The sequence below is a fragment of the Mytilus trossulus genome, chromosome 6 (assembly GCF_036588685.1).
Source record: "Mytilus trossulus isolate FHL-02 chromosome 6, PNRI_Mtr1.1.1.hap1, whole genome shotgun sequence".
Classification (NCBI taxonomy): domain Eukaryota; kingdom Metazoa; phylum Mollusca; class Bivalvia; order Mytilida; family Mytilidae; genus Mytilus; species Mytilus trossulus.
The window spans coordinates 60,474,008-60,576,498 of NC_086378.1; the positions used below are offsets into that span (position 1 = coordinate 60,474,008).

Consider the following 102,491-nt stretch of genomic DNA (forward strand, 5'->3'; position numbering starts at 1 on the left):
TAATTGTAAGCAGCAAGAATGTTTAGTTAAGTAAAATGTAAAAAATCGGTATGTTCAATAACCACTGGTAAGTCAAATTTTGATTTTTTTGCAAAGAGAAAGAAGTATGATAGGCATGAAAAGTAGTTGTAAGAGAATCAAACACATTTGGTAAACAAAAATCAAGAAAATGAGTGTTGCGTTTTTAAAGTCGTTCAGTATATTTTCAATCATCATACAAACAAAGGGTGTGTTCCCATTTCGCCTTAGTTGTGAATTCCAGGTAAAAAAGGTAAACAAAAATACTAAGGCGAGGTGGGAATTGTACTAAGGCGAAATGTGAATTTAGATGAAAAAATTAAATAAACAAATTAAAGCTCTGTGTTTTTATAACAATATAAACATTAAGTAATTAGAGATTTGTGTCTCTTGGATTATTATTTTAACATTTATTTATAAAAAGACACTTTATGATTTGAAAAATTGTGATTTTAGAAGAAAAAAATCTATAATTAACATTATTCAGTATCAATTGTATGAATTTCCCACTGTCTTATTTAAATATATTACAGAAATTTTAAATAAAATAAATAAAATAATAAATATTGTTTTTAAAATTGTTTTAATTATATATAATAAAGATAATGCATGGTACTCTTTGACTTCTTAAAGCTTGGTCCAAATATTAATTTACCAATGATCAGGTCATTAGTTAGCTTTGTCTACATAATTACTGAATTTCAATGTGCATCAAGAAATGCAGTATCTCATGTCTTTCCAAACGCAGAACTCAAAGGTTGTTTGTTCCACTACGCAAAAGCAATATGGAAAAAGACACAGGAATAAGGGCTTCAAACTCAGTATAAAGATGTCCCAGATGTCAACAAACTCGTCCGTCGTACAGCAGCTTTACCATTACTGCCCTTAGATCGTGTGGAAGACTACTGGTTACATGCCTTGGAAAATGCACCACAGTCAGATGCTTGGACCAAATTAACAGACTATATATTTCTTACATGGCTAGAAGGTAGATACCAACAACCAACCTGGAACCACCACCAAACAGAAGGACCCAGAACAAATAACCATTTAGAGGGCTGGCATAACAAGTTAAAAAAGAGAGTAAAAACTGCACATCCAAATATATTCGAAATCATCAATGTGTTAAAGAAAGAGCAAGCAGCTAACGAGGTAAGGAAGGAAAGCAAAGAAGTACAGGGAACTAGAAGAAAGATTCGCAACTTTGAAGGAATCACTACACAATGGTACGAAAGACTATATTCAGTATGGTGATGCAGCATCATTCATCCTCAAACTTGGAAATTAGACGAACTTTGAACATTCAAATGTGTAAATTAGTGTCTTGTATTTCACAATATGAACTTTATGGAAATACTCATGTTTTATGTATTAGTGCTATTTCTTATGCTATTGTAATAACATTGTGCTTTGAATTCAGTGCTGATTGAAATAAAATATTTTTTATGATAGTTTGATATTTGTCTTTATTTTTTCATTAAAATATGAAATATCCTTATCCAATTTGTCATCTCTACTAAGACTTTGTTTAAAAATATTATACATGAGTAAACAAAAATACAATTTCAGAAAAAGAAGAACTAAAAATAACACATTTTTAAAAAGTGGGACACAAAATAGTAAACAAAAAACAAAAAAAATATATCTTCTTTTAAATAGTATTTCATGGTAATATTTGACATCAAAATAACAAATATCAACTAATTGCAATACAAACAAAACATAACTTAATTACAATGTTTACAGAAGCTCCCATTTCGCCTTAGTTAATTCTTGTTTACCTGAAAATTTGTACTAAGGCAAACTGGGATTAATTTTATATGTAAATTTTGACAGCTAAGGCGAAATGAGAATAAGCCAAACAAAGTGCCTACAAACTACAAAACATGAAATAAAAATATGCATATTATAATTATACAACTAAATCATATTTAGCATAATGAAAAGAACACAACAGAAATACAGAAGAATAATGTTCTCTTGTTTTCTTCCCCACAAAAATAACATCCTCTAAACTGCACATCAAGGAATAGATCAATAAAAAGTTAAAATAGTCGACATATCTTGTTCTACATAAAGAGACTATTGTTATTTAGTTACTGGTCATTGTGTACCGGTCATTGAACGCAAAGTATAAATTGAAACTTTCAAATGATACAACATGTGCAATTAAATACAATTTGTTTTTATAATAATTATTGTATATAAAGCACTTTTTTTTGGTTCAACAACAACTAGTACATTTCGAAATCGTATTGTGTCAGGACCAATACAAGTATTCAGAGTTATTTATATTAAATGTACTATGTTTATTAAGTATATGTTATATTTAATTTTAATATTGTCAATTTTATAAGAGAAATATCGGTATTATCATAATTGTACTGAGAAAATACGCTATTAACTGGCCGGCTTGATAAAACTCTACATTCATTGTAGGTCTATTAGTACTGGAACAGAAACAGTTGTTCTGTTTTCGTAATTGCATTTCACAGTATCAATTATACTGCAGCAGATGAAAGCAATTAAGTACACGTAATTAAGGTTAAAACAAACTATTTGTTTGTTTTTTTTAATTTGTTAACATTTATTTTTGAAAGATTCTTTTTTAGGTTGTTGTTACTACAAACACGGGAAGTGTTATTACAGTGTCTTCCATCCTAGCTGTTTTGTCTTTTATCGAATTCATCATGATATCAATAGACCACTTTCGAGTTTATCCGTCAACGGCAAAAACTCGTGAATTATGCACGCCTTTATGACGTCATTTACCAGATAGAGGGGCTCGCCTGTATCCCTGCACTATTTACGTTCATCAAGCGTCTTAGTGATCGTTTTTGTGCAGGTAAAAATAGAAATAATGGTTGCTCTGTAGGTACTTACTGACAATTCCCTAATGACAGCATTGTTGATTGTCTATTTTCAGAATTCAATTTGCCGAATAATTCGTACAATATATAATTATAATTTTCCAACCACTCGCTCAACATTGTAAGGAAGTGACGACGCCCCTAAACGCACAGATGACGGTGATAATGGCGCGTATGATTGACGAGTTTTTTTCCGGTGACGGATGAACTCGAAAGTGGTCTATTGTTTCTGCAGCACACTGCTGCTGTTGCTCACAGCTGAATGCGGGAAATGTCAGCATATTTATTTTCATAAATGTTTATATTACTAAAACAACGAAGAATTATATACAATAACTTTTATAATTACTAATTGATGACAATGGTTTTGATTAAAAGTTACACCATTCCAAGCACTTTTGGTTTTTGAATTCATAAAATCAAGTTTCACCAAGAATCAACAAGTGCCGGGTAAAATTCAATACCGATACCAATGGTACAATGTATATGTCACATGTCGTTTATGCTACTATACCAATGGTACAATGTACAGTGTATATGTCACATGTCGTTTCTCTTACTATACCAATGGTACCATGTATATGTCACATGTTGTTTCTGCTACTATACCAACAACTGTCGTTTCTGCTACTATACTGTAGTGAGGAAACCAGGACATGTTTAATAAAAAAAAATTGAAAACAGAGAAAGCTGTCTAACTTATATTAACATGACTCAATCAAATGACATTACGAATACTAACAATCCAGGCTAATAACAAGTGAAAGTCCTATATTTCAGTCACGGACCCGCGATATCGTTGTGTTCTAGTAACCTTTAAGTTGACAGTTAAATTATGCATTGATATATCAAAACACAATATAAGAAACAATACCACGTTAATGTTTACTCATGAAATGTAAACATAGCATATCATTTAATAACAATTGAAAATCATCATGCTACTCAATGTTAAATCCTGTTGAATAATATTCGAAGACAGACATGTATCGAACACTCAACAGTTTTTACCAGTGGCTAAACATGCATATTACAAACGCACATACAATGCAATAGTTAAACTTTTTTCGGGACTAATGTGAATTTGCATTAGTTATGTAGTTATTCTATTTTTTCAGCAACAAGAAGTCATATTTATGAACATAGCACATTCTGGAATGATACATAACATGCGAAACACTCAAATACATACAGGGAACCAGCAAGCATACCATCAAATGTGGATGCCCCAAATGCAAGGATATCATGGTCAACAACCGGGAAATATGACAAATAACCAACGAGAACGAGGTCATTCACAAGGAAATCAGATGCCAATACAAGGATACTATGATCAACAACCGGGAAATATGACAAATAACCAACAAAACCCAGGTCATTCACAAGGAAATCAGATGCCAATACAAGGATACTATGGACAGGAACCACAATCATTTGAGATGGCCAACCAGGAACAGAACATAAATGCACAGCAGATTGGACATTAAACTGCATATGCTGTAAATAAAGATCAACAATTTCTTATTACCGACAATTCCACAAGAAGTGAAATGTAATGTTTCGTCTTATTTAAAGAAACTCATTCATATCAACCGTCCAGCCTGAAGAAATGAAAATGTATGACAGTTAGATGTAAAAATGGCGAAACAGTGAGAAAATAATTTCGTTTTTAAATGTCTCATTACTTTTTTTTTCCTTCACGTAAAATTGAAATTAAATTGTACCTATATTCAATTCAGATATAAAAGTTGTCTAGTTAACGATTTATCTTCTTGATTATATTAAGTGATATTTGTAAACTATTGGACTATTGATTACTGAGTTAAACTCTGCCACTTCTGTAATCAACTGGCTCTTTTGTTTTGTCTATTATACAATGTTATTTTCTATACTTCTTTATGTTTCGATTATTTGTGAAGTCCTTTTTCAGAAAACAAAACAATATTTGGAGAACATGTTTTACAATTACAACAAATACATTAATGCGGTACAGATATTTCCTCATGTTGAAATCTCGTAAAAAAACGCTGTCAAAGGGAACATGCATAGTAGGAGAGAGAAAACTAACGGCATACAATATGTATGTACAAAAAAATGAAAAAAAAACAAATATGCAACACAGCAACAAACGACAACTAATGAATTACAGGCTCCTGACTTGGGACTGCTACAAACATATAGATTGTTGCGGGTTTAAACATGTTAGCACCATTCCAAACCTCCCCTAGCTTAGGATAATGGTGTAACAGTTCATCATAAGAATAGTTGAAAAAGGCTTAACTAATCAGATGAATACAAATAGAAATATATCCAGCAAAAACACAGAGGATACTTGTACATCCCTAGAACAAAAAGACATTAAGTACAGACTTGAAAGTACTCGCAGTTAATGACAGCTGATTTAAAGTCACTAACAACTAATAAAAAATATCATGCATCTAAGACTAATTTATCAATCAGTACACATCCAATATCCAATGGATTTAGTGTAAAGACGTTATTGAAATCTGTATAAGGGTATCAAATTTAAAAACAGATCCTGATAAACTAAATTGTTTAATTTGTCTTAATGAAACAAATATTATTAAACGGAAGAGATAAATCACAAAAACCCATTTTTGGTTTGCGTAGTTTTATCAGAAGTGGATTAATGACTTTTTAAAAGGGGTGGTTTCTTGTTAATAAGGAGAGGGGAAAGGAGCCGAACCTTATATAATACTATTGTTTTAAGAATAAGGAACTAAGAAGCATTGAAAAATCATTGGCGGGTTCAACCAGTCATAAAATCGGAGGAAATACAGTCCCAAAAGGCAGCCATTCTTGACCTGCAGTACAGGTCAATGAAAAACAATCTTATCTTTAAGGGCTTACATAGAGTATCGGGGGAAGATAATGAAGAGCTATTGCTTTGGGTTTTTTGTGCAATGAGTTGGAGATCGACTACAGGATCGAATTCGGCAATGTCCATCTGTTAAGAACACAAGGAGACAACAGAAGAGCACCAATCGTTGCAATATTCCTATATCATCTAGATATGAATATGTATAAGAAAATGCAACAAAACTTAAAGGTAAACCTTATGGAATACTGGAACAATTTCCTCATGAAATTGAAGAAAAGCAAAAGAACCTCAATCCTATATTTAAACACGCTAAACAACAAAATAGACAAGTCTCTCTAGTGCGTGATAAGCTATGTATAGACAATAAGCTCCATATTCCTGAAACTGAGTTAGACTAATCTAGAACTGAACTTACCAGTTCATCTTCAATCATCACACGACCCCAAAAGGGTCTTAATCTAGTGATATCACACCTAGCAAAAGACAATGACAGTAGCATTACCCTAAGCAAACGGACGCAAATGCTCCAGCAACATTTGCCACATATAAAAATAAATCGACCAAATATTTCATGCGTGGATTAGTGGTTGAGGTCCAGTGGTGGGATCCTCCCTTTTCGGCAATCAATGATTTTGAAAGGGAATAAACGGTTAAAACACATTTATCTTGGGTTGGGAACCCTTTTTAAAAATGACATGACGCGCCTTTTATGACAATGTAACAATTAATACATAAATTGTTTATCTTATTTAATAATAGATTGAATAATAAAATCGATGAGTTTTATAATTCGACGACACTCATTGATATTGGAAATACACTTAAAAAAATTACTACAATTAATCTAATCGTAAGTGCGGCATTGAATGTTTTGTAAAATTGCCGACTTATCAACACTGAAAGCGAGATATCTAAAATGTGTATACATTGTACATGCACATGTACCCTTATACATTTTAATTACTATTAACAAATGTCAATTTTAAATGCCATTCTTAATAATATGTCTTTTCGAATCGTGTTTTAAGTGCTTATCATTCATTCCTCAATATTTAAGGGCATACGATACAGTTACAGGGAAGGTAATGACGTTGCTAACGTAATTTGTTATTTTCGCGACGTCAAAGTGTGACATATGGGGCAAAGATGCATTTTTCGACTGATTTTCATCATTCAAACTGATTTAATTTGAAAACGAGTTCATGGACCCCTATTTTTCAAAACGGCATTTTGTTTCATTTTGCAGGGAAATTATGTGACCCAAATTTTATAAAACTGTAAATAGAGGATTTTTTTTAATTTTGATAAACATGCAGTAAAAAATGACATGTTTTCCTCAATTCATGAACATTTGATAAATATGAGTTATTTCTGAATATAAAAATGCATATTTTTTATAAAATACAGAAATTACCGATTATTTAACAAAAAACAATTTGTATTTATCTTTTATAACAAAAAAGTTATGTCTTTCTTTTGAAAAAGAAATTACGGCCACAAATCTGAATTTTGAGCAAATATACAAAATTTCATATTTGATTTAATCAGGTAAAAACTAGCCTTTATGCAAATTTTCATGAACTTGTAAATACAGGATCAAAACTGTATCGTATGCCCTTAATTAGACGTTACGCGCGATGTTCGTACATACAAGTGTAACACGACGTCACGACTTTTTCAGTAAACAAGCTTATCTTTTAAAAAAGTTAAACTTTCTAACGTTTATGTTATTGACAAATGATTAATGCGTGTTTGTTTATTTGTTTGTGATCAATACATTCAATTGTATTGCTGTGTACATGGAACAATAACTAAATAATTATTTTAATTCCTTCACTGTTTATTTGCGTTACAGTATAACAAAAACGATATGAAGAATCTGGAGCTTGGTTGATAAATGTATCTTAAATTGTTGGAGCGTATTGCTTTATATTGCATATATATTTTCAATCTCTATTTCATCTTTGAGACAATGACATTCCTAAGGATATGTACTAGAAACTATAAGTTTTTGTTAATTTTGAATTTTTTTTAATGTCTGTATTGATCATAAATCATATTTTGTCATAGCAACATTTTTTGCATAATCTACCTTGAAGTTCCATTTTGTCTAGTATGAGAGTCCAAACGGACGGCTTCGGGACGAGTAGGTTAAAATCGGGAATTAACTCTTAACTGGACTAACTGCTGTGAAAGCATGACAACGACTATTTCTTGGAGTATCGTGCTGTTAGGTTTTTGTCTAATCAATTAAAACGACAATTTTATTTGGATCTATTCAAATATGCTTCGAAGTACGGTCGATGAAAGATTTTTTTTTCTGTAAAAGAAACGCCCCGCAAAATCGTCATTTTCCATATTTCTTAAAGTTCAGGGCAAGTAAATGCGCATATTAAATAGTACTTTGTATTTTCTTCATCTGTTTATAGGGACAGTAGAGTTCTCTCTGCAATTAAGTCAGTGATTGCATATTCAGTGTCTTCTTCATTAGTATGTTTTCCATCAGGTCAAATATCAATATATAAAGGCACGACCTCATTGCTACCATGCAATTGTGTTTTTAGGTTAACCAGTAAAACTGTACACATTTCATAATGCTTAATTATACATTTGTCGCATAAATAACATAAAATATATATTAGCTTGTCCGGTTGTGAGTAAAAACTTAATGTGAAGTTTGTATCCACGAGTAGGTTTAAAATTTTGAACCGAATCAAGATTTGTTGTGTCTACAAACCTGAATATTAGCTTTCTTCAATAATGAGACTTCGTATCGGTTTAGGTTTAAATATCGCAGGGTTTCGGTCAAAACTATTTATTTTAATACAAAATTCAACGGCATGTGGTAGAATATGAAAAAGTTATAAATTTTAACCGTTTTCAAAATCTTTTGAATAATCAGAAAAATGGTTTGTAACGTTCTCGTCAAAATTGAGTCTGAAACGTCGTTTTTACACAAGTGCGACATTCTAGTAAGACTCCGAAAAATTGACAGTGATTTTAAATTATTTATAGGTGATTGATGTATTTTAGATTTTTGGAAAATTGAGAAAAATAACATTTCGAAAAATCATGAAAATCGATTTTGTCAGAGCACAGATAAGCAAAAAAATGCCGGAAATTTGAGTTAAGTTCGTTTTTATGCCAAAAAATGGAAGTGCGACAACATTGTAAGCCTTTGAAAAATCGCCACTAAATCATTATTTTATATTTTACAGGATATTTGTCTAGAAATTTAGAAAATTAAGCAAAATAATATTGACGTAGAAATAAAAATTCTAACTTTTTTCAATTCTAGATTATTTTTTGGGAACTCTCAAAACTGTAAACCCCCTAAAAATTCCCAGTAGGACAGAAATTCCTTAGTTGTATGGAACGCATTTTTTCTATGGAATTATAATAACATCATAAAATATTGGGTAAATGACTGAAGAAACATTTCTGTAAGACAATGGAAAAATCCGTTTTTTTTTAAATATTTAATGGTTAAGATAAAATCATGGTTCAGTTGTTACAATAAACGAAACAAGTTACGCGGGACACCCTCAAAAATCCCGGTTTTTTTTTTAAATTGAAGCTTGTCGTATAGTATAACATAAAACATAGTTTGTACAATTATTTTCTTCGTTTTTCTTTTGAAAAACCTTATATTTTAAAATGCGTACAACAGAAATTTATTTCAAATAACAAAATTGCAATTTTGAGACCCGTATCTTGCCGAACACGTCAATTTTTGCAATGTGGTACGAACATCGCGCGTAACGTCACAATGAATCATTCACCGTGCGTTCATCATTCACCATGCATGTATCGTGCGTTCATCATTCACCATGCATGTATCGTGCGTTCATCATTCACCATGCATGTATCGTGCGTTCATCATTCATCATGCACCGTGCGTGTATAGTGGGTTCATCATTCACCATGCATGTATCGTGCGTTCATCATTCACAATGCATGTATCGTGCGTTCATCATTCACCATGCATGTATCGTGCGTTCATCATTCACCATGCATGTATCGTGCGTTCATCATTCAACATGCATGTATCGTGCGTTCATCATTCATCATGCACCGTGCGTGTATAGTGGGTTCATCATTCACCATGCATGTATCGTGCGTTCATCATTCATCATGCACCGTGCGTGTATAGTGGGTTCATCATTCACCATGCATGTATCGTGCGTTCATCATTCATCATGCACCATGAATGTATTGTGCGTTCATCATTCACTATGTATGTATCGTGCGTTCATCATTCATCATGCACCGTGCGTGTATCGTGGGTTCATCAGTCTTCATCATCCATTTTATGTTTATCTTCCATGAATTTTTGGATCGTTCATTCACCGTGCATTCATTGTATATGTAAATATAAAGTACGTGTGGTCAGTTTGTGTTTAAGAAGGTCTGTATGAATGTCCAAATGTTTAGAGTGCATTTCTTTTTAACACCCATACAAACAGTTCAGCGAGCAAACTTTTATATCATTTGTTTCTTACATGGGTTTAATGTTTTCGTTCGTCGCTTATTAGTAAAAACGTGGCATTTTTTCTTACTTTAACATTTAATTAAATATCCATTCATATTTTACCCACATAAAAAGATGGATTCTGACGAAAGAAAAACAGGTATAATCCTGATCATCATAACTAAAAATAATATTAACAATTAGTCAAATTTAAGTATATTAGATTTATGAGTTTGGCTGTCCCTTTGGTATCTTTCGTCCCTCTGTTATGTGTATTCTTTGCTTTAGTTCAGTGCTGCTATTTAAAATTAATCTAATGAAGACAAAGAAATGACAATAAACTTTATTTCTACTGTTGTAACGTTTAACAAACTATAGCAAACGGCAAACAACGTTTAAAAAATTTTCGCTAGAAAAAATGCACTTTTAGTTAGTGCCTTTGAATGTACTTTGAATGTACTTTGATCATTGAAATCGGATACCTATCAAACATAAAAAAAAATGGAAGATAAGATTGATGCAGAAATTTTATGTATATCGGATTTCATTATTTATATCATCAATGTTAAAAGATACAAATATATTAGTTTCCCAATTCCGGAAGATGCCTTATCAGTGTAGTACTCATATTTTCTCTCATTCATTATATAAATGGTATCATATTTTAATTCATTTACTAATTATGACATGAATATTGTCAGAACGGAGTATCGATATATATTTTCCTTAAATACATGTCTGTATTCCGTCTCGCTAGTTGTTGGGGAAAACATTTATCATATTTCATTACTTATATTGGATACCATGAACCATCAGAAAAACAAGGAGGTTTACTTAAAATAAGAATGGAAATTACTGGTATTATTGTCCATATCAAAGTTTTTGTTGTTAGAATTGATTTTAATTTATAATTCAGCCATTGCATATCAGATAACGAATTAATTATTTGCTTTTGGCAGTTGAAATTGGATACCATTATGCCACCACGATTTCCGTGGGCTATGGCACTATATATATTAAATGTGTTCCCCTTCGAATAAAATCACAGATCGATGACCAGCAAACAGAATACGGAAGGTAAAGTAAAAACTTATACTTATAAATAAAATTCTCATTTTCTATTGCAAAGAATCTGTTTATAATTGTTCATGTCTGAAAAGTGCTAGATAATGATCCCTTTGTTATCTGTTGCATTTGTATTGAAAACGTTTAAAGAATGTACATCGTGCATAAATTAATAGAACACATTAGCAAGCGTAAATACAAGTGTCTTTTCTTAGGGTTGAATAAATCGTTCTTTCAAAACATCCCTCTGATTGAAACAGAATATTCGCTGAAAGTAACATTTTCAAGTTGCTTGATTTCTTGATTGACAACATATGTGCCACATTTGGAGGGTATGTTTTTCAACAAAACAATCGTCATTCCCTTGGGAACCAACTGGGCTCCATTCCTTGTCGACTTTGGGATATTTTTCAAATGAAACTGACTACATACAGAAACTCCATAGGAAGACAGAAGAGAAGTAAGTATTACATTTTTACTTCACTTTTCACTATACAGATGCTTTTCTCTCACTACATAATTTAAAATGTGGTTGGTATGGTGACCAAAAAACGGATACAACAGATACAGTTGGTTCTGCCTCTTATCTTGACCTACATCTAGAAATTGACATTGAATGTCAATTGAATGTCAGTTGAAAACGAAACTTTACACAAAGAGGTGAGTTCAGGTTTCTCAATGTGAACTTTCCATTTCTATGTAGCAACATTCCTCCCAACCTGGGGTTTAGGGATGTTAAATAAGGTGTGTAGCTTTCTCATAAATATAAGTGTAGAAATTTGTAGCTCCAATACAAACATCATTGTAAATTTAATGTCAGAAAACTGTCACTTATTATGTATTCAACACCGAAACTATTAAACGTCTCGGTTAACCTAAACCTTCTTAGTTTCGACTGAAAAGTTGATATTTGTTTGAAATTGACCTAATATTGCATATTCAGTTAGCGATTTACCTTTGGTGAATTAACGTATATTTTTTTATAATTCTAAGGTAGCAGAAAAAAGTTGTTTTACAATAAAGCATTTGAATTTCATTGACTTACGTTTTAGTTTCCCGAAAAATCAGTCGAACAAATATACAAAGCAAATTTACCATTTTTGCCTGCTTATGTGAATATATAGAAAACCTGTTTATTTTGGTGTCTGTCCAGCATGAAATTTTTCTAAAATATATAAACGCATTGCAAATAAGGCAAAAAAGTGATGCTCTGGTACAAATCAGATTCTCACCTGCAGAATCCTTCTAATATCGGGAAGAATTTAATGAAATTTCACGTGATGAAAGACAGGCTAAAGATACCAAAGGGACATTCAAACTCGTGTGTATTATATATCAAAAGTCAAACAAATGCAAAGAAAACTAAGGACTGAGCGGAATGATAACTAAATGATAGCTAAATGATAACTTAATGATATCCTTTTTGGCACATATCCTTTCCATTAAAATCTCAATTTTGTTTTATTATGCCCCTTCATATACACAGAATTTCTTACAAGTCATTAGGGATCTCCAACTCGTAGTCAATCGCATGCATCCGTAAATAACTCACTGGCATACGTAAATACATGTAACTAGTCACAACTCGCAACAATTCGCAGACACCCTTAAGAACGTGTACTAATCAATCTACTTACTAATGTCCACGGATTGATTTTTCCATAAATATCTCGTATCAATCCGTTAGTATCGTAAATCGTTCGCATGCAATTATAATTAGTAAATTGCTCGAAAAAAACTAATATGTTAAGGTTTTCGTTTAATAAGGATTATTGCAAGTGATTACTTGTTGTTAATAAATTCATTTGGATCGTGTTACTATGGCTTCACGGGATATTATGAAGATTACAACAACTTTACGTGTAGTTTCGACTACTTTACGAATATATACATATTTGTTACGTATTCTTAATGTATTGCTTTATATTTTGAGAAAGGACTCGTAAATATACTCCTAACTAACTCGTACCTATAACAACACGTAAAAGCTTTCGTGAATAGACACATTCTATAACAAACTCGTAACAATCCGATAAAAGCTTGTTCAATGCACGTTTTAAGATCGTTCAATACTCTAAAGTTGATCGTAGTTATCTGTTACATAGTCTTAGATAGCCTTTAACTGAGCGCAGGATCACTCCATTATGCTCAGATCATCAATTATTTGCTGACTTGTTTCGGTCCCGGCTCCTGTGTTAGCTTTTGCTCAATCGTTATTTTTCATTTATTATTTATAAAACTCTATGAAACTTGTAACAAATCGTATATTTTGCCGTAATTACGTCGTTATTATTCGTAAAAATTAATAATCAAGCGTCAACTGCTTTTGGTAACTCGTAACAACTCTTGGATCGTTCGTAAATGATCTTTGCTCCTCTTGTTTTTGAATTCCTACCATAATCCTCTGGTTTTATCATTTAAAGAAAATGCCCACTTACCTCTACTTTTTTTTAAATAGTTTGATAACATATAATTAAGATGTCATTTTTGAAAATCTTTAAAATCATTTTTATTTTGTCATGGTTTTTGAAAGAAAAAAGGTGGCAATATTAAAGGTATGAAAAATTTTGAGAGAATTATTTCCCGCTAAATGTGCAATTGTTATATCTCGAAAACAAGCACACGGACCTATTGTGGCTTTTTTTTTTGGCTTTTCCAGTTTCTATATTTATATTCAACCAATTCGTAACAGTCTTTTAGGTTGCATTTCTGTAAATATTGACAATGCAATTTCCATAGGAACTCCTTTTACGGCTGAAACTGTACCACTTTTACTATGACGTTTTGAAAAAAATCTTATCTTAGAATTGAAAATTCATATGCACCACAATTTTTTTCAAAGGTCAAAATATAGGGCTGTGCGACATATTTTTAACGTTTATATGCCCTGAACGTCTCAGAGTTTAAACCTACACTAATTTTCTAAACTACCCCTACCTGGAATGAAAGGTTACCACAAATTTCAATGTAAACACTATACACGTGTTTATTTACAAGTAACATTCCCAAGTTCCTTCTCTGCGATATAGACCACAGAGAGCATAACTGGGAACCAGTATGTAAACAAAATTAATTTTCTATGAATATTCAATTACTCCCCAAAAGAGGCGTGTTTTGAGCAACAGCTGTATTTACAAAGTGCAACCTATACAGACATTTAATCAAATAGAAAACTCTCTAAAATCAGTTTTTCTCACATTAATGCTCATTTATCAGAATTATAGTCTTAAAAAATTCACTGTGTATACTCTAAGTTTTTCTTTACTATACATTGTATACCCCCTCCCCTGTTTCAATTTTTTTTAAAGAATTTGAAAACAAGACTTTAATTATTTCCAGCTTACCCTATTTGCAAATTTTCTGATAAAAAATGCCTAGAACCTGATAAAAACTGTTTTCGATAACATATTGAAAGCATATCAGAATATTATAAATGTAATGTTTAGCAGTTAATCATTACAACATTCAAGATTATATAAAGTATCCAATCCAGCCTCTGTCTCCAGTCCACATCTTACTGTATGCCTATTTGTCAATTTTAAAGTGTCAGTCTTTGTAAGAATGAGGCAATTAAGGTAAAAATAAAAACATGATTAGAAAAAAAACACCTAATCATTCTATTTAATACTAACCATCATCCTGAGTTAAAAATTATTAGTCTTTCGTTTGTGTGTGTCTGGTAATATCAAATAACTCGGTTAGAATATTGGTTAGAATGATAGCAAAACACAGAGTTATCTCCCCTTATTTGTTAATTTGTAGTGCATTTCAACCAAATTGTATCTTCTATTACCAGAACAGAAAACAGAAATGAATGTTATGTTTGTGCATAACTACATATTATGAACTGAAATCAATGTCAAATTGTGTGGGGGTTTTTGGTCATGTTTTCATCACTGCCTGATTCTTAGGCAGACTGGCACTTAAAGAACACATTTTCTGCCTCAAATGGTTAATTTAGAATTCTTGTCACAACAGTATCATATGTAACCATATATCTGACACAATTTAGCTACTATATATACTAGAAGTGTTCAAACAAAACCATATTTGCAAGTTGTCTGTATGCAGATACCAGTCTGAGAAATAAATTCTCTTAAAATGTTGTAGAGATGACTGCTAACATCTGATTTTTGCATAACTTCCAAGCATAGTTATTGTTTTCTATATCAAGAACTTTAAAATCATAAAATCATAGCATTTACATGCTATATTATTTGTTTTAAGACCCAGGGAGTAGGCAATTTTCTATGTTTTTTGCCCCTGGGACCTCAAATTTCCTAAATCACTCTGCTGTTTCTAGCAATTTGGAATATTTAGTACATATTCAGTATAGAACACACTCTTGTAAGTTTTCTTGAGATATTTTTGTTTTTCTAGCTTGTATTTATTATAACGTGGTGACAAAAAAACAGATTTAGGTGTTGCGGCTTACTTTTGGGTTATCGAAAGGACAAAAATACCCCATAAATAATATTCAGGAAGGATCTATGAGTGTCAATGACTGTGAAGAGTAAATATAAGCACTTCTTAACAATTTAACTTACAAATATGCAAATATCATGAATTAATTTTGTATCAAGGACTTTAAGTAAACTATGCATACTGTAAACTGTTAATTTATGCTGAGTTATCATATGTAAGGCCCAGGATTCTATCAATCTTCATTTAATATTTATTAAACTTCATATTTGAGTTAATTTCTTTACAATCTATGAAATAAAGCACATTTGGTTAAATTCGGAAGAATCCCCTTTTTCACCCTATATAATATTGTTTTTTTGTTGCCAAACTGTAAGGATCCATGTGAACACGTAAGAAAAAGACAGTTTTTTCTAACTTTGCCTGGACGAAATCGAAAGTGGAAACACAACTTCTAATGGGTCCAATATGTGAAGAATATCCCCACACCTGTATATGCAACTACTTACTAATATAGAACAATAACCAAAAATGTATGTTCATTTTTTTTACAGTCCACATAAAGCAATTATATGTTTCCTTACTGAACTATTGATTTTTTCTACGTTGGACACATAGTCTGGTACACCAAAGCTAAAGGCTGTCACCTTTACCGATTTTTAGAGAGAAAAAAACATGGTTTTATAGCGGACCCCAAAATTATCTGCAACGATAAGAGTAATTCTTACATAAGCTTTCGTTCAATACATGTCACAGATTGTTACCATTGTCGCATACAACTTTGGTTCCTTAAACTAAAATGATTACTGATTTTTTTTGTATTTTGTATACTAGTCAACAAAAGAAACGATACACGACTTTGAAATAAAATTTATCAAAAAGTATTAAATATAAAATAAAATGAGATACACTAATTTAATAAACTTTCATTTGCAATGTATGCACATGTGATAATGAAAATCATATGTTGCAAATTAGTTTTGCGGAAAGTAGAATAAAAAATCAACACATATTATTCTAAGTACAAAATAAAATTTCAAATTTGTTTAAAAATATTCAATATGCTAATCAAGTTCTGTGTATGTTGTACATAATTGGTTGAAATATTGTTTTTTCAATTTTTTGGGAAAAAAAGTGTTTTTGAAATCTCAAAAAATGCACAAAAAAAATTATTTTTTTTCGTCTCAAATCGATGCTTTTTTAATGAAAACAACACACAGTAAATTTGGAACCTTTTGGATTAGTTTTAAGATTGTTACCGCTTTTTAAATATCACTTTACACATACTGTCTATGGTAAGTCAGTTAATAATGTATACATTTTAACGATTTCTCGTGGGGCTAAAAAAATAAACGAAGAAACTGTATGATTTTTAAAAAACAACTTGATGGCAAACACTGTCTGTACCTTTAAATGAGAGGTTGGCATCATTAGTTGGAACTTCAGTTTTCAAAATTGTCGTTTTATGTAAATTTTGTAAAAACAAAATCGCAAAAAAACGTAACGAAAGCAAAAAAAAAAGTTTTTTTTAAGCGGATTTATATTTCCATAATGATTAAGTATTACTACCTTCAATATTGGTCCAATGAATGAAAACTTTATTTTTAATTTGAAAAAAAAGTCTTGTATCGTTTCTTTTGTTGACCAGTATATATCGCCTTAAAAATACTAGTATATAATTGAATTCTTTAAGAATAGGGGGACCTTTGTGAGTAATACACATAAAATTGTTGGAAAACGTTCTAAAATTTGTTTTCAAGTCATCAAGTTCAATCATAATTATTATTATTATGCCCCACCTACGACAATAGAGGGGCACTATGTTTTCGGTTCTGTGCGTCGGTTCGTTCGTTCGTTCGTACGTTCGTCTGTCCCGCTTCAGGTTAAAGTTTTTGGTCGAGGTAGTTTCGAATTCAGTCCAATCAACTTGAAACTTAGTATACATGTTCCCTATGATATGATCCTTCTAATTGAAGTGCCAAATTAAGAGTTTTGACCCCAATTGCATGGTCCACTAAACATAGAAAATGTAAGTGCAAGTTTCAGGTTAAAGTTTTTGGTTGAGGTAGTTTTTGATGAAATTGAAGTCCAATCATCTTTAAAACTTAGTATACATGTTCCCTATGATATGGTCTTTCATATATTTCAATGCCAAATTAGGGTTTTGACTCCCCCATTTCACTTTTCACTAAGCACAGAAAATGATAATGTGAGTTGGGCATCGGTGTAGTATCATGTTAAAATTCTTGTTTAATTATTATATGTTGTTAATTATTTTTCCGATTTCTTGTAACTATAGTTCAACAAACCAACGTTATATGCAAAATTATACCAAAATCTGTGTGATAGCCTATTTTATTGTATTTACTGTTCGTTGACCTTAATTTAAAGGGTCGGTACGATTGAGTGAAAAGAAGTCATAAACAGCCTAACAAACGAATGATATTGTTCAATGCTAAAATATAAGTAAACAAAAACTGTATACAGCAATATTTATATTTAGTTATCTTTTAATTTTCAGAACAAAATCATGTTATTACCGATACTAACAATAGTTAGAATTTTGCTACTGTGTTAAATTGATAACTTTTAAGAACAAGTTTATTCAACAAGGATTAGTTGGTTTACTTGGATATTGTCTTTATTTACGGGCTTTATAAATAACAAAACCGTAGAATTAGGATGAGGTATCCTATGTTTAACAAGCGTATTATTCCACTCATATTTTTTTTTTAAATTAAACAATTATACATATAAAATGAAGATGTGTTATGATTGCCAATGAGCAAACTCTCCACAAAGGACCAAATGACACAGAAAGTAACAAGTAAACATGTAGTTCACAGTACAGCCCATACGGCATATTAAGCTCTAAAAGGCCCCCAAATGACAAATGTAAAACAATTCAAACTAGAGAGTATATTTCGTATTACTTAAAATACACACTATGTAACTAATTTATCCTACCGACTATCTTTATTTGTTGCACTTAGACTACCGTTGTCTTTATTTGCAATCATACTACATCTTCTTATATTTATATTAAAGTGTTCTAGTCTTCAATTTTAAGAACCTAATTTCGATGGTTTGCACACAAAAAATCATGTCAACAATAACAATTTAATATCAACAACATTGATACAATAATATTAAACAGAACTTTCAATACATTTAAACAATCAAAAAGTGCAAAAGTCGTAACTCTACAACCATGTCATCTCCCTACTAACCTAAAATTGAATATAAACGGTCTCCACGCGGACGCCTCGAACCAATCATATTCTTAAAAATGTATAGGAGGTAAGATAAAAAAAAAAAAAAGCTTATGCATAGTCAATATTAAAACGTATTAGTTACAGTGTTTCATTTATTCTCAAAAGGTTATTAGTAAGTAATTCAGTAGTTTTTGTTTGTTTATGTGTTAAATGTTTGTTTTTTGTTCATTTTTTATATAAATAAGACCGTGAGTTTTCTCGTTCGAACTGTTTTACATTGTCATTTCGGGGCCTATCATGGTGAAATATGCAGTATGGACTTTGCTCATTATTTTAGGCCGTACGGTGACGTACAGTTGTTAATTTCTGTGTCATTTTAGTCTCTTGTACAGAGTTGTCGCATTGGCTATCGTACCACATCTTTTATTTTATTTTAAGAGTAAACGTTGTTTAAATTAGAAAGAGACTGGTACACTTACTATACTTTTTAACATTTTATTTTTGTAGAATGAATCTTCTATGTGTTCTGTTGGTACTTGGTTCAGCCGCAACAGTATCAGCAGTACGTAGTTCTATAAATATCTCCACGCTTTTAGATGTATATACACTTACATGTGGACAACAGTTTTGTAATCATCATGATCACAGTCTACCTGATACGTCACACCATCAACATATTTGCCCATCTTGTGTCTGCGAACCGTATTGTATTCTTTTTGGACTTTGTTGTCTGGATGTTTACCTTTCTCTTAACTTCGAAAGTATAAATACAACGTTCGTTTCATCATTTGACAAAGACTTCGATGCAAAGGAGGAAGATTCTTTTGTTATGAGAGCCGTTTGTCCAGAAAGTGCCGATGCTTTTGTTAAACAAAAATGCGAGGGATCTCACACATTCTCGGAGCAAACGCAACTCTTACCAGTCACTTCAAAAGATACACTATACACATATAAAAATAAGTATTGTGCTGATTGTTATAATGATTCTAAAGTAGAAAATTGGGTATTCTCTACGTCCTGTCCATCATTTTTCGATTTTAATTTCATATCGTCTTACGATGAAGTATTACAAGCAGCACGTGAAAAGAGATGCAAGGCTGGTAGTTCACCAAATGGAATGTATGTCAGAGGATTCCATACTAATCTTTATAAATACGGAATTATATCCTCCTGCAATGTCAGTGGAACATGGAAGACATATGACCCGAGTATTGATTGGGCATGTAAAAACTACGATCGCCTTTATAGAATATTTCGGAATGTATTTTGCTATATCTGCAACCCTCCAGTCATTCTTGGTCCTGTCATTTCACACTGCAACATCACAGGTCTTTGGGACAAATTTGATGATAGATTTATACATGCTTGTGCAAATTTGGATTATACACCTACGACTTATCCATTTAAAAATACGTACTGCTATTCCTGCAACGTTGCATTTAATACGAACGCTGAAACAAAATTTAAAGATAATGTATTAATGGGTCAAATAACAGAAGCATTTATAAATATGACACATTTTATGTATAAATTCAAATATCGTTTCCTAGCAGACGATTTCAATCAAATGGAACTGTATAACATTTCCACAACTCAAAGTTATATCCAAGGAGAACATAATGACATGGGAGACATTTATAAACAGTTCTTTTCAACCACAGGTAATAGCGACTTTTGTACCAACATATCTGACCTTATAAAACCAGATGGCAGATGTTCGTGTGGTGAATATTGTCATTTTAACATTACACACCCTTGCTGTATCGACAGAGTATTTCGACACTCCACAACATGCATAAGCACGGACAGTGGAAATTTTGTAGCATACGACGGTTGTGAAAATGTAGCAAATGGCTATGGCCCTTTGGCAGACAAATGTTTATCAGACGACTCTAATGGAAAGGTTTGGTATTCTACTCCAGTTAGAAGTGAACATCCACCTCATCCTAAGTTTAAGAACATATTTTGTGGACTTTGCCGGCATTTCACAGATAATTCAAAGTCAATGAATAAGTTCACTATCTCTGAATTTGAACCTTTGGATTGGAAGTTAGTGTGTAAGGCCAGCCTACCTATTCCATATCAAAGTTCCTTGTCAGAATTATTAGAGCTCCTACTTTACTCCAACTGTAATTTGTCATATGAAAATACTGACTGTCAGAAAAGCTGTACAAACAATGTAGTTCTGGAAAAACGTGTTAGCAATATTATTAAAAATCATGAAATTGGATGGGCATGTGAAAATTATAATACACCCCCGTATGACATAGATTACTATCATAAGATGAACAATTCCGCTTTGCAGAACTTCTCGAATATTTTCTGTGCTATTTATCAAACTAACACAAATGTATCGTTAACTTTAATAGACAGTTGCAATGTAACGGGTGGTTGGGACAAACATGAAGAACAAATCAAACAAAACTGTTTGCGCTTACCAACTGTTGCCTACCATATGCCTTACAAAAATATATTCTGTAAAATGTGCAACGAAAATTCTAAAGTTTACAATACTAGTTATACGATTGATCCATTATGTGATGTTATCGCTAGCGTTTCACCAATCCCGATCTTTCGAAATTTGTTTTCATTGTCTGCTGTTACTACTGGTAACGATGTACCGTCTTCAACTCAGAAATGCAGAACAGATCAGATGTTTGATAGCCAGCTAGTAAGTACTATTTAGAAGGATCTAGACGAGTTTTACAGAACAATGGTCATAAACTGCAAAAATAAAGGGCAATAAGTAAAGAATTGGGATAATAGGCTAAAAAAAGAAAAAGAATAAAGGGCAATAAGTTAAGAATGGGGAAAATAGGCACACAAAAAAGAAGAATAAAGCATAATGGGGTACTGAAATATAAACAATACCGAAAAATGGACAAACAAATGAAGAATTTAAAAAAATGTAAATAATATAATAATATAAAAACGATGTGTCCCATCTAGACCCTCTATACGGTGGTTTTATTTACTAACTTCTTTCCATTTAGAAAAGTCAATTAACATATTTGAAGTCAGCAAGTATAATTTATTACCAAATAAAAATACTAGGCTAATAGATTGTTACACCGGAAGTTATATTTTGATTACACGAGACAAGCGACTGTCAGTTGGAAGGGTAAAGCAAATACAAAATGGATGAAAATTAAAAATCGACAAGCTGTGACAAATACGGCTAAAGCAATATTACATGTACCTATGGTAGAAACATTTGATCATCGACACGGTGGTTGGGAAACACCGCAATTATTAAACGTGTGATGAAAAACAAATATCTTTTTAGAGGAGTCTAAATACAGCACAATAACATGTTACAAAAAAAAAACTAAAAAGAATATTTTAGCAAAACGCATTTGACTAGCAGATTGAACAACTGGCGTTCTTGAACCCATGTTCTTTAACCCTGCTGACTGCCATCGGCGACCGTCAAATTAAAGAATCATATAAAACGTTCGTGTTTGATATAATATGTTATGTATTGCAAATATAAACAAAATATATTTATTGGCATATTATATATATTTAGTAAGGCCACAAAATGCTGCAATACCTTAGAGTATGATGGACGGAATAATACATTATTTAGCTACCTGTTTCAAATAAATTGTATGTATAGATTATGCAAAGCCCTTTTCCATATTGGCCCTTGTATCATCCCGCGACTCTCATATCGGTCTCCATGCTTTAGCCGAGGGCCGATATGGGTCGAGGGTTGATACAAGGGCCAATATGGAAAAGACATGTTATAATCTATTCATCACATATTTAAGTTTTGCAGAGAGGAGAAAAAGTTCAATTACAACACAATGACGTCACGTCATTTGGAATCAGGACACAATATCAAAATACTCTTTTTCCCCGGGCAATTTCGAGGTTATTGCATATGCAAAACCTAAGGTATTCAAAGCAAATATGTGATAAAAAAAATATTCAGGACGGAAACATATTGAAATGAAAATGAACCCAGCCTTTTACAAGGTTGACACGTCAAAATACGTTTGATTCTTAACGTACTGGTTCACAAATACCACCCAATCTAGACAATTTTCGGACGTAGGGGTCAACCAGTGTATATGTCATTGTTTGTACGTTGTCTTGTTTGTTTGACTGCAATAATATATAATTCCTATAGATAATCCTGATTTTAAAGAACTGGTTGGTAAAACAAGATTTTATGACTAAAATCAATTTCTACTGAAAGTAATCATCAATGTATGCATTTATTAATTCATTCATAATTGATAAAACTGATTTTGTTTTACCTGTCTGATTTTTTATTAGACATTATCTTCATGTTATTTCTTTATTTTCAGGATATGTGTCGAAATATTCTCTGCTTTCCAGGAAGATTACTGGTAAACGAAACATGTATTCCGTTAATTCCCTTTACAACCAATTTGGGTTATAACATTTCCGTAGGATTAGACATGTCCTTATCGGCGAACGTTGACTCACCTTTAGAATTAATGCAAATTTTGCAGCGTAAGATTGTAAACCATCTTAATGATTTGCTGGACTTCTCCTTTAGCATTGAAACGACTGTGTTGTCAGCAAATAGGCCATGCAATGGTAAGGATGTATGGACTAGCGGGAACCTCCACGTGTCAATCTTTATGAAGATATTTAGTCTGTTTCGCGTCAACAGAGCAGCAATGGAAGAACGGTTAATTAGATTTATGAAGTTAAAACTATTTTTGAACTTTCGATGTTTAAACGATCAGTATTGTTCATCAGAATGTGTCTTTAATTTTGACGAGAAGGCTTTGAATCTTCAAACACTTCAGCCGAATTCAAAAACTGATGACAATAACTGTACTTTGTATGAGGTAAATCAAGTTAAAGAGACAGAAAAACACATTCACCAACAAGTCTCCAACCTACTAGAGTGTCCACAAATCCAGTTAAAAGACAATGAATTTAAATCTTATCATGATGGACATCAAATTAAGCTTACTCGTCATAATATCTATTTGAAATATTATGACTTCTTTCAGAGTAGTTCAAACAATACTAGAATCTGTCTTAGTAGGTTTCAGGCACTACTCGAAAGAATCAATAGACAAACAAAGTCCTCTAGATCTGTAATACAACAAATCATGTTATACTGTACTGTTTTATCCCTTGTGGCTTTGACCTTTACATTTACGACTTACTGTTTGTTTCCGAAATTAAGAACACTGCCAGGTAAAAACAAAATGAATCTTACTTTTGTTCTGTTCTTTTCGTTCGGGTTTCTACAATTTGGTATAGATGAAACCAATGACAAAGCTCAATGTGAAGTTCTTGGTGCGTGCATCCATTTTTTCTGGTTGTCTAGCTTCTGTTGTTTGAATGTCTGTTCATTTCACATGTATCGTACATTTAGAAAAACCTCCTCAATCCGAATTGCCGATCAGAATAGGGAGATCAAAGTTTTAATTTGCAATCTAATATACTCATACGGTGTTCCACTGTTTATTGTTGGAATTAATGTCCTTTTGTCCAATACCCTTTGGGACAATGACACATATGGTTATGGCGGGAAAATATGTTTCATTTCGAACAGGATGGGTGTCATTTGCACATTTATTGCTCCTATAACTCTGATTTGTTTTGTCAACGTGGTCTTTTTTATTTTAGCGTCATATGGTATATATACCGCAACCCATGTGTTATCCTCTAAAACCTTCAAACAAAATAGAATAGATTTTACTGTGTATCTAAGAATTTTCATATTGACTGGAGGCTCGTGGATTTTTCAAATTGCAGATTCGTTCTTTACCTTATCTTACTTTTCAGTGGCAGTTTCGTTTCTGAATTCATTCCAAGGTCTTTATTTATTTTTGGCATATATGTGTAACAAACAAGTATTTAACATGTATAGGAACCTGTTTATTTCCTCCAAGAGTAAACAGAAAGCATTTCAGAGGTCAAGAAACACTTTTGAATCATCTCTACGGAGTGAAATACATACCGAAAATAAGAAAACGTAAGTTCATGGGTTTCTGTTACTAATCTACACATCTGACAAACAATTTTAATAAACAATATCGGATAATTGGATAGTTAAGAAATTTAAAATCAAAATTAAAAAAAAAAAAAGAATAAAATTAAAATCTTTAAAGTGTCACAAGGCAAAAAACATATTGCCAAACCCAGAAAGGAAAAAAGCTCTGGAAGAGGTTTGGTGATATACACCCTCAATTGAGTAATTGATTACTTTGTTTGATGTATTAATCTTCCGTTGAGTATTTGATTACTTGGTTAGTGATATTAACTTTCATTTGAGTAATATATTACATGGTTAGTGTTATTAAACTTCCTCTGAGTAAGTGATTATTTGGTTTGTGATATACATTTTCCTTTCAGAAAGTGATTACTAATTAGTAATAGTAATGTTACTTTGATTAAGTGATTATTCATTGTTATTTGGTTAGTGATATTCATTATCTTTTTTAAGTAAGTGATTACTTGGTTAGTGGTATTAACATGTTTTTGAGTAAGTGATTACGTCTTACAGTGATACTGACCTTCCTTTGAAAACATGAGTACTTGGTCTGTGATGTTATTCTTCCTTTGAGTTAGTGGTCACTTTGACAGTTATTTTGATCTTCTTTTCAGTAAGTGATAACTTGGTTGGTGATTCATACCTTCTTTTGAGTAAGTTATTACTTTGATAATGATATTAACTTTTCTTTGAGTAAGTAATCACTTGGATAGTCATTTTAATCTTGTTTTCAGTAAGTGATAACTTAGTAAGAGATACTTATGTTTTATTTAATAATTATTTAACAAAAAAATTGTCACAGAGTAATGGTAACAAGCGTCGTACTTATCAGCTATATAAATCTCAGTATTGTCCTGAGTATATTTAAAACAAAATATGTCTTATATTTTTATTCAGTAATGAAGAACTATGTCAGGTAGTTGCTAAAACCTGCTTTAATACTTTATGTAGAAGAACATTTTTTGAATTTTTATATAGCTGATGTTGATTTTCATACACATAATTATGTAGTTTTATAATTATGTAAAGCATTGTATATAATGAATCCTTTATTATTAGTCTCTCATAATTCTTAATAGAATGGCACTTGTATATGTTTAAGTATTTTTAAGCTAATGGTATTTTACTTTTAGTTTTAATATACCATATGTTTTATATATGTTATCCAATATTTTATGTTATACGCAATGTTGTATATGTTTATTGGAATGTATTACTTTGATAAATATTGAATCTGAATCTGAATCTACTTACCTTCTTTCGACTAAGTGATTAACTGACTAATTTGATAATCATATTAACCTTTCTTTGAGTAAGTAATTAATTGAATGAGCTTTGCTTTCATTTTGTTGAAAATACACTTGAAGCTTTTTATTCTCAGATGTGCACTGTCAATATAAAAACAGAAAGGTAGGTTCTTTACAGCAAGCTTTAAAGATGTTCACTTGTCATGTTTTGGAATTTGTGTTAGATTTTTCGTAAGTCTCTGGTTTATCAATTAGAATGCATTAAACAATGCCCATTGGCCCCTATTTCTCATTTATATATCTTTTACATGTATAATTATAAGCCATGATCTTTAAAATTCTATTTGATTATTTTTATATATTTTTAGAACTTTAACTTGTCAATGATAAAGACAGACAGACAGACAGACAGAATAATTTATTATAGTGTCACATACCAATACAGAACAATATCATACATCATAATATAAGTATGAAAATACAAATAAAATGTTTAATCAAAGTTAAAATATCGGTATCTAGCCATGACTGACTTATGAGACACTTTTGCTTTAAAACTTATTCTAACATGCATTACAAATAAATAAATAAAACTTTTAAATTACATTAAAAAAACAAAATACATACTGTTATACACAATATTTTCTGCGATTAAACATAAAATATAAAGATTTTGCTAAAAAGGGTTGTATACAATCATTTGACATCAGAAAAATAAATTTGTCGTCATGATTAAAATCGTAAAAATTGGGTTAATTGCACTTGCTTTCAAAAAAAAAATCATATCGCAGATCTGCATAAAATTCACAATGCATTAAAAAATATTTTTCGTCTTCTACACAAGCAACTGTACAATATTTACATTTTCTGTCATTAAGAAGAGTTTGTGGCTTGGTGTAACGACCTGTCTCTATATATAGCTAAAGGTAGAGACCCACTTCTGAAATTAGATAAAATACGTCTATGTTGTCTATCATTTACATTTTTGAGATATGAACTTGTTTCTAATACATGTTTATTATAAGTCTATAAGTACGTAACTTGTTACCATTTGGTTCATTTCAATCTTGATACAATTTTTCAACCCACTCTTGTTTTTCGATTTCATACAATTTTGTTTTAATATTGTACATTTTATGTCTGTTGGAATATTGGCTTTCAATGATACCATTTAAACCAAGTTTATGAGCTATGGCAAAACATTTCTTGTCCCACGATCGAGAAATATTCATACCCCACATATGGACCTTGTGTGTAATTCTATAGTCATAAGTATATCGCACTCTTTAAAAAACGGTATGTTTCTAACAGTTCAGCTGATTTTGTTGTTTAAAAACCCATATCACCTAAAACCGCTATATTCGAAGCATTTAATGAGCTCCCCGTAAAAAGTCTACATGCCTTGTTCTGAATTGTTTGAACTTCTCTCCAGTTGTTGTGTCCCCATAAGCCGGCTCCATGTCATAGCACGGGTTCAATAAGAGTTTTATAAAGTTTTGTATAAACATCAAAGGATAAAGCTATGATAACTGTTTAGAGAGAACATGTTTCCGCCAACATTTCAATGGCTAATATCTCGAAAACAAGCTCATTGACCTATAAGATTTGTTTTGCTCTTTTGATTCCTTTATTAATCCCCTATCAATATAAACTAGTGTTTTGAAAAGCTAATTATTTTGTAACAGAGAAGCGAACTCCCTTCAATAATATTTGTTTTCTTCAAATTGCGAATAATGGCAATAAAGAACTGCAGGATACATCAACATATAGTAACATGATCGTATATTGTAAATGTACATAATGTAGCTTATCGTTGTGTTTTATTGATTATACATTTATGCATATTTTGGAATGACGATTTTTACTGTAAAATAATAACATACAAAAAATGTATTTGAGTGTTTTGTTATATTACATGACTTTTTTTTGTATATAATTACATTAGATGTAAGTTTCATTATAATACGTTTATTCTGATTGGCTAACATGTTATTCCGTAAACAATTGCATCAGACAATAACATTTATCATGCATGATGACACGAGGTCCCACAAAAAAGTGCACAGGTGAATTAAATAAAACTGGATAAAAATCGTGTTTTCATGATTTTAGCTAAAAAAAAAATGTAATTATAAGTATTGAATACTTCTTTTTGAAACTTTATAGGGTTGTAAAAGCGTTGACCGTGCGTACATTTTTAGAATGAAGCGCTTCCGCGCTTCATACAAAATGTACTTCGGTCAACGTTTTTACCACCCAATAAATTTACAAAAAGAAGCATTCAATTCTTAAATATAATGTAGTGATTACAATTGTATATTTTTTTTTTTGTTGTTGTTCAAAATGTCGAATTCAAAAAATTAAATTTATGTATTTTGGAATGACGAGTTTTACTGTAAAATAATAACATATTTGAGTGTTGTGTTATATTACATGTATATATGATGTAGTGATTACAATGTATATATTTTTTTTTGTTGTTGTTCAAAATGTCGAATTCAAAAAAATAAAAAGTTTGTCAAAACAATCACTGTTGTTATCCTTTTTTATATATACTAGTACCATTGTTTTATGTTATGAATAACTAATTCAATGTTATATATTTGACATGTTTCGTTACAAATAATGTAAAGCGATATGAGTATGTAAGGACTATTTGCCACTGGACGTCGAGCAGACAACCTACAAAACAATCAGAAAGAAATGTATGGGTAAAGAAAAAATACGAATACATTTGTATTCAATCAAAAGTAAGAGAAAGACTAATTTGATAACTTAATTATATTCTTTTCAATTATCAAATATACATGGTATATACAGAACAGTATTTTTAACGGGCTTTTCGGTAAACAATGATAAAATCTCCAACTTTACGACACTTCGCAGGATTCGTGGATTTTGTAAGCGTCTGTTTGAAAAACTATTGGAACTGCTCATATCATTTCAATTAATTAACTACATAATTCTAAAACGTTCAACAAATACAAGTTTTATATAAGTGTGATTTTATTTTAGAGGGCCGTAATTCATTGTAATTAGCCTGTTTTAAAAGTGAATCAAAATCTATTCGCCGAGCGTATTGAGGCGAATTTTTTTTGGCGAGGGAGCCGCTCAAGGCCCCCAGAAGCTCCGAGAAAAATAACTCAAAACCATGCATTGTGAGCGTTTCCCGGACTCTTTTTTACATTGATACGTAATTTTTAGTGGTTTTTTTTACAATATTCTGGTCTCAAAGCAAATATATAGATTTATTGTAATTTATTATAGACTTTAAGGTTTTAGAGACAACATTAAAAGGCCGATATGTAGGCTAAGGCAAATATATAGATTCATTGTAATTTATTATACACTTTTAGGTTTTAGGGACAACATTAAAAGACCAATAGGTAGGATAAAGCAAAAATCGTAATTCTCATAATCATTAATTCCGTATCTGTCTGTATTGTCTTAAGACATTGGTGATTTTTTTTTTATGACTGGATTAAAATATAGTGACAGTGCAGTATTATACTTTTCGTACTAGTAATGCTTGAGTCGACACTAGGGACCATCTTGACCTTGTTTCATAGTATTATTGATTCTTTCATTGTTCAAGACCCTTCAGCGACTATCAAAATGAAGAACAGAAATAACAACCCTGACCAATTTATGTATTTTTTCTATGCATTGACTTTGTGTGCGATTAAGTCCCGTGCACGTTTACTCCATTTTCCTGTATTTTCTCTTAAAGGATCCGAACACGACTTAAAGAAGGTTTTCAATGTTAAAACATGTCAGCTGTCAAGTTTGGACATGCTTTGATACTATATATGCCCTTTCATTGTAATTTATTATAGACTTTTAGGCTTTAGGGACAACATTAAAAGACCAATAGGTAGGATAAAGCAAAAATCGTAATTCTCATAATCATTAATTCCGTATCTGTATGTATTGTCTTAAGACATTGGTGATTTTTTTTTATGACTGGATTAAAATATAGTGACAGTGCAGTATTATACTTTACGTACTAGTAATGCTTGAGTCGACACTAGGGACCATTCTGACCTTGTTTCATGGTATTATTGATTCTTTCATTGTTCAAGACCCTTCGCTGACTATCAAGATGAAGAACAGTAATAAAAACCCTGACCAATTTATGTATTTTTTTCTCTGCATTGACTTTGTGTGCGATTAAGTACCGTGCACGTTTACTCCATTTTCCTGTATTTTCTCTTAAAGGATCCGAACACGACTTAAAGAAGGTTTTCAATGTAAAAACATGTCAGCTATCAAGTTTGGACATGCTTTGATACTATATATGCCCTTAAATTTTTACTAGAGAACATTTTTGTTCGCTTTGGAGATTCCGTATATCGTCAAGTTATTGGAATTACAAAGGGGACTAACTGTGCACCACTTATTGCGGACCTGTTTTTGTATTGCTATGAGTTACAATTTATGACAAAAATCAGCAAAGACCAATCGAAACAACATCTGATAAACAAATTTAATAATACTTTTAGTTATTTGGATGACATTTTGACTCTCAATAATGACGACTTCAGTATGTATACTAAAGAAATTTATCCTGTTGAAATTACTTTAAATAAAGCTAATACGAACAATGACCACTGCCCTTTCCTCGATCTTGATATCTATATCACTAACGGAAAGTTTAATACTAAAATTTATGATAAAAGAGATGATTTTTCATTTCCTATCGTTAATTATCCATTTTTAGATAATGACGTTCCCTTGTCACCATCTTACGGTGTTTATATATCTCACCTTGTACGATTCGCCCGTGTATATAACAATGTTTTAGATTTTAACGAGAGAAATTTATGTATTACTGAAAAATTATTACACCAGGGTTTTCGATATCACAAACTAGTCAAAACATTTACTAAATTTTATCATCGGTATATATAAGGACATCATTCGTAAATATAGCTCAACATGCAGACTTCTTATACGTTTAGGTATTTCACATCCAATTTTTTATGGAAATATTCTTTATAAAGCACAAAAATGTCAGTATTCACAGCAGAAATTAAAGCAACCTGTAAATAGACTTATTAAGAAGGGATATAGTTACGATACTGTTGTCAAGTCATTAAAGATTGCATATTTTGGCGTTAATATTGATTCACTTATAGGGTCTTTGCATCGGAACTAAACACATTTATTCAAAAACCAGTTGTTGGCATGACACGGGTTATGTTCTTCTCATATATGTTATGATGGTATGATACTAAACCCCTAACGGGAAGGATTGTGCCTGATATTAAAATGATGAAATCATAATCTTTCAATCAGTTTAATTGAAGTCTGGAGCTGCCATGTCAGGTAACTGCTAGTAGTCTGTTGTTATTTATGTATATTTTTCGTTTTGTTTCTTTTCTTTGATTACATCTTGTGACATCAGACTCGGACTTCTCTTGAATTGAATTTTAAATGTACGTATTGTTATGCGTTTACTTGTCTACATTGGCTAGTCAGTAGAGGTGTAGGGGAGGGTTGAGATCTCATAAACATGTTTAACCAGCCGCATTTTTGCGCCTGTCCCAAGTCAGAAGCCTCTGGTCTTTTTTAGTCTTGTATTATTTTATTTTATTTTCTTGTGTACAATTTGGAAATTTGTATGGCGTTCATTATCACTGAACTAGTATATATTTGTTTAGGGGCCACCTGAAGGACGCCTCCGGGTACGAGAATTTCTCGTTACATTGAATACCTTTTGGTGACCTTCTGCTGTTGTTTTTTTTTCTATGGTCGGGTTGTTGTGACTTTGATACATTCCCCATTTCCATTCTCAATTTTATAATCTACAAAAAAGAGCCTGTTTGTATTCTTTGATATTAAGTTCAATTCTCCATGAAGAAACAACATTTTTATATTGTTCAGTTGCATCGTATCTGCTGAAAATATTTTCTCGCACAATGTCTGGACATCTGTGAACATGCAACACTGCCAAACCAAACATTTACAAATGAAAATCAACACTTAGACTATTGTCACAAAGTAGGACAATAAATGAACAAAAGGCAAACTCGGGTACAGATAAGACACAAATAATAGACCATCAACACTGAAAACTAAAAGTAAAATAGAAACATGGATCACGAATTACATGCAGGGGCGAGGTCAGAGAGTGAAGATAACTTGCTTCTTGCAAGAAACTTGTCGTAAAAACAATCTGATATGAAGACAAGTTTTTGTTTCAACTTTTTTCAATTTTGAAAATTTTAACCTGAGTTATTTGCCTCATTTGCCTCCATGTAGTAACGGGGATAGTTAATTTGAAAAATGATAGCAGAAAGCCAATTGTACACTTGAGGTGTTTAAAGTATATTTTATTAGTTGAAAAACGCAAACCGGAAGTCTAGTCTGACTTAAAATTTCGTTCAATGACGAAAGCAATATCCGGAAGCGAGGATAACAAATGCGGCTATGCATGGTACATATAGGACACAAACGCATGATGATTAATTTATCGTTGAAGGAAGAGAAACGATACACACAATGAGGCCTTTTCGTTTAATAGTATAGTCAGATGCGTAAATTTGTTTAGCCACTGAGCTTATTCAAATGCATTGTTTTCCTACTTCTTGAGTTTGCTTTCTTCCATTATATGAACAACTTAGACCATTCAAAGGCCCGGCCCCATATTAACCAAAAGGCCCAGCCCCATATATTAACACAAATTTAATCTTGGTTAATATGGGGCCGGGCCTTTGAATGATCTAAGTTGTTCATTTAATGGAAGAAAGCAAACTCTGAAAATAGAACAAAAATGCAAATAATGGATTAATGACTTTCAATCATTAATTTTAAACAATCATTATGGAGCGATGCCAAGGATACATGACTCGTGCCAAATAAAACTATTTTAACACAAATCATTGGCCAGATGGAGACATCAGACAGTGTTGGAAATCATTAGACAATTTATTAATAATTGAAAATGCCATACGATACTATCTATTTATTTAATAATAAGTGTGGACACAGATCAGTGTGGATAGTTTATTTTAATGTTTGACAATGTTTTTTGACATAGAGAGTTCTCGGACTAGTGAAAATATAAAGGATGTATACAACATGTAACAAGACTGGTGAACATATAGACGGACTTGTGTACACAGATAAACTGTTCATGCAATAGCATGGATTAGTAGTGATTTTGATCAGTTGAAAAGGGTAAAAAAAATTGTTGGTTTAAAGCGATTAATCGGAATTATAGTCACCTTAAAACCTTGTTCCAATAAAAGTAAACTATTCTGTAAAAAAAATTTTGGTGGCGGATACTTCCAATATACAATTATACGATATAACGTGCCGCTGAAAAAGTTACATTTTCCAACTTGAAAATATAGGAAGAATTGGACATACGATAAAAAAAATGTACGATAAAGTCAATAAAATTCCAATCACTTATTAAATAAGAAGTGTTTTTTATGTATATTTTTACACCTAGTGACTCGCCGTAAGTAAACATAATTATGTATTAATTAACCTGAGCCTCAGATCTAAGCTCCGATCAAAGGTTATATTTTCGCGATTTTTATCGTCTCCTCGGAGACGATTTTAAGAATTGAACGATGGACAGTCAGTGCGTGAATGCTTCTTACTACCTGATTGGAAGATATTACGAGACGTTAATAATCAAAGTTTATTGATTGGTTAGGACAATTCAAACCTAGTAAATACCCTTCAAACCCGTAGAGTATCGGATGTGTCCCCTCAATTTTTGCAATTAGATTTTGTCTGGTCATTAATCATGCATATTCAACTTTTTTCTATAAAAAGCCGAATCTTATGGTAACAACAGTGTTAAACGATAAATACTAGTTCATAACGTGTGACATCGGGTGTGTGGTAAAATTAGTTGATTGATATTCTAAATGAATCAACCTACAAAGCGAGAACACTTTACATTTTCATCAGCTAAGAGACAGCTAGCCCTTTTTGAAAGACTAATACTTGTGTCTAGTATATATATATATTGATTCTCGTCCGCTACTGTGAAAAGGTTACATTTTTATCTACGCAATACATGAAAAGGTAAACATTTATTAAAGTCAAGATTATATGAAGAATATGGTTAGGTATCGGACCACAGCTCCACCCCAATCATTTAAACAATGTAGTGGTCCCCGGAAATAGCTTGACAATTAGGGAAATATGTTTTACAAACCGTGATGATTAAAATCAGTTGATATTATTAAGGTAAATGCTTATTGAAATTTTTTATACATATTAAGTTATATTTTTCGAATGATGAGCAGACCAATTAAAGGTGTGGTTGACCGATATGTAACGTTTTTGCAACAAATGAACACTGTCTATAATAGTTCTAATCGTCAACACAATCCCAGCTTCTTTTTCGGTTCGGTTTAAAATTGATAATGGAAATGGGGAATGTGTCAAAGAGACAACAACCAAACCAAAGTTCAGAAAACAGCCCAAAGCCACCTATTGGTCTTTAACACAGCAAGAAAATCTCGCAACAGGAGGCAGGCATCAGCTGAACCCTGAACAGAAATATGCACTTATTCAGTGGCCATGGACGCATATACATAACTATGCACATTCATTGTTCTAAACTCATGTTTTTCTCTGACTGTTAACGACGTCTAACACTAAAACAATTTGATGTTGGATGTGTACTGATTGATAATTTTGTATTTAATTTAGATTTATTCATGATTTTTTTTTAAATTAAATTAGCTATAAACCAGCTGCCATTACTTGCGATTACTCTCAGATTTGTACTTAGTGCCTTTTGTTGCAGGGATGTACAAGTACCCGGCAACGTGCACTCAGTGTTTTTGTTAGATATAATACTTTCTATATGTTTCCATGAGTTAAGCCTTTTTCAATTGATTTTTGAGTTCGATCTGATGTTGTGTTGTTACACCAATGTCCCAGGTTATGGGTGGGTTTGGATCTCGCCAACATGTTAAACCGTGCCACATTATATGTGTATATGTCCGTCCCAAGTCAGGAGCCTGTTATTCAGTGGTTGTTGGTTGTTGTAGTGTTACAGTTACTTTTTGTTCATTTTTTGAACATAACTTAGGCCGTGAGCTTTCTAGTTTGAACTATTCTAAATTAATAATTTCGGAGCCTCTTATAGCTGACTAACATTCGCGTAGCTACGTTTTACAGTACATCAACTTTCTAAGTCTTTCTTCAACTGCTTGTAATTTCGTATAAAAATGACAAAGTTGGTGTCATGTTTATATATTTGTTCATTTTCATTCAAAGTCTAAATCTATCGTGATTTCTATACTCGCTTTCCTTTCTTAAGGCAATTTTTTATGTACTTAGATTTGAAATGTGGTTTGCATTTTAAAACAAAATTATAACTGTTTAAGTTAAAGTTTTAATATATCTCAATAACTTTGTCAAGCAATCGTATACTTTTACGATAGCTGGACAAAAACTGTTTATGGTCTAAAGAGTATCCAGCGCATCACGACGAAATTATAAATGATGAATTTCCCCGTAATTTATGGATTTTTAAAAGGAATTTCTTGAAGTATTTACATTCTGAGGTTAAAATTTGGTACATATACATTTTTTGTAAAACCGTGGTCAAAGTTAATGAAACTTTCTTGGAGGAAAACCCGTATTCTAAAAAAACAATTATAAATAGATTAAACAAAAAAATAACCATTGTGAATCTAAGGAATGTTGTTATATATGAGTTTTCAATGACAGGAATGGTATGTCATTCTCGATAACTTTAAAACTTCCGGAGGCTCATCACCCGCTCATCTACTAACAGCTGGTTCATTGGCCTGGATCCAATAGGGTCTTTAGGCCCCGACCGAGGTTCGGGCGTACACTTGAAAATGACCTAGATATTACACTGACTAAGCATGCTGTGTGTGCTTTGCTCATTGTTGAAGGCCGTATGGTGACTTTTGGGTCATTTGGTCTCTTGTAAAGAGTTGTCTTACTGGCGATCACACCACGTCATTAGTCACACAAATCTCCGAAACATATCAATGAACTAAAAGAGTAACACAGGCCAGAGGCTCCTGACCTGCGACAGACTAAAGAATGCGGCGAGGCAAAATTTGTTTTGTGACATCTCAACCCTCTCCTATACATATTGCCCAATGCATTTAAAAATTTAAAAATAAAGAAACACACTGCAAAACTGCATGCTTCTAGTATTCTTTTTCAATAAATATTCTTTCAATTAATACCGGTACTTATCGACTTAAATATAAGCCGACGCATTAGATGAAATGAAAGATGACCGCGAAATCGCAGTACAATTGATTTGTGTAAAAACAGGGGGTTTAAATTTCGCGGGCAAACGAAGACTGAGCATGCGCAAAAAGATAAAATTTGAGAAGTACAAAACACTACATTCTCAATGAAATCGGTATCTTTCTATATTAGTATAGATAATGTAATTAATTAAATGAGAAAAGAACAATACTTATTAGTGTTTTATAGTAAAACTATAGTTATCGTCAATCTATTACATTAAACTCAAATTGTAAGAGGATTGAAAGAAAAAAAAACGCAGCATTTTTTATGTGTTTAAACTAAGATTATTAGGACTACATTTTGTTTATGCCAGACGCGCGTTTCGTCTACAAAAGAATCATCAGTGACGCTCGAATCTAAAAAGTTAAAAAGGCCAAATAAAGTACGAAGTTGAAGAGCAACATTCTCGTGTTTAGTTTTCTGTTTTTTTATATTATGACTATCATATTACGGTAGTACTGTATAGATATATATTTACAACAATATCGACAGAATTGTTTTAGAAGAATAACCGATATTTATCTATAATAGGTTGAATTAGATTTGTGTAAATGATCTAGTAAAAATACTCGCATTTCAATTTGATTAATAATTGACATTATAATTATCTAATTAATGTTGTTTTATTTTGGCAGTTTTATATATAGGAAGATGTGGTATGAGTGCCAATGTGACAACTCTCCATCTAAGTCACAATGTATAGAAGTATACCGTTATAGGTTAAGGAACGGTCTTTAAATCGAAGCCTAATCTCACACCGAACAGCAAGCTATAACGGGACCCAAAAAACACTAGTGTCAAACACTTCAAACGGGGAAACCAACGGTCTAATCTATATAAAAAAACGAGAAATTTAGTTCATTATTTCTGCAGTCTATCTCGGTCGCTTAAGAAATAAAGAACTAAATTAAATTCTACACTAATGATTTTTTTAATAGTCAAACTATCAACAATACATCAATCAATCATTGTAACAGTTTTAGTTTTCCTAACGTCCAGTTGCAAATATTTCATTAATTTTCTTGACACTTTAGAAAACAATTCTGGATTTAATTCTTTAAAAAAAAGTAAAAGGTAACAGGAAAAAATTAAAAATTCTGAGCCGAATGTAGAAATAAATTGAAAGAAAAATCTTGTCAATGTTATCTTTCAATCTGTTTAGAATTACTCTACAGTAACTATCGACTAAATAACGAATAAAAATGATCACATACAATGATAAAATATAATATAATTTAATGGTACATTTTATATACAATTAGTACAAATAAATACAGGTTTAGCACTTTGAATTTTATATCAATAAAACAGACGACCGAATGATGATCTCACTCGTTTTTGGCCAGCATACCATGATTTTGATTTGGACCGGAAATGACGTAAATCGTCTTTATGATCTTTGCTTAGCATTGGAACGTAATCCATTGGAGTACATAATGTCTTATAACTTTCATAAAACTCTTTGTATCCTCCCTTTAGAATATAAAGTTCAGGAAAATAGAGGGAAGGATAATTTTCAGCGTTAAATTCTCTGTCATTATTACGGAGAAACCGGCACATTTTTGGTCCTCTCTCGGAAGAAAACTCACAATGGAAAATAATTATATCACGCTTTCCATCTGAACGGGAAGTATTAGGATGTTTCAACAGTTCTAAGATATCATCTTTATTATGTATATTTTCAGCGCCTGGTATGTGACCACCTTCAAACTCATAGGAATATCTACTGTCAATTATACGAACACTTCCAATTGTATCGTTGTATTTCCCGTTTAAAACATCATGCATGGTGGCTGGAGATATATATCTTAGGTCATGACATTGTCCCTGAACGGTTTGTAAACAACATTCTTTCTTTCCATCTCCAGTGAGTACGGCAGATTGAACTAAGACGTCTTCTGTTTTGATGGCGTGGCGCTTGATTTCGTCAGCAGACAAGTCTTTACTTGTACTGAGAACTTGTGCATCAAACGACAAAGATTTTTTCAATAAAAGTTTTTGTGATCTGATAACCCTTCTCTTACTGTAAGATACAGGGGTGTTACAGTCGATATAAGTGTCTAATTTATCCACTCTCTTTCTCTTTGAGCACAAATCTGGTTTGAGAAAACTAAGTGTTGGTGAATCGTCAAAGTCAGCAAAGTCCATACCAAGTCCTGAATCTTCGTCGAACAAACTTTTTATAAAGTCTGGAGTTTTGAGAACTTTATGACAATTATTTCCGGTTGAACAATCCATCTTGGTTACTGAAAAAAAGAAAAAGCAATGAAATAAGTTTTGTTATATTTACGGATGCTTGTCCATTTGTAGATTTCCTTGAAATCATTCTTTGACAAATAATCGCATGAAGATAACAAAAAATACTATGTGAACCATATTAGCACGAGATGCAAGTAGAATTTCTATACATGCCGAGCTTTTCCCTCTTGTTTTAGCCCCAGACACAAATAAGGATTTTGTTTTTTTCGCTCTTAAACCTTTTGAAATATCTTTGGCTTTCTATACCGAGTAAGTTACGAGCGTTCATGATGAATGTTTGTCCAGATAATGCAGAAATGTGCACACAAAATTTAAATTTAAGAAACACTGCAGGTGAACAAATTCACAAAATGTACATGTATAATAATTAAACTTGTTTAACCAAATAAGATTGCTTCAAAGCAGTTAAAAAAAGGTGATGTGGTATGATTGCAAACGAGACAACTATCCACCAGAGTGCATATTATGGTCCTGGTACTTTTGATAACTATTTTATTTAGGTTACGAAAAACTTCCAAAAATGAACGACAACCATGCTGTATTGGTCTGTTCATGCTAAGGTGTATGAATGATACAGAACAAACCACTATGCAGTCCGAAAATTAATAATTTTGCAAGGCTTATCCATTTTTTTTAAACAAAATAAACTTACTTTTTTCGAACATTTTGATTGTGACCAGACAGTATTAGTACATGTAGTATTGGCAGATGTCAGACAGAAAATAACTAAGGTTGTAATTGCCAACTATTTATATTCTCAGCTGAAAACAAATCCCAATTACATCTTCACATTTGTAATACCTTTATTAGATGTAATTATGACTAATTATATTGTATAGTCCATTGTCATACATGCAGATTGTGTTGTAAATATTGTAAACGAACGGTAAATCGCATAATTGACGTCTGCAGGGTGTACATTCAAAGATGTTTCACTCTAAGATGGCTGTAAAGTTAATCTTTTAAATATTTTAACCATAGGGATAGGAAATTTGAATATACATGATATATCATAAAAGACAGTTATCTGCAATAATCTGTTTCGATTATGATAAATTAAAAAATAAATTCAGTGATTGGATCTCCGAAATCTACAGACGCTATCATTCAGGGGAATTTTTTTATGGGGAAAGAGGGATATCAGAATTTGAATATTGAACTGCTAATAAAAAAAATCATCCCCAGAAAATGATCAAGATACATGTAGTAACTATTTTATTTTAAACGAACTTTGATGCATATTAATGATCCAGACGTAATGTCTATTTTACACGTAATCAGCAAAGCTAATTGTTTTACTTTATAATATTTATAATAATCACACCAAAAAAAATCTTTACTGCGCGTTACCATTTTAACTGTCTAACAGAAAGTGACCGTTGTAAAACTAACCCTTTTTTGGTGAACAAATGTGCCCGATTTGAATAAACGGCAATGTGCAGTAACTTTGAACTAACACTTTGGAATTTGGCAACTGAAGGTCCAGCACGTCGAAGAAATAACTAGTGTTTGTTGAAAATGTATGGGGTTGCAGTTCTGATTACGTCTTTTAAAATATTCAACCAAGTCTTAAGACTCTATAATGTATTCAATTTGAAATATTCATGTGAAATAATTATTTGTCATAAAATAAATTAAACTTAGTCTAGTACTTACATGGTAAAAGAATTAAAACTCTTTTTTCGAAATTTCTTTTTTTTAAACTAACTTTAGCGTATATCCTTATTTTTTTCTATTTCAATTCAATAAGAACGTAACTATGATAAAATATTAGAAAATTCTGCTGTATTTATAATATTTTAAATGTCAAGTTATAAAAGGTGAGAAAATAAAAGACAAGTACTTAACGAGTTTTTAAGCATTTTACTTAGCAAGTAATTGGTATTGTTTAGAGCAGACATATGCAATTTGAATGTTGTTTTAGACTTGTTAATTGATCTAACAGGTGTGTTAATTACAATTATGGAGAAGGTCCTTCTATGTTCAATTTTACAAATTTCATTTATTCTCAGAGGCTCTTTACACTTTTGAATGAAAATTGACATAAACATAAGGAGTGTGTATTGGTGAGATGCAGAAACAAATGTGCAAGTCTTGTTCAGAGTCAGTCTTGACAATATTATACAGGGATTTTTTTTCTGAAAAAGGGGGAGAGGTATCATCATTGTGTAAATGTTAAACCCTATCCAACAATGGTTGTGCTTTAGAGTGGAATTTCCAAAATTTCTAAAATATTTGCTAAAGAAAAAATATAACGGCTTTTAAAAGTCTAGAACAAACTGTTCAAAAGAAAAAGGTAGCATTTAATTAAACTAATCAATTTCAACTTTAGCTTCAAAGATTTAATTGATTTCATTATTTGAATACACAATGTTTTTAAACAACAACAGAAGGTCCACACCAAAGTATTTAGAATGTTGGCATTGTAAACTAAAACAGTTAGCCAATGCACCACACCCAAACATCTTCAGCATGATCAAGTTGTTGAGGCAAGAAGAAGCCTTCCGTACTCTCGTGTTAGAGGGGGAATTGGCGCCTTCAAACTAGTTTAATTCCACCACATCCTGAATTTGCTTGTCTCAATTCAGTGGTTGCTGTTTGTTGCTGCGTACCGTTTTGTGTTTTGTTTTATTATTTTGTACATAAACTAGGTGATAAGTTTTCTCGTTTGATTTTTTTTTCATTTGTCCTTCGTGGATCTTTTAAGATGACTATATGGTTTCGGTTTTGCTCATTGTTGAAGGTCATCTAGTGACCTATTGTTGTTATTTTCTGTTTCATTTTGGTCTCTTGTGGAGAGCAGTAGCATATGGAATCAAGCCACATTTTCTTATTTTTTGTATTTAAACACTGAAAACAGGTTTACAGAATGACATACTTACACCAATCTAATATGTAAATGCTGCTTCTCATCTGCTTGACATTGATTCAGGCTTTGTATTCTCTTTTGTGTTTAATTAAGAGAAATTTATTAATGAAAAAGGGCTCTGCTTTAATGTCAAACTAATGTACATAGTATACATGTAGTATGTGGACACCTGTATTTTGACCTTTTGGGCGATATCTTTTTGCGCAAAAAATGAACTCATTTGCGCCACAACTTATTTGCGCAAATATTACTTCTGCGCAACTTCATTTTAAAAACTATAGATATAATTTACGCAAATTCAAAAATCATCTTATTGCGCCAATTTTATCAACTTGACTTCCACTTCCTTTTTCCAGGCTTAATTCTGGCATTTTGATGTCTTTGTTTTGTTTTTGGGTTTGGTTTTTTTTTGGGGGGGGGGGGGGGGAGTGTTGTTACCTCAATGATGTATACAAGTACTTTTACAAGCAGAACCAAATACAATGAAAGTCCCAACTATACATTTATAAGCAAAACCAAATAAAATAAAAGTCCCAACTATGCATTGGCTTCCGAAGCTACACAAAACACCTTACAAATATCAGTGAATATAGATTTATTTCGTCTTCAAGCCATTGTTCCACTACTAAATTGTCTATTCTTCTTACCAGCACACTTGGTACAATCAAAAACCTGATAATAAATTGTTCAAATAAGGTCTTCGAAAATAGTGGAATAATGATTGCAATAAGGACGAACTTAGCGAATTTCTGTCTCATTTATCTCTCTGTGCTAGCTAGTGGTTTTTTTTTTATAATCAGAAATGGTTTGTATTTGTATGTATAAATAGCACGGGATATTTCAAGCGCGAATAGTATTCTTGTTAAATTGAGTTAAGGAATGTTGTCATTCATGTTGCTCGTATACAGTACAGTGCGGTTAAAGTTAGATGAAAACATGACTGAGACAGTCCCACTAGATTTGAATGAAGACGAATTGTTACGGGACCCTTTTAAGGTGGTATGGGTGTCTAAAATAAAAATGATAGAATTTGTTCATACTTTCCCAAAATGTAGTATCTATTGATATATGTTGAAAAATATAATAAAAATGATAGGTCACCGTGTATTTTTTCGAGCTACAGGACGTCACAAAATGACAAATTTTGAATGGATTATACAGGAAAAAACACCATTTTGTGATTAGAAACTAAACAAAATGATAGAATTGTTACAAGTACTTGAGGGAAAGATAGCTTTCAGACAATGCTTTGAGAATATCAAAAGAAAAGAAAGGGTCACCGTACGTTTTTTCTGGCTAAAATACAAAATAGGAAAATTCCATGTATAATCCTTCAGAAAATGTACTGTTTTAGAGTTACCTCCCTTTAAAATGCAAATTTGAAAAAAAAAATAAAAAACCAAAAATAATCATCATTTGCAAAAATATTAATATTTATAAGTTACATTCTTATAAATTGGTTCTTTTAAATGAAAATTTATATTAAATAATTGCTGTTCTGCATCAAATTTTGCTAACTTGATAGAAAATCTGGACCTTTGGTTCTCTGTTTTTTATAATCCAAGATGGAGGAAGACCCCATACCACCTTAAAATGTCACTTAGTAGACACTTTTGACCTTCTCAAAAATTACTTAGACAAGAAACTCTTTGATTTATTATAATAGTCCGACATTCTTTCAGATCAAGACAATTTAGTTCAGTAATGTTCGTGTCTGCCCTTCAATTGTGTGTCTCAAGAAAAATTCTAAACAATGGGTATCAGTTGTATCGAAAAAAAAAACCGAATATTTGATACATCATCTCGCTTCAGATTCTATCAATTTTATATAACAAACCTACAGGTTGACTTTATAACATAACACAATACTAAAAGATGAAATATATGGATCAAGTGAAATACCTATCTAATGAATCATTAAAACAGAGTAGGTTTGTTCGAATAGCTATTTATTTTTACTAAAAGAACTTGACGACAGTCTTTCATGTTGGATGATAAAAATTATGGGCGTCCAGTTGGTTACCTATTCCCTATTCCCTATTCGTTACCTTTTCCCTATTCCCTATTCGTTACCTATTCGTTACCTATTCCCTATTCCCTATTCGTTTCCTATTCGTTACCTACTCCCTATTCCCTATTCGTTGCCTATTCGTTACCTATTCCCTATTCCCTATTCGTTACCTATTCGTTACCTATTCCATATTCGTTGCCTATTCGTTGCCTATTCCCTATTCCCTATTCGTTGCCTATTCGTTACCTATTCCCTATTCCCTATTTGTTACCTATTCGTTGCCTATTCCCTATTCCCTATTCGTTACCTATTCGTTACTTATTTGATTTTTAATATCCTTCCCCCTTTTTAATTATGGCAATCAGTTTTTGGTTTTTGGTGAACTGTTTGGATATGCTTCAACTAAGAATCATCATATTTTAAAACAATGTAGGTGCCCACTATATACATGTGTTGGATGATTTTGGCGATCATTGGAACTACTATGTTGCCATGGTAACTACACCAAATTTTTCAAAATTCTCAAAATGCTCAAAACTTCATGAAACTTCACAGTAATGATGAGCAACATTGGAGTTGGAATTTCCAAAATAGGTCTTGTTACCATGGAAACAATGCAAACAGGTCAAAAATTTCAAAAATAAGAATTTTCAGCAAACTGGATGAAAATTTACAGGAATGGTAACTGGCATAGGCAGAGTTGGATTTTGAAGTTGGAATTTTCAAAATGGCCGCCGTAACCATGGAAACAGGAAAAATATCAAAAACTTTAAAAAAAATAATTGTGTACATGTCTCTGGTAGTAAAAATGTGTTCTTAGAGATAAAAATACCCTATGAGCGCGCATGTACCCGTTCCAGGGCTCGGTTAATACCCTGTTACCTATTCGTTACCTATTCGTTACCTATTCACTTATGATACGTTTGTTGTACGTTGCACCTTTTAGAAAAGGATTTTCAATAAAATTCATATCTCTGGTGGTAAAAATGTGTTCTTATAGATGAAATACCCCTATTACCGCGTATATACCCGTTCCAGCGCTCAGTAAATACCCTGTTACCTATTCGTTACCTTTTCGTTACCTATTCACTTATAATACGTTTGTTGTACGTTGCACCTTTTAGAAAAAGATTTTCAATTGTGTCTGTGTCTCTGGTGGTAAAAATGTGTTCTTAGAGATGAAAATACCCTATTGGCGCGCACGTACACGTCCCAGCGGTCGGTTAATACCCTGTTACCTTTTCGTTACCTATTCGTTACTTATTCACTTACGTTTGTTTTACGTTGCACCTTTTAGAAAAGGATTTTTAATTGTGTCCGTGTCTCTTGAGGTAACAATGTGTACTTAGAGATGAAATTACCATATAAGCGCGCATGTACCCGTTCCAGCGCTCTGTAAATAACCTGTTACCTATTCGTTACCTATTCACTTATAATACGTTTGTTGTACGTTGCACCTTTTAGAAAGGAATTTTCAATTGTGTCCGTGTCTCTGGTGGTAAAAATGTGTTCTTAGAGATGAAAATACCCTATAAGCGCGCATGTACCCGTTCCAGCGCTCGGTTAATACCCTGTTACCTTTTCGTTACCTATTCGTTACATATTCGTTACTTATTCACTTATAATACGTTTGTTGTACGTTGCACCTTTTAGAAAAGGATTTTTAATTGTGTCCGTGTCTCTTGTGGTAACAATGTGTTCTTAGAGATGAAATGACCATATAAGCGCGCATTTACCCGTTCCAGCGCTCGATAAATGACTTGTTACCTATTCGTTACCTATTCACTTTTAATATGTTTGTTGTACGTTGCACCTTTTAGAAAAGGATTTTTAATTGTGTCCGTGTCTCTTGAGGTAACAATGTGTTCTTAGAGTTGAAATGACCCTATTAGCGCGCATGTACCCGTTCCAGCGCACGGTAAATAACCTGTTACCTATTCGTTACCTATTCACTTATAATACGTGTGTTGTACGTTGCACCTTTAAGAAAAGGATTTTCAATTAAATTCATATCTCTGGTGGTAATAATGTGTTCTTATAGATGAAATACCCCTATTAGCGCGTATGTACTCGTTCAAGCGTTCTGACGATACCCTGTTACTTATTCGTTCCTTATTCGCTTTTAATGCGCGGGGTAAACATTGCACCTTCATATAAATCGTTTTTATTTGTGTTCATGTCTCTGGTGGTAACAATGTGTTCTTTTAGATGAAATACCCCTATTAGCGCGTGTGTACTCGTTCCAGCGCTCGGATAATACCCTGTTACTTATTCGTTCCCTATTCGCTTTTAATGCGCGGGTTACAAGCTGCACTTGAAATAAATCGTTTTAAAGCGAATAAGTAACGAATAGGTAACGAATAGGTAACAGGGTATTAACCGAGCGCTGGAACGGGTACATGCGCTCTAATAGGTTCATTTCATCTCTAAGAACACATTGTACCACCAGATACATGAACACAATGTAAAAACGATTTATTTCAAGGTGCAACGTATACCTCGTGCATTAAAAGCAAATAAGGAACGAATAAGTAACAGGGTATTATCCGAGCGCTGGAACGAGTACATATGCGCTAATAGGGGTATTTCATCTATAAGAACACATTATTACCACCAGAGATATGAACTTAATTGAAAATTCTTTTCTAAAAGGTGCAACGTACAACAAAACTTTTTAAAAGCGAATAAGTAACGAATATTTAACAGGGTATTATGCGAGCGCTGGAACGGATACAAATGCACTTATAGAGTTATATCACCTCTAAGAGCCCAGATCGTCCACCAGAGACAACAAAACAATTGAAAATGATGTTTTAAAAGGTGCAACGTAAGATACTCGTATTATAAGCGAATTATAAGCGAGTGATGAAACGAATTAAACAAGGTAATAGCATGCTCCGAAACGATGTACACCCTGCTTACATGTTTAACTCCACCACATTATGTTAGTATGTGCCTGTCCCTAGACAAGAGCCTGAAATTAAGTAGTTATCGTTTGTTTTTGTGTTACATATTTCCGTTTATTTTTTTGTATATGAAATACGGCCGTCAGTTTTGTTGTTTGAATTGTATGAGGTTGTCATGTCTTGGCCTTTCATAGGTGACTACACGGTTTCGGCTATGCTGATTGTTGAAGGCCGAACAGTGAACTATAGTTGATAATTTCTGTGTCATTTTGGTCTAATGTGGAGTGTTGTCTCATTGGCAATCATACCACATCTTCTTTTTTATGCAAGCGCTAACACGGTGATTTCATCCCGTCGAACCAAGATCCATCTTTAAACATACGGACATAAAGCAGTTAAAAGGTACAACGTATAAAAAAAAAAAGTAAGGAACAAATGCGTATCGAACATGAAGTAACAGGATCGGTTGAGCACAAACACATATAAATAGGTCATAAAAAGATAATTTTACCTCAACAAATTTAGAACTATTACCATATGTAAGAGTATTGACAACTAGATTTGTAATCGCTAGCAATAACGGATGGCACCCTTCCCCCTATTACCAGGTGAGCGGCAGCCATTTTGACAATTCCAAAGTCAAAGAGAGCATCTACAGATGTCTAGTAACATTTTTGCAAAGTTTCATCAAGTTTGAACATTTTGAAGTTTTTGATATTTTTGCTGTTTCCATGGTTACGGCGGCCATTTTGAAAATTCTAACTTCAAAATCCAACTCTGCCTAAGCCAGTTACCATTCCTGTAAAGTTTCATCCAGTTTACTAAAAATTCTTATTTTTGAAATATGATCTTTTTGCATTGTTTCCATGGTAACAAGACCTATTTTGGAAATTCCAACTCCAAATGCCACATTTACCAATGTTGCTTATCATAATGTGAAGTTTCATGAAGTTTTGAGCATTTTGAGAATTTTGAAAATTTTGGTGTAGTTTCCATGGCAACATAGTAGTTCCAATGATCGCCAAAATCATCCAACACCTATATATAGTGGGCACCTACAATGTTTTAAACTATGATGATTCTGAGTTGAAGCATATCCAAACAGTTCACCAAAAACCAAAAACTGATTTTTTTCACAATTGTGCCGTTTCCATGGTAACGGCAGCCATATTAAACTATTACATGCCATAATTAAAAAGGGGGAAAGATATTAAAAATCAAATAAGTAACGAATAGGTAACGAATAGGGAATAGGGAATAGGTAACGAATAGGTAACGAATAGGGAATAGGGAATAGGTAACGAATAGGTAACGAATAGGTAACGAATAGGGAATAGGGAATAGGTAACGAATAGGCAACGAATAGGGAATAGGGAATAGGTAACGAATAGGCAACGAATAGGGAATAGGGAATAGGTAACGAATAGGTAACGAATAGGGAATAGGGAATAGGTAGCGAATAGGTAACGAATAGGGAATAGGGAATAGGGAATAGGTAACGAATAGGCAACGAATTGGGAATAGAGAATAGGTAACGAATAGGTAACGAATCGGGAATAGGGAATAGGTAACGAATAGGGAATAGGGAATAGGTAACCAACTTGACGCCCATATAAAAATGCATATCTTCGAGAAAAAAAAATTGTGTGTGATATATTTAATCAGATTTTTTTAAATGTTTATGAATTTCCAAAAAAATCCACCTGACAACCGATTATACAATTGTGTTTTTAAATTTGAATCAATGCAGAAAAATTCATTTACTGATGCGCATTAGCTAGTAGATACATTTGTCTTTTAAAATACATCTGACATATAACGATCATAATAATGCTATGCGGATACATTTATCGGTTTTTAGGAGCAATATTGGCAGCGCGTCATCCCTACAATGGCTTTGATTTTTACGATTGTGAAAATTGACTGGCGTAATGGGGAGATAATTTTAACAAAGTAGAATCCTGGCTGTACTTTTCCCATGTATATTTGACGATTGAAAAAAATAAGATTAACTTATCAAATTATTCTTTCTCTTACTTTTAATGGATAGTCGTAACTTTTAATACACATATATTTCTTTTTGATTGTTCAGTAGGTTATCTGCTCAACGTCCAGTGGTAAATATTCCTTACGTACTCGTGACGGATTTTATATGCCTCCTATACATTTCTAGAAATGTGATTGGTTAAAATTTCAGTAATATTATATTGCCTCCTATACATTTCTAGACATGTGATTGGTTAAAAGCTCCTCGTGGAGACCGTGTATATTTGATATTAGGTTAGTAGGGAAGCGGGGCTTATCTCAAACACGGTTAGTAGTGGAGTAACATCCCTTTATATTCCAAATAAGGTAGTAGGCAGGCGGGATTGAAATAAATAAATAAAACAAATGTTGGCATTTGTTGTCTGTATAGACAAATGGATCGACTAAGTATTGAAGACTGCTAGTAAAAATAAAACATGTGAAGATAGTCGGTGATTTAAATAAGCCCCGCCTCCCTACTACCTTATTTGGAATATAAAGGGACGTTACTCCACTTCTAACCGTGCATGAGATAAGCCCCACCTCACTACGAACCTAATATCAAATATATACGGTCTCCACGAGGAGCTTTTAACCAATCACATGTCTAGAAATGTATAGGAGGCAATATAATATTAGTTACATGGTGCGTAAGTGACCTAATCCGATATATATGGGATCAGTAAAATTCCATATGGGGTGAGAGCGAATTTGCCTTGTGGACTATCTTCTGTAATCACATGTTTTATTTTGACTAGCAGCCTATCAAAGTGATCAAGTCTTCATAGAAAATCCACAGCCCTTATCCTTGTACTCTCATATTTGATATATATAGGATTATTACATGCAGTGCTAGCATTGATTTTCTTAAAACAAGTTTATAAATGTAGTTATTGGTTAAAAGAAATATAAATATGGCCAAAAATCAGTTACACCTTTTAGGGTGCGCTCGACTTTAGTGACTCAGCACGAGCTGATTTGGAGTTTACAGGTTGCTTAGAACTTTTTGTAAAAAATAAACACAAGCACATCATAGAAACTCAAGTGACTAATTTATGTTTTAAATTTTATAACAAAAATCTCTGTATTAAAGGGTGTTGATTTTCTATAAAAATCTTGATTTACATGTATTTGCCACAAAGTCCACTTTTTCTATCAAATGCAATGAAACAGTAAAAAATAATGCTTTGCATCAAGTTTCCCCTAGGAATATGTACTAAATGGCTTATCTCTATTATTCATTATATCTGTAGTTTTGATACAATTAAGGTTTGAAAAGTTCGTACAAAAATGGCTACAGAAGGGTACATAAACCTTAAATCAATTTCTGTTCAAATTTCAACAAAATTTGTCAAAAATGCTATAATCTAACTTTAATGAAACTTTCCGTGGTGGATCCAGAAATTGTCATAAACGGGGTCCCACTGACTGCCTAAGAAGGGACCCGCTCAAGTCATGCTTCAGTGATTTCCTATATAAACAACCAAATATTTCTCGACAAAAGGGGGTCCAGGACCTCCTGAAAACCCCTCTAACTCTACCTCTGACTTTAAAACAATATGACAAGTGTTCCATATACCAAAATATTGGTGCGTTTTTGTTGAGCCTTCGACTTAAGTCAAAAAAGCGAGACAAAGCGATCCTACATTTTGTACATTCCGTTGGCATCAGTGTCGTCGGCGGCGTCCACAAATATTCACTCTGTGGTTAAAGTTTTTAAAATTTTAAGAACTTTTTTAAACTATACTGGATTTCTTCCAAACTTGGACAGACGCTTGTTTGTGTCATAAGATAGCATCCAGAAGTAAATTTTGTAAAAATTAAATTCCATTTTTTTCTGTATTTTAATTATAAATGGACTTAGTTTTCTGCCGGGAAACATTACATTCACTCTGTGGTTAAAGTTTTTGAAATTTTAATAACTTTCTTAAACTATACTTGATTTGTACCAAACTTGGACAGAAGCTACATTGTAGTTTATGATCAAAAGATAGTATCCAGAAGTAAATTTTGTAAAAATAAATTTCCATTTTTTCTGTATTTTACTTATAAATGGACTTAATTTTTCTGCCGGGTAACATTACATTCCCTCTGTGGTTAAAGTTTTTGAAATTTTAATAACTTTCTTAAACTATACTTGATTTGTACTAAACTTGGACAGAAGCTTGTTTATGATCATAAGATAGTATCCAGAAGCAATTTTTGTAAAAATAAATTTCTATTTTTTCAGTATTTTACTTTTAAATGGACTTAGATTTTTTGCCAGGAAACAACACATTCACTCTGTGGTTAAAGTTTTAAATTTTCTTCTTTCCGATACCTTTTTGGATTTGTACCAAACTTATATATATATTTTCTTCTAATTTGTGATTTTAGTTATATTATTGGTGGACCAGGGTTATAATGGAAGGAGATTTAATAAAATTGAGAATGGAAATGGGGAATGATATTATGATAAAATGCATACTGTGTCTATAATCAACTTGTTAAAAAAAATGTATAACCTACATGTACTTTTGAAGATTTCTACTTGACAAAATGGACTACTACAGAAGGCCTTTCACATTTCAGAATGTAACATCAAAGTTTTGTAAACAGGAAATTTATAAAAATGACCACATTATTGATATTCATGTCATGATACGTGTGTCAATCAAACCTTATATTCCTCCTTGTAGGTTTACATTCACTTCCTTTCCCTGTAACTGCTTATCCGTAAACTCGTAGACTGATACCTTTTTTGATTGTTATGGTCATTAAAATAAGGTGTGAAATCTACTTTTTTGTCACGCTCAAATTAAAAGGCAAATCTATATATAATCAAAAGTGATAAATGTGAAAGTAGGAAGTTCTAGAATGGCGAAATTAATTTGAAAAAAAATGGAGAATTTTGTCATCCCTTTTTGACAACGTTAACAATAACGTAAAGGATACACATGTTTACATCATTAAAACCATATACGGAGAATATTTTATAAAACAAACAGTTTCGTATTTCTTATTTGTTTATCTGCATGATTGTATTTTCGACAACGCCTTCCGTAATTCTATACTGTAACAAATGTACAGTTTACAGAGTATCAAGTTCTATTTACGTGACTGTGTGTTTAAATAATATTGTTTGCTTTCTTCCTAGTACCTTTTCAACCAGACATAAACGAAAAAGGTTTGTTTTGTTTGTTATTATTTTCTATATTATGTGGGGGGATTGTTTCATATACATTTAGAAACAAATACATAAGATATAATAGTAGGCCCTGCACCATGGATTAGCTTGGTATAAATGCAGGACACTGCAGTCACTTGGAAGGCACATTAAGGCATCAGTGTTTGGTGCCTAACTATAGCCTGGCAGCAAACCAACCTTAGCACTATTAAAAATTGATTTAGGGTTCTTTGACGTACAGAGAGAGTGAGAGATAGCATGCAATTTTAGTTTAATGACCAATTGGTTTTAATTTGTGCCGTCCCATTCTTATCGAACGGGGAGAGGGGATATAATATGGTCGACAAGTGTCATCTCAATTTCTATGTACATGTACAGTACATGTATGTGTTACAATTTGAGAATCATAATTAGGTTAGTCGACACTTGCTTGGATATAGCTTCTTTTTTTTTTAAATCGTTCAATAAAGTAATATATTTGCCACCGAACTCTAGCTTGTTGTTTGATAAATGAATGAAGAATAGTATTGATTATATGACTGTAATCAGATACATTTTAGGATAGCACAAGTTACAAATTATGCCTTCATTATGTGTCTGCTAAATTGATATCCGTATTTTTTTATAATGTACTTTATTTTATCTCTTATATTAGATGTACAATTTTAATTTTAGAATATTAGAACTACAATATTTTTTATGAAGAAGTACAATGATATTTCTATCATTAGAACCCTATAGTCATTATATTTTTTTCTAAAGAGATGTATTTGATTGCAGGATGTGAGGCAATTGATGGGTGGGCTGTTTATTTTCTTTTTTCTAACGATTTTTTTCACAATTTGTTGGCCCATGGTTTTGCATGCTTTATTTTGAAAAACCCTCCAGACATTATACTTTTACCCAACTCAGTCCCTGATTAGTTTTTCGTGGAATGACTATACAGTTAATATGGTTATTTTTCATTTATTTATTTTTAGAATTGTACAAACAAACTTTTAGCTTGCAATTTCGAACAATAAAGATGACTTGGTTGTTTTCATGTTTTGTACTTAGTCATGTTATACAGTTTCACGTACATAATCTCTATTTAATCTTCACATCACAATGAGAAGCTAATAGTTGCTGGCAATACACACGCCATTTTAAAATCATAAGTCAACAAACGTTAAAATTGTGATGTCTTAGTTTGAGCTATATGTGTTTGAAGACGTTTGAATAAGAAATGGGCACTAAACAAATTTTAAAAACCTATATAACAATTGCTTTTTGATCGATTTAACAGGATGATGTTGTCTATATTGTTTGTGGTTCTTGGTTTAATTTCTGTGATCAAACCCGACAGTTGTCTTCAACAGAAGGAAAAATCGCTAATATCAAATATACGGTCAACTTTAAATACTTTGGAAGAAGATTTGGCAAGTAAGATATTTCCCAAAGTTTCAATTTAATATAGTGACAGATAAAACAAAACCCATAGCGTATTTATTCCTGGTAAAATAAAGTATTTTACTACTCAAACAAAACAACAACTAAAAAACCCTTAAGATCAGCACTTTTTTTGCTCTTTTTTGTATCAAAACCAATATTTGTAATGACATTCTAAAAACCAAAGTTTATAGATGAAGCTGTTTTACTGTTTCACTTCGTCCGGACCATCTATTTAATCTATTAAAAGTCAAACATCAAAATTGTAATCATAATGTGTGATTGTATTTCTAAACAAAACAGAGCATCCTGACATTGTATTTCAAGCTTTATGTGAGCATACTCTACTTGTCTGCATGGTATGTATTGGTTTCCAATGCTCATCAATTGTCTTTTGGTCAGAAATAATGTATATTTAAGTATAAAGTTATATCCTGACATAAATCTTCCTCAATATTTTATATCTGAAAACAGATAAATATGCGGGTTGCCAAGTAGGATGGAAGGAATACCAGAATCATTGTTATTATTTTTCAAGTGATACGGAAACTTGGAATGAAGCTGAGGTATGTGTTAATTTTGCTTACATTATTTCTATTTCTATACGTAGAATATAATAAAACTATCCAGCGAAAAACCTTTGAATATGATAGATAAGGTTCTCGTTACCTGGATACATCCCCTAGTATGTTAAACATATTGGAAATACATAAGCTAGTTTTCCCGTAACCAGCCAGGATTTAGACAAGAATCTATCATGCATATGGATGCAAGATGTAGTCAAGTGTACACATTCATATTTATCATAAAAGTTATGGGAATATTACCATTTTTCTCAATCGGTATTTCATCAACCTTTTTAGTTGCCGACGAATGGTTATTTATCATCAGTCTATTTAGAGTTTGTGGACATTATATTCATATTGTCTCAAGCAAAAATAATAACGATGAATTGTTATTTGTAATCAAAGGAGGACGTTTAATACGAGCCAGCATACAACCCCTGAAATTGAAAAAAAAAGTAGTCATGATTGTCAAAACATGTTAATCTTATTGATGAATAAACCAATAAATATAACCTCGACACTTTAGTGATGAAAAGCCACTTACGATGTCTTAAACATATTTGAGCTCAAACGACCCTTATACATCACAGGGATGAACGTGGCTCTGCGTACAATGTTTTATGAGGAAAAATCTCGTTTTACCCCAAACAAAAGTTAGGATACTATCACCACGTTTGCATCTTACAATATGAGAAATTCAATAATTATTCTTGTAAAACTCAAAGTCATCCGACATAAAAGGCAACAAAAGAACTTTTTGGGATTCGAGCGTAACTGATGAGTCTTTTGTAGACGAAACGCGCGTCTGGCGTATATACTAGATTTGGTCCTGGTATCTATGATGAGTTTATATACCGCTGTTCAATGTCATAAATCGATTGAGAAAAAAATCTGGCCATAAATTTAAACCGAGGGAAACTAAACTACAAGAGGAAAACAACTGAATAATAGAACACAGAAGTGCACCAAAACAAGCTGCAATGCAACATTCATAGAAACAAACTATTAGATAACAACTGTCACATTCCTGACTTGGCACATGAAATTTAAAGAAGAAATGGTGGGTTGGACTTGGTATTGTGGCTAGCCAAACCTCCACGCTTTATGGCAATATTAGATATACTTCTAAATTGACATCATTTCATGACGGGAACAGAGTACAAATAAATGAAATGCAAAAACACCAAAAGACAGAGAAATACATAAATGAATAATATAATAGTACATTTCGACATGTTACAACGAATGACTAAAATAATTTAGTACAGTACACTAAAACAGCTTAATACAATTACGAATTGTGTGTCCGTAACACGAATGGATAAACCCCACAAAAAGTAAAGTTAGAGGCAAATTAAAAAAAAATCGATATAACTCAAGAAAAGGTTTTTAATTGTGTTTCTTGTATTAGTTCAAAACAATTTCTAGAATATCGATATACAATTGTGTTAGAAATAGAACTAAAACTCACAAAGATTCCAATTTGATTTGACATTGTAATTTTCCTTATTCGTGAAAACTATACAATCATACACCATACGTTTAAATTTAGTTGACTGTGCCATTTTAAACAGTAAGATTAAGACCGTTTTATAAAAATGTCAACCAGGTGTTACTCAGTTAACATTTTGAAAATTGCACATCTGTCAGGATATGTATCTGAATTGGTTCATTTATGGGTTTTTTTTAAAGAAAATATGCAGAACTAAACCAAGGGCGGGTATCTTGTACATATTACATACGCCCATGTATCTGCCATGTGTACATGTTTCTGATTTGGTTCTTTTTTTTTAAAGAAAATATGCCGGAATAAGGGTGGGTATCTTGTACAGATTACAGACTCAGCTGAAAATGCATGGGTTGTGAATATTTTGAGAAGTAAGTTATGTTAACAAATTATGATTACTAGTATATTTTTTAAATGCATTTGATGTTTGACTTTTTTGTTAAACGTCTACATTGATTGTATCTAATTCGGTATACAAGCATGATGTTACATTTGTAGTTAACTCTTTTTAATTGATATTAAGCTATCAAAAAACTTGATAACAAAGACTAAATAACTAGACTATATATATCTAATAGAATTATCCCATAAATTTCAGGAAGATATTATGTAGTATGAAGACAAACCTTGCTTTATACTTGACCGTCACACGGAGTTGATGTTTTTTTCATGCAAGTTCATAACACATTGTATAGTCATCAAGAAGAAAATGCCGGTCTACTAAGACACAACGATCTAATGTTTTCGATATATTGTTGATAACGCATACTTAGCGGAGAAGCAGCAACTAATGACTAACTTCCAAGTTGTTAGCGGTCTTGATGCTACTAGCATTCTACTACTTAACCAACAATGTGGTCAATAACTTCAATATCTGATATTTTAATAATTAAAAATTACAAAGTTAACTTATTGTAAACGGTGCGTTAATTTTGAAAATCGCTGTTAAGGTGGTACTAACACTACAGAGAGATAAATCTGTAAAGTCAGCTAAACGTTTTAATTTTTGTGTTTGTGTTTTCTCTTATTTTTGAGATATTGAGATAAGACGTGGCACGGTACTTGTCTATCCCAAATTCATGTATTTGGTTTTCATTTTATATTTGTTATTCTCGTGGTGTTTTGTCTGATGCTTGGTCCGTTTCTGTGTGTATTGCGTTTCGGTGTTGTTTCGTTGTTCTCCTCTTATATTTAATGAGTTTCCCTCGCTTTTAGTTTGTTACCCCGATTTTGTTTTTTGTCCATGGATTTATGAGTTTTGAACATTGGTATACTACTATTGCCTTTATTTAATTACGTTGTGTTGTATAAGGAATATTAAGCTTCTTAATGATCAAAAATGGTGTTTGTCAAACTGCTATATTACCAGTGTAATTTTTTCTGACAAAATGGTTGGTTCAAAAGTTTTGAAATTTTTATATTTTTCTTAAAAGGTCAAAGTGAATACTTTGACAAAATTTTATTAAAATTGCACGAGCCAAATTAATTTTGGTGAAAGTGTTGGGTAAAAAGTAAAATCACAAAAATACTGAACTTAGAGGAAAATTAATTCGGAAAGTCCATAATCACATGCCAAAATCAAAAAACAAGACGCATCAAAAACAAATGGACAAGAACTGTCATATTCCTGACTTGGTACAGGCATTTTCAAATGTAGAAAATTGTGGATTAAATCTGGTTCTATAGCGCTAACCCTCTCACTTTAATGACAAACTTATCATGTTCGTACCGCATTAAGTTGTTTATCAAACTTTATAAAAACATATTTGAAATCAAATGTATTAAGTGATTTGATTCCCTCTATGTTATTAACGTTATGAAATATTGATACAGTAAGCTTTAAAAGGCCAAACATATAGGAATAGATTTTTTTTTCCTTTCAATATATACGCATTATTTATTTTGTCAAACAGAAGCAGTTCAACAGCGAATGATGGGCTATTGGATGGGAGCAAAAAAAGCAAAGGACGGACAATGGAAATGGATCAACGACTTGTCTAAAGTTAAATATTTCAACTGGAATCCTGGCCAGCCTGATAATTACGGTGGCATAGAAGATTGTGTCAGCTTTTGGAGAGATCATAATTATAATTGGAATGACGCACCTTCCAATATCACTTTTCATAAGTATGGTGGTGTAGGGTACATATGTGAGAAAACACGTGTAAGTAAATAATTCAATCTACTAATTTTGTTTTGTGTAACTTTTATTTAATAACACGAATAATATGAAGTATGTAAACCATTATGTTAAGATAAGAATATATTAAATATTTTTTATTCTTCCTATTCTATAATACAGATACATGCATATTATATTGAAATACAATGTACTGTGAATCCACATAGAATAAAATTTATCATTTAGTTCCTAAAAATGAATGCGAACTACGGACAGGAGCGATCATAACCTCAACAGGTTATCGTGAGGATAAGCCATTATACTGACCAAAATTAGCTTAAATTGATTGTCAAAAAGGTTCATCTTTAAATGGGTTTGCAATCAAATGATCTCTGGACGAGGACACACATTGTAAACATCAAATCCAGTCCTACACTCATAACCTACTGATATACTAGTATATGACTAAACATATCTTTTCAGAGCTAACAGTGGTCTGGTTTTGTCCTTGATTAAGATTAATTTTGTGTGAGTCTGCTTCGTATTTATTGATGCAAGTTATAAATGCAAATATAAATGCGAAAGCGGGTCATAAAAGGCTGGTGTTCGTGAAGCTGGGAACATTATATGATACAAAAATGAAAGATAACTAGATTTAACAGAAGTTTACCGATGGTGTCGAAAAGACATTTTTCTAATGTTTGTGTTATTTTCACATTTCCTGACAGGTGTAAGAAAAACATTTCTCCTCACTAGTGAAATATCTGTTCTCGGAAAATGATTGGTTAAAATTTAATCGTGACGTTAAATTTTATTGTCTCTGAATTTTCTTATACTGACGTCATGAAAAAGGCGACCATTCCTCATGACGCCACATCAAAAGTACACAATTTTCCTCAAATCTTTGAATATTTTTCAGACAATAAGTCAATATTTGTGTAGATAATCCGACTGGTTGCCATCAGTAACTGATTCATTTTCATGACCTACAATTCTTTCTTCCGAGTTGGAAAGCAGGTCACGGTTTGACCCCAAGTTCATCAGCAACAATAGAGTCAGGTGACCGTGAAAGTTCAATAAAACTACGGATGAGACAAACTTCATTGTAACTCACTAAATACCACTGTCGTAATAAAAACTTATTGATCCAAATAATCTTAAATAATCTTAAATATTCATAAATTCAAAACTTACACATCAAATCAAAGTCCTTTATTCTTTATTTTATCTTCAAACTTGAAGTTTGTTTGAAAATTGTCAAGTCTCCTGATCGAAAAAACTAAATATTTTCTAGGAAACTAAAAATAATGGGCTGAATTTAAATTCAATAAAGCATCTCATTAAGACAAACATTTCAGTATGAATATCTAGCCAATTGAATTTTGGATACGCAAACGTCAAGTTATGTTCGACACGAAGCGATGGTTTTCTGCCGATTTGTGCAAGAAGTTACCTCCCCTTTATAGTACATGTCAAAAATAAAAACCAATCCAAACGAAAAAAAAGGAGTTACCAAAAAAACGTGGGAACATAAATGAAATTCGGTTTACAACATTGTTATTATAATATTAGACGAGGCGCGTTTTTGGCGTATTGAATTTTAAACCTGATAATTTTTGTTATCTATTAATCATGTGTTTCTTTGTCTAATATGTTCTCCTATTTATTTTTATTGTAGTCCTGTAATATTATGTTGTCGTTTCAATGTTATATTTAACATTGCCATTAAATTACGAGGTTTGGCATGCCACAAAACCAGGTTCAACCCACCATTTATTCCCTTTAAAAATGTCCTGCACCAAGTCAGGAATATGGCCATTGTTAAATTATTGTTCCTTTCTGTGTGTGTTACATTTTAACGTTCCGTCGTTTGTTTTCTCTTATTTTTAGTGTAAATTCACATTGCGATAAGACGTGTCACGATACTAGTCTATCCCAAATTCATGTATTTGGTTTTGATGTTATATTTGTTATTCTCGTGGGATTTTGTGTGATGCTTGGTCTGTTTCTGTGTGTGTTACATTTCAGTATTGTGTCGTTGTTCTCCTCTTATATTTAATGCGTTTCCCTCGGTTTTAGTTTGTTACCCCGATTTTGTTTTTTGCGCATGGATTTATGAGTTTTGAACAGCGGTAAACTACTATTGCCTTTATTTAAGAAGAAGTATACTTTCCTGCTTTTCAGAGAAGAATTAAATGTAAAAATTAAAAGACAAAATATGAGTAAAAATTTAAAAAAAATTAAACATAAAAAAAAATGTATTCATAGTTTGTTTAAAGCTTTTTTGCCATAAGCTTTGGCTGATAAAATTTACTTTGCAATTTTTATGAAGGCTTATATATAGGATCACTTCTAATAATGTTTAGTGCAATAAAACATCTTTTATACAATTTGGATACTCTTTCTGAAAATAATAAATAATACTGATCATTAATATTTTAAATTCTAAAGTGGGACCAAGAGTCAGACAATAAGTTTCTTCGAAATAAAAAAGCATTTAACTGAATCTTTTGTTTCTTAGTTTCAGTACTGCCTAGAAAATATCCTAATATTACTGAAAAAAGATAAGTTTACTAAAGATGTAGACAGAAACTTCTATCAGAAATAATACTTTAATTGAAAGAGACATCATTTTGAATTTTAAAATCATAATTATAATAATAAAATTCAATTATTAGGGAAACTAACACAGCTGTTAGTCCAGCGGATATCAGAATAATTGATCACTTTATGGTAAAAGCATGAAACTTGGCATAGTGAAAGATTAAGGGGTTTAGAAAAAATTCAGATATGGAGCCACGAAAAAAAAATCCAATATGACCGCCAAATTCAAGATGGCCGACATAGGTATAACATAACTCACTTGATGAAGTATTTCATTTTTAATGAGTTCAGAAGATGTCACAAACTTAAGGAAATACACTTAAGATATGTCAATTATTATTTTTTTAAACCTTATAATACAGAAATCATCAAAATGGCGTCCAAATTTAAAATGGCGGGTCAAAATATCTAAGTTTGACAGTATTCGTATGTATACACCATCATTGTGTGATAGAAAGTTACCAAATCCGTGAAACTGATCAAATTGATATCGACAAAGGCCTACAATGTATCATTAATACCTGGGTGCATATATAATATTTTCAAAATGGCGGCAATATTCAAAATGGCGCTGTTTAATATGTCAAAATTTGACGTTTGTTTTAAATATGGTATAAACATAATAAAAAAATAATGGATCAATTATTTCAATACAAGCACGTATAAACAAACATATTATTATTTACTGTAACAGGTGACATTAACTATGACATAAAAATGGCTGATACAACTCAAAATGGCGTCTTTGGCGAGTTCTAATTTTTCACAGTTACAGGTAATGAATGACCTTAGAAAATTTCACAATTTTCCTGAAATGAAAACAAAATTCAACATATGCAGTATTGAATCTGTGCAAAGAGTATTTCTTTTTTAGAAATGAGATAAGAAATAAAGAAAAACTCACAAGTAACTATTTAACATAACAACAGATTAAAATTATAATTAAAATATGATACAAATGCAGGAAAATCAAAAGAAAGCATAGTCTCAATCAGTTTCTCTTTCACAGTCCGGTAAGAAGTTGCATAATGCTGTGCATTTAAATGCTGCTTTCAAGAGTTTACATGCATGACATTGAAGCTTAAGCAAGCACAGACCAGAATGGTACCATCAAGTTTTGCCAACCAAATAAATCTGGTGATGACACACTTGGATTTGCAACTAAACAATTGCCCCAAATAACACTACCTTGGTAAGCTGCACGTTTCGTATGTTCAATGAAGAAGTGCATCTCGTGTTAGAGGAATATTGTCAATTGTTCTTGTCTTCTGCGTGAATAATATAATTTAGTACGCTACTCATTCACCATATTAGCTGTACTAGATCATACAAAAGCACAACATATCGTTCTATTACTTTTAAACACTTTTAAAATTTCCACTTCATTTGAATTCTCAATAACCTGCAGAAATACTTCTGACTTGTAAGTCCTCATATACGAACCATGTTTCCCAAGCTGATTTCTAACCTTTCCCAGAAAAAGCTGAGACTGTGTCACAACCGGTAAATGAATGGAACAGTGGAAAGAATCTCGATATCAATGGTCCTATAGAGCAAGGCACAATCCATTAATTGAAATATATCGAAAGTTCTTTCCAGTGCCAAATCATATCCACAGCTGTTCAGCCATTTGAATTCCCCTTTTAATTCAGCTGGGAATAAGGACATATCAATGGAAAGTTCTCCTTCAACTAATGGGATATCTGGTTCACTAATCTTAGTACAGCTGGTGGAAGATTTGAATAACTCTCTGGTAAAAGAGACACTCTCTTTGACTGGCATTTCAACATAGGTTCAGATTGGTCAAATGTTTGAACAACGCCTTGAGCACCCTCTGAAATATGTTGGAATAAAGATATACCTGTACCATGGTATGAATCTTTTAACAAGATACTGCTTGGATTGTGATAAATGTTGTCTACAGCATATGAAGTAAATACATTTTGTAGTAGATTGGTAGGGCAAACAAAACCTTCTTGGACACAACGACGACAAGCATCATTGGCCATGAAAGTTAAAATTTCTAACACTCGGTCGTAGTAGATAGACAGTACAAGTTTAAAGAAACTTTAAGTATCTACTAGATCATGTTTTCTTGTCTTACAGTGGATCATGATTCCCAAATAAGCACAAATTGGAGGTTCATGATCTTTCATGTGACGGTTGGATAGGTTCTCTGTACAACTATAAATCAAAAGTTGTACTATTGTTAATGTCGACTGAGAATATGGACGATCCTGAATGTTAGGTCCAGACTGAATCATACTGACCAAAGAAAGCAATGACTGGGGTACAGAAGCTTCCTGAAAATCCTTTGGGAAGGTTCCTTTAAATTCTGAATTTGATGCAAAAATATCTTTACGAACAAACCTAGCTGCTTTTGATATGTTTACAAACTCGTTATCAAAGTCTTCTAAGCAGACTCTCTTCAATGCAGGACCAATGTCATCTTTGAAAGCAAGAATGTTTTCAAGGCCTTGTTTGTAAGCATCTAAGTAAGGGAAATTAGATACAATTCTGTGTTCAGTCGTGTACTATTAAATCGAGATGAAACATCTGCACATAGACATGTTATTCTTTCCGTATAAAGTTTACATAGATCTGACAACTTGTAAACACTTATGGTCTCATTGCATGACCTTGTTTCATTTATATAAGAGACTAGTTCTAAAAATGCAATACCATGGATTTGACTTTGATCCTTCTTAGATTCGACATTATCATTTTTCATTTCAATTCGAGAGGCACGATTATATAAGGAAACTAAACATTTAAAGTGGTACTTTGCTTCCTGTGGAATTAGATCACCACCACTTAACTTTGCAAATAACAATGTGTCATTTAATTTTACTGCACATTATATCACAGGTGTATCTTGTTCAAACGTTGAGGACTCATGAAGAGCTTCTTGACCATTTTCATTACAGAAAAAGCACGCAGACGGGTTACTGGTGGACTAAACTGAAAGGCTTTGTCTAGTTTTCTTTTAGATGTGGTTGCTTTATTATCTATTCTCTCATGTGAGGTTCGTTTCTCTGCTCTATTCAACTTTGTCATGTACAGTTTTAAGTTGCAAGATTTGCGCCAACATGTCTTTTGGTCAATGAAAGACTGTGCTATTCCAGATTCCTCATCTATGTTTTCAATGCACACATTAATGCCTTCAGGCATCAATCGTAATTCATGAAACTTCTTAATATTGTCAGCTAAAGATTGATAACCAGCACCAACATTGAGACATTTAGAATCAAATAGGCATATAAAAGAGGGACGAAAGATACCAAAGGGACAGTCAAACTCATAAATCTAAAACAAACTGACAACGCCAAGGCTAAAAATGAAAAAGACAAACAGAAAAACAATAGTTTTATAAGTTTTTCATCTATAATTTTTTGACATAGGATGCAATTTGCCCAATCAATATTATTTGATTTAGTCGGTTTGTCATATTTTACACTTGATACCCTGTATATCTTTTCAGTAGCCATGTTGTAAGAACTATGACCGTAATTCAAGATTTGATGACCTGAAATCCTGAAAGTTTTGCAAAGCACAAATATTTGTTGATTGTTAATAGCTTTCTAGATATACACGATACAGTTTCTGATAATAATACTTTTGGCGGCCATTTTGAAATTGTCGGCCATTAAGGAATTATTTTTGATTGTTCAATATTCAGAAAAGATTAATTAGCAATATGCAAAGTTTTTTTGCTTTTATTTTCAAATGATCAATTATACCATTTTTTTGGGAACTCTGCCTCATGACTGTTGGCAGCCATTTTGAATTTGTCGGCCATTACGGAATTATTTATAATTGTTCCATATACATGAAAGATTAATAAGCACCATTACTAACAATATGCAAAGTGTTGTGCTTTATTTTCAAATGATAAATTATACCATATTTTTGGACTCTGCCTCATGACTGTTGGCGGCCATTTTTAAAATTGGCGGCCATTATGGATTTTTTTTTTTATTGTTCCACATTCAGAAAAGATAAATAATCATCATGACAAGCAATATGCAAAGTTTTATGCTTTAATTTTCAAATGATAAATTATACTATAGTTTTGGACTCTGCTTCATGACTGTTGGCGGCCATTTTGAAATTGGCGGCCATTGAGGAATTTTTTTTGATGGCTCCATATCCAAAAATGTTTATAAGCATCATAACTAACACTGTGCAAAGTTTCATGCTTTTACCATAAAGTGATCAATTGTCCCAAAATATTGGACTTAGCTGCTGGACTATGTAGCACTTGCCTAATTTCTAAGTGTATTTTATTTATGTTGAAAGTAAACTTTTGGAGAGAAAAATGGGGCTTTGAGCAGCTGCTTTACATATTTATAAACAAATCATTGTATATTTTACCTGAATAAATGGATATTAATCTCAGAAATGAACTGAAATTGGTGGGACAAATCTTGTGCATTTTACTTTAATAATGATCAATGATGATTGAATTTGAGAAAAAATTGCCATTATAATAAATTCAATTTTGTAAAGACACATCTCTATGAATTAACTTTTTGTTTGGCTTGATAGCTAGTTTTTGCTCTTATTACTGTAGCTTACTTAGTAAAGATAAAATACTATAAGCAAGATTTTATTTTATAAAAGATAAATATAATTAACTGACCTTTATTTCCTTTTTTCATATGTTTTTTCCAACATAATTTTCTTTGCAATGTATTTTCTATTGCTATTTTTTGTGCTTTTAATTTCCATCCATACAGTTGGCTATCAATAATTTGTCAGATCTGTCAGAATTTTCCAAGACGTTTAGTTTCAAACGTAATAAAGAAGATCTTTTTTTGTTGTTTCACTTTTCCAATGTGTAATTTTTTACTATGTACATGACCCTGACACATATGTTGTTATAAACGTTACATGACGTATTTTGAAAAAAGAAAACAATGTCACCTTCAATTTGTGTAGGGGATCAAAAGGGGTTTTAGATACTTTAAAATACAGGTATCGCATTGAATTGTGAAAATCAACAACAGTTTTAATCAAAATTGTATTCATGTCTTTCAAAAAATCAGTATTTTAGAGCACTTTGAAACAGACACAATGAAAATAAGCTACATTTCACTGTTTTGAAGTAGAAATGCAGCTTAAACCAGATACAAATTGACATGACTGGTGGTAACTAAAATTGATGTAACAAAGTAAAAAACTGATGGCTTCAAAAAAGTGTAGAAATTTGAAATAGGTTTCCCGGTTTTATTTAAGATTATAACTGTTCTTTTCTGTACTTGGATACGCAAACGTCAAATTAGGAAAAATCGATTTTTTTTGGAGAACAAAAAAGATGGCTAATTTTTCTAGAACGGACAGGATAAAGGAATAAAAATAAGAAGCTATTTTTTTGTAATGTATGTATGTCGTAAAGAAATTGTATTGGTCACAAAACCTACAAATTTTAAAATTTAATTATAATAATACTGTGTATTCATTAATATTCGTTGGATACCAATTTTCGTGGATTTCGTGGGTACAGGAGAAGCACGAATTCAAATGTACAACAAATTTCAAATTTTCTAAAGGAATAAGTGTAGACTTTGTCAAAACCACGAAATTAAAAATCAACGAATATGTCAGTTTTCCTCGAACCACGAAAATTGTTACCCACGAAAATAAATGAATCCACAGTAGCATGACAAGTTACAATATTTTAAACGTCAATCTTTTAGCCGATTAATTTGGCGGACTTTTTTACGCTACGGACGACTGTAGTGCCACCTTATTAATTCCCCCTGCTATTGTTGCTGATAAAGCTTGACGACAACGGACGTTTCCAGGGATTTGCTTTCCAACTGTCCGACATCATACAGAAGTTGTAACAAAAGTCTTACAGAAATACTTTATCATATTAAACACATTTTGAAATGTATTCGTTTTTCTACCTTTTTCTCTGTGATAGCAAAGAGATCGAGAAATATATTGTCAATGGACGTTAAGAATTGATTAGTTAATCGATTTTTCAATTTGAAATACTCGTCATTTTACGTTTAGCAACGAGCCAGCCAGTCAAAATATTTGTTAAACTTGACACTGTTCAACATGTTTATCAATCAATCTAATAATAAACGTTAAATTTCGACCAAAATGTGCACGTGTCAACACACCAACCAACTAACTAATCCATCAATCTATCATATAAGGTAAGATAGAAATACCTATGCTTGTGTAGTAAAGCAATTGTTTTCTCTTATTAATATATACAAGTAATGATACAATGAGATCTGAGATATTCATTTTGTAAAGTATACAAATGTAACAAGAGTAAACACCATCAAATCTGATTAATTGACTGTTTTGAAGGTATAAAAAATGTCATATTTTAGGTGTACAAAGTTTTAGTTTTCAGCTTACATATTGAAAGTTATTCAAACACATTATGTGCCCACTGTGGACAGTATAAAAAAAAATGTAATCATATAGTCTGTTTATATTTCTGTAACCTTTTTTTGTTGCACTTCGGTGTTTTAGTTGTTCCATTGCAATCTTCTTTAAGATGATGTGTTTCCCTCTGTTTTTAGTTTGTAATCAGGATTTTATTTACTCTCTATCGATTTATCAGTTTGAACAGCGGTATACTGCTGCTGCTTAAAAAATAAATAATTATATTATTCAAAAAACAATTCAATAAACTGTTTACAATTTCCAGTTTATGTCTGATACATTGTGATACGAGATCATAAAATTACATAATAGTTATCAAAAGTACAAGGATTATAATTTAATACTCCAGACGCGCTTTTCATCTACATGCGACTCATCAGTGACGCTTAGGTCAAAATAGTTATCAAGCCAAACAAATACAAAGTTAAAGAGTATTGAGGATCCAAATTCTGGGATAAGAAAATCCTTAGTTTTTCGAAAAATATCTAAGTTGTATAAACAGAAACACCTCTAATAAACACCGTCGCATAAACTTTTCGTGTACAATTTATGAAAAAAATTTAAAAAAATCGATACATTCATGTGATCAATAATCCGGTTCTGTAGATAAAATGAAACGTTTGGTGTGGCAGAGGAAGGCTTTGTTTGAATGTACATATTTCCTCGTACCAAAATATAAACCATCTTTATTCTTTATTGTAGGTCTAGGACATAATAAACTGAACGTAACATGAGACGAGGCGAGAATAGATTACCAATTGAATAGATATTTTCTATAAATAAATGAAAATAACTGCACTCGTTTAAATTGTTTTTATATTGTCATTTCGGGGCTTTTTATATAGCTAAACATGCGGTGTGTGATTTGCTCATTGTTGAAAACCGTATTGTGATCTATAATTTGTGTCACTTGGTCTTTGGGGAGAAATTTCGTCTCATTGACAATTATACCACATCATTTTTAAATAAGCATTTATAGTTCAATTTAATTTTGAGGACCATTTCATTTTTAGTTACATAAATGTTTTGGGTAATGATTTTGATCTTTTTGGAGTTGATGCAACACAGAAAGGAACATTTCGTAGTAATCCTAAGGTTAGACAAACAGAATATAATCGCATGTATAAAAAAAAGAAGCGGGAGATACCAACGGAGCATTCAAATCGGATAAATCTGGGCAAAGAACGGATAGACACAATATTTCATATCTCTCCAAACACTGTTTTCTTGTTGCCACATCTCCTTCCTAAAGTAATATCCACATCATGATGTAATCAATGTTTATCCAAAGGACCTGGCTAACTATTGTTATTATTTTGTCGATTTCTGTTATGAATTATACAACCCAATACGCACAAGGAATTAAGATCTAGTCATTTTCAGAAAGTCTTGATCTATTGACATACAGATAAGCTCATGGTAAAAGACACGCTTAAATTTTGTGTTTTGCACGGTCATGTTGATATTGCTGTTCCTTAGATACCTGACAGGTATTGAAATTAAATACATATAATTCCAATAAGTCGAAGAAAGACTGATTACAAATTGGCAATGTAAAAGGAACGGAAACATAAATCAAAATTGAACTTTTTGCTTAAATTCACTGCTGATAAGAAAACATAGATTACAAATTTAAAGTAACTCTCAGTTACATAGATATTTCAAAAGACACTGCATCATTTAATTATACTTATCTTATCCCAACAAAAACAAAATTAACAACTACCCGTTAGGTCCAAGTCATTTCTTTTCCAACATTCTTAAGAAACTGTTATTACAAAAGTTTTACAGGATGAGATTAACTGTTCGTTATAATTTACTAACAATCGCATGGACGTATTGTAACCTTTTGTTAGATGAACACTGTTAATGTCAGAATCTTGTAATTTATAACAAAAATGAAACGGCGCAAAATTCGTTCGTACAATACGGGAAATAATAAACTGTATTTGATTCCCAAAAGGTCATTTCAAGCGTTATAAGACATCTTACTTTACATTGATTTAGAAAATGGATCGTTGCTAGGCGTCTTTATTTGAATTTCATGCAAAACAACTAAGTAAGTCATTCTAGTTTGACTTTTATAAAGTTCATGTGTCTTCCAAACGATTTTAAGAAATCTAAAGATATGCGCGTTTACCAGTAGAACAGTTAGGATATTTACACTTTGAAATTGACCTCGTTTTCAAGGTCATAGGTAATGATCCTAAATAAAATGACACCAAGTCCTTCAAATGTATGGTAGAGAATTTGTTCGTTTTAAATATACACGTAGAATTGGATGACGCCTAGAATCACTGCAACCCCTCTTCTCATTGTATTTAAGCTGTGCGATATTGTAACCATTCATTAGGAGGAAATCATTATATCGTTCACTTTACAATACACCTTGTCGCTATTTGTCAACCATTACTGCATAGGTTTCCGTAAAAATACAAAATATCTGATGCTTAAACGGAAAAGTGATTGATGTAGATTAAATGTTCTACAAGAGCAGATTCTCGAATCGGATAAACTTATCATAGATACGAGGATTGAAATTTTATATTTACGTCAGACGCGGAATAGATCTTAATTAATTATCAAGGTACCAGGACGCGCGTTTCATCTACATAAGACTCATCAGTGACGCTCATATCAAAATATTTATGAAGCCAAACAAGTACAAAGTTGAAGAGCATTGAGGATCCAAAATTCCAAAAAGTTGTGCCAAATAAAGCGATGAGGTTTAGACATTAATAACATAGAAGATAGTCTAAAAACTAGAAATATGTTTAGTAATTAATGCAGAAGTAGAATATTTGATAAAGAGCCTGCTGTTCAATCCATATCGCTCACCTTTGATGCGCATCCTTTATCGCATACCCTTTATCACATCCCTAGTACCCTTTATCTCACCCCTAACTTTGTTTTCAAAGTCAGTTAACAAAAACAATCAGAAAAATTAAGAATTGGGTAAAATTTTTGGAACATTAAGCATAGACTTAATGTATACTAGAACACCCGCGAAATTGCAGGCATGTAGAGCGTTGTCGAAAGTATGTTGTAAATTGCTGTAGGATAGATTTTTGAAATAAAAATTGACTGTATAATTTCATGAAAGGTATCAGAAGTCATAAGTACTTGGGAACATGGAATTTTGTTTCACCCTCCCCTTATTTAAAAAAAAACAACGTTTTATTTTGTACTATCAATTTTAATTATTTTTATGTTTACTATGAACATTCATTTACAATAAATAAAGTTCACTATCAATATTCCAAGTTTAAGATATGGGCAAAAGATACCAGAGGGACAGTCAAAATCAAAGATCGAAAATAAACTGACAACATCATGGCTAAAAATGAAAAAGACAAGCACACAAATAATAGTTCTCTGACACAACATAGAACACTAAAGACTTAGCAACACGAATCCCAGTTGGAGTGATCTTAGGTGCTCCGGAATGGTAAGCATATCCTGCTCCACATGTGACACCCGTCGTGTTGCTCATGTAATTCAAATCCCGGGGCCTGTTTTTTGAAACTATCCTAAGATTGGTCCTAATAATTTCTTATGACAGAATTTAGGATACCGTTAGGACCGAATTATGACATGTCTCAGCATGCACATCGAAGATATCTTAGGACTGTCTTAGATAGTATGTCTTAACCGCCATCCTAATTATTGGAATTAAAGAAAAAAGCAAATTTTAAATGAAAAAAAAAATGAAAATGTTGTATCAAATTAAACCAATAACTATAGTTTAAAAATATATTAATAATTAGAAAACAAATATTAGTTTTAAATCTAAGGTTATATTTTGTGTTTATATTATAATTCTACATTTAGATGTAATGAACAAACACATTATTAAACAAATATATCTACGTTTTATATAAGATTTAAACAAACTAGTTGTAAATTGTAAAATTTAAATATTTTCATCCCAGCTTCTTTGTTCTAACAGGTGTGATCTGAGCTGGATCGCCCCAGTTTGAGTTTCTTTGCTGTGCTTTCCTTTGTTCTGTAACATTTTGGCGGGAATGCCAAATCCACTATAAAACTTATAATTAATTATACGGAAAAGAGTATCTACCAAAGTTCACGTAGAAAAAAATCCAGTGTGATGTTTGGATTCGAACTCAAGACATTTAGCATATCAAGCCACGACACATACCACTAAACCAGGACAACTGGATACGAATATTCAGGAATTTACAATACTTAAAGGAAGCAAGATATTTTTATAAGTGGGGCGAGTAGCAGACCTTTATTCAGTGGTAATTTTGTTAATAAGTGAATTGTCAGACTGATTGTTCAATTTTATTTTACGCTTTTTCAAAAGTGGGGCAAGTCGGTAAACAAGAGTGGGCGATTTTTTTTTATACAGTGGCGATAAAGTGTGAGCCGATTGGCCAGTGAGGCCAGTTGACATTGTTTGATATCTACTCATCGTGTTCGGGGGTCATTAGTATGCATATTTTCTAGAAGGCATGAAAAGCGCAATATAAACAAATAAAAGTGATAATAGGCACACATGAATTGTTGTTAAAAACTAATTTGATATTATTTTTAATACTCGCAATGAGAAAAATCACGACACAGTTTAAAATTGTTATATAGATGATTCAAAATATAGAATGATGTAATTATAATCCAGTATGCTTTATTACAATATGAATTTCATTTGCTGTAGTTTTATTAGACAAAAATCCAAAAGTTATCGATCATGATAGAACAATAAGGCAGCAACCATTTGATTTTCGGGGGGGGGGGGGGAGGGGGGGCTATGTTTTTTTTTGAAAAAAAAGTTTGTTTCCAGTTTTTGGAGAAAATTTTTTTGTTTGTTTTTGATTCTGAGAAGAAAAAAAATGTTTATTTCACCCTCAGCTGCCACTATATGTAATGGTAAAATTGAAAGAAAAAAATTGTTTTAGACTTGAAAAAATAGATTGTTTTTCGCCGCGAAAAAAAAAATTTGTCCAGTAAAAAAACCCAAAGCGTCCCCCCCCCCCCCCCCCCCCCCGAAAATCAAATGGTTGCTGCCTTATAACATTGACAAAAACGATTTATTTTGAACTTCAGTACAAGACACCACAGAAAGAACTTGCTGATTTTTTTGTAAATTTGTAAATAAATGAAACAAACCTCAGCTTTATTCCACGTTTTGGTGTCAGGTGAAGTATAAAAGCAATGATTCTTGTACTCCTTCCATCCCGATGGACACCCAGCAGATTTCCCTGTGGAAATAGCAATTGTTGTAGTATAATTATATAGTAGAAACCCTGCTGTCCCATGACAAATGCACACATTACAGTCTGACTAGTTGGAGTGTTCTTGATTGATAAGAATTATACGTTAACCGGTGTCTTCCTCCTATTCCCACTTTTAAAAAATACTATTCCTTCTATTCCCACTTGTTATAAATCTGGTAAGAAAAGGTAAAATTTCATGTGGGAATAGGAGGAAAACTTGTGCAAACAAAGGATAAAACTGTACAAACATTTTTAATCAACTGTTAATTGACCAGTGATTTTTTATTAGAACATGTAATAAGATATTTTTCTGTATAAATTCTGTTTTTTTTTTAAATAAAAGAAATATGAAAGAAATTAAAACAAATATAAGTTAATTATTTTATAACTTTTATAACACAAATTCAACTATAGATTCAAATTATACATTTATTGTTGATATATTTTGTATGTGCATAATTTATTGTTGATTTATACAGAAACAAATTATTAAAACATCCATGTTTATCAGTCTTTATGCGACTTAATAATACTAGTATGCATGTATATGCAATTAAAATAGAATATACGTGTAGATACACGTACATTATTTTGTCTTTTAGCATTTGACAACAACATGCACAATGTACATAGTGAGCTGATGTCCATGCATTAACACCCGTCCAGTATGTTCCATAACTTATAATACACATGCCTTTAATCAGGGACAATATACATTTTGAGACCAGTAAAGTAAAAGTCTTATATTAAGGCTTTGATTACTTGTTTCAATACATGTGGTTTGGGGGGATTTGTTATTATCTAGACGAAGCAGTGAGTATCGTACAATATCAAATGTGAAAACGTGATAAAAACGTTAGTAAAATGTTATTGCGCTTAATTTCAATAATATAAAGTGTTTTGTTAACAATATTGCGCAAGGTCTCAATTACAGCATATTATGTTTCTTCTGTAATATAATACTGAAAAATATTTTAAAGGTTTGAGGAAAACATGAACAGATTATTTTTCTCGTATTACCTTTTAATGATATAAATTAAGTTGCTACGCAATTATGCACCAGCCTCGCTTCAGCACACACAAACAAATCAACAATAACAAGGTTTGTGTTTTTTTCATATAATTAAGTGCCTTTTGCTATTAATAATATTTTTGAAACCATGTAGTAATTTAATTTTATGTTTCATTCGAGCTGTTAATGATAATGTTTTTATACCCCATTTATGGGCATTATGTTTTCTAGTCTGCGCGTTCGTTCGTTCCTCCGTTCGTCTGTTATTCCGTTCTTCTGTTCGTCCCGCTTCAGGTTAAAGTTTTTGGTCGAGGTAGTTTTTGAAGAAGTTGAAGTCCAATCAACTTGAGATTTAGTACACATGTTCCCTGTGATACGATCTTTCTAATATAAATGCTAAATTAGAGATTTTCACCCATTTTCACCGTCCACTGGACATAGAAAATGATATTGTAGATGGGGCATCCGTGTACTGCGAACACATTCTTGTTTTAATATAATTGTTAGTTGTCTTTCCGTCGTTGTTTTATATTTGACCATTGCGTAATATGTTATAATATATCGTACATTTTTGTTGCACATTGGTACATGTATCTTCTACCGTTATTTTCATTTGACGGGAAATCAAGCAATGGCCATGTAGCACATTACATATATACATATGTAGTTTTGATATGCCCGCACATTCAATCTAATGAAAACAAAATAGCTATGTGATATTAACAAGAAAACAAAATCTAAAAAAGATGAATTATAACTATAATTTTTTTTCCCTTTCTGCAGTCTCCAAGTAGTTAACAGGATGATTTTGTTCGCCTTATTTTTCCTTCTTGGGTGCGTTTCTGTGATCAGATCAGACACTTGTTATGGACAGAAGGAAATTTCTCTTATATCAAGTATAGAGTCCACTTTAAATACTTTGAAAAACAGTTTGAAAGGTAAGGTCCTAAATAACTTACTCTGTTATGCAATATACCTTAAATTATTTCTCAGACTTCTTGATTCTCTATTGGGTAGGAAAGAATGAAAATGTGAACTGGTGTAAGTTCAGTAGCTGTAGTAAAGACAATTGCAATTCCGAAATGAGATATATCTCCGATGAAATTGAAGGAAACAGTCTGGAAAAAGATGTCAGTACTACTTCTGAGTAGATTAATTGTATCATTATAATGTGCCATTTATATCCAATGAAACATGATTTTTTTTACATTTAGATTTGCACGGATAAATTAACGTATAATTCTTATCAATCAAGAACACTCCAACTAGTCAGACTGTAATGTGTGCATTTGTCATGGGACAGCAGGGTTTCTACTATATAATTATACTACAACAATTGCTATTTCCACAGGGAAATCTGCTGGGTGTCCATCGGGATGGAAGGAGTACAAGAATCATTGCTATTATACTTCACCTGACACCAAAACGTGGAATAAAGCTGAGGTTTGTTTCATTTATTTACAAATTTACAAAAAAATCAGCAAGTTCTTTCTGTGGTGTCTTGTACTGAAGTTCAAAATAAATCGTTTTTGTCAATGTTATAAGGCAGCAACCATTTGATTTTCGGGGGGGGGGGGGGGGGGGGGACGCTTTGGGTTTTTTTACTGGACAATTTTTTTTTTTCGCGGCGAAAAACAATCTATTTTTTCAAGTCTAAAACAATTCTTTTCTTTCAATTTTACCATTACATATAGTGGCAGCTGAGGGTGAAATAAACATTTTTTTTCTTCTCAGAATCAAAAACAAACAAAAAAATTTTCTCCAAAAACTGGAAACAAACTTTTTTTTCAAAAAAAAACATAGCCCCCCCTCCCCCCCCCCCCCCCCCCGAAAATCAAATGGTTGCTGCCTTATTGTTCTATCATGATCGATAACTTTTGGATTTTTGTCTAATAAAACTACAGCAAATGAAATTCATATTGTAATAAAGCATACTGGATTATAATTACATCATTCTATATTTTGAATCATCTATATAACAATTTTAAACTGTGTCGTGATTTTTCTCATTGCGAGTATTAAAAATAATATCAAATTAGTTTTTAACAACAATTCATGTGTGCCTATTATCACTTTTATTTGTTTATATTGCGCTTTTCATGCCTTCTAGAAAATATGCATACAGATGGGTGGGTACCTAGCACAGATAACAGATTCTGCTGAAGATGCATGGGTTGTAAACTTGCTGAGAAGTAAGTAATTGCATTATTTATTATATTAAAAAGTAACTTAGTTAGATTTGTCTTTTCGTCGTCTTTGTTTTCGCCGTGGTGCTACATGTGTATGGACTTGTGACCATTTTACCTGTCCCTTATTGACTGGTTTATAGAATTAGGCCGTGTTCACACCAAAAGCCATGTACAGTAAACATGTTTACATTTAGTTTACCGTAATGCACACTGGTTTTACATTACATTTGTTCACATCCATACACCTTGTTTAGCTACCTGTACATAAGTTTTGTTCACACTTGTAAACTATGTGTCATTTAAATGTTCATTACGTAGAACCGAATGCAAATTTTTGGGACAGTTTTTCTGGTAGTTTGGGAACAACCGTTTGACTTTAAAAAGAGGGGAGTCCTTGCTAAATATTTTGATCCCCAATTTGATAAAAAAAAAAAATAATATTCTGGTCATACAGATGATAAAAAAAAATCGGAATCCAGAGCTTCACCCATACATTATAGTGTTAAATATTGTAAAATAAATAAAATTTGATTGCTAGCATCGACAAAAAACTGAATAAAACGTTTGCGCGAGAAAAATAATCTGACTCAACCCCAATTTTTAAGTCAGATGGTTGCTCCTTTATGAAAGCCATTTTGAGATATTAGGGATCACTACATTTTTTTCTTTTCTGTTTGTTTCAAATTGTATTTCTTCTCCAAGGAGTATTTGGTAAAGGAATAGGGTAACTTTTTTATTTTTATTTTAAGTGTAATTTGACGGATCTGAGATACTAAACAAACATATCATTTACCTCACTTTTTTTAGTCATGCATTTATGCGTGAATCGTTGTTTGAGAAAAGACCAGTGGCGAATATCTCTGTGTACGTCAAGTCGATTCGGGAAGACCTTTTCAAATGAATTAGGTAGCAACTATTTATTTCTTTTTTTTTTTGGAAAAAGGGGGAGGGTGGTGGCGGGCCGGGGCGTGGGCTTTTCCTTTTTTTTTCAGGACAAATTTTGGTGACAAGTCGAAATCAATTTTAGCATTATATATAGTGGCTGAGCTGAGGGTGAAACAAACATTTTTTTTTCAGGGCCAAAAACGGGAAACATTTCTTTTTTCCAAAAAAAAAACCATAGTCCACCACCCCAAACCCCCTGCCTTTATGTTTAATACTCAACTATAATGCTCCCCCCCCCAAAATCAATTGGTTGCTGCCTTATGGGTTCGGCAATGATGCTGTTTTGTGAGTCTTGATCAGGGGTTAATAAAGTACGTTAAAAAAATTTAACAAAAAAAACTGTAAAATTTAGACAACCATTTCTGTAAAGAACTATACTAATTATCAAAAATATCAATTTTACTCAAAAATAGTTTTCTCCTTAAATATATACACGGTAAAACTAATGTCCTAAATGCCTAGTTTTGTGTACACTTAACCTACACAAGGCCTACATTGACTATCGACTGTGTGTAGATAAAACATGATTTAAACTACATGTAAACATTGAGTTTTATCAATGGGAACGCAATTGTGTTTAGTTTACGTGTGAGTTACACTAACACAACACCGAATTTAGGTCAATGTGAACACGGCCTTACATAGCATATATAATATTTTTTTGTAGAAATCAATAATGCAGTGCAAAATTTAAATTGATATTTTGTGTTTTACAATTTATAGCATAAACAAAACACCATAATTTTGTTTAATTAACACTAATTTCTTCAACAGAAGCGGTTCAGCATCCCGCTGGCTATTGGATGGGTGCGGAAGACTTTAAAGACGGGAAATGGAGATGGACCAATGACTCATCTAAACTTCAATATTCCCATTGGAATGGTTATGAACCAAGCAATAGTGGAGGTGTAGAGCATTGTGCTCACTTTTGGAAATATGCGAATTTTAGATGGAACGATGCTCCCTGCTATAATAGTAATGGTATGGGCTACATTTGTGAAAAAAACGAAGGTAAGAAAAATGGCTGTAATAAAAAATTACTAACTTACAGTTTTAAAGTGCGATGTAAGATTATTTTTTAAATCAAAATTTAACAATTGGTGATTTTTATGAGAAATTGTTCGTTTTTGATGAATTTGTCCATTTGTGAATTTGAATTATTTATATATATTTGATAGTCTTGGTCATCATAAAAAAAGGGATGTTTGTTTGTTATTTGTTGAATGTGTTGTTATTTTATCAATACAATTAAAGATTAAGAAATTGATGCTATTCAGATCCAAAATAGTATTCTCTATTGAGACAGTATTAAATTTTTGAAAAACTTATCTTTTAATATTTTTTTGTTACAGTGATCCCGATGTTTTCTTGACTCAAAACTGATGAAACCTTGACAAGATGAAAGTGAAACGGCATTGCAATATATAAAAACAAAAAAATAAAAATTGAAAAATTAATGGTTTTTCTTAAGTATCTTATAATTATATTAAAAATATTAAGGAGATGTGCTATGATTTCCAATGAGAAAACTATCCAACAAAGTTCAAATGAAGTGGATGTAAGCAAATTGAATTATAATAGGCAACCTTAATTATGGCCTTCGATAATGAGAAACATCCATATTGTCTAGTCGGCTCTAAAAAGCCCCTAACAGGAAAAGTACGGCCTAATTTATAAAAATAAAAACTATAAAGTACTAGAATAAAGTTGCTTACTAGATGGAAAAATAGACATCGACTGGTGACTTAATTTCACTTATTTGCCCGGCAATCAATTAACGTAACTCAAAAGACGAAACCTCCAAATTTGAAAACATAGTAAAAAAAATCAAAAGATAAGCAGTTATTGAAGGTAATGTTTTGATAATGGTTTTGATACAGTTTACGAGAGAATACCTGATTCTGTGGTTAAACTTTAAGAGAAAGCTTGGGCAACGAATAAACGACTCACTATTTACCTTTATGAAAACATTTTACAAATGCATGTTATTGATAGCTCCCGCTGATGTTCTTTTGGAAAATCAATTTGATAAGTCTAGATATTACTCAAGTCGTTATTAGGGGCGTCTTAAAATACTTTAGACCAAGTGTTGTCTTGTCACAGGGAAAACTGTAGTTGTAAACGTGTACTTTTGCAATATTTTTCACAAACTGTTCCATGTGGTCTTCCGTGATATTGTTGACTTAGGGAAAGAAAGAAACGATCTACAAGACAACTACCAATATTCCTTCTTTTCTATAAAATCGTCTTTTCTTTATTAGACACAAAGTTATATATTTGTTCATGAATTTGTTGGGTTTTGTGCTTGATGTAGCAAAGAGTATACATAACTAGTAACTATAACTGTATAAACAATCTCAGGGTAACTTTGTGTACACTAAGGGAGATTGGAATCCGTTTTGAATACCAGTTAATATCATGGATCAGTAAAAGTACAGTTTCCTCATTGTTGTATCATACATATAACAACAGTGAACTATGTTTAAATTTTGCTGTCTCAGAAATTAAGACAAATTGAACGAAGCTACTTCTGAATCACCTAGTTTCATAAAGACGAGTATCTATCAGACTGTATTCCAGTACTTTTTTGCTGGAAGGCAAAACTTAAAATAAAAACCCACACACACAAAGAACAAGTCCACATTTCATAGAATAATCACTGACATTGGTAATATAATCAAAGTACTAAAGTACTGAACATCGAATGACCACAAGTTCTTGTAGATGGCAAAATGCACTTGTCACAGAAAAAATCACACCTCTATAACTGAAACTAAGGTTACTGTACAGACTTTTTTTATGAGACAAGAGCGTGGGTGATGAATAAATGACAGGAATTTCAACCCCTCCGTAATAACTATTATATTGTAGTAATAAAAATCAGTATACACTAGTTTATTGTTATATAATTATTCATATAACAGTAACATGTATACATATTTTGTTATCCATTTGTATATCATTTTATTCTACTATTGTAATAATAGTGCAGTGCAAGTGCATAGTGCACACTCTTCTGTAGAAATTCATTTTTTCTAAAAGATTGGATATGAGTAGACATTCATATTTTCCCTAAAAAAAAACAATATTCGATGCAGAATTACCTCCCCTTACCGTGAGTGTCACAAAACGTTCTTTGAGATATTCGTCCGAAAGATTTGACTTTTTTTCGGTACGTGTGCATAGATATTATCAATGAATTTTACTTATATACAACTATATTTCTAAACGACAAAACATTTTCATATTATTAATTTATGTTCTAAACAACCATATTTTTATCAGTATTCTTGAAGGGATGTATTTATAACAAACGATAAGGAATGCTATCTAGCACTCGTTAATATCCGCGTAGTTATCATGTTTATAGATCAGTTAAAAACCCAAAACATTCGGAATATCCGCTGTAAAAAAAAATACCATTTTAACATACTTGCTACTCTTTTGTCATTAAATCATTCGATGTATGTTACCGGAAATCTCGTATCATGCATCTTTCAAAGACTTTTTAAAAATAAAAAGGGATATCTGCGAAAGAACTAAATAGGAGGTCGATTAAGTTTAGAACTGTGTGACACAAGATATTACTTGCATGACAGTTGTTATTTGTCCGGCATACCTTTTGGGTTCTTTAGCTACATGTACAATGTAGCTATATATTTAGATTTTACCCACAATTTCTTCCGCATTATGCGTTCACCATATATAAAATACATTGTAGTTGTTTATTTTTTCATTCTTTGTGACTTAGATGGACAGTTGTCTAGTTGGCATTCATATCACATCTTCTTAATTATAGTCAGTGTATTCAGCTACATACGTCACTAAAAATCCAAACTTAAAATATTATAAGGCGTAAATATTATTTGCAATAAATGGCCACATGGTTTTTTTCAAATTGTCAACACAATCCAGGCTATAATGCGGTTTCTGGGTTTATTAAAATTGAATAAGGAAATGTGGAATGTGTTAAAGAGACAACAATCAGACCAAAGTTCAGAAAACAGCCAAAGACCACTAAAGAGTTTTCTCATACACAATTAACTGTCCCTGGTCACGCTAACTTGTAACTGACTCTACGGTAGGGTTTTGCTCATTGTTGAAGGCCGTATAGCGACCTATAGTTGTTAATTTAGTGTCATTTTGGTCTTATGTGAAGAGTTGTCCCATTGAAAATCACACTACGTCTCTATAGTCATACGAAACTCCGTAACATAGCAATGACAAAAAATTGAAGAAGAAAAATAAATAAGACTAACAAGACTAACAAAAATCAGAAGTTAAACTTGCTTTGTGATATCTCAACCTTCTCCTACACTTCTTGCCAATATAAAATAACGAACACACGGCAAAACTGCATGCTTCTAATATTCGGTTTCCACAAAAAAATATACAGATACTTCAAGGAAAAGATGACCGCGAAATCGCGGTACAAATTGGTTTGTGAAGAAACAGGAAGTGTTTTTTTTTTTAATTTGGCGGGCAGTACGGACACTAAGCATGCGCGAAAACCTATAAGACAAGGATCACTAACGGTGTCCGAATTGTGATATTTTCTTTAAAATATGGCTTTTCTGTTGAAAAAAAAAGTTGTTCCGAAGATAAATTTAGGCACTACCAAGTACTACATTAATATACATGTGCGTCATATCACAAATATGTTCCTTGTATAGTTCTGCGGAGTTGCAAATCAATGAAATCGGTGTCTTTTTTTGTTCATAGAATAGATGATGGAAATCTTATCGGGTTTTTTAAAAGTATATTGCCAATCTATCAAAATTCAGATTAAATGTATAAGAGGATTCGATTAGCTATAGCAAGGAAATATAAAAAAGGGTTTATATTAAAAGAATGTATTCGAGAAGGAAAAAAAAAACCCGCAGCATTTTTTGTTTAGTTTTTATTATTTAAAATGATAGCAATATTCTCGTGTTTAGTTTTCTGTTTGTTTTTTATGACGGTTTCATATTACGGTAGTACTGTATAAAATATATTCTCTTCATAGGCTCGTTTATTATTATTGAAATTAAATAACTCGAGTTGATATCAATCGATATCTAATTCTCACTCGTTATGAAACCTATAAGTAATTACGATATCATCAGCAATGTTTAGGAAGAATAACCGATATTTACCTATAATTATAGGTTAAATTAGAAATTTTGTGTAAACTATCTGGAAAATTACTCAGATTTCAACTTTATCAATAATTGACATTATATCTTTATATCTACTTAAAAGAGGGACGAAAGATACCAAAGGGACAGTCAAATGTTTTCTGAATAAACTATTATCATGGATGTTTTTTGTTTTTGGCAGTTTCAGTCAAATTTTCAGCAATCTTGAAAAAATAACGAACTGATTTCCATTTATATGAAATTTCGCCTTTCTTTTTTAATCACTAAACCATAAATCAATCATTCATTTGTTTTAGTTTTCTTAACTTTAATATGAAATTTACGGTAATTCAATGGTATTATCATACAGTAAAAATCATATGTTATTTAGTCTAAGTATATGATAACAGTATATACAATCTAATTAAAATATTGATGCAGTATAACGTAATCAGAGATCAATATTTTAATTAGATTGCACAATAATGGGACTGAGACTACACATCATCTAAAGGGATGGCAAAGCAAGTCGACGAAATATTCCAGCACCCCGACAAAACATTTTAAACAAATAAAACTACTGAAACACGAGGTCCGATACTATTTTTAATATATAATAATGACTTACCTGACTACTTACATCACAGTCAAATCAGGCTCTTTGCTGACGATAGCATCATTTACAGAAAGATAAAATCACAATCAGATTGCCTTAAACTCCAGGAAGACCTTGAAGGAGCAATCAAATGGGAACAAGACTGGCTAATGCAGTTCCACCCTGATAAATGTAACATACTTAGAGTGACCACAAAGAAAACACCTATCCATTTTTATTACAACATACACGGTCACATTCTTGAGTCAGTTGAAAATGCAAAATATCTAGGTAAAACCATTTCATCAAATTTAAAATGGAACAAACACATCCAGAATATGACATCTAAAGCAAATAAGACCCTTGGATTCATCAGAAGAAACTTAAAAATAAACTCAGTAACCATCAAAGACCGAGCATACCAAGCCCTCATTTGACCAAAACTTGAATACTGCTGCAATGTCTGGGACCCTTACACAACAGAGAACATTAACTCCATAGAAAAAGTCCAAAGACGTGCAACAAGATATGCATGCTATAATTACAAATATACTGAAAGTGTAACAAACATGATTAACACACTTCACTGGCTTACATTACAAGAAAGAAGACTCAAAAGCAGATTAAATATGTTCCATAGAATAACAAACAACAAAATTGCCATACCAAATACTGACATATTAATTAAAAGCCAATCAAACACCAAGTCTAGCCACGAACAAAATTACCGACAAATTCGATGCAGCAAAGACAGTTACAAATTTTCATTTTTCTGCCAAACTATAAAAGACTGGAACAAATTACCTGAACCAATAGCCTGCAGCACCACTAAGTACTGAGTGCGTCAAGGAGAAACTCACTACAGAGATGCTCCTTGACACTTACAAACACCTACATGTTTAATATGTATCTTGTTTTTATCTTATACCAAAATTAAAAATAAAAATTGAAAAATATTACTTACTTATACATTTGTATTATATAAAAATTGAAAAATTATTACGAAATCAAAAATATATTTTTAATCATTAACAAAACTTGTTAAACCAGGCATGCGCCGGAAAGTAATCATCAACCAGTTGATGTTTTTCTGTATATAAAGAAGAAGAGAAGAATTTAGGCCTCAACCATGATTCACTATGCAGCAGTAATGCCCCACCAAGAAGTAACAACAGAGTCAGTACAGTTTGGCGATGCACCACCCACCTTATAGTTGTTAGATCTCATATGCAGTATAAAGTAATCAGAGATCAATATTTTAATTAGATTGACAGTATATATACTGAAATTTTAAGATTGGGAATCTATTAAAAAAGAATTCAAACCTATTTAAACCGGCATCACAAAGGCCAGAGGCTCCTGAATTGGGACAGACGCAGGTGCACAAATGCGAAAGGGTTATACATGTTTCGTGAGATCCCCCCTAAATACCTCTAGTCAATATAGAATGAACTACCACATAGTAATACGCACAGTAAAACGCACTTTAAAAGAAATTCAAGTACTTTGTCAAAATAGAAAACAAAAGAAACTAATCAAAACGACAATGATAATAAATAAACAAAGGACTACTACATATACATGTAAAGCTATAGCAGCCAGCTCCAGACCTCAATTAAACTAATTAAAAGATTGTGTTTTCATCACATGAATAACAAGCACAATACCTCCCTGTTGTATTTAAGAATTGAATGCTTCTTTTTGTAAATTTATTGGGGTGTAAAAGCGTTGACCGAAGTACATTTTGTATGAAGCGCGGAAGCGCTTCATTCTAAAAATGTACGCACGGTCAACGCTTTTACAACCCTATAAAGTTACAAAAAGAAGCATTCAATACTTATAATTACATTTTTTAGCTAGGATTATAAAAACTCGATATTCATGAAGTTTATTTTTTTTAAATTCACCTGTGCACTTTATTGTGGGACCTCGTGTCGTCATGAATGAAATGTTATTGTCTCATGCAATTGCTTACGGAATAACATGTGATGTGCAATTAGCCAATCAGAATAACGTATTGTAATGAAACATACATCTAATGTAATTATTTATTGGTATGATTCATGAAATATTTGTCAATGGCAACCTAAAATCGATTAATTCAAAAAAGGTTCTTTACATACAAATTTCAAAGAAACTAAGGATTCAGCTCGCTCGAGCATAGTAGCAATATGGATTTTGATATGTTAAACAGATTTAGGAAGATGTGGTATGAGTGCCAATGAGACAACTCGACATCCAAGTAACAATTTATATAAGTAAACCATTATAGGTTAAGGTGATGTCCTCAACACAGAGCCTTGGCTCACTACGAACAGCAAGCTATAAAGGGCCACAAAAAATACTAGTGTTAAAGTCATATGAAACGAGTGAGTGGTGAAAATAATGTTTATTTAATTATTGAACCAATGCATGTACATATCATAAACTAAGTCCTCTGTGCACGATTTTATCATTTTTTTACGGAAATATATCGTATAATCGTCATTTTTTCCCCGTCTGTTATGATTTTACAAATATGGTTGCTCATTAAATGCCGTACTTGCAGCCGAAGTTTACCGATTGTCACCTTATAGTAAACAAAATTAATAACAAAAAGCATGGGTATTGAGCACGTGTTTAACGTATATGTTCCAGACCGTATGAGTATTTGGACCGTATGCGTACATTTTCAAAATACGCATACGGTCGGACCGTACGGACTAATATCAAGAAGTTGGTCACGTTTATCAGATACAAATGTATATTATAACAGATTAACATAACTTATATATCAAATTGATGTAAAAAGTTCAATTGTAATTGAAATAAAAAAATAAATATTATAACTATTTAAAAAAATCACGTTTATGTATCTGTTAATCTTCTGTATTTAGCATGTCAGTAATTTATAAACTGAAGCTAAACTTGTAATCTAATTGAAATTGAAGTTATCGGAAGTAAACTTAGAGTGGGAGGACAATCGTTTTAGAATATTTAGGAACTTTACCAAAACAAATGCAAAGAAATGTGCATGTACAAATTTTGTTACTGTAAAATAAAATATGACGTTCTTTGTGGAAGTCAGTGTCATCTCGAGTACCAAAATAGGATTCACTTAATCATGTTATCCATATACATGTAATAATAACAATTTGTATAACTAAAAATAACGATTTTGATAAATATTTGTTTAAATTTAACCAGAGACATATATATGTGTATATATGTCTCTGACTTAACCCATATGATCCCAAAACATCAGCTGGACCGTACGCGTATACTCATGTACGCTTATGGTCGGACCGTACGAGTATAGTATTACGTACACGGTCCGGACCGTACGCGTACGGTCCAAATACTCAATCACATATGGTCTGGAACATGTATAATTGAATAATTGTTTATTTTAATGACAGATCCATGCGTATTGCAATCCCCGGATTTTTTACGAGGGTCACGCTTAGGTCACTATGCATACGGAAAATATATCGGCGAATTTCTTCCTGGAAGCAAGCAATTAAAAATAAGTAAACTTCTTCTAAATGCGGACAAATAAAAGAATTGTCGTCAGAAAAAAGTATATGTACATAGGTTGTATAATGAAAACTATCCATTTAGTTATAAAAAACATATGCATATTTTTTTTTTAATTTGAGGTTTCATATGACTTTAAACCATTCAAACGGGAAAACCAAAGGTCTTATCTATATCAAAGCGAGAAACGAGAAACACGTATGCTACATCAACAGACGACAACCACTGTACATTAGATTAACTTCACTTTGGCGAAACACCTCTTTAATTGTTTCGAGTCTTATATTTACTTCACTTTCAAATATTCGGTTTTCAGTGTTCTGTAGGTGAAGGCTTTAACTTAACATTCAGCGCTTTACAATGTACTGGTTTTTCGAGAGCAACATTGGCGTATGGCCACAAAATGGAAAGTCCACCATGCAGCTGACAGCGTGGCACTTTCTTCACACGCCCCATTCTGATTTGACGTACCTGTGTTATTTTACTTTGCTCATATAAAATTGAGAATGGAAATGGGGATTGTGTCAAAGAGACAACAACCCGACAATGCATGGAACAGAAAACAGAAGGAGGTCACCAATAGGCCTTCAGCTGGCCACTCAAAAAATATGTATACTAGTTCAGTGATAATGAAAGCCATACTAAACTACAATTTGTACACAAGAAACTAAAATTAAAAATAATACAAGACTAACGAAGGCTAGAGGTTCCTGACTTGGGACAGGCGCTAAAATACGGCGGGGTTGTATTGAACTATTTTTAAATTGCTCATTGTCCAGTAGAATATAAATAAATATATATATATATTTATATTCTACCTTACCATACTATTTGACCTACTGCGAGTTGGTCAGTTTTAACTGTTACTCCTAAAATACGGATGCCGGGTCATTAAGTAAAGTGGTTATTATCAGAGCCGTGTGTCTTGTTTTAAAATGAATTCTCTTCTTCTGAGAACTATTTATTTTGTCCTCCTATTGTTCACCGCTTAGAACTGTCCGTGTCTGTGGTTTTATTTTATACATTACCTTTTATGTATCAGCATGTTTTCATTTCATTTTGTTTCGTTTCGTTTCGAAGTTTACAGGTACCCCTCTTTTCGCCCCTTTTCTATTTTTGATATTTTAATAAAAAATTCAAACTTTCAAAAAGTGTAATAATCAAAATTGCACGTTCAGTTTTGTATTTTTAAAGTTTGATCAAATTTCTAAACTATCAAATTTAAAAACGATATTTAGAAATTAGATATTTTAATTTTTTGGTTAAAATTTCAAAACATTTACACAATTTGGAATTTTGATATTTTAAAACTTTGTATGGATAAGTGTTACACGGACCGATACACTATAGAAAGCAATTCTGACTTAAATTATTTAAACAAAGAAGAAATGCAACAGGAGAAATAAAAAACTATAAACCAAAAGTTAAAATAAATTGAATGAAAAATCCTATCAATGTGCTCTTTCAATCTATTTTGTAAGAGTAGCGAGAAAATTGTTTGTTTTTCTATCCCAATTAATCCTCTATCGACTGAATAACGATTTAATATGATCACGTACAATAATAAAATATGATATAATTTAATGTTACATGTATATGCAATTTGTACAAATAAATACAGATTTAGCACTTTGTATTGTATATCAATAAAACAGACGACCGGATGATGATCTAACTCGATTTTGGCCAGCATACCATGATTTGGATTTGGACCGGAAATGACGCAAGTCGTCTTTATGATCTTTGCTTAACATTGGAACGTAATCCATTGGAGTACATAATGTCTTATAACTTTCATAAAACTCTTTGTATCCTCCCTTTAGAATGTAAAGTTCAGGAAAATGCAAGGAAGGATAATTTTCAGCGTTAAGTTCCCTGTCATTATTACGAAGAAACCGGCACATTTTTGGTCCTCTCTCGGAAGAAAACTCACAATGGAAAATAATTATATCACGCTTTCCATCTGAACGGGAAGTATTAGGATGTTTTAACAGTTCTAAAATATCATCTTTATTATGTATATTTTCAGCGCCTGGTATGTGACCACCTTCAAACTCATAGGAATATCTACTATCAATTATACGAAAGCTTCCAATTGTATCGTTGTATTTTCCGTTTAAAACATCATTGATGGTGGCTGGAGTTATGTATCTTATGTCATGATATTGTCCCTGAACAGTTTGTAAGCAACATTCTTTTTTTCCATCTCCAGTCAGTACGGCAGATTGAACTAAGACGTCTTCTGTTTTGATGGCGTGGCGCTTGATGTCGTCAGCAGACGAGTCTTTACACGTACTGAGAACTTGTGCCTCAAACGACAAAGATTTTTTCAATAAAAGTTTTTGGGATCTGATGACCTTTCTCTTACTGTAAGATACAGGGGTGTTACAGTCGATATAAGTGTCTAATTTATCGACTCTCTTTCTCTTTGAGCACAAATCTGGTTTGAGAAAACTAAGTGTTGGTGAGTCGTCAAAGTCAGCAAAGTCCATACCAAGTCCTGAATCTTCTTCGAACAAACTTTTTATAAAGTCTGGAGTTTTGAGAACTTTATAACAGTTATCTCCGGTTGAACAATCCATCTTGGTTACTGAAATAAAGAAAAAGCAATGAAATAAGTTTTGTTATATTTACGGATGTTTGTCCATTTGTAGATTTCCTGGAAATAATTCATTGACAAATAATTGCATGAAGATAAAAATGCTTTAGTATGTTAAAAACATATTAGCGCGAGATGCAAGTAGAATTTTTATACATGCCGAGCTTTAAATTTCCTCAATGTTTTAGCCTCAGACACAAATAATGATTTTTTTCGCTCTCAAACCTTTTGAACTATCTTTGGCTTTCTGTACCGAGTAAGTTACAAGCGTTCATGATGAATGTTTGTCCGGAAAATGCAGAAATGTGCACACACAATTTAAATTTAAGAAACACTGCAAACAAATTCACAAAATGTACATTACTGTATAAAAATTAAACGTGTTTAACCAAATAAGATTGATTCGGAGCAGTTAAGAAGGAGATGTGGTATGATTGCAAACGAGACAACTAACCACCAGTGCATATTATATTTAGGTTACGAACAACTTCCACAAATGAACGAAAACCATGCTGTGTAGTCTTGTTCATGCTTAGGTGTATGAATGATATAGAACAAATAACTATGCATATCCGAAAAAAATATTTTGCAAGGCTTATCCATTTTGATAAATAAACTTACTTTTTTCGAACATTTTGATCAGACAGTATTAGTACATGTAGTAGTGGCAGATGTCAGACAGAAAATAACCAATGTTGTAATTGCCAACTATTTATATTCACAGCGGAAAACAAATCCCAATTACATCTTAACATTTGTAATACCTTTATTAGATGTAATTATGACTAATTATATTGTATATTCCATTGTCATACATGCAGATTATGTTGCAAAATATTGTAAACGAACGGTAAATCGCATAATTGACGTCTGCAGGGTGTACATTCAAAGATGTTTCACTTTAAGATGGCTGTAAAGTTAATCTTTTAAATATTTTAACCATAGGGTTATGATATTTGTATATACATGATATATCATAAAAGACAGTTATCTGCAATAATCTGTGTCGATTATAATAAATTAAAAAATAAATTCAGTTATTGGATCTCCGAAATCTACAGACGATATCATTCAGGGGAATTTTTTTTTGGGGGGAAAGAGGGATAACAGAATTTGAAAATTGAACTGCTAATAAAAAAATCATCCCCAGAAAATGATCAAGATAGTCACTATTTTATTTTAAACGAACTCTGATGCATATTAATGATCGAGACTTAATGTCTATTGTACACGTAATCAGCAAAGCTAATTGTTTTACTTTATAATATTTATAATAATCACACCAAAAAAAAACTTTACTGCGCGTAACCATTTTAACTGTCTAACAGAAAGTGACCGTTGTAAAACTAACCCTTTTTTTGTGAACAAATGTGCCCGATTTGAATAAACGGCAAAATGCAGTAACTTTGAACTATCACTTTGGAATTTGGCAACTGAAGGTCCAGCACGTCGAAGAAATAACTAGTGTTTGTTAAAAATGTATGGGGTTGCAGTTCTGATTACGTCTTTTAAAATATTCAACCAAGTCTTAAGACTCTATAATGTATTCAATTTGAAATATTAATGTGAAATAATTATTTGTCATAAAATAAATTAAACTTAGTCTAGTACTTACATGGTAAAAGAATTAAAATTCTTTGCAAAATTTCTTTTTTTTAACCAACTTTAGGGTATATCCTTAATTATTTTCTTTTCCATTCAATAAGAACGAATGATAAAATATATGAAAATTCTGCAGTATTTATAATATTTCAAATGTCAAATTATAAAAGGTGAGAAAATAAAAGACAAGTACTTAACGAGTTTTTAAGTATTATACTTAGCAAGTAATTGGTATTGTTTGGAGCAGACATATGCAATTTGAATGTTGTTTTAGTCTTGTTAATTGATCTAACAGGTGTGTTAATTACAATTATGGAGTAGGTCCTTCTATGTTTTGACTATTATTCAATTATAATTTTATTTGTATTTTTTTATTGAAAATTTTACAATTTTACAAATCTCAGAGGCTCTTCTTACTTTTGAATGGAAATTGACATAACAATGAGGAGTGTGTATTGGTGGAAGCAGAAAAAATGTGCTAGCTTTGTTCAGAGTTCTTGACAAAATTATTTTTTTCTGAAAAAAAGGGGGAGAGGTATTGTGTAAATGTTAAACCCTATCCGACAATGATTGTGTTTTAGAGCGAAATTTTCAAAATTTCAAGTTTTTTTCGGAAAAAGTTGAGAATACTAATCTATTTGAAAGACTATGAAAGAAGGGGTGGTAATCCCCGCAAAATCAATGTACTTGGTACTAGCTATAGTCTCAAACTGCTATGAAATCTTGAGGTCTTTTATAAGACTTACAGACTATCATATGATAAGCAAAACTACTGGATTCCTCGTCTTTTTTTCAAAGACAAGATACATTTGAGAAAAAGAAAACAAAAACAAGTTGTATTTTTTGAAGTTATCAAAGGTATTAAAAATTAAAGTTGAAGTATTCCCTCCGAAAACTTTACAGACGATATCACGATTTGCTTCACCGTTATGGAAGGGGCGTATGCCATTTGCGCCAATTTTAAAAATAATTTTGTTTTTACACACATACATTGTGCATGTATATAACCTTTCCTGATCTACATTTATTTTATAACAAAAAATTATACAATAAAACTATATTATTAAACTGGTTTAAATATTAACTGTCCAGTTTCAGTTTAGACTCATTTATACAATTTGATCAATTTTCTTGATGAGCTATGGTTAATGTCCAGCGGCAAATATTGCATGTTTATTATACCTCAGTATGTTTTTTCTAAATAAAAAAATATTTCATTCCACACACTATTTGCCGGTCAATAGTTTCAAAGACTATTAACCCCGGTTTATAGTTTCATAATCATCTTTCCCGTACTTTTTCATGCTTATTTTTCATTGGATAATAATGATGCCATTGAATATTTAGCTTGGCAACGTCAAACTCTAATATTGTAAACGGTATAATCTATTTGTGTCGATTGAAATTTCACTTACAACATTTTACAAGAAGCAATTATACAAGAGAAAATATTTTAGCGCGCATTTTTTAAAGATCTGAAATATAATACCTTATTCATATTATGGGTTCGGTCGTCGTATTCTAAAAGTGAATTTGCGTTTGGTGTTCTTAGCTTAAATTTATCATAATTATGCACGGAAAATTTAACACAAGTATTTCTAGTCTTGATTGCAATTAATGAAATATTTACAACTACAACTTACAAGAAGAACTATAAAAAAATGTTTAGTTCATCTTATGCATGTCAAGTTATATGACATTTTTTTTCTTTTCTTTCAAATAATATATGTACACTTATAGAAAATTAGTTGTTCAGTATAATAAAACACATAACGACTGGTTGTGCGGGTAATAGCAAAATTGCTTTGCCTCTAGCAATAGTTGGTATCTCAGAGACAACAAACTTACTTTTACCCTCACATCCAGTCAAAAGATGTATGTTATTTGCAAACTCACAAGGTGACAATACAAAAATAATAGTGGTGTCATCTGGGCGGCATAATTGTTTCTGATTGAAAGCTGAACAGTCTTCGCTCTTGAACAATATTTTATTTTCAAAAAGTGCACAAAATATAATTATACAATATAAATACAGGGATTCGGAAACAAGAAAAACTTATATAAATCCGTCTCCCTTTAAAAAAAAATGACAAAATTAGGAACATAGTATAAGAAACTCGTATAATATAATTTTCAATTCTTATGTTAACATGTTTACTCTGTGGTTTTAGTAGTGATTCTATTAGACCAGCTGTCTGGGACAATTCCAATATTAAAAGAATCAAATTGAATAGCTCAACGTAAATTGACATTAAACCGTCAATTGTTTTCTTTATAATTTATATTCATTTAAAATTTCATTACTATCTGTAGCTTTGCCGTCTTTTAAATTTGAAAACACCTTTTTATTTTCATCTTCAGTCACTGGACTATTAAAAAATAATTCTATATCGTCTGTCATAGTATCTAAGTCAAAATCTTGTTCAAAGTCATATTTGCGGGATTGACATTTTCATTTAGGATTTTAAAATGGTCAGACAACGCTTTTAGAGATATATCGTCAGTGTTGTCTTTTTTTTACTACTACTAAGACTATTAAGGATTTTCCAAAGAGTTTTGAATTCGTATCCTTTTTAGAAATTTTACGCTACTCATTAGCTGCTCTCTGTTGATAGTCTGCAAAAAGCCTCCTTCAATGTAACTTTATGTTTAGTACTAGTTAGTCTCATTTTGTGTCTATTTTCAGTATTTTTCAAAAAACTATATCCCTTTCGAGTTTAATGATTTTTTTCTACTTCCGAGCATTTCTATTGAATTTTCATGTTTGTAAACCAAATTATGTTGTTTTATCTTCCCAAACGTTTCTTCCGCTGCGTATTTAAAATTCTTATTAATTTTCTAAAACTATATTGTGTTAATCATTTTGAGTTGCATTATTATTTATGGACATGCAATTCGTCCAGTTTATTCATAACAGTGGTCAGAATACCTTCGGGGTCATTGTGAACTCGATAACATATTCAATTTATTAAATAATTAAATAATCAACAACACTTGTTTCATTACATGTGTTCTTCCCAATATTTTTATCTGATCGAAGCGATTATTGCAGTCGGTCAAAATCTAATTGTGATCCATGGATTTTGAACGATAACTGAAATATATTACACAACTTTGGTACTCTTTTGGTGATATATTACCATGTTTCCAAGTCTGACAAACTTAGTGTGTGGTAGTTTTCTGAGACAAACCAAGGATCATGTTGAAAACGGTTTCTACAAAACACGTACCGACACATGGTATTAATCCGAATAAAATATCAATTGCAGTTATCGTCCTTGAAAATGGATGTTTCCAATTTTCTCAATAACTTATTAAATAAACATGTTTCGACAAATATATTTGAAAAGTACATAGAATGATGAAAAACCATCATGCAAATGATAGCCAAATATCATAAACATCCTTTTGTAAGATAAAACTGCAAGAAGTCATTTGTAAAAATACCAAAGCACACAACATTTTGGTTGAGATTTAAAATTTCATGTCAAAACTACTAATAAACTTGCTCCTCACCTAATGAAGTTTAGCTGAAGGTGAAGGTGTTGCCCTTTGCCTGATACTGGGAGACAATGATGTTCGGCTGGATATACTGTGATATTTTACAGCGGAGTAGAACATAAGTATTGCTTTTGCCAGTCACAAGTGGGTTGTCCTGTTGGGTTGTCAAATGCCTAGAACGATGTCTAAGGAAAGGTAATATATAATGGTGAGTGAGTGAAAGTGCTGGATAGTGAGTGAGTGAGTGAGTGAATGAGCTGGATAGTGAGTGAGTCAATGAGCGAGAGTGAATGAGTGAATGAGTGAATGAGCGAGAGTGAGCGAGAGTGAGTGAGAGCGAATGAGTGAGTGAATGAGCGAGAGAGTGAATGAGCGAGAGAGTGAATGAGCGAGAGAGTGAATGAGCGAGAGGTGAGTGAATGAGCGAGAGGTGAGTGAATGAGCGAGTGAATGAGCGTGAGTGAATGAGCGAGAGTGAGTGAATTGAGCGTGAGTGAGTGAATGAGAGTGAGTGAATGAGCGAGAGAGAGTGAATGAGTGAGAGAGAGTGAATGAGTGAGCGAGAGTGAGTGAATGGAGCGTGAGTGAGTGAATGAGCGAGAGAGAGTGTATGAGCGAGACAGTGAATGAGCGAGAGAGAGTGAGTAAGCTGGAGAGAGAGTGAATGAGCGAGAGTTAGTGAGTAAGCTGGAGAGTTTCGACAGGATTACACGACACGAATTTGGGAAAAAAATTAAAAAAAAACATACTTACAAATCTTGATTGCAAGTTGTGTAAGGAAGATTTATAAACACTGTACCAAATATTTACAAGGTTGATCTGAGGCAATTCCGTGTTTTTTTTTTTAAATTTCCTTTATTGCATTATTATTTATTTCTTAAAGTTCATAATTTGTATTCTTTCTTTGAAAAAAAATCTTCTAATTATAATCTGTACTTAGGTAACAGTGTATATATGTGATATAACGGCATTTTTTTTCTTTAAGAGATTTGTTTACTTAGTGTCTTATTAATAGATATTTTGACAATGCAAACTAAGTTGATAGTGTAGCGTAGCGATGGCATGTTCGATTTACGTGTAAATTTTTAACCTCCGCAAATCTTACAGGAACCTTCGATTTATTATTTTCTTTTGCATGTGAAAAACATAATAATAAGACAATCATTATGGTTAAGTCACACTAGTTCAAAAATACCCGCAGCAAAGAAAGAAGTACATGTATAATTTGGTCCATTCTATAAATCAATTATTTTCTTAAAAGTTACATCAACATTACATGTTGGAGACAGGTTGACGGGGATAAGGTGAGATAATGCGAATGAGGGAGACACACTTTGATAACAATTCAGACCAATCAAACTTTAAAAGTACCTCGTTGGTAGTGAAATCATAAATAACTTTTTTGAGCAGAACCGGAGGAAGCGATGAGGGAGGTAAACTCGGAAAAGGTGATTACAATCTAATTTAAATCAAATCATCTAATTTATCTCTATATTCCTTGAAATCAGACTAATATGGTTGAGTTCATAACTGCATACAGACATACGGATGCAGTAAATGGAAACATGTAGAAAACTACCGCATTGTTTCAAGACACGTATTTTCCAGTTGAAGCCTTTATCGATTTTTTTATATTGATGATTCATGTAGATGATTACCGGTCTCACAAAATTGCAAAGGCAGTAACCAATAAATGTAAGAATTGAAAAGGTCTGCACGCAAATGACTTCTAAGCAGAATGGACTAAATCCGTTTGTGACACTGTCGTTCCATGTATGCTTGAAATCCATAAAAAAAATTCCGACATTACATTACGTTCATACATGTATAAAACTGTAAATGCATAAGTGATGTTCATTTTAAGCTCACATGGACCAAAGGGTCATAAGAGGGTTTTGTAATCACTTTGCGTCTGTCGAATTCGGCGGCGGTTTCTGTAATTTTTTTCTCATTGGAATCTTTCTCGAATAATCGTTCGGCAAATTACAAAAATAAATTGACTGGATCGTTTAGTGGTTGTTACTAAACAGTTTTGAGTTTTGGGTGCTTATCGGAAATTCAACATGGCTGCCAAGACCAAAAATACGTTCTGATTGTATGAATTTTCAAATATCTTTTTCTAAGAAACTGCTTGGTAGATTAAAACATGTTCCTGTTCTAATTTTGAGTTTTTGATGCGGATCATTAATCAAAGATGACTGCCATAAAGGAACATAGTATCACGGATAACCATGGCAATACAAACTCATTAATTGTGTATCAAACCAATAAAGTAAAATGTATATTTTTCTCATTTATCTTTTTTTCAATGCAATGCAATGGTTGGAGTGGCCAAAAAATGAGATGCAAAGAATACGAAACTATAGTTGTGTCATATGATTTAAAACACATGTAAAAGAAAACAATAGACGACCAGTCATAAACACACAACAAAAAACTACATCGAGTCTTCGATAAAAAGGAATGTATATGCGCATGATATATAATGCTCCAAGTTTCGAACGCGAATCAGAAGAGAACTTCCATCTCAAAAGATGCAACAGATGATGACGAAAATTGTGAATGTCGGGTCCTGCTGAAGTTATTAGCCCAAACAATACAATTCAGCATTTCATCTACATCGAAATCTCATCAGGGATGTATTACCTGCAAGAAGAAAAACACTAGGTGACATCGACTGATGGTTGTTCCAAAAGGAACAGCAACTCAGGCGCTTATTGATAAGGGCATATTTATAACGAACTAAGGAAATTTTTACCACGTCTTATGCTCTTCAACTTCGTACTTTATTTGGCCTTTTAAACTGTTTTGGATTCGAGCGTCACTGATGAGTCTTTTGTAGACGAAACTCGCGTCTGGCGTATATACTAAATTTAGTCCTGATATCTATGATGAGTTTATTTAAATTGTGGTTTTCCATTACGTCGTCTGATCTGTTAAGTACTGAACCTGACCTATTCCCGAATGTGGCTGTTTTGCTGAGTGTTAATTCGCATTGCTATAAGACGTGTAACGGTATTTTGCTATCCAAAATTCATGTATTTAGTTTTGATGTTATATTTGTTATTGTCAAATTACGTATCGTTTGTAGTTGTAATTACTACTTTTTTTTCTATTTTATTCGTGTGTGAGGGTAAAGATAATTTATTACCCAGTTCATTTATAAGATTTTAGTTTGGGTCAACTAAATTTAATGTACACTATGAAAATACTATTTGGTTTTCAGTTTGATTTAGAAGAAATACCGACATAGCTAGATAATACAATTAATTATCTAATTACTAACACAATTCTATATTAATAAGTATTGTAGTTTTCATTTTTATTAAATACATGTAATAGCAGTATTACAAACATAATTTTAAACTCTACCCTATTTTTTGGATTTTTTTTTTATAAATTTACCTGTGACGTCTCTATTGTGCGTCTATCTATTCGGCTGACATGCAATGCGTTGTCCGGCTGTGCTATTTTTTTATGTCCTGATTTAGGTTGTTTTACGTATTCGTTTTTATTCTGTAGTTAGTCACCACTTCGGTGTTTACATGTATATCAATTATATGGTCATTTTTATATTTTATAAATTTACTATTTGCAAAATTATGAATAATTTCAAATACTTAATATTTTCTTATCCCAGGCAGATAACCTAGCCGTATTTGGCACAACTTTTTTGAATTTTGGGTCATCAATGCTTTAGATCTGTAGGGCTGGTACCTTTGATAACTATAAGCTGTCGTAATGTTTTATTGTCTTGTTTATATGTGTGTTTCTCTGTTCTACATGTATATGTTCTTCATTTAGTGGTCCTGTCATGAAATGTTGTCATGTTAGTGTTATATTTAACATTGCCATTAAAGCGTAAGGTTTGGCTAACCAGGTTCAACCCACCATTTTTTCTTTAAATGTTCTCTACCAAGTCAGGAAAATGGCTATTGTTATCTCATAGTATGTTTCTGTATGTGATGCATTTTAGTGTTTTTGTTGTGTCTTTGTTCTTCTCTTATATTTGATATGTTTTCCCGAGTTTAAGTTTGTAACCCGGAATTGTTTTTTTCTCAATCGATTTATGAATTTAGAAAAGCGGTATACTACTGTTGAGTATTTATAACGACAAATGACAGATGTTATCCAGACCATCTTATTGGCAAATATTTTAAACAAAATTTCTTGGAAAACTGTACAACAATCCTCATCATCATCATATTTTAACAGTACGGAAATATCAGAGCTGTTGGGAAAAAATTGGGCAGTCATCAAAGTTTTTTTTTATATTTCGTCGTCAATCTGATAATAACTACGTTAATTTGACAGATCTAACCAAATACGACGAGCTGTTCATTCAAAAAGAGAAAATTATTGATGCAGAGTTTCGTGCCCTCTTTTATAGACTTTAACCACATTACTCATAAAGAATTTTCTCAAAAGCATACAACACCAACGATGATACAGTTACCCTGTTGTATATGGTACTTACTTGTATATACAAAACATCTCGTTTCACCAATTTCAAATGATGACATATACCATGCATAAAAGAAGAGCTTTAGTTAAACCTATGTTAATTCTTGAAGCAGATGGCTACATCTTGAATGTCACGGGCCTTACTTTGCTGATTATCATAATAATGATGCTTCAATTACAAAGTATTTATTTGAGACAAATACTGAGGACATTATAAATTGGGTTCTGGAGAATGATGTTTTTGTGGTGTATATTCAAAGATGCTTAAAAATTCTTAGAAAATATGAATTAAAAGGTAGAGATGCCGTTTTATATAAGGAAAGGAATGAAACAACACAATACAGAGGAGGCAACGCATTTCAGTTAACTAAATTAAGGTGGATGATCGAAAGCGAATGGCCGTATCAAGCAATGTTTTTTTTTCGATAAGGTTACTTCTAACCACTATGTACATGTACCACACATTTGAGATAGTGAGTGCGCTCATCGATTGTATTCGTGCTCAGTTGGTAAACGATTTTTGAAATGACGAGATCAGTCAAAATGTGTACATGTAAAGTTGGTGCCCGTGAAGTAGAATGCTGTGCCCACATCGCATCAACGATATGGTACTTTGGACATAGTCGTTGGCAATCATAAACAATTGGGACATTTACGTATTCTAAACAGATCGTAAATGCTAAAGATATTCCTTTGGAAACAGATTCTGGTTCTGACAGTGTCAAAGTTATGAAAGGAAGAGTGACTCGGTTGATGTTTGTTCTATCAAATAATAAGACATTTATTGATATTATTTCCATTTATGTTTAAATTAAAACTGTTGATTATTTATTTTTATATCTTATCTAACTGCATATTACATTATGAATAAGTATGAGTTTCCCTGAATATTTGAATAAGATTAACGTTCAGTATCTAAATTATTTGCAGTTACTGGTTCTTGTTAACTGACATTCACAACGAAGGTTAACACTTTATAAACAGTTACTAAGCTTACTACTATTGCACTGGATGCTTCTGCTATTGAAACTAGCATTCAGGAAAACTGATTTATTGACTTTGATTTTACTTTTGTAGCTATATTATTTTAATTGATAAGTTGTATTAGGAAAACAAGGTGCCATATCGTAAATGCATTTTTGTTGTAAATATAGTTTCTAGTTGTAGTATGAATAGTATCGTTCTTCTTTATACATTTTAAAAATGTTGTTGCAAGTCTCATACTAAATGAAAGCAAGAAGGGATACGAAATTAAACTGTGAACAAATTGAGTCATGAATTTTAAGGTAAAGTATTGATTTGGTAGAGTTAAGATAGATAAGAATTAAATACCTCTTGTTTTAAAAAAAACGGTACACACATTTGTCCAAGTTTTGAAGATAGCTTGTAGAATCTTTTGTAAGGTTAACATTGCATATACTTTCTCAAACGTAGTACACTTCTCTAAATCTATATTGAGGAAACGCAGGGGAGATTCTGATTTTAGCTTACATTTATTGTTGTGAAAAAATAGCACAACTAAATTGATTGCGTTCTCGGACTATATAATACATGCGGAAACGACGATACAGAATTTTTGTTTTTGAGTTATCTCTCGTTTACAAGGAAAATATGCTAATAAAATCAACGGTACCAATTTTGTTGCACCAGATGCGCATTTCGACAAAACATGTCTCTTCAGTGATGCTCGTGGCCAAAATATTTGAAATCCAAATCTATATAAAAGATGAAGAGCTATAATCCAAAAGGTCCAAAAAGCATAGTCAAATTCGTGAAAGGAATCAGAGCTTTGCATGAGGGAGATACATTCCTTGATTTATAATAATTTCTAATATTTTGTAACAGCAAATTTTAATAACACAAACAATCCGTATTTTCATGCCAGTACCGAAGTATTGGCTACTGGGCTGGTGATACCCTCGGGGACTAATAGTCCACCAGCAGAGGCATCGACCCAGTGGTAGTAATAAAATCAACGGTTACAATTTTGTTGCACCAGATGCGCATTTCGACAAAACATGTCTCTTCAGTGATGCTCGTGGCCAAAATATTTGAAATCCAAATCTATATAAAAGATGAAGAGCTATAATTCAAAAGGTCCAAAAAGCATAGTCAAATTCGTGAAAGGAATCAGAGCTTTGCATGAGGGAGATACATTCCTTAATTTATAATAATTTCTAATATTTTGTAACAGCAAATTTTAATAACACAAACAATCCGTATTTTCATGCCAGTACCGAAGTATTGGCTACTGGGCTGGTGATACCCTCGGGGACTAATAGTCCACCAGCAGAAGCATCGACCCAGTGGTAGTAATAAAATCAACGGTACCAATTTTGTTGCACCAGATGCGCATTTCGACAAAACATGTCTCTTCAGTGATGCTCGTGGCCAAAATATTTGAAATCCAAATCTATATAAAAGATGAAGAGCTATAATCCAAAAGGTCCAAAAAGCATAGTCAAATTCGTGAAAGGAATCAGAGCTTTGCATGAGGGAGCTACAATGACTGAACTATATTCTAGCTTGTTCCTATGCTCATGCCACATTAACTATACGTTGGTGAGTGAATTTAATACACAGGTGCGAGGTGTTTTACTCAGTGTTTTTTTTGTTAATTTCATAAGCCTTAATTTGAGTGCAGCAATACACTGAACTGCGACAATGCTTAGTAAAAGGCCTTGCGACATAATCAATCAAACACACTTTATAAGATTAACTCGTTAGGGAACGATCGTTGTCATTGGTCAATTTAATAAACTTTTAAACCTAGTCCAAGCACACCTGCGAAAAAAGAACACGCGTACTATAAACGACCGAAAGTTGAATGGGCTGATCAGGTAAACATGGTAAACGATTATGTACTTCATTATCTTATGGTAATTCTAGCTTACATACATGTGCATGTAAAATGTATTTATATGATAACTTTGTGCAATAGTTCTAATAAGTGCATGTAAAATGTATTTATATGATAACTTTGTGCAATAGTTCTAATAAGGTCCTCAGTTCTAAATTTTTGAATTAGATAACAGACTCTTAACGGTTTTCTCTCGGCGAAATATTGAATTCAATTCTCAAATAGGTATGGAATAACCCCGTGCTTTTCCTATTGGTTAAGTTACATCGTTATGTGTTTGCAATGAGAAAAACAAAACTAAGAATAAATTAAAAATAAGAAGTTTTGGTATGATTGTCAATAAGACAACTCTCCACAAGAGACCAACTGAAATAGAAAATAACAACTATAGCTATGTTACCGTACGGCCTTCCACAATAAGAAAAACCTATACCACATAGTCATCTATAAAAGGCCCCGAAATGACACATGTTAAACAATTCAAACAAGAAAACTAACGGCCTGATTTATATACAAAACAAGTTTACCGAACTGTAGTAATATTTTCGGAAACACAGGAAGGCTTGAAAAGAGAATTAATATGGTACATGACATAGTTAGAATGGCGTTTCAATGTCAATCTAATAAATGTTTCGTACTTATTCAGCTGCATGTAAAAAAGATAATGTTATATATTAGAAAAAGTTTTTGGTCAGGATTCTTCTCAATAAGCTCATAATAAATTTAACGATATATTCTTGGTAACATAGCTGTGATGTCAGAGTTTGGAAGATTTTTCATCTATTTTATTATAACTTTATCAATGTCATAGAATGGAAGGTTTGAAAAAAGGATTATTATATGATGCATTTATATGTTGTAATCAATAACATATTTCTGATATTAATACATGGTAGTCTAGTAAAGATTATATTCGGAAAGGTATTAAATTACCTAATGTTGACCAACTAATTGTTTTTTTTGTGAGTGCCAGTAAGACAACTCTCTATCCAAATAACAATTTATAAAAGTAAACCATTATTACCTGTATAAATGTATATAACGAGGAGAAAATATAAAATCGGCGCAAATGAAAAAATGAAATCGGCGCAAATGAAAGAATGAAATTTTGTAAAATCGGCGCAAATGTCATACGCCCTATAATTTGGAAAATAAACAAAATATTCTATTTTATTCGTGAAGAACATAACTAAATAAAAAAAATCACGAACATAACATTTTGATCCAACTTGTTGACAATCAAGCGACGACACAGCATTACAAACACATTTATTTAACTCTTTTAACGTTTGTTGTAACATAGCACATTCCATTGTCGATCTCCTGTGTCAATTCACGTGCACACTCTAACATTGTTAATGTATTTGAATATAACGGCCAATGCAATATGACGTTTCAAGTTGTTCGTTTATGATACGCCAGAATTTTATCAATGAATTATCGAACGATAAACTTGACTGCAGTTTAGTGTATGTTCTTTATCCCATCTCTCCAGTCTTCTGGAAACAAACATATAAAATGGTCATTATTTTTGGTTTTCATAAACGTTTGGTCATTAGATGACTTAATAAATCCATTTATTTCCTATTTCACAATGCTTACGTTATTACGTCACAGTAAGGACCGATTGCTCATTGACGTCATTTACACCAATAACCTCGGATCAAAACCGGTGTAATTCATTAAATAATGACCTCGAATCAACCGGTGAAATTCATTAACAAGAACTATCTTTAAAAAAAGATATCCGACGTATTTAAATTTGAGTATATTTTTAAAACTATCATTTCGATAACCTTCAGAAGCACAATGACTTAATGATGCAGGACCTCTTAAATGAAATCTCCATCTGAATGTAACTACAAGAAATTATTTACTAAGTCTGGTTTTATTAAGGCAATAATATATTTATAAGAATATTGTGATGACACCTACATGTAATATTTTTATTTGTCAAAGCTCCTAGTGTAAATAAAAAAAAAACAAATATGCGTTTACTACTGTTTACATTAAACTTAATTCATGGTAAAAAAAAGCTAGAAAAGATTGGTAGTATTAGTAGTATCTTTCTGTTTACATTCACCAAAAACCCCGCGGAAATCTCACATGCGTAGGTGTGTTCTAAAAGTCTACAAAGTTTACATTAAAAATTATATAATTGGCCCAAATAAACAGCTGTCATGGATGCAAAGAGTTCAAGTATTTATAGTTTTTCACTTGCTTTCCACCAAGATATAATTTTCGAGACGTTTTTTCAAACACAACCAAATCACCCACCGTGACAGCATTTTGTCCAATCACAGATAGGATTTTCGAGCATGCGTAGTCTGTTGCCATAGTGAAGCATCCTTAAGTTCAAAGTGCACAAATCGAAACTATACCGACTACGTCGAAAAAAAACTCTTGATCTATTGCGTACCTGGTTAATATTATTCAAGAATTATTAGAATACGTGTCGTCGACGTACTGATACACATTATTGATCTGTATGATTTGATAAATGTAGCTATCTTGAAAGACGTTCATAATGTCAAATCATAAACAAACAGATTGTTTACACTCTAAGAAA

General features: G+C 32.1%; 6 protein-coding genes across 6 annotated transcripts; 4 read left to right on the forward strand and 2 right to left on the reverse strand.

The window, feature by feature from the left end:
- The first annotated feature begins 3,113 nt into the window (after window positions 1-3,113).
- Window positions 3,114-4,595, forward strand: LOC134723601 (uncharacterized). Its single transcript, XM_063587166.1, has 2 exons — window positions 3,114-3,161; window positions 4,007-4,595. The coding sequence occupies exon 2, from the start codon at window positions 4,025-4,027 to the stop codon at window positions 4,373-4,375; it is 351 nt and encodes a 116-aa protein (XP_063443236.1). The 5' UTR covers window positions 3,114-3,161; window positions 4,007-4,024; the 3' UTR covers window positions 4,376-4,595.
- A 14,382-nt stretch (window positions 4,596-18,977) lies between these two features.
- LOC134722865 (uncharacterized) lies at window positions 18,978-25,268 on the forward strand. Its single transcript, XM_063586497.1, has 5 exons — window positions 18,978-18,988; window positions 19,411-21,574; window positions 23,220-23,261; window positions 23,901-24,090; window positions 25,255-25,268. Exons 1-5 carry the CDS (start codon window positions 18,978-18,980, stop codon window positions 25,266-25,268), a joined length of 2,421 nt encoding a protein of 806 aa, XP_063442567.1.
- Window positions 25,269-37,699: 12,431 nt separating this feature from the next.
- Window positions 37,700-39,405, reverse strand: LOC134723602 (M-phase inducer phosphatase 1-like). Its single transcript, XM_063587167.1, has 2 exons — window positions 39,323-39,405; window positions 37,700-38,657 (listed from the first exon to the last, which is right to left on the reverse strand). Exons 1-2 carry the CDS (start codon window positions 39,333-39,335, stop codon window positions 37,711-37,713), a joined length of 960 nt encoding a protein of 319 aa, XP_063443237.1. The 5' UTR covers window positions 39,336-39,405; the 3' UTR covers window positions 37,700-37,710.
- Window positions 39,406-51,571: 12,166 nt separating this feature from the next.
- LOC134723603 (perlucin-like protein) lies at window positions 51,572-67,083 on the forward strand. The gene is made up of 6 exons (XM_063587168.1): window positions 51,572-51,647; window positions 52,933-53,069; window positions 53,550-53,641; window positions 55,438-55,519; window positions 57,062-57,312; window positions 66,988-67,083. The coding sequence occupies exons 2-6, from the start codon at window positions 52,934-52,936 to the stop codon at window positions 66,991-66,993; spliced, it is 567 nt and encodes a 188-aa protein (XP_063443238.1). The 5' UTR covers window positions 51,572-51,647; window position 52,933; the 3' UTR covers window positions 66,994-67,083.
- Window positions 67,084-73,321: 6,238 nt separating this feature from the next.
- On the forward strand, window positions 73,322-77,586 carry LOC134722866 (perlucin-like protein). The gene is made up of 5 exons (XM_063586498.1): window positions 73,322-73,472; window positions 73,886-73,977; window positions 74,645-74,726; window positions 76,443-76,679; window positions 77,549-77,586. The coding sequence occupies exons 1-5, from the start codon at window positions 73,337-73,339 to the stop codon at window positions 77,584-77,586; spliced, it is 585 nt and encodes a 194-aa protein (XP_063442568.1). The 5' UTR covers window positions 73,322-73,336.
- An 8,871-nt stretch (window positions 77,587-86,457) lies between these two features.
- On the reverse strand, window positions 86,458-88,168 carry LOC134723604 (M-phase inducer phosphatase 1-like). The gene is made up of 2 exons (XM_063587169.1): window positions 88,117-88,168; window positions 86,458-87,486 (listed from the first exon to the last, which is right to left on the reverse strand). The coding sequence occupies exons 1-2, from the start codon at window positions 88,127-88,129 to the stop codon at window positions 86,540-86,542; spliced, it is 960 nt and encodes a 319-aa protein (XP_063443239.1). The 5' UTR covers window positions 88,130-88,168; the 3' UTR covers window positions 86,458-86,539.
- Between the last annotated feature and the right edge of the window lie 14,323 nt (window positions 88,169-102,491).

What these genes read in the sequence shown, in the direction of transcription:
- LOC134722866 (XM_063586498.1), top strand. Translation starts at nt 73,337, where the DNA reads ATGATTTTGTTCGCCTTATTTTTCCTTCTTGGGTGCGTTTCTGTGATC. An exon ending in GGTTGTAAACTTGCTGAGAA is followed by an intron (nt 74,727 to 76,442) that starts GTAAGTAATTGC and finishes TTTCTTCAACAG; the next exon opens with AAGCGGTTCAGCATCCCGCT. An exon ending in CATTTGTGAAAAAAACGAAG is followed by an intron (nt 76,680 to 77,548) that starts GTAAGAAAAATG and finishes GTTTTGATACAG; the next exon opens with TTTACGAGAGAATACCTGAT.
- LOC134723601 (XM_063587166.1), top strand. Translation starts at nt 4,025, where the DNA reads ATGAACATAGCACATTCTGGAATGATACATAACATGCGAAACACTCAA.
- LOC134722865 (XM_063586497.1), top strand. An exon ending in AGATGTTTGATAGCCAGCTA is followed by an intron (nt 21,575 to 23,219) that starts GTAAGTACTATT and finishes CTTTATTTTCAG; the next exon opens with GATATGTGTCGAAATATTCT. An exon ending in GCTTTCCAGGAAGATTACTG is followed by an intron (nt 23,262 to 23,900) that starts GTAAACGAAACA and finishes GACTTCTTTCAG; the next exon opens with AGTAGTTCAAACAATACTAG.
- LOC134723603 (XM_063587168.1), top strand. Translation starts at nt 52,934, where the DNA reads ATGATGTTGTCTATATTGTTTGTGGTTCTTGGTTTAATTTCTGTGATC. An exon ending in TTTGGAAGAAGATTTGGCAA is followed by an intron (nt 53,070 to 53,549) that starts GTAAGATATTTC and finishes ATCTGAAAACAG; the next exon opens with ATAAATATGCGGGTTGCCAA. An exon ending in GGTTGTGAATATTTTGAGAA is followed by an intron (nt 55,520 to 57,061) that starts GTAAGTTATGTT and finishes TTTGTCAAACAG; the next exon opens with AAGCAGTTCAACAGCGAATG.